The sequence below is a fragment of the Enoplosus armatus genome, chromosome 6, assembly GCF_043641665.1.
Source record: "Enoplosus armatus isolate fEnoArm2 chromosome 6, fEnoArm2.hap1, whole genome shotgun sequence".
NCBI lineage: Eukaryota > Metazoa > Chordata > Actinopteri > Centrarchiformes > Enoplosidae > Enoplosus > Enoplosus armatus.
In genome coordinates, this window is record NC_092185.1 from 13,685,273 (window position 1) to 13,829,451 (window position 144,179).

Below are 144,179 nucleotides of genomic sequence, written 5' to 3' on the forward strand. Positions count from 1 at the left end.
TAACTGTGTGTTATCTGTAGTGTTGGAGGAAGTATTCAGATCCATTACTTGAGTAAAAGTAGCAAAACCACACTGTAAAAATACTATTGTACAAGCAAAAGTCCTGCACTGCAACTATTTTGTAAACTGTTGGGTAGTTAAATCTACAACACCGCACCAATTAATGTGATTTCAGAGGAAATATTCAGGTGGTGACACTTTTACTGCCATGAAAATGAAGAACAATTAAGATACTGAATATCAAAATCAAAACAGCTATTGGCAGTCTCACTGTACAAACGTATTTTTATTGGCATCAGCTTTCAGAAATTCATCGGCTAAACCCCTGTGTGTTTAGCATGTACAGCTACTGTATATAGACATCTGTTTTGGTGTGACATTTTATAACCCTTCTTCTTGATACAGTATGTTACAGTCCGGAGAGTCCTGGAGAGTCAACGGTGTTATTTACCAACAAGCACAGAAGGAAGGTGGCAGACAGAGTCTTTCCTCTTTAACAGTAGACTGGAGTGAACTGTAAGCAGTGGACTGTGTTCGTTATCCATTAATCTGCATTTTTTTTCTCTGTTAATCATCCCTGAGTCATCGTTTGGTCTTTAAAACATTAGAAAGCTGCGAAAATTATCTTTTACAATTCCCTAGAGGCCAAGGTGATGTCATCAGTTGTCTTGTTTTGTACGACCAACAGTCCAAAGGCCAAAGATATTCTATAAAGATATACTATAAAGTAAGACAACGAAAAGCAAAGATGCAATCCTAAAAGAGTGTTGCTTCACTTAATCGTTGCAGCTTTATATCACATATATTTGTATTTGTCATTAAACCAGAGGGAAATTGCAGATTGTATTGATAGTATTGGCGTCATCTCATCATCTTTGGTCATTTTATGGATAGATATAGGATTTATAAAATTGGATCTAGACATCTAAATCCTTTGCCTCTCTTGTGTCAACAAATCCCTGGATTGTACATGATTTCAATTTGAATATTGAATATTCCAACATGTTGAAATCATTGACCCAGACTTATACATAATTCAGCTGGCTCTGCTGTAGGTTCCTGCTCCATTTTTGCCCTGATTGTGTAATACAAGACAGCACGGACTAATTACAGTTTGGGTAACCACGTCAGGTCAGATCCGTGTTTCTAAAGAGAAAGGAAGCTTGTTGATTCCTCGTTTGTGCAGCACAGGAGACTCCTGTTCTCTGGGCACTCTTGCAACTGTATGTACAAACACATCGGCAGATAAATGACTGTCAGGAAGTGTGTACACGTGCATGTCTGTGTATATGATGGCAGTGGCCTTTGTCTGCCTGCCTGTGTGTGTGTGTGTGTGTGTGTGTGTGTGTGTGTGTGTGTGTGTGTGTGTGTGTGTGTGTGTGTGTGAGATGGGTGTCCACAGCACCTCAGTGGAAACTTGGCCATGAGCCGACTGTTGCCCATGAGGGCTGGTAAACACACTGCGATGGATCTCACTCTGCACACAAGTGCCAAAAACAATGTAAACTTGTTTCCATCACTCCATTCAGCCACTCACTCTTCCTTTTTCCTTCTGTTCCTAAGTCTTCCTACTCTGATTCATGCTGTATTTTATGTACAATGTACATAATGTATAGATCATCCAACATTTATCTGCTTTTTCTGTCTCATTGCAATCACTGCCAAAGTGTGATCAAACAGACAACTGCTCTTGATGTATAGTTATAATTAAGATTATCGAAAGCTATTAATCAGATTTGCCTGAAGTGTAAATCAAGTGTGAGGTACGTCATCAGTTCACTTTCGTATTGGATACGAGGAGAACACATAGGGGCTGCAGGCTGAAGTGGTTTAATGGTAATAGTACACATCAGATCTGTCACAGCCCCAGGTCTGAGCAAGGTCACATCAGATGACTGCCCCCCCATGCAACATCCAGACCAGATGTCTGCTGAATTGCTCCTCATAAAAAGATTCCTCTTCTACAATGGACCGTGGCATTGCCAAATAGGGTAAGACGGTTACGTGTGCATTCCCCAGTCGTTAAAATTCTTACGGGTAATTCAGAATGGCCTCTAGACGTGTTTGTAGAGACAACTGAAAGAAAATTTCACAATGATCTTGTCCTGAGACGCTGGCTGCTGAGGACTGTAGTGATTCATCTCCATCTGAGCCAGGAAGTGATGCTTTTCATTGGGGAAGGATGCAGGTTATGATGAGTTTCATTCTTCCTGACCATTGACAGTTTGCAGGAAAACATGGACAGCTGTTGGCTATCACATTTGATAACACGGGTGTTGTTTTTCTCTTGTTTTCCAGCCTATAACATAATCTATGTAATTTTATATTACATTACCACACACAGATAAAGTTATTTTGGACAACCTTTTGCCCCTCATATGATGGATTTGCCTCTGAAATGTAAAAGAGTACCAATAATGTCACAATACGAGAGCACCACGGTATCCTAAAATGAATGCATGTATATCCCTGTTTCCTGGCTGACTTCAACTCCTGTCTCCTTTGTCTTTCTCTTATCCTCTGTTTGGGAATGTTTCTGTTCCTTTCTGTCAGCCATGACATAAACCAGTCAGATGAAGCAGTGTTGTTTCAACTCTTCCAAAGAAAAAGTTACCTTTGGGCTCTGATAAGGTGAAAAAAACAGATGTTGTCGCAAAAATCTGCTCACACTTGGAACCGGTGGCTGTCCTGTGTGTTACACTCCATTGAAAGGGCTGCCTGGAGCTCAGTGAGCATGTGCTGAGGGGTGATGGTACAGGACCTGGCCTCCTCCTGCTCCTATCGCTCTCTGTTAGCGCTTCTTCTCCTCCCATGCTTCCCACTAATCACAACTGACAAGGGATACATAGGACTCTGTCTACACCAATGGATAGAAAGAGTCGTGCTGACCTGTCTCAGTCTGGGGGAATGAGCACAGGTAGAGAGAGGAATGAGGGGGGAGGGGCAACATTTCAAGAACATCAGCACCGCAGACATGAGTCCTGCTAAATATGCAGCTTCTCTGTTTTGAAGGCTGCAGGATTTCCATGAGTTAATGAAGGAACGTGGGGCTGCATGGCATGACAGAGCATTGTCCATTAAAACCCTCTGTCTTCATTTAGATGCTGTGAGAAGACCAGATGTTGAAAAGCTTCAGGGTTAAATGTACAGTATAAAACGGCATGTGTGTCTGCGTGTGTGAGAGCGAAAAAAAGAGAGTTACAGAGTCGAGAAAGAGATGGAGACCAACTACATGCACAGTATGTACGTCAGCTTCTTTGCGTGTGCATCGGCAAATGTGAGTCAGATTAAGTGTGCTCGCTTGGCTGTGGATGTCTATATATGTGAGAGGGTGTGATCCCATGAGAGTGTTACATGGACATCTGAGGGGAACACACGTGTGCCTCCTGAACTGTAAACACATGTACTTATGCACACGGAAGATCTGCGTGCTGAAACATTGATGGAAACCTTCCACCGTGACGCAACACATCATCAGTGACACTTAAAGTGGGATGAATATTTCAATGACCTGGTGGAGGGAGTGGGGGCATTAGGAGTCAAGCTGTGGTCCAACCACAGAACTATTCTGGGAATTTCATTGCAAAACAGTTAGCATGGAGAGCTCCCATTTCTCTCATCAGCATCTAGACACTTCTCCCCCATTAAAAATGAATTCATGTCAAGGCAGTTTAAAGGCCTCAAGTTGGTTTGGTAACCTTGCAAAGACATTACACCGAATCACCACATCAGAATGCACCAACTGAGATAAAACATGACCTGAGATGGAAAATATAGGTCAACCCCATTTTATACAAAAAAAGATTTTGCTGCAGTTTAAATAAAATAACCCATAAGAATCTTTTTACAAAAAATAAAGTATTAGAACATTTTGAAGAGAGAAAAAATATCTACACATATGTCGGATCTAGTGAGGACAACGCCTGCTGGGTTGGCTGAGCAAAGATTTGGGGGTTTCACTGCTGCTGCATTATCTTGCTCCCTGTGTGGAATCGGAACTCGGGGGTGTGAATGAGCTGAGACTCACGGCTGGTTGGAGAGCTGGTGACAAACACTCCGGATTTGCCCCTCAAAACCTGACGGACACTCACTCAAACTGCTCAAATTCCTCAGCAGGGTTTATCCTCGAAAGTAACAAGGGAGCCTCTACAATTTCAGGAGAGACCGGGAAGTGGCCAAACAATGGACACAGAGAGCGCGTTTTATCGCTGAATGTAAACGGGACTGATGTTTTGTAAAGACTGCTGCTGCACGGAGCTGGCCGTGGAGCCACAAAGCGAAGAGAAGGACAGCAGAAGTCAAAGAGACGGCGCTCCACAAAGGAGGGCAAAGCAGGACGCGTGTGAGCAGAGAAGCAGTGCCCTAGATCTGTACAACATCTGAGTTACTCTGTCATTCAGGCTGCTTTCACGCTGTCTCTGGCAGCAGCTCCTCAACCCGCACCTGGAAAAACAAAGAGAATGCGTTCAGTGGCAGCACATCTCCATGCGTAAATGGAGACGCATCGGTGCGTATTCGCTGTACTTTTTCATTATGCGTACAATAAATGATGTTTGTTTTGTCACTAACTCATGCCCTGTCCCATGACCACACTGGTATAGATGCATTATAGACTTCCTCATACTTCATATCTGCCATGAGTGATGGCGATGCCTGCAGAATCTGACAGCACCGGTGCGCAGAGCAGCACTCGTGAAAAAAGCCTCAGCGCACCGGATCGCAATGGTTATGTGAAAACATGTGTCATCCCACTGTGCCGTGACCGAGATTACGAGTCGTGGGTGAGGCTAATGTTCACAAAAATATGGAGTTCCCAGAGACTCTGGAGTGCGGTGTGTGCGGGGTCGCTTTCGGTTTTTCTCGCTCTGTTGGTCAAATGTGCAGACTGGAAAGCTGAAGCCAGCAGCAGCGCTGACAACAGACTCTCGCATTCATCGTCTCCCCTTCACTTCGTTTCGTGCTGCACAGCGGAGCTGTTGCAAACTTGCTGGAGTGTGGTTTCGCCATTGTTCACCCTCGTATGTGCCTTCTTTTGGGTCGGTGTCTACTTGATCCGCTGCGGGGTTCTAATCCAGACCGCCCTCTCCCTCCTAACCCTGTGCCACCTGGGCGAAGCAGCGGCGTGGTCCCTCCTGGACGGGACAGATGAGCAGCTGTTTTCATTCACGACAGCAGCCGTGGTCGTGCTCATCTGCGTGGCCACCGGCGCACTCATGGTAGCGCGGCTGAACCAGGGCATATCTGTGATCGTTTTCATCAGCGTAGTCAGGACTATCTCACTCTTCTCGCTGCACAAAGTACGGGCCACTTGGAGACCGTACGTAGCGTACCTGGTTGGAGTGCTGGGCATCCTGCTGGCGAGGTATGCTGACAAGCTCCTTCCCAACCAAGGGAGACACAAGGAGGGCTGCACCCCCGTGACTGGAGCCAGGGAAGAGATCCCTGTATTTAAAAGGCGCAGGAGGTCCAGTTCTGTGATAGCCTCAGACATGGCACACAGTCAGTCCAACAGTAAGTCACATCGCCGGACCTCTCTGCCATGCATCCAGAGGGACCAGGTAAGAAGTTTGTGTCCCATTCAACTTTTCTATTTCTGGCTTGTTTTCTTCTTCCAATAACGAGTTATGTGTTTGAGGCAAAGGGAAGAAAGAAGGGAGCAGTGAAATGGCAACACAATGAGGACTGTTGGCCTTTTATGACTCTGATTAGAATTTTCAGTATTATTGACTATTATTATGGTTGTTCAGCAATAAATATAATATTGAAGGTTACAGAGTAAAAAACAAAAACAAAAACATGTATGTCATGTGTAGTGTAACACAACAACAACAACAACAACAATAATAATAATACATCATTATAATTCTATTGGTAATATTTATTGTTATTATTATTATTATTATTATTATTATGTTTTTACATGCTATGGTCCTGTTTTACATCACAGTGTGGATATTACAGTTTGCTTGTGCTTTGATCTTTGATCAATTATTTTTGCTCTGATCATCTTTGGACTGATATCTTGTCATTTTCTGCAGCCATCGACTGGCAAACATGGAATTATAACAAATTTAATTTGAAATTTAATTAAAAATGATATATTATCTTTTACTAAAATGATCAATTCAACCACATTTTCCACATTTTCCTCTGAAATGTTGCACTGGTTTTAATGAATGTAGACATACACAGAATAGGTGCAGGTGTAGCCCTCTTCTGTCATTTGAACATAAAGTACCAAATTTGGTTGAAAATTTTGTTGCTAAAGAGATGCTATCTTTGAAACAGCTTTCAAGTGCTGATGAAAAAGGGAAGCTGAGGTTACAATGTCAGTGATTCATCTCATGCCTAATTATTTATGTCAAACATTTTCCCTGGATAATCTCTGAGCCACTGCCACGAAAATGACAAATGCCTTTTTATCTTTCTGTCCTGGACTTTAATGCCACTTGCTCATCATCACTTATTGCGGCTTCCTGTCCATAAACTCCAGGAATGTAGCAGCTCTGGCTTTTAAAAAACTGATACACATGCGTACCTGTGTTAAAAGGAGACTTCATTCAAGGCGAGTCATATCAACTCCTCTGCCCTCCTTATGGAAAATCAATGAGCATGCTGAGCATGTGAACGGGAAACAGACTTTTGGAGTGATCAAAGCTCTCGTTGTGACCTGTGAGTGCGGTTAGGTTGGGAGATGAGAGGCTGCACTGTCGGCCCGGCCACTTGAAAGATGCCCTCAGCTCTCAGGGCTAGTTAGCGTTGTAGTGTGCTTGTTTGTTTTTCTTTGCGGTCGCACACACACACACACACACACACACACACACACACACACACACTGCACATACACAAATCAGATATGAAAAGACTCTTAGATATTTTACAGTTCACACACAAGTTTGATGTCTCAGCAGAATCTTATTCAAATATCAATCATTATTAATTTGATATGCAGTAGTTGGTTTGCTGCAGTAACAGAGTGAGGCTGCATCTTTGTTTTTGAATGAGTGATGAGCTGGAAAATGGCTGGCTATATAGTTTACATTGAATAGTTACTGTATGGCTATAAACAAGCATGTGCGCAGATGGCAGATTATTTTACACTCTGCTGCATTTTAAAGAGCAATGCTGCAAATGATGGTAAGAGAATATTTAATATTTATTTACATACACAAAGAAAACATTACATTTAGTATACATTGTTATTTGTATCTTTTTTTTGTGTTGTTATTAAATAATGAAGTTATACCTTCCATCTATAATCTCATGCTCTGTGCATCAAAAACAATAATATTTTTTTCACTCAATACAGCAGCGTTTTCATTATGGTAAGAGTGAACATAGGCCTCAGACAACCAGGCTGTAATAAATTCACTTTTTCCTTCTTGTGTAAAAAAACAAAAGAGGATGGATACCATTACGTTTGGATTCAGACTCCATTACTTTAAGGGACTTAAGATGGAGTTACTTAGAGAACAATAAAAACAGCCCCAAAAATCAAGACATTAGTCATAAACAGCTCTCATTGATGCAACTACGGCAATTAACGCGTTTTTGTGTGCTTTAGATTTTTCTTTCTTGCAGCAATGTCCCAATAAAAGCTGAGCAGGATGGAACTACCAGACAAACAAAGCAGACAGTCATGCAAAGATGCAAACATTTACAACATCTCTGACTCTCCCCTGCTCTGTCGCCTCGGCCAGGCTGGAGCCCTCTGCTGAGAGATGATCTCTATTACATGGTTTTGTTGTGGGCCATAAAGACAGCAGCCTGTCTTGATGGTGTGTGAGAGTTAAGTTAAGACTATAATAGATTTTCTGCAACGAAACCTGAACGTTCTACCGTTCACTCTCATCTCTGCTAAGCAGTTGACCAGTCATGGCCTGCCTGTAATTGAGACACACATGGTGTGCATATGCTGTCTTAACCGTGTCTTGTCTGTGTGGTCTTTAATGTGTAAACAAGCCCATGCTGACCCACACTAGTCATCACCTCGCTCACACGGGGCTCTGGCCTCCCTAAGGGGGGTCAGACACACGTTAAGGGGCCACAATGCAACCACCACATGGTGATGGGAACAGCGGAGATGCCAGACAGCATAAAGTGTCTCACTGACTCTCTGCTGGAGGAATAAATATAGGCAGCAACGTGGCCATCATTTTCCAGGTACCACTTCTCAGTTAGATGACCAAAAGAGGGTGAATGGATGTTTTAACAGTTGTGCCCTTTTGCTGTGTTCAATAGAGTTATGATGTTTTAAAGGAGCAGTAAGAGTGCCCTGACAAGGAGTAGACGTGACGATGTTTGCATTAGCGCTGTGCGTCTGAAGTGTTTGAAGAATAGTGCGAGGTCGGATGGAGGATTACAGCTTGTACTTAACTTTGTTTTTCTCAGGAAGCTTCTACCAGCGACCTTAGTGTCTTATATAAAGGCCCTTCAGATTGGTAGTCACTGTGTGAAAACAGTTTATTCAGAAAATAAATAGAGCAAAGAGGAATCCCTCTGTCTCTTCTTCCTCGCAAGCCTTAAAGCTGCCGCGTTGCCCTCCGCCGTTCTGCCAAAGCCATGCTCCGAGGCTATGCTTCAATCTGCACAACTGTAGATTTAATAAACAGCCATTTTCCCTCCTTTTTATTACAAATTGGCTGCCAGCATCTATCAGCTCACTAAGTATGTGCATTTCGCAACGCTGGGGTCATCCTTCCCATCATGAGCGCAATAAAAGAAAGTCATTATCAGCTGATCTGATAGCGGTTAGCGGGGACCTCTGCGGGATAGTTCTTCTTCTTAGGTTAATACAAGATGACAGGCCAGTCTTCTGTATTTCAGCTGGGGATATTGAACTGGAGGAAGAGGTGTGGACTTGTGGTGTGGATCGCTTTTCACAGCGTGCAAGGAAATTTGAGTCCAAGGCTCTCCTGCTGCATACATCAGCGCTGTCATAGAACTCTCTCTCCTTCTCGAGCAGAGGAAAGTAGTCTGCCATGTTGCCAGCACACGCTGAATGTTTTGGACTAAAGCTACCTGAGCTGCTAAGTTTGAGCAGAGCTGATTAGCCAGGAAGGAGGAGTGGACGTTAGCGAGACGCTTCTGCTTTTTAGATGATTCTCTTCGCGAGGCGTTGGAAGCCACTCCCTTTTCTGCCAGTAACTCCACCCCTCTCCACGGCGCTCTGCTCTGTCCTCTCCCTGACACCAACACAAATATTATCCCAACCAGAGGAGGAAATTCTTTCTTAACTTGGATGATAAAGATATTCTTGAAATCTATGGTAATGACTTCCTGTGGAATGGGATCCAAACATAATTACTGTTGCTGTTGTAAATGTTTCCTGTTACTCTATTTTTGCTGCACCGTCCATAATTGAATTGTGTTTTGGATGGAGGAGGTTGTTGATAGCCTGTAGGGCAGTGATTTACCACTGGGCCACTGCGCAGTCTCATCCCAAACAGCTTGTTTGTATTCTAAACACATAGCCTCGTGGGATATTATGTTTTTTTGTTTTTTTTGACTGGACCGGCCTCTGGGTTAGAAATGGTCTCATTGAAAGCCTCCCCCTGCATTTGGAAAGGAAGCTGATATCAACATGGGGTTGTGTGTCTTGTGATTGGGCGATCCACTTCACACTTTCAATCCCCATTCAATCCCAGTGTATTAGCTGCGCTGTGCGTGTGTGAGGAGGCAAGGGGTGGAGGAATTGGGGTAGGAATGAAAGTAGGTCATTCGAGGTTTTGTTTAGTAACCAGGCAAAACAGCAGGCTTACTCTTACCCCCTGAATGGTGGAAGAGTCTTGCGTTTTGACTGATGCACTGTAGCAACTTTAAGCGTGCTTCTGCTCCAGATTTGTATGTGTTACCTCTGCCATGTTGGCTGCCGAGCGTGAAGCCACATTACACTGAGTTTTGGTCTGTGGCGGCATAAACAATAGCTTCTTGGCTACATTTGTTTGTCTCATCAAGCAGACGGACAGAGTGCTGCGATGGCTAGCTCCCAGCTGTTGGAAGGATAATTTGGGTTTATTCCAACCTGGGTTTTATTTTCATAGTTTTGGCAATCATTTCATGATAACATTGTACTCACTCAAGTAAGTTAAGATTTGGTAACACAGCGACATCACTACAACAAAGTGTGATGGGGCAAGAAATGAGCAAACAACGACAGAGGTTGTAAACAAACCAACAGTTTAGCCAGATTATCTAAACCACTTTATTTGGGGTTAAAACCAAAAGTGAGCGCACCTGAAATGCTGGTAATAACTCCTCATTGAAAAGGATAACTACACCCAGGTACGCAAGGTCAAAGTTGAACTGAGAAGTTGTCTGTAAACGGTGATGAACGGTTTGCAATTAGCCATTGGGCGTTTGTTTAAAGGAATAATTAGACATTTTTGGAAATACAGTTATTAACTTCCTTGCAGAGAGTTAGATGATAAGTTTGATACCTCTCATGGCTGTATGGTCAACATGAAGCTACAGCCAGTGGTTGATTAGCTTAGCTTAGCAAAAGGACTGGGAACAAGGGGAATAGCTAGCCTGACTCTGTTCTGAATTTAACTTTGCCACAATATGACAACAAATGACACCTGGCTTGCTGTTTCTTCCTGCTCCCACTCTTTATGCTAAGCTAATCAGGTGCTGGCTGTAGCCTCATATCAGTATGAGAAATTGTTCTTGGAACTCTGTGTAAGTGCGTTGAGAGCAAGGAAAAACCTGGAAAAAAAGAGTCAAATTCCTAGTATGTGTACACATGCTGGCCAATAAAGCTGATTCTGACTCTGAGAATGGTATCAATCTTCCCATCTAACTCCCTGCAAGACGGTGAATAAGAGTATTATCTCAAAATGTAGAACCATTCCTTTAAAAACTGTGTGATCATCTGACCGCCCGCGTATTGCCCCATCCGAACTCTTTTAGTGATGTAGCCATGGTCCTAGATCTCAGCAATTAACTGGGTGAGAACAATGTTATTATTACCGATTGCAACGAAAAAACTAAGAAAATAAGAAACAAGCTGTAATAAAGTGGAATTATCCTTTAAACTCTACATTACATGGCTCCCCCAGCTGTGTCCAATTCTTTCATTGCCTTCATTTACAGCAACAAGAGTAGCTCATATGCTGAGTCTTGCCCCGTGTCTCTGATCACCTAAGCCAACCAAACCAGAGGTCTAGGACTAAGCTCAGTACCCCTCTTCCCTCTCTTCCTTACCCCTGGCACGACCACGATCTGGCTCCCTACTGATTACCATGGAAATTATGGAAGGACGTCTGTGTGAGCATGTGTGTGCATGTAAGCGAGTGTGTGTGTGTGTGTGTGTGTGTGTATGTGTGCCAGCAGCTTGATGGCTGCCAGCTGCTGCAGGCTGAGAGGTTGAATCCGCTCTGAGAAACACGGAGGGCCTCAAACCACAGACACAACCCAACGCAGCTGGAACTGCTAGACAGACACAGGCCTCCAGTCCTGACACACAGCACACATATTAACACCTCAGGATCCTAATAACTGCCTCACGTTTGAATAGAATAGCAGAATCTGAATTATGGATTTTTTTATTTGTGTTGAAGGGTATATTACACATTGTACTTTCTTCTTCTGCTGTCTGTTCTAGACTAAAGCAATTATGTCACTCAAGTTTTCTGTGTTACCATAAGAGACCGACTCTTTCAGTGATGGAGGTGAACAGAATGTTCCTGGCACAAATGTGTGTATGCGTACAGTACGTGGGTGTGTGTGTGTGCTTGTGCATGAGTGTGTTTTTTGTGTGTGTGAGGCAAAGATACAGAGAGAGAGAGAGAGAGAGGAGAGTGCATGTAAGTGTGTATGTAAAGAACTGGATGCACTCGCATGTGTTAGATGTATGAGTTCCGGTACGTTACCATGACAATATTTTTGTTGATAATTTACTTTGAGAAAAATGCACTTCTTAAATGTTAGATGTTGTCAGAGCACAAGAAGCCACATAAGTGGATGTTTTCTTAAACGGCGTACATAAATAAACAAGACTAGGTGTGAACCTGTGGCATTTGAAGCTGCAAATAAAACTTTTTTTAAATAATCATAATATTCAGCACTCTGATAGCTGATGGCTGACCCACGTGCAGACATAGACAATAGTCAACTTTAGAAAACACTGAAAACTGACTGAAAACGTATTGGCAGAATAAGACAGAAACTACACATCTCAACAAACAAGCAATGCAGACAGGGAATGCAGGAAATCACTCAAAAAGTTGCATCTTAAGAGGCAGAATATTCCATCAGACATATTGCTCTCTTATTCCAGCTTCAAATAATGGTGTTTGTGCTTGTGGGTACTTTTTCAAAGCTGGGCGCCAGGGTCCCTCCTCCGGCTGCTGTCCGGCTAACATCACCAACTTCACCGCCAGTAACAAGCAGCTCCGGAGGAAGTACTGTAGCCTGTCACAGGTGGACTCCCCCTGTTCTGACTCTCTGTCTCGAAGCCTGCCTCGGCTTTCTCATTTTCTTGGTACCTCTTGATGAGGTTGTTTGATGATGAAACTAGTTCACCAAAGCAAACTGAATAATTGTATACTTAAATAAGTACAATCTTGAACTTGCCCAGCTGATTCCAGTGCATAGAAGATTGCCATGACAGTATGTAGGGGAGCTATTGGACCTAGAGAATAGGAGAAACAGCCTCCTAATAAAGAGAATCAGAAAGGATTTTGTTTGTAAAACATCTGGTAATTTCTTGATGACGCTATAGCCATCTCGCTCCACCCTTTTGCCACCTATCAGAAGCCATGCAAGAGGTTTGCTAAAATAAAATTGGTAAAATTATGATAAAAATGAGGAAATGATCTGATCAAAGCCCTCAATCTCAACTTTCAGCACTCGACAGTTTTTGATACTCTATGGACATATTTTGGTCCATACCAAAAAATGATTGAGGTTCGATTCCCAGCTCTATAAATGATAGAGGCACTTGTGAGTGTAATGCTGAAGCAATGTTTTCACTCTTTAAAGGACGGGCAGGTTAATAGGTACCAGTACGTATCCGGTACGATAGCACATCACTTTGGGGAACTGAACGTGTTGGGCTTTCATCTCGATTTATCCTCCTGAAGGGCCTTTTCAATCACACGAGGAGCCCACCTTTAAGACAGTGATCCCTTACATGAGGGGACATTCCTGTGCTTGCCCCGGCGCTAAATGAACTGGAATGTGCAGGTTGAGCAGACCCTGAAGGACAGGCCTGTGGGCCCATTCACCCAGCCCTCCCCTCCCCTCCCTGCACACCCTGACCTGAGCCAACACCACCATCCTGGGCTGTCACCAGGTGTGCAGCTGGCCTCTGCCGAATGAATAGACACTCTCACATCGCCCCGGGAAGTGTGTGCTCAAGTGTGTATGTGTGCATGTTTGTGAGCAGGAGGCAGCAGCAGAGAGAGGAGGGAGAGCAGTCCTAGATGTAAATAGCCGCAGTCACCAGAATGTGTGAAAAACAAATGGAAGAAACAACTGCTAATTTCCCCTCTCAGAGTGCGCACGTGCACATTTGGGACAGCGGTGTCCTAAAAATTGATCTCATGGCCTTTGATTGGTGTTTGGGTTCAGAGAGGAAGTGCAGCTAATCCCTCAGGTCCAGTCTGGCCATTGTGTCTCCACTAGAAACAGACCAGGCCACAGTCGCTGTTGCTGCTGCCATGATTCATTCAACAAGCAGGAACATTTTGAACCTTTCTGACTGGGCCTGTCCAATAAATCCAAACATGGTCAGCTATTAATTGATTATATATAACTGGAGCATTACAAGGAACGCTGTTCTCACTGACGGATTATTGTATTCAGTAACCCGCTGCCTGGCTACATCTGGACAGGCTATTGCATATATATTTTATTTTATTTATTCAGATTGTTCATGCAGCGTGCTTACGTTTTCCTCTCAACATTACAACCTCTCCATTTCACCACAGGACTGTTGCAAATTATTTCCAAAATACCAGTGGAACAAGAAGTATTCAGATAATTTGCTTAAAAATAAAAGTAACATTATAGCAACATAAAAATACTCCATTATAAGTAAAAGTCATGCATTCAAAAGTAAAGTAAGTACTAAAGTACAGACGTTTTATCAACAAATCAAAAACAACAGCATTTATTATGCCTGTCAGAGTTACATAGTATATACAGTATATTATATGAAAGGATTATTATAACTGATTTAAAAACATTTAAGAAGCTTGTTAATGTTATATCTTGTCACGGTCAAACTAATTCCACAACTTATTATATAATGTAAGACAGGTTAATCTGTCACAATGCATTATATATGAAAAAATTATCTCATGTTTGGTATAAAATCATAACTAATAGCTATCAGTTAAATGTAGTAGAGTAAAAAGTTTCAGTATTTCCCTCTGTCAGCAGGCTGCACGTCTGTCTAGCTCGATGGCGTGGTGCGAGGAAATGTGTTATTGTAACCTCTGCCTGGTGAGCCCTCCCCGTCCGTCCAGGCCGCCATGGGCCTGTCTGTCCCTGCAGCCAACAAGGCTTCTGCTGTTCCCTGCTCAATGCTATGTTTTACTCTCTAAATATGTTAGAGAGAAAAAATATCTGTCTGTACATCTGTCTGTCAGTCGGGTTATTTCACCCCTTGCAGGGGCAAGAGTCTTAGGGGTTTGGGTTAAGGGCTGTTTTCGCAGAGTCACTTTCAATTAGCCAGATATTAAAAGCGCAATGTATAGCTGTAGTGCTGCGCTGAATTTGCATGATTATATACAGCGTCTGTATGATTTAGATTTTTATGGACTCACCGTATACGAACAAATACCAATGTAGGTGATGTTGGTATATAACAGTGTGGAGCCATTTTTGTACCACGTTGGTCACACTTCTGAATCCACTATGCAAACAGAAACCTCTAATGGTCGGCTCAAGGAAATTAGTTATTTTTATTAATTAAAAATAGCAATAAATGGAGAAATAAGTAAAAAAAAGAAAAAGCAGCTGTTTTTTGAAAGTGTCTTTGCTTTTTTTCTCTGTGATGCTAGTGTTTCCTGTTTATCTGTATTTGTTCGCACCATACCTTGTAGAAAGAGGTGTGTGTGGAAGTTTGTGCATCATCACTTATTAATGTGGGACACTAGAAAAAGTTTGAAAAACTTTTTTCTCTTCAATGTGCAAAGCGCAATAAATATTTCATTAAGTTTTTAAAGTGAATGTCGTCTCAAGTTAACGTTCACTTGTTCGCTACATGGTGAGGACAAGACATCCAGAGGGTTCAACGACACACTGTGTCATTCACTTTGAAAGTGTGAGGCTCTGCTCAGTTGTTTGAGAATTGGTGAGACGAAGGCAGGAGCTATGGCTTGTCCTCACTCCGTTTTACCAAATCCCTGCTCGGGCCCTCTGCTTTTTGTCCGTGAGGAGTATGATCAAGTGGTGACCCCCTCCAGTATGTCTTTTCTATACACTGTATAGAGACACACACACACACACACACAGTCCAGCAGACTGGCGAGGCAAGGTCTCATTGATTTGTTGCTGCTTGCTCTGCATTGCCTGGAGACACGAAACAGTGTCAGGGCTGACGTGTTCTTGTGTAGGTGACATCCGTTTATACTCGGCCACAATTGATGGCTACGAACAGTGGGTTCTTCTGTGCATACGTGTGTGCGTGTGTGTGTGCGTGTGTAGGGTCAGACAAAGTCCTGTGTAGTGGAGATAGTGGGCTGTTGGTTCCAAGCACCCCTTCCTGCCCAAGATAGCCAAGCTCACCAGCTAATTGCTTCATGGAGCACAAGCCAGCCCTGATCCACGGACGCTGGTTCAGGTCACGTCTTTGCCTGGAAAACAAGAAGTAAGAGCAGACATGCCATGACAACATGTGAGCCTTGATGATAAGACGTGCAGCATTGTTTCAGAGAACTTCAAATGAATCCCCATCCGCAGCCCTTCGTCCACCCAGATAACACATAGCTACAGTACATGCTCTGCGTAAAAAGAGGGTGAAAATTGAAAATGGGGCTCACAACAATGTGATTGAGGTCAGAATAAGCATACTGAGCCTTTATCTTAATGGTTATGCGCCTCGGGCTGCCTCAGGTTTCTCTCTCCATAATGTTTTCCATTAGCTGCTGTTCCATTCATACTCTTGCTGATCCCTACGTTGTCTCCTCCGGGACTGGACAGCTTAAATTAAATCTCTATACCTACTGTAGCAGACAACTAACCTCTTCTTTCCGTTTTTTTAGTTTTCTCTCCTCTCCATTGACAGTGGAAAGAGTTTAGTGTCAGGTCTTCAGGCTCGAGGCTCTGAGACCACATTGCAGTTTCGGTCTTTTATGGAGCAGTGCTGCCAACATTGCACCTTTCTTTTACCTCTCTCTTATTGGTCTCATTTTTAATGTGAGAATGTTTGTTAACATTTTTTTATAATGTTTTTTCCTCCGTGAAGCGTTCACCTCGTGTCTCGCTGTCATGGTCAGTCCCCACTTCATTGTTAAGATTTAAGAATTGTGAGAGGTTTGGCAGGTGATTCATCAAGGCTTTGGAGAGAGCGTTTCCATTATAAGGACGAGGAATGGCATGTGGTGGTTTTGGCAAAGCTCCACAAACTGGAGAGGCAGAAGGACTTTTGACGTCATCGGGAAACGTGACCCACTTCTCAAGAGGCGAGGAGCCTTGGGCTGGTTGAGCAGATGTTGCACAGATGAGCCTGCATGCACGCACACACACACACACACACACACACACACACAGAAACACACATATGTGCACCTACCCTGTACACACACTTTCTACTCTGCCTGTATTTTCCATTAAAATACCCACACAAAAAAGAATAAATGGCACAGGAACCATAGCCGGGTCTCAATTGGGTTTGTGGTGGTGCACAGACGTGAACTGACGTGGTCGTCAGCTTGTGCGCTTTCAAAAGAGGTACAGCATGATAAAAGAGAGGGTGCTAGTGGGTCATTCAGGTCCTGTTAGGAAGGAACCTGACGCAGCTTCTACAGTATGCCTTTCAGTTACATTGCTCCTGTTAGGTAAGGTGGATGTAGGGAAGACGAGGTGATGTTGGACCCAAGAGAACCACTAGCTCAGTTCTTCACTGGCGCCATCAGCTAGGGGCAGTCTCCTCCTCCTCCTTTCTGCCTTCACTCTGGCGCTTTCAGACATTACATAAAGCCTTTCTTTCTGGTCTGTCAGTTAGTTAGACGTGTTACAGTTCAATAGGCTCTCTTTATCTCACTGCTACTTGCACCTTTTATTGAAACTGTAAAGGTACCTGTTGTCTATATAAATATAAATATCGCTTTTCTATTATCTTAATCTTAAAGTGGCCATAATCAATATTTTTTACTAACGAAGGATCAAGTGTACGTAAAAGGTGTCGTTTGTAATTATGAAGCCATAGAGAAATTATCACCCGACTCTGCAGTTCCCACCGGTTCCCCTCTACAGAGCATTTTGGCATCTTTCACCTCATTGTTTTAGTTTTACGGCCTGTTATTTTTTTAACTGTTTTCAGCTAAAAAGCCACCGAAGACTCTTAGCTGTATGTTACCTGTGCAGCACCAAACGGCTGATGGACAAAGTTAGTGACACGCTGGTGAACACAGAAGTTGATGGAGACTAGAATGAGAGTAGAGAATGAGAATCAACATAAATGGTGACAATATTTCAGTGTTTACAGCTTGTTTCTGCTGCCCCAAGTGGCCAAAAACTGCTTTATTCCTCTGCTTTCCTATCGGGTTTTTTAGTCAGTTCGCTGGTTTTTCATGTGCCACCATGTGAATCTGAACTCAGTCCCCTGTGGGAGATGATAATGTACCATCTAATCTGATTTCACCCCCTGAAAGTGATACATGCATCACGATTTGTGGTGTAACCGATTCTCTACATTATTTCTGGGGGGAAAAACTCACATTTCACAAATTTCTGTTTTCTGATTAAATCAAATCATGGATACAGTATCTTTGTGTCTTTGTTGGTAGACAGTAGAGGGCCGGGCAGTCCAGCCTGCATTGTGAGAGTTCATGTGATTTGTATGTGAATGTCACAGGTGTGACTTATTCTCTATGTAAACAACTATTTTCAGGGCATTTTCCCTAGAATCTTTCTTTGCGATCATTTGGACCACTTTTGAAAGATATGTTTGTATCTATGAAATATGTTGCATCTAAGTTCTCTGTTGGTAATAAAGTCAGAGCATTCCTCCATTTCAAAGAATTGCATTGCTGCACTACCTGCAGCTAAATCACAGCTGGCAGTCACTTTACAATTTCTGACAAAAACCTGCAGAATATCTCAAATCTATAGAAAAGGGAAACATCAATGCCTACGGATCTCAATCGTAAGTTTGGCTGTGTGTTATTTATATGTTGATAATCCAGTTTGGCAGTCGTGTCCTCTTCATTTGCTATCTTTTCCCCAGGGACGCTTCAGAGGCTATGTTGTCTCAGGCAGATGTTGGGTCGGGCCTTTTTTCTGCGCATTCAGAATTCAGACAAAGTCCAGAAAACAAAATGGTGGCTCCTCCAGTGAGAGGCTGCTCGCACTGTCCATGATGAGCTCATTATTTCTGAAATGTCAGTGGTAATGAAGATTGGTCACCTTCAAGAAGCAACTCAATTTACTGTGACTGAGGTCTTCAGTCTCTCGTCACGCCCAGCTCCTCACGGTTGTATACGCTGTTGCTGAGGGACAGCGGGCTGAGAGCAGACCCGACAACATTATATGCTTATAAAGATAATTCCTGCTTCATTTCACATGTGCCGATATTACTGCTTGATGGCAGGAATGCACTTGGATGTCGAAGGAAGTACAAACAGACAACATTCATGAACACACGCTTGCACTGCACAGCGCACACACACACCTGCGTGAAGCGGGCTGGAGCCTGTGATGTTGCCACAGATGCAATAAGCACTCATTCATTTCCACGTTGGCAGAATGTTAAGACTGATTCAGGGGCCGGTAGATGAAAAGGTCAGTGGGCTTGTTTTGAGTGAGTGTAAGATTTCCATCATCACGCCGCACGCTCTACCAGGCCCAGTCCAAACTACACAAACAGTGTCTCTGAAGTCCTTGACAGCCTCGATTCTGCCATTAAGTCAATAATCTGCCCTCACTCTCCTTCTCCTCCTCCCCTCACGACTGACCTGCTGTTAGTGTACGTACTTCCCTTTTTACTTACCCTCAACAACGCTTGTCCAAACAGCAGCATAACTTTCCCCCTTATGTGTTTCCCTTTCTCCCACCGTGCCATTTTCCACAATTCTTCCACTTTTTCTCCCTTCCCCACCTCTCACCCAGCACCTTTCATTGTTTCCAGACAGTGGTGAAACATATTGAGGGAAATGTGTGGAAGGTTCGAGTCTATTTGCACGGATAAAGGCAGGGACACACATACATACACACACACACACACACACACACAGGAGGAATTGTTCCAGGAAAGTGGCATCTGTGCAGCCCATTAGACAGGGATTCAGTGGACCTGTGCGGGCCTTTTACATATGGTAGTCAGCTGCTGGAAAGGAACTGGAACCAGGGGTCACATTTGAGAGAAAACATTAGGGGAGATGATGCATGCTGTACACACACACACAACACACACACACACACACACACTCTTCAAAGTCCTGTAGTGCCCTTCACCGCTACCCTGGTAGCATTGCTCTGGCCAAGTCGTTCATATGCGCAGGGCCTGGCTGCAGGTTGGAGCAGACAGCTACCCTGTGGGCTGCAAATAGACCCTCTCTCACACACATTTGGAGCCTCAACAAATTCTAACACCCATCTCCTGCTAGGTCACTCCTTGAATCGTAAGCCCTGAGAAGTCTGACATTTGTTCTAAGGAAGTCTGAGGATCACGAATAAAGGGTGTGGGAGAGAGTGAACTCTGAGAGGCCTCTCATCAATAGCAACACAGTTATTAATGCAGGAAAAGTCTGCTGAAATGGCTCTCTGGAGTGCAGGTCTACCTACTTGACATAGTGAGAGAAGAAGAGCGAGTGAGGAATAAAGGAGAGGAGTGGGAGAGTGAGGGAATGTTTTGCAAAGGTTTTTGGGAAGTAAAGTAAGGAGGAGGCCTTCTCTTCAGACCCTGCAGCTGTGATTCATTAGTATATTTGTGTTGCTAGGTCTGAGTTGACTGGACCATGTATGGACCCAGTCCAGGCCAAGCCAGGATACTTCCTACTGGGCCAATGGTTCTGTCTCTATATCTTTGAACTTTTCTCACTGTTTTTATACCACTGTGTATAGAGGCATTCCTATTAAATGTGTAATGGATAAAACATGATTGTATTGTATCATATTTATAGAATTTTTTGGTTTTAATTTTTCCAAAACGTAATCAGTATTACTTTTGAGTAAGAAAAACACAGCAAAAAATCATGATGAAAACCATTTATAGCATAAAGATTCTGTAGTTGGGCTGCCTTTTGCTTTTTTAAATTATCTCTGAAACTTTGAGGGATTCTGGCTGATTTACTGCGTAATGTTGTCTCCCAATCTTTTCTTTACCATCTTCTGAGCCCCTTGCAACAAGACAAACATGTTTTTTCTAAACTACAGTGAACAATGTCTGTAAAAGCAGGAAACGTAAGAGTTGTTTCATGCATGGGCACAAAATCTATGAAAATATGTTTCATCCAATCACGTCCTTTTAAACAATAATATTAACAATTCCTTACAGACAATTCAGGGCAGGAGGTAGAGTAGGTTGTCCATGAATCACTGGGTTTTTTGGTTCAATTTCTGGCTCCTCTTGTGTCATGGTCAGGAAGTCATTTCTCTTGAATAGTAGTTGATAATGATCTTGGTTAACCCATAGCAGGCCATGTGCAATAATATTAGGTAAAGCAGCATTTTTTATGCATTAATTTAAAGGAGAAAATCTGATTAATATCACATTGAATAATTTTAAAAGTGTGTCCGGAAACATATATTCAAACAAAAAAGGCACTGATTAAAGATTATAGACACAACATTTGACATAACTTCACATGTAGTTTGCAAAGTTAGGTTGGTAGTAGTAGTTTGAGTACCTTAAATCATTTTACCGCTGTGAAATTGGAGTAGATTGCCAATTTAATTTAATGTATATGTATAACATGATTACATGCAATGTGATTATACTTTTCAGAAGTTAGTCAGTAACAAATTAAATTTGGAAAGTAACTCAATCACCTTGTTTCTGATCATGTTTGGAGAGTCTCCCATGTTTTAAAAAGTTTGTTATAGTCAGTTAATGTTATTAGAGCAAAGTTTTAAAGAAAACTGTTCCTTCTGGGTGGTATGTAGTCGGTCACGGTGATATTATGAGAGGCATGGCCCTCTGGGAAGATCCTGCTCACGTTGTTTGAGTGTGTGTTGTGTCAGAGCACCTGGGCAGAGCCTCAGGCAGCGGATGTGGCTGCGCATGCTGCATGAATACGAGACTCATTAAGTTCACTGGCCTGCCAGGTGGACTGCAGCTTGTTCAAGCACATGCACACGCGCACATGGCTCACACACGCTCGCGCTGTGATGCATGAATGTATACAAGTGTGCTTGCTTGTAGGTGCACAACTAAGACACGTTCACACACTTTGCAGGAACAGACAGAGGGAGGGAGAGCTATTGGGCTTGTAAGCCTCTAATCAGATCAACTCAGATATGGTATCATTGTAACCAAATTAGTGATGATGCAGAGTGTAGTATATCAGGTTTTGGCCAGAGCTCAGTCACATTTGTGGCAGAGAAGTGTTCCAAATGCAATAACGGGAACTTGCGTCATGCACATTAAGGACAGTTGAAAATACAGATACTGCAGATGAAGATAGACTGACGCTGGATGAAGCTCACACATGTAACATCATGTACGAACAGACAGAGACAGATACTTCTGACTGGAGCTGCTGAAGTCACTCAGCTGCAGTTATAGTGTGTCTTTTGATCAGCGCTGAGCTGTCTCACTCGCAGCAGACGCTTTGTCAAGAAAAAAAACGATGACGATTGCCGTTACAGAGAGAGGCATCAGTTTGCAATATTTGATGTGTACGCTTATGAAATGAAACTCAAAGTTGGAATAGTATTGATGTCTTGGCAAGACATTTGCTCATAGTTATCACTCATTATTTCTATTTTATAGACTAAACTGGGCATATTTCTGTGTTTATTATGAATACTGTGATGAATGAAAATGTGTACCAATACAATGCAAAACACATATGTATAACCTTTTTATTTTTTACTTACTTAGAGGGAATGTGGTGAACAATTAACAGCTTATTTGCAATTTCTCATTTTTACTTAAAAGAAAGCAAGAAGCTTTCTTGTACTGTCAACTAGACATCATGGCCTTTTTGCAGTAGTGTGTGGAGACTTAAAATCTGTGAAGTTTAGTTTATTCCTATTTGCGGCTTTAAAAAAAATTGGGTATCTTTTGGTAAAAATATAAAACGGCAAACAATGAGCCTTGAGCCCTTTTCAGACATGCATCTTGTTATGTAAATGTGATGGCAGTGCCGGAGTCACTTTTACATATTTTACACGAGGGCCACAGCAGTGAGGTGGTTGAGGTTAAATACGCATGTTGTTCGTCTTATTAAGAGCACTGTAATACATTGGTATTTTCCAAAGTGAAAAAAATAATAAAATCACAAAACAATGTGAATGAGACAATTTTAAGTTGTTGAGGACCATATCAAATAGTTTTTTATTACTCTTTCAGTAACAGTCCTGTCATGTCTGAATAAACCCACTGTGGAACATTTACATATGAGATACCTACTTTACGTCTGAATGACAGAAGGCCATTACTGTAACAAAGAGATTAAGTTATATTGGATATTCACGTAGCTGTTTATCAAGCTATTGTCCGTGTGCAGCTGTTTTACTTAATTTTGTGCACTGTGTATCAGAAAACATTATTGTTCTTGTCTTGTTTGAGGAGAAAACACGCTGTTAATATGATCACAGCTGAAACTACTGGAGACAGTCTCTGCTTTCTGAGTTCTGGTGACTCTCACCGTCTGTCTGCACTCACCTAATGGTCTTTTGTGGTGGGAATGGGAATTACGGCCCCAGTAATGGAGTCTGGATCATACTCAGCATACTCTTCTCTGATGGGCCCGTGGTTCTTAATTACCAGAGTGACTGTTTATCCACACTGTTTGCCTGGATCCTTATCAGCCCTAACAGTGTTTTAACTCCCAGTGGAGAATGTGTGGGAGATGGCGAGAGGAAGTGTGCATGCCTGTGTGTGTGTGTGTGTGTGTGTGTGTGTGTGTGTGTGTGTGTGTGTGTGTGTGTTGTGACACACAGTAGTGTACATGTCCGCGTGCATGTTTGATGTACTTTGTCAGACATGGGTCAGAGTGTGTGGAATGCAGAACACGCAGATTCTGCCGGTGATATCCTGGTTGTGGTTGGGCTGATGAGGTAGTGTTAGTCACTGAGGCGACACTCGTGCTGAGGCTTTAGCACTGAGCGATGAGTGTTCAGGTTATTGTCTCATTCCTCAGCACCAACGTTATCAAGCTAACGTTGAATTAGCACATTTTGCATGCCAAATCAGGAGCCCTTGTAAAATCGTGACGACTTTCCTGAGTCTGGATTGTAAAAATGTTCAGGCAGTGTATCATCAGTCGGCTTTTTTATTTAAGGTGGAGCTGCTAGAATGAGTTGGTAGTTTGTGTGTGTATACAAGTGTGTTCCCATATGCTTTTGCTTGTGTGTCTACTGTATGTGTGTGTGTGTGTGTGTGTGTGTGTGTGTGTGCGCGCGCATGCATATGCAAGCATGTGTGTAACATGAGCTCTGGCCATCTCCCTGTGTGTGAGTAATGGTCCCTGTTTTATTGGCCCGCTCCTCAACAGACTCTATGAGTAATCACATAATGCCTGCTCTGACGTCAGAGCTGTTTCCATGGTAACACAGTGCTCCCCACTCTGGGGAGGTGCGTTCATTTTTTTTTCCTTTCCCCCACATCTCGTCCTGTGTGCGCTCAAAGCTCCGGCTCCGGATGGAGACATTACTCCTCAAGCTAAAATCACCTCCCCCTAATCTATAGTTTCACAACGTGCTCGTATGATTAGAGCCCCGCACTTTTCTCTCTTTTACCTTCCACTTTTTTCATTTCATCCCCATCTCTCTGTGTCTCACTCTGAGCCTCTCCCTCTCCTTCTTCACTGTCCCTATTTTAGTCATCCTCTGTCTCTTCTTGCCTCCCAGCTCTGTCTCTTTCATGATTAGCCCCCATTTTATTCTCTGTCCTCTCCCTTCCCCTTTCCTTTCTTCTCCTCTCCAAACTCTGTAATGCCCGACAAACCACCTCTCCTATTTCCACGCCAGATGTATCGTATTCATTTTTCTCCCTGCCTTTCATGCACTGCTGAATTCCACTGAACGGCCGACCCCTCTCTTTTCTACAGGCTCTTCCTCTTCACAGTTTTGCCTTTTCCTTTCTCTTTTCTCGCTCTGGTGAGAGGACAGGCTCGGATGCAAAGGAAACATACTCCCTTGTGTATCTGTGCCTACATAAGATTAATACAGCACCAGCCATCTCCAGGGTGCCAGAGGACAATAAAGCAAGTTCAGGTTTAGTTTATTACTGAATTGAAAAAGGAGTATCATGATTTGTATGCTTGCTGGAGTGCATATATACTCTATTAATTCATTTGTAATGAGTTTCACATTAAGTCAGATACATTTGGGTGTACCACTCCAATAACCAGTTTATATGCATAATTCAAAGTACCGCAAAAGCTTTTTAAGCACGATAGCCAAAATCTATCAGAGTTCCGTAGAGTCTGACTTTTTCCAAGCTTGAAACCATCAAAATGTCAATAATCAGGCCAGCCTCAATCTCTAGCTAACAGCGGCCGGTCGTCTGGCTCGCCAAACACTCACACAGTGAAGCCGTTAATGGCTCTGTGTTATGTCTGTTGTCATTGCTCAGAGAGGCTGGGGCTGAAAGCATTACGCTGCCCATTTCCAACCCATTTCCTTCCCCTATTGAAAGTGGTGTTTCGCTGCTGAGGAAAGGGGTATTGCTGTGTCCCAAACCAGTAGTGATCTCCTGATGCCTCTCTGTCATGTGGATGCTCGGCTTCTTCACTCATCCAGTCAGGAGTGTGATTGGTGGCTAACAATGTAGACTGACTGGTTGTCTGGGTGATGTGTTTGGGTCGGGAGCAGGACCACTGTAATAGACTCTCTGTCTCTTGCTAATCAACAGGGCTCGCCTGGCACAGGCGTCCGTCTTCATTTTCCAATCAATTAGACCCCAGTGGAAAACAGGCCGTCTGACACAGGTGCGTGTGTGCGTGTGTGTGTGTGTGTGAAGTTACTCTGTGGCTGTGTGGCTGTGTGTGAGAGAAGAAAAAGAGACAGACAGAGGAAACACGAGGGGTTGTTCATGAGTGTGTGTGAGATTCTGTGCGGTTTGCCAGAAAGGCAGCCGTACCAGATGAGGGCCATAAAAAAAGTGCCGCCTTACAGCACAGCCTCGAGTCACGGCTGGGTTTCTGGCTGACTTGGCCGTGACTTGTTTCTGAGGCCCAGGGACAGACAGAGCCATACCCATTAGTGCGTTGTTGCATGTGACTGGAGTTTTGACCCGAGAACCTGGAAGCACTATTGAACCATAACCCAATGAGCCACAGTTGATGGCGTTATTGCCCGGGGCGAGGCCCATTCTGCCAACACAGGTCCCCTGGTTGCCCAGTGTTTAACGTGGCACTGCCAGCTCAGCAAAGGGAATCGAATTCAGTCAAGGACGAGGACAAGGTGAGTGTTAGAGGCAGGCAGGGTGAATTTACACACTACAAAAAGAATCATTTTCAAAGAAATAGTTAGACATTTTGGGAAATACAGGTATCCGTTTCCTTGCTAAAAGTTAGATCAAAAGATCGGTACCATTGTTATATTTGTCTGTTAGATATGAAGCTACAGCCAGGAGGCGTTATCTTAGCTTAGCATAGCTTAACATAAAGACTGGAAATAACAGCAAGCCTGGCTATGTTGGTCTACCAGCATCTCGTAAGATCACTAATTAACAAGTTATATCCCATTTGTTTTATCCATACAAAAACCCCTTTTTAAATGCTAAGCTAAGCTAGCGTCTTCTGGCTGTAGCTTCATATTTGACAGACAGAGTGATATTGATCTTCTAATTTAACTCTTGGCAAGAAAGCAAAAAAAGTACTGAAAATGCTGAACTATTCCTTTAAGTGGACCCCTCTCATCAGTAATGCTGTCGTGTTGCAGCCCATCAGTGTTAATCTACCAGTTGGTATCACAGTGTATAAATGAAATGTGACACATGGAAAATGCACTGTTCTACTAAAACAATCTCCCTTCGACCTGACAGGCATCATTTAGCCGTTGGTTTCCAACTTCTGACAGCTCATTATTGTTGCTGAGATTAGTTCTGTAATGTTGTAATAACTGACGGTGAATGTGGATGTGGATGCAGGTTGGATGAGATCTGCCTGCAGTTTCTTCCTCCCTTCTTGCCTTCAGGGTTTTACAGTGTGACAGTGGCAGTGACGGCCAGATCTGTGAGCTCTCTGTTCACCCCCCCCCCCCCCAACCCCTCCTCTTTATCCTTGCTGGTTGTCTGCACCAGATCCATGTGGTTCAGGCTGGTGCAGCTGTATTAATCAGGTTATATGGGGAGAACTAATTTGTTTTTGCGTCTGTTTTCCATTAGAATAATGGAATAATGTGCACATGCAGATAATAAACATGCAGATTCTTCAGATGGAAAAAAATGACAATGTTTTCACAGTTTTTAACTCCAGGGTTGTCATTTTGTATTTAAAAATCAGAAACTGTTTATTGCCAAGTAACATACATTACCACGGCAAATTCCTTGTAATGTATGTTACTTGGCAATAAACAGTTTCTGATTCTGATTCTGATTCTGATTCTGAAAAGTGTTGCGCAGTGAAGCCCTGCAGTTGAAGCTGTTTATGGCTCAGTTTTATGATACCTCCCTTCTAGTCTACCTCCCTAATTAATTGAACTACTTCTCATTATACTGGATTATCCTTTCCAATTGGGCATTTTCCGAGCCAGGATTGTGAAAACAATCCTGGCTGATGGTCGTCATTTATCCAGAGTTGCAGCAGACGTTATTTGTTTCTGCTTTTCCATGGTCTACGGAAAGTGCAATTACAACAATTACAGATGAGAAGTCACACTAGCTTCAGGCTACAGACCCACTTTGTTGGACATATACGGGATGTGAACCTCTGCTTAACAAAACCAGGATTAACCTTTCTTTTCGCTGTTTGATTAATTATCCTGCCATCATTACTGATTGGCCAATTAAGAGAGTAACAAATGAGCATTTGGACAGTGTAATGACTGAGTGAGGTTAAACGCAGCCTCCATCACACTCTCCATCATGTTTTCTCTGCTTCTTCAGATGGTAGCGAGATGAGCCTGCTGTCGTGGGGAGCAGATTGTGAAAGGCAAAGGTTTCAGCTAATTGTTTCCTCAGCTGTGCTGCAGAGTGGACTGTTTAGGATAGGCTAAGAATTTAGAGGCCCTTTTAGAGATGTGTTGTCTTAAACTTTCTCTGTTGTGAGAGTTTTTGTGGCTTTCAGCAACAGAATGCAAAGTATGAGGCCACCATTTTGTCAAGGAGAAAAACTAGGAAAGGGAACGAGACCGGCAAGTTCTTTCCAAGCAACAACAAAGTGACAGTCTGGTGTTTCCTGTGCTCATGTTCATGATTGAATTTATCGTACACATACACATTAACAAAACAAAGAAATTACCATTATATGTTGCTAATATGTTATCCAATTTACGTGTTGAAGGAAACGTAATTGCTGCCTAGATTATGTTCACGTGCAAAGTTTTTTCAAGAGAAGAAGGTGCTGTGTTTTTGTGCTGCATGAACCCTGTAGGGAGGTGGTTAGGGGTGGATGGGGTCGTACAAAGCTTGTAGTTAGGTTTTGGTTGACTTTGGTTAAGGTTAGGTGTGGTTTTGATTAAATGTTAAGTAAACACATTGTGTCTTGTGCTTCAAATCATTTTTTCAATTTTCCCCTTACCTTAAACAAGTATGAGTGCCTAAACACTTCAGACATGCTTTAGGTGCTATGAGCAGATATTGTATTGCAAGAGCAAATTAGAGCAAATTAAATACATTGTCCGGGAACATTTAGTTAATATTGTCAACTTGTCAAATATGTTAATTCCTTTTTTCCTCATTAGGTTGATAAAAACAGTCCTGTTGGCATTACATTTCCTGTTACTCTGTAACTGTAGTTTCTTGTTGCAAATGAGATGTATATAAATGTAATTTCTAGGAGACAGGGTTGTTATGAGCACACTAACATAATGTCAAATTCTATTGATTGGTACATGCCCTTTTGTGACTACTAAATTATTCATATTAAGCCTCCATATATGCATTGAGCAATCAATGTTTTTGGCCATAGCTAGAAAACATTGTAGTCCAGAAGCAATCAGAGATACAACAATGTTGTCTGGTAGGTTATGAGTAACTGTAATTGTTGGACAATAAAAAGTTTAATGTCCTGCTTGCTTTGGTAGTCTGGACAGTTCAGTATCTTTCAGCTCTCATACATCATACATACCTCATAGTGTAGGATCCTCATTGCCACTATTGTTCTCTGTAATACAAGAGAGAAAAAGACATTAATTTAACAATAAGCTGCAGACACAACAAGCAAAAGCACCAAACAAAACATACTGTAGTCTAAAGCTGAAGTATTCATACATATTTATGAAGTGAGTTGTTTGTTCCCTGTATCCATCTCTTGACAGCAGTTTTGCAATTATTTATGGATTCGATGTTTTAAGTGGAACAGGAAGACTATTTCAGGCAGTAGCTGTTCATGAGCACACAACTGCTCATGAAAACAGATGGCAAACACAAAGTAGTGCTTATTTATTTTATCAGGAAAAGATAAATATAGCAAACACAGGCCGAGAGAATGATTGCTGCTTTTATAATGTATGATCTCTGCTCCCTCCGTTCAGCGGCATCTGAGACTCTATCAGTGAGAACTGAGACTGATGAATGTGTGGAATGTAAGCTGACGTCACAGGACGTACCGTAGCTGCAGTCACATGGCGAGGTAAACACAAGTAGCTGTTTGGCCTGCTGTGTGTGTGGGTGGCACCAGGGGCTCTGATCAAGAGCATCCAGGAGCAAAGTGTTCCTTCAAGAGAGTTTTGCTCCATGTTGTTGAGTGTGAAAAAAGAAACAAATGCTTTGTGTATTTTTACTAGGATTCCTTCCATGTTTAAACAGCAGACTAACAAAGTTTTTTAACAATGTTTTTCTAGCTTGTGGTTGGCCTTCATGCTGTTCCAGATCCTGAGCACACATGCGTACACGGACATCATTACACATCTGTATGCACACACGGACATGAAAACAGAGCCATGTACAAGCGTATATATAGGGATATACTGTATGTTTACTGTAAACCTGTACACATGGATGACTGTATACATGGTTAAACTCACAGACATGCGGTGTAAACACACAAAAGACCAACTTTGTTATATATACAGAGATATACTGTAACAAACAAACATGCATTTAAACTCAGTCATTACAGCCAGTTGTAGAATGTAACTAAGTACATTTACTTGAATCTTTCCATTTTATGCTACTTTATAGCTATAAAAGCTATATTGAGTTTACAAGGTAAAATGCAAATAGTTTAAATTAGCTTCAACAGTTAACAGTTATATGACACTGACAGGGGGAATCATGCTCAATACTAAATACATTTAGTTGTGATACGTTCAGCAAGTGTTCTGTCTGAAAACAGCCCTGCATTAAAACAGCGCAAGGGTCTGCGTTGGTGGTGTGTTGCTTCAAGTAACGTGAGATGTGAAACACATCAAGTTTGAGTCGCAGATGCGTGATTTGAAGTCTTCTCAGACACCAAATCACTGCACAGAGGTTTATAATACTAGAAGACAGGATCTTACAACTCTGGAAACGTATCACGGTGCAAATAATTTTCTCTTTCCCCACAACGGTCGCCAGTTAAACTGTAGAAATTCGGTATTCGCTTTACAAAGTAACCCACCAGGAATGTATACTTGCATGTATGTGATTGGCCATGACATCGTATTGCGCTGCAGCAAAAGCTGAGCCAGATTCACCCCCACTGGGCTGCTGGCTCATTCAAATGAATGTCATCTCTGTTTTGGTTCAAATTTATCTCTCTCATCAACCTCATTTCTAAACATCGCAGGCAGCTGTTTTCAGCATGCAAGCTCTGCAAAACTGTAAACTGTACGCTACTTGTCCAGCACCAAATGACAGACACAAAGTTAGCAACAAGCTGGTGAACATAGTGAACATAGACTTTTCCCTAGAAGTTGCAGGAGACCAAAACAGAGCTAAAAGGAGAGTGAATATTGGACGTACATTCGCCTGGTGGCCAGAAACATGGCTCCAAACTATTAATGTTATTATTAGAAGTTGTTTGCTAACACGTTCACCATAACAACTGTATGATAATGAAGATGATAATATGTCAATGTTGTGTTTACATCATTGACATATTTACAGAAAATGCTTTAAGTACATTTTTGAACGCAGAACTTCTTTTTGAATCCTTCAAATTTTTGGTATTACTACTTTAACTTAAGTAAAGGATCTCAATACTTCTTCCACCACTGGCTTACACACATATAAACACATATAAAGCATGTATGCACTTTCACTGTTTGAAATAGATGTGCCTCTGCAGTGGGATACATCATGATATACCTTATACCATAATATACATTAAGATGGTATATATTGTGTATTGCTTGCTAAGCCTCAGTGAACCCCAGTGAGGGTGTGATCGAAGAGAAGAGGGCTTTCTGTCACTCACGGAGCCTGCAGCCTATTTCCCCTGTGGACAACCAGCATCACCTATATCTTATCCCCCTGTTTGCTTTGCTTTAAGCTGGGTTTCCAGGATGGCTATCAGCATGATGGCTCATTCTTAATGGCTCCATGCTTTGCCTCATAGAGAGAAACCCACCAGAATGTATAGGGAAAGCCGTCTCTTGTTCCCCTGTACCTTCGTGGTCCCCGCAGACCCCCGCATTCCTTCTACATGGGGAACTAGAGCCCTCTGTGAATTTCACTGACAAAGTAAGCGTTTTACAAGCTAATGGTGGAAAACCTGCCCATGGGGCTGACCTGAGCCTCTCCTAGGGGAACAAGCTCTGTAAGGCAAATCCTTCCACCTGCAAAAAGAGGAAGCAGAGATTTATGCCCCCACACAGGTACACATGCTGTTTATTAGAGGCTGGCATTCACACACTTTCATGCATGCACACACGCACGCTTTGAGTACATCAGTCAGTGCATAGGTGCTGTCTGGACTGTACATTTATGTTTCTACATCAGTGATTTATAAAGGATGTTGGGATGTGATTTAAAGGCGTATGCTTGAGCGGGCAGTCGCTGTCTGTTTGTTTACTGGAGTCCTGTGGGAATCTTGATGGGATTGTAAATGTTCTTGTGCAGCTGAAATAGTGGGGTAGATGTGTGTGTATTTATGTGTGTGTGGTCCTCTCTCGGATGAGCACAGACAAAACACAGAACACAGACCTTGCTGAATCAGGCCTGTGAATAAAAGATGAAATAATGCATGCTCTGGAGGCAGCATGCATGCACAAATTCCCATGTTGCTTTCATAACATTGCCTTTGACCGAACTCTGTATTCTCATATACTCATTCCCTATTCAGTGAATTAGCTTATAGCAAAGCTTAAGTTGGATACTACAGCTAGAACACTGTAATATCAAAAAGTAGATTTCCACACGTCATTCAGCCAAAATTAGCACAAAAATCCAGTGTGTTTGCGTCGGTTCACATGTCAAGGTCAGGTCCAAATTGTTTTGTTATTCAACTGTTCATTAACTCTGAAAACCCCTTCTGACGTAGATTGCCTCCTCCAAAAGAAATATTGCCTCCTGTCCCCGTCAGACTTATGGCTTCATAAAAACATTTTACAGTGGAACTATAACACCCAGCCCTGTTGTCTGAGACCTGCACTGTGCACTGAACTAGCACAAATCTATCCATTTTTCAATGCTCAAATAAGCCGTTGTGAGCAACAAAATAGGGAAATATGTGGCTTTACTCTTTTCATCGGCTTACACTCCTAATCGTCTGGCCTTTCATAATGTAATTCATAAACGTTACAGAAAGTCTTAAAGAAAACACATGAATCAATATTAACATTTCCATTTTGTGATGAAAGCTCAGCTGGAAAATACCCAAGTGGCTAAAGGAGGCTGAAGGGCTGAATCACCGAGTTGATGGATGATGGGGAAATGCACTCTTTATCTCGAAGCTGCCCATCTTTTTTTGATGAACATGGAGCCAGGCCAATAACACATGAAAAGCACGTAAAAGAGAATATTTTTGTACTCTTGATGTGTATCTAATTATCCAATCAACACGCAGGTGCAGTCACCTGCAGGGAAAAGTATGGACCACAAAATGAGTGACAGCACAAGTTTAACCTCTGTATTTCAGAGGAAGACGAGCTTAGATCTATTAAATGAAATGCAGCGTCATAACCTATTTATTCTGACATAACTCCTCGAAACAAGTGTGCTGTGGTCGTAGAGTAGCCACCATTGTTGACTCACTGTACACCGTTTGAATCAACTGTGAATCAAACCACACAAAGCCCACTGGCACCTTGCAGACTGTACAGAGCAGAGGCTTGTAAAACAAACAAACAAGTGAGTGCTGTGTTCCCTTCTCAGGAGGCCCCAGCAGTAATCCTGACTGGACCATTATACGCTAATGGCGTTGGCATGCTGTTTTGAGGTGAGCTGCCAGGTCTACCCAGCCAGATCCACTCTTTTTCACCCAGCTGAATGTGCGGAGCTGGGAACCTAACTGCTTGTGAAGGAGTCGGCCAGAGCTCATGAGCAAGGAAAAACAGCGTGTACACAAATAATATCGCAAAGAAATTAAGATGATACTTTTTAATCATGAAACCACATGGATGAGGCTTTAAAAATATTTTTAAATTATCCATACAGACTTTCATGAAGAGATTTTTCGCTTTGTCAGTGACACACATTTCATGCCATCGTGTTTGATCGTTTTTGAGGTCAGAATATGGGGTACTCCCATTGAGGTTTTCTCTGGGCCACGGCATCCTTGTGGCCTGTGTTTTCACCCTGGGAGACTGACAGATCTATCTCTGGTAGAGACTCATACACTGGGTTTCTTCTAGGATCAGGCTAAGTCTCTCCCAGGAAACGTAAAGACGATAAATCCCATTAGTCACACTTCAGAAATTAGAAGAGTCTGAGTAAGAAAGTGTGAAGAGTAGGGGAGGGGTAAACAGAAGCTGGAGTGCAGATGCAGTGCTGGTGTGTGAAATATATCATGGGATCATACTTGTGCATGTGAGCGTCTTTAGTGCACATGCGAGTGTGGTTTTGTTCATTAGAGTGTGTGCGTGTGTGTGTGTGTGTGTGTGTGTGTGTGTGTGTGTTTGCTTTGCAGGCCGGTGCACGAGAGAGAGAATGTGAGAGTGTGTGGATGCCAAACAGCTTTTAGGTGTGCGTGTGCTAATCTTCGCATACACACAAGTGTGTTCCTCATTCCCTGCACACGGCCCCCACCGCTTTGGCAGCCCACCTCAATAGTTCCCTTCCCTCCAGCGATGACGCAAATGACCCACGATGACTGACCCCCTCGGTAAAACCTGTAAAACATTAGCCAGCGTGAATAGGAATGATTCTCCATGCTCTCCCCTCAGCAGGCAGGCAGGGAAGGATTTATAAGTGTCCTCCCAGCGGACGGCTGCCGTGCTCGGGGTGGATGTGGCAGAGGAGAAGGTTCGGCGAGGTTTTCAGAGTCCCTGGGACAAAAAGCCAGACAGTTTGGGTCAGAAATTTGTGTCTGCCTGGACCTGAGCCTTTCCACACTCTATTCCTGCAGTTTTACTGTATACTGTACACACCCCTCAATTCTTAGCACTTTAATATCTATTTTCCTTTGCATTCTCGCATTACTATTGCCTTGTGTCCAATTAAATTCAGTTGAAGAGATTTTCCAAGGAGGATGATAGTTTATTTAATCAAAATGTGAGAGTGGAAAATGCAAAGAGGGAGATATTAAATGCATTTTGAATAGAAAGAAGTTAAAGAGTCACACTTATCCACTTTGTTTGTTAATCATGTGAAAATCGTTTTTTCATCAGCAAAGGCTGTTTCTGCAGTCCAAATGTTGCATTTAGAAATCTGTAAGGCTGTCAATTATAAAGAAAGTCTTTGTCTATCTACACTTCAGAGCAGGAAATAGATAAAGAGCACCACGTAGACCAGAGGGTTCAATTATCAAAGCTTCCTGCACTCAAAGCTTAGGTGGCAATTAATGGAGATTTTAAAATTCATGTGAGGTATTATACTATAATAGTTTCTCCAGCTGGGGCAGCACAGTTCTCCCATTATCCAAGAAGGGAATCCTGAAAATACACATTTTTTAGATTTGTTAATAAACTGTCATAAAACAAAAAGGACAAATTCACAAAGAGGGTCCCAAGAGAAAACAGCTATATGACACTAATCATGAAAATACCTCCACCTGGGGGTGCAAAACAAGATTGCACCTCATTGTCAAAGCCCTGATGAGCAATATAGAGTTACTGTGGCTCTAACACCCATGAAAGTGAGTACAAGGATCTTTGATTGTTGCCTTGATGGTGTCCTTACGACTAAGCCGCTGTCATTTCTGAAGCCTTCATATAGTGAGACTTAGTATCTGACCTACTTTCTTTTTTGTCGACTGAAATGAAAGTGAGTGCAGGGATGTCTGAGTCAAGCACTGCAGACGCCAGAATATCTTTGACAGAGAGCAATGATAAAAGAACAAAGGGGGAATAAGTAAGATATATATTTTGAGATCTCGAGGCAGTGAATGTGAGTCTGAGTGCATGTGTGTGTGTGTGTGTGTGTGTGTGTGTGTGCACTTACGTAAGCAGGCATATGTGTGAATGCATGACTTTGCAGACCTAACTGTAAGTGAGAGCATAGAGAGTTTAATTGGACAGAGAGGCTGTGCATAAAACCCTTGGGTCAAGCTGATTGGAAATCCTGCAGACTGATATCCTGGCCCCTCAACACCGCCTTAATTAACCCAACCATACTGTAAGATCAGCACTCTCTCTTTATCCCCTTCCCTCTTCTCCAACCAGAAGATCTCTAGTCGGCACTTCTTGCAACTGTGTCCTCATTGGACACTGAGTTTGGGTTCTGGTAAATCCAGAGTGCTAACAAGCTAACACAGCTACTGAAGATCTGAGTCGACACACATCAACTCCACTCGTATGAAGCCAGTAATGAGGGACAAAATAGGACACGGGAGGCAGAGAAAGAAGAATGAAAGCCTGATCATGAATGAATGAATGATTAAGAAACACTGCTAGCAGTTAAATGAGCTATATTAGGACGAGGCAGTTTCCGGTTCCCTTTCCAGACAGATTTAGAAAAGTACTCTGTAGTAAGTTGGTGACAGTGGGTCGGGCTCATTGCGAGGCTTCAGGTCGATCAGTATGAGAGTTGAGCTTCACTATGGGTGCTGCTGCTGCTGTAGCTCCCACCACTTCGCACCCACAGGGAAGTGGTTCTCAACTGGTTATTGGCGGGAGCAAGTCAAACAACAAGCATATTCCAGTAGTTTGTTTGTGCTTTGACACCATGGTGTTTACCCAGCACCTCAGAGGCACGGCAGCTCGCTGTGGGCTGTGGCTCGGAGCCATGGTGGTGGACAGGGCATGGCTGCATACTGGCATCCACACTGCTGCCCTCTTAACACTCTGGGTGAGAGGAAGCCTGGGAGTTTACTTGGCTGGCACTATTTTGAGTCATGAGAGTGCAGCTCATTTACAGACGGTGGCGGGCATATTTTGGCTGGCTGATTTCTTTGTATTTCTGACATTTTCATCTACTTATGACTATCCTTCCCATTATTTACCTTTATGCCTATAAATGTTTCGATACAAACTGTCATCGAACTGGACGGTAAATGACAGGACTTAGGACAAAGACACAGGTTAAAATCTAAATGTGTAAACATCCCTCTTCTACATAAGCAATTCAATCTTAGAGTGACCACACTGTAAGAAACTGGGGACAAGATCCATGTCCTCATTTTGGGCAAAAAGACAGTGTTTTGTATCGGCAACATAGGTTGAGAAGTATCCTTCTGCCGCAGCTTAGCAATGAAACATCATCCAAGGTAACAAAAGAGGGAATTTTGTACCAGAAAGACTGCTCTTTCAAAAGGTCAGTTGATAACCAAAAAAAAAAAATTTTTCACTTGCTTACGGTATCTAGTCATGCAGAACATGCTGGTTTAATTTGTCCAAGTTTTGAAATATCCCTCCACCCCAACACAATGACGGTGAATGGAATTTTGTTTTTGGTGCTCACAGCATTGAAAATAACATTCAGAAATCAACAGCAGCATCTCTTTCCAGGAACATTGTCTCTGTGAATCTGGATGTTCCACAGACCTCATTGTACACAGGCCTCATAGGTAGAAAATAGTTCCAAAGAAAACTGTTGACAGTGAGGTTTGTGGGTTATCCACAGTAACCGGGACATTGTTCCTGGAAAGACACATTGCTGTTGAAGTTTTTAAATGTAATTCTGCAGTGCTGTGGGCACCACAAACAAAATTCCATTCATGTCCACAGTATTGGGGTGGAAGCAGAAATAAAACAGATATCTCAAAACCTGGGCAAATTAAACCAAAACTACCTGCATGGATAGAAACCACTTTCCAACCAGGGGAACCAGCCAGCATATGGAAAGGTTGTAGAGTAGCCTAAAATTTAACCTAAAAATAATGATGTGGCAAACAAATATCTATCTATTAAAGTTCACCACCTCAACCCCACATGCTGCAATTGAGAGTGCGTGAAAACTAGTTAGCAACTAGAAACAGAAATGGAAAAAATGATTCAAACTTCCAGCCTCTGCCCCCCCAAGTGGTCGTGGTCTGAATGCAAACTTGACCAAACATACTGAAAGAAAGATACAGAAACTAAACCTTAATACTGACAATCTCAGTTTTAAAATCATGACAAGTGGTGTAGATGAAGGGGTACTTGAGCTCAGTATGAGTTTATCATTACTCATTTCCAATTCATTTTATGGAAAGATCCCTTTTACTTGGCTGCACTGTCTATTACCATGCAGCTGAACTACCGTGTTATCACTTCTCCCTCTTGTTTGTTTCTTGAGAGTATCACTCTGGATCATGACTGTACAGTAAATCTCCAGAATGCGTTCACAATGGAGCCAGAGTCCCATAAAAATGCCTTGGACCTTATTGAGTGTGTCATGTTACTCTGGTAGCTATTGTGCCGTGATTGAAAGACGTACTTCCACTTTCAAAGACACAAAGAATTTTTTGTCCCGAGGAGTGGTTTTAGTCTCTGATAAATCACGAGTATTGCTATAAGTGATGGAAAGCCACTGCTAGACCTGGCTTATTGTGAGTTATGGGGCGGCATAATGAATCTAGCAGAGGGTGAAACAAAGGGCATAACTTCTACAAAGTTGTTATTTTTCCCAGTAGGTGCACTGGAGCTTTAGGACAAAAACAAATCCATTTGGAAATTTTACTGCTTCGGCTGTGTTATGCTGCTGGAGGGTGTCCATGAAAAACCAGGAGATATCTAAGAAATCATTCATGTGTGGTTTTACCTCTTCAGACATAATATTGGCAGCGAAATGTCATATCTTTTAAGTATAATCTTAGATTGCTCTCCTCCATCAAAACAATGTAATACAGCTTGAACAAGACTTTTGGTTTTTCTTTTTCTTTTTTTTAATCATTGTTTGTAAATGAACTTGCTTGAGCAGAAGACATATAGCCTCTTTGTGTTGTCATATGTCTTGTTTTGTTTTTGTTTTTACAGTGATATATACTGTACATATTTTAGCCTCTGTGAGATTATTGTCTAGTCTGCAGTTCTTTGGACTCTTGTGACTGATATTGTTGCTTTTTGTCTTTGAAAAAGATAATGTTTGTGTACAGTAATTTCATGTTTATTCTAACACCGGTGGTTTGAAGTTTCAAAGCACTAACACCAAAATTGTGTTTACTGATTTTCCAGCACTGGTAAAAAAAAAAACGTTTGAACACAGTGGCACCAGACTGCATCCACTGTTTGGTTTAGTAATTGAGTAGCACACCATCCACATGTATTTGTTGATCACATTTTTGAGCCAGTCTCAGAGGAAATGAACCCCACTGTGGCCTGTAAAGTCACTCTGTGCACGGAGCTATCTGTGGCGCTCAAATTTTATGCTCAGCTTTGATTTTGTGTGGGTTTTTTGTTTTGGCACATCAAAGGGTGCATGTAGACTTCTGTGTAGTCTGGGTCTGTCTCTCAGTGCAGGGGGATGAAAGGTTGGGTTACATCAGACCAAAAGGCTGTTAATGTGTGTGCGCCTGGAGAGCCTCACTGATACTAGGACCTTCTAATGGAGCAGGACTCCGCTGTGACCATGGAGGAGCTGCTGCCAGCTCCTATACTGTAGAAACAAAACCCTGTCGTCAGAGCAGTAAAGAATAAGACAAACAGCTCACTGGCACTCACTTTACAGTCATTTACATCTCATACATGAGCCTTTTGCACAGCTGATTGCTTATTAACTTCCTTTTCCATCTAGTATGACTATTTTAATTCATGAGAAGGTACGTGCACGCTTGATGGAGCTTTGAAGTGGCTCACAGATAGTATCACGCTGGCGATCGGAGAATCCAGGCACTTCATAGCTGTAGTCCTCGGGCGAGAAAATGGAGGATGAGAGAATGAAGATGTTTGTTGAGAAAGGGCAAACCTCTCATATTGCGTTTCTTTGGGGAAAAAACAACTCATAAATGTCAAACTGTAGAAAAGCAATAAAGTAAAGTTGCACTTTATGAATGGGTCTTCATGGGTCTGCATCTTGTTGTGTGTGATTGTTATGATGGAGACCTTGTTTGCTTGCTGTCAGGGTCACCACACTCTGTGGAGCAGTACCCATTGTTACCAGAACCTTGACCAAAGGATGAGGTGTACAATAGCTATCCCACAAAGTAGCTGACAGACCAGATTTGTGTCCTGCCCAGTTAAATATGATGCTGGTATGGTGATCAAAATGTAAACAAAGGCATCACCAACATTTGAAACACAGGATTTAAACCTGCTATGACTTGATTTACAGCACAGGTCTTTAAAGGCCCTGAAAACATATTTTCTTACTATGAGCGAAGGGATCCTACATGCAGCTTTCTACCAAAGTTGGAACAGTTTTGCCTAAAAAATGTTATACATATAATATATCATAATTTCCCACAGTCCAAGGAGATGTATTCCAATTGTTCATTTTATTCAGTCCTTAACTGTACAAAACCAAAATATATTCAGTTTATTATCATATGTGACAAACAAAAGAAAAGACTTCACACTTGAGAGGCTCGAACTGGAGTATGTTTGGCAATTTTGACTGAAAAATGATTAAAACAATTAATCGAATATCAAAACAGTTTCCAATTAATTTTTTGTCAGTCGACTAATCAATTAATTGACCGATCACTGCAGCTCTATTTGACACACTTAATCCAGACAGATATCTTAAAACCTCAGCACATAAAACTAAGACTATCTGCATGGTTAGACGCCACTAGAGGTACAGAAAGTGAGGAAAAAGGGTAAACATAAAGTAACATTCTTCAATCTTCAATTCAATATACAGTACAAATATAGCTGTACTTTTTACAGTCAAATGTTTACAAACTAAACTACCTTATAAGAGGCAACAGGAACAGTAACTTCACTATTGTATTTGTTTAGAGCTATGCAGCACTGTGGAAAAACTCTCCACAAAACAACAGCGCTGTCCAGACAGGCCCATAGCACTGCCGACCGAAACCCACCGTTTTCCTAATGTTTTCACTCACAGCATGAATTATCAGTTTGGCTCTTATACTGAGCCTGTTGCCTCAGTGTGTTCAGCAGCAATTTGTCACAGCGACATGCTGGGTTTCTCGGGGCTTCTCAGTTCTGGGCCAGAAAGCCCTAACGGGGGGGGGGGTTAATGTAGACTCTCCTGCAACGTGTTCACCAAAAATCAGTGACAGAGCCGCACTGATACATTTGGTGACTCCCAAGAAAGTGGAAAACGGGTTTACGAGGCCTGTGGGAGGACACAGTGGCTGGTAATTAGACAGCGTAAAAATCCTCAGCCTCCACCAGCCCCTTAGGCAGTGAATAGGAGCTAAAGTAAACCAAACCTGACTGTGAAATTGCATTAGACGTCTGTGCTTAATGGAAAGTGAAAAAAATAGACAAAACCCATTTTTGCATTTATGAGCGTTTCCATTCCCCCCACACTTCCTCGACTCTTTGCATCACCACTCCTGCTCCTCCTCCTTTCTGCTACAGCACAGTATATCTCCATTATGGGGTTGCCTTTGTGAGGAGGCAAGTCTGTTGTAGGACGCTAACAGAAACAGGATGTGCAGGACTGTGGTTTGAACATGTCTCTGTCTCCGTTTTCCCACAGATGCTCCCCCGCTCGGATTGGGACCACAAGAGAGGCTCCCGAGGATCACAGGTTAGCACTGTCACCAGAAAGAGAGACACACACTAGTAATAATAATAATGATAAACAGCTGACAGGAAAACACACATACACACACACAGGAACTAGCTCCCTGATCTCTCTGTCACTCGCCTACACACACCTTATAAATGACGCAAATAGCTAGAAATCCTACAACTAACAGGCCTGTTCACCCACTCATTGTTCCGTGGTTAAACAGCATGTCCAGAGGTGTCACTTCCCACCAGAGTCCTTGTTGTACACTGTTAGTCTAAAGGACACAGGTCTGTGATTTGGCTGTAAGGCGCTGCATAAGCCATTAAAGGCCAGGGAATTGAAACTAGAAGGACTCAGCACACGGGGCACAGCTTGTAGAGGACACACACACACACACAGCCACATCCTTGAGATTACCTTTCCCATCTTTGGGGTGGCTGGTGTGTGTGCGTGTTTAGGAATTGATGTATTAAGCTGCTACAGAGCCACAGGGCAGGACTCTGGAGTACATGAAGAACAAACAATGCCCTTGGCGTTGGCATGGCCATGTACAGTATGTACATGTTCTTCTATCCGGAGGATATCCTTTAGAAATTAATAGAAGAGGCGTCTGTGCTTACAGTGTATGCTTGGGTAGCTATAAATGCAGAAAAAGTTGTGGTTGAGGGAAAATTATGGGATTTTTCTTGAATCGCGAGCATAACTGTGCAGCACAGGATTGGGCTTGAAATCAAATGACACACTGTATAATTTGCTAGAGATGCTAAGACTCATAAAGTGGTATATCTGTTCCCAAAATCAGCCTTACAGTATTATCCCCTCAGAGTGGAGACATTTTCAAATAGCATGTTACCCTTTTAAAATATTGTCCAAGGCTCATATCAATTTGTTATGTGGGCTTAGTAGGCAAGCACATATTTTTTGATTGATGGATTCCCTCAGCTGCCATTTAGACTCAGTGGTCAGTTCACTCTTCTTTTTATTTGGATTGGTGAAACACGTTCGTCAGTGGAATCCTGTAATAGTCCAGAGACTGACAAGACGCGTAAGAAGTCGAGGCTTATGTTGGCATCTCTCTCCATCTCGTGGCTATTTTCCCTTGGCTCATGCTCTCTTGGACCAGGTTGTTGGTCAGAGAGGCTGGTAGCGTTTCACTATGCCATGGCACCTCGTAGAGTGTGTAAATCACACACTCCACTCTTTAGCCGGTGACCAGAGCGCTTGATTGATCTCCACTGTGTCGTATTCGCCAACATGCACACATTAGCAGGCTCATTTTCCAAACCGCGTCTTTTTTCTTTTCTTTTTTTTCCCCGTCCAGAGCTTGCGGTGGATGTTTCAGCTTAGGAATTGACAGTGAAGTTATGTATGGAAAGAGCTATTTAAATATTTGTATTCGACTTGAAAACACATTGGTTTTGGAACATCACCCGGGGAGATTATCAGAGAAAAGAGTGTTTGTAGGCCCGGACCTTGTGACTGTTATTCTAAATTACAGAAAGGCTGGAAGAGTGGTTTGTGAGGCAGACAAGCCATGACATTGCAGTCATGTTGAAGATTTCTCAAAATCACTGTGAGCACTTCAAACACTTGAGATCAGCATTTCTTAAACTGCGGGTTTTGGGAGTTGACAAAGGTCACTGCCCTTTTTCTGGTTGGTCCCATCATGACGGCCTAGTAGAGTATTTTCTCATTAGATTGGGTCCTGTGGCAAGACTAAATGTAAGGCTGAAAGAGACTGAAAACATGTGCTGTTTTGACTGTCCTCTGCCTGGGAAATAATTGGATCTGCCACAAATAATACGTGCAACAGTAAAACACCTCTGAGCTAGTGCCATTTCTTTGAGAGAAACTGAGGAATAGAATGACGTTTAACTTGGTTTTATTTATAGTATGCCTGTTCAGTTAGCAGGACTTTTAAAAACTCGTGACTGTGCCCGCTGCAGTGCTGATGATGGATATATGTTTAACCACTTGTATCTTGTGGTAAATCCTCGCTCTCTCATCACCCAGCATAAGCCATCTGTTTTACCTCATGCGTCTCTTTTGTTTGCTCTGACCTTTATGTCATAATTTCTTGCTTCTTCTTCTACCAGTCCGTCTGTGTGTCTGTGTCTCTATATCTGTTTTTGGCTCCTCTGCTGGAATCAAACACCCTGAAATATGTGGAAGGAAAAACAAGCCTCTCCTTGGAGATGAGATGGCTGCATGTTAGGGGTCAATTGGCTTGACCTTTCCCAGTAAATCTTTAATGAGGCAGTTATTCTTTTCTGTTTTGTTTTGATCCCCCCCCACATCCCCCCAACACAACCCCTTTTAATAAAATATGTAATAGCGTGTAATTGTATCCTGGCTGCAGCCGAGGACCTGGCTCAGCACGGCTTAGGTCTGCGCTGACGGAGGGGTTGTGAGGGGAGTTGGGTCGCGGTTGGGTGAGGGTTGGTTGGGAAGTGGGAAAGTGCAGTGCTGCTGGGCGTAGTTTTGGCTGTAGGAGCTGAGGCAGGGAGTGAGGAGGGTCTCAGTGGAGTTTTGTGTTACTGTTCTGCTGTGATTCACACTGTATCGCTGCTCTGTTATTTTAAGTAGAGAACATCACCATCTCCCCGGCTCCTCTTCAACTAATCCATCTCGACAGATGTAATCATGGCCATTACACTAACTGCACTGCCACTGAAATAGAAAACTGCACGCTAATGATTTTTCGAGAGTCCTGTGTAAATTAAATCAACCTAAGAAAAAATAATAGGCGCACTTAAGTACTTTTTTTATATATATATATATTCCCCAGCTTCTTGCTAAGCACATTCCTGCAGTGTGAGGACTTCTGCGAGGGGTTAATTGCAAGATAAGCACCGCAGAGTGTCTGTCAGCGTTCCTTATGAAGAGCCAGAGTTGCTTACATTATTGAAATGTGTTTACTAAGAGAATCAAATACCTTTCTTTCTCTAGGCCCCTGAGGCATTTGTCCAGTCTCTAGCTATCCTGTGGGCTACATTATATTCTCACCATTGCAAAATTTTAAGAAACCCACATATCACTGTTGTTTTACCAGAGGACTGTATGTTTAGATGTGAGAGCCGAGGGGTGAAAAGTGCATGAAGTGGACCTCCTCAGAAATTACAAAAATGTGACCTCTCTGTCTGTGAATCCCATTAATAATCATCATTAGACAGAAGGATCAGTATTTTGTTTGTTGCAAGGGTAAACATGTGGACACAGCAGGAGCTCCAACAATCCATCCATTCCATTGCTCCTTGTTGCAACGGTCGACGGTGTTGTTTGTAATAAATGACATTTCACATGAGAAATGTACATTTTGTGCATGCACGTATATGAAGTTTATGGGTATAAGTTTAAATATTATGTATGTATGTATGCACAGCAGCATTTAGCAAATCGTTTTCAGCATTATGTATTTTATCATGAATGGGTGTGGTTTGACTTAGTAATTCAGCATAAAAAACATTGTAAATAAGCTTTTAACGTTTCTAGTCAAAACTCCATCGATCTGGTATAATATCCAGCACTAAGAATTATTTGCAAATATTATTTGGTCCATTTTTGGTGCACATTATTGCAACTAAAGATACACAGAGCTGAGTAGGGCCTTGAGTACAGAGACGCTGTGTGGACAAACAGTCTTCACAAGTGATTGCTGGTTTGTTTTGACTGGCCCTTGGTTTGGTTTACATGAACTGCTGCGCGGGTGTTAATCTATGGCATGTCTATTGACGTACTGTTCCAAACTGTGTTCACACAGGCAATTAAGACCATTGATCACGTACACTGTTGTTATTCATAGTAAAATGTCATAACAGACTGGTTTAGTAGATGACTTGTATATATGTATATGGCTTGTTGAGGAGTCATAAAAACTGTTTATTGATGCTGGTAGTCAGTTTTATCAAATGTAGCATGTCAACAAAAGCTGGGAGCTTGTGACCAAATATCACACAGGGGCCGAATTACGAGGATCAGTGGGGGTGTCGCTGCTGGCATCAGTCCAATCAGGAATTTCCCTGCATAACACTTTTAAGTGGTGCATACTTATTTGCGAGTGTTTACGACTTTATTGGCTATTTAGTGATTTTGGGGTCGGCACCCATCATACTTTAAAAACATTGGAGTTTAGCATGCCAGGTGTTTTGTTGGAGAAATGCAAAAGATGGGCCATCCACAAAAATGTCAACTTGCTACAAACAGGAAATAATCTACATGCTCCAAAAATGTTCCTTCTTGGACAGCACAAGGTCACTACAGTTAATCCACAATGGCACGGAAATAGGCTCCTAAGTATTCAACATTCAACAGGCTAAAGTGCAACATATAGTGTTGTATAACTGCTTCATTTATTAGTATATATAAATATATATCAATATACTGTATATATTCCATATATTAAAGCAATAGTTTGACATTTTATACCCGAATTTGCTCTCTTGACCCAAGTCAGACAACCACATCACCACTGTCATGTCTGTAAAGCAAAGATCTAGAGCCAGCTAGCTGGCTCTATCTAGCTGCTCAGGTAGCCTAGCTCTGGGTGCAGAGTAAACAAACAAGATACAATGAGTTACTTAGTGAGCTTTAGAGGTGCTGGTGGGCAGTTTTTTGTTGCCTTTGGTCAGAGCCTGGCTAGCTGTTCCCCACTGTTTCCAGTCTTTGTGCTAAGCTAACTGGCTGCTGGTGGTGGGCTTCATATTTACCGTAGAAACATGAGAGTGGTATCAATCTTCTTATCGAACTCTCAGCAAGAATTTAACATTTAACAACCTCTTAGTGTTGCTGTCAGACAGTAAGTTATAGTTGTTTTCACTGTCTATCTAAAATCTCTCGGTCATCCAAAGTCAAACATTAAAAAGCCATTGTAAATTCAATAGGCTGGTGAGCAGCTCATCCAATGTGCCAATGTACTAATCTGACCAGATGAGGGGTTGTCAGTTGGTCACCTTTCCCCACAGTGCAGGCCTGCTGCTGCCAGCTGTTTTCATGGCCACCAACTTTGCGTGTCTGTTGCCTTTAGTAAGAAAGATTGATCCAACTCACTTGGAAACAGAATAATGATGAATCATTTTGAAACCAAGGAAGCTGTTGTTTCGATGATCAAAGAGGCAACCTTTTTTCTTTTTGTTCTATAATTTAAAGTCGTTACTCCCATGTCTCCTCCACACAACTCTCCGAGGTGCTGGATCCCTGTCTAACTCTGAAGGGTGTATTTCTCAGAATTTTTTTTCTTTTTTTAGAGAGGAGAGGAGTGTGAGCCAGTGGCAGACGGTTGTTGACAGTTCCCAGATGTGAATGTGTGTTACTATGAATGTGGTGCAGAGCAGCAGTAAAAAAGAGCATGTATGCTTAGGGAACCATTTAGAAATAAGTCTTGAAACATATAAACAGCCCCACTGGAAGGTTAAAATACATTGATTTTAATCACAGCGTTTAATTGAATTTACAAACGCTGCAGATGTGTCTAAGGAGAACATTTGCCTTTCAGAAAAATATTAATAATTTTGAAACACTCCATCATAACATCTGTCCGAAAGCTGTGATGCTTTTTCCCAGGCAGGGGTCACTCTATGGGCTCGTATGTGATATATCCTCCCAGAAAGTGAAGCCTGCTGCTACAGAGGTGGCCGTGGCTGATGAATGAAACTGATCATCTAACCTGACAGGAAATGCTTATATAACCTTCTGATATTATGTAACTTACTCACAATATGATCTGTTACAGTACAGGATGTCCACTGATGATTCAGGAAGTTTTAGGTTGCAGATTGTTGGAAGATTAGGAACATCAGGAGTTATCTTCCAGCCAAGACACAACTTTTCAAGAGATATGTAAAAGCTTGAGCCAGGGATGGCCGGGGACTCTACATTCTTTATCTTTCCCTGCAGCCAGCTTTGTTTAATAGCTCAAAGCTCTGACTCCTCGTCTCACAAACATTCTGTTGAGATTCAGAGAGGATTTTTAAAGATAGATATATTTTAATGCACCGATGTAATGGCTTGTATATTGCAGCAGACAGTTATTGCTATTTTTTCAGGTCAATAAGAATAGTACAAATTCAGTGGAAGCAAGATCCCCACTGTGTCTCAAAGCTCATGTCTCAAATGCTACCCATGCACGTGGAGCCTTTCACCAAACTTTATTTTTCATGTCAAGTGGCTTGCTCCCGGTGCAAAATCAAACCCAACACATTCATCATTCCCTCCCCTCCAATTTTGCAGTTGAAGTTTAAGCTTAGTCACACAATGCTTATTCTCCTTGCAAAGTGTGATTATCTGGATGCACACGTCATTGTATATTGAGTGTCAGTCTTTGTATATGTTACTTATGTTTTCACTCGACTTTTGAGTTGGCTGTGGTGTGAAAACAAGGGGTTAAGTTTGTAGAAGTTGCACATGAGTTTGTGTGTGTGTGTTTGTGTGTGTGTGTGTGTGTGTGTGTGTGTGTGTGTGTGTGTGTGTGTGTGTGTGTGTGCACGCATGCGTGTTTGGAGATGCTGGGACCAGCCAGATGTTCTCCAACAGCTACATTCTTGCTAAACCCCCTCTTTAGCAAACTCCTAAATCAGCCTGTAAATGAGCTGAGAGACAGGTGTTTACATCTTATCCTCACAGCATGCATTAGAGGAGAGTATAGGAAAGATGAGAGGGAGGCGAAGAAGAAGAGAAGATGTAGAGGAGAGGAGGGATGAGAGGAGTACAATAGTCATCTGTCCAGAAATGTTCCATCATCCGTCCCACAGGACATCTCCTTGTCTTTAAAAGAGATTAGCTTGGTCCCAGGGCTGGTCATGTGTCAGATTTATCAATAAATGTGTGTCATCATCACGTGTGGATCACCACATGTGGAGGAATGCCCTCAGACCCTGTGAACACACGCCTTTTGTATTTTTGCAGACCAACAGGAAAATTGTATAAATACAGTGACTTATCTGATAGGACTAGGAAAATAAAATGCAAAACCTTCACTGTTCCCACAAGTGGAAACGAATGAAAGGTGTTCACACATGTGTTGTTCAGGTCAACCTCTTGCCGCTTAGCCAGTGTAAACAGAATAATTCTGGGTGCCTGACAGCTGGTGTCAAAGTGAATGGGACATTGGGGGAGAAAAATCTGATAACATTCTTTGGGGAAAAAGGGAACTCGTGAGCTTATTAGATAAATTTGCTGGCAGCCAAGACTGACCTGTGTTTAGTTGTGGTTTTTCAACTGCTCTAGGCACAGCAATTAAGAGGGGGTGGTGAACTTTTCACTTTACCCTGCAAAAACAAGGCTGGCTCACACTACGCTGGTGCCTTCAAAGCTGTGGGGCAGACGGTCAGAAACAGACGATGGCTGTTGGCAGTCTGAGGGGTCAGGAGTGAGAAAGTCAAAGGTCAGACACTAGCTGAGACATTCCTAATGAGTCCATTCATTAAGCATCAAGTATTGCACAGCTGTGCTGAACATGTTTCGACCTAATGTTGTTGTTGAGATGTCAACCCCTACTACTGTGGAGTACCACTCCCTGCTCCTCCTCCTGCTTTTGCTTTCTCTGAGCTGAAAGGAGCCATATAGGTATAGAATAAAGCCTTTAATGTGTGAGGGGATGTAAGCGTGCATGTGTGTGTGTGTGGGCCTGCATGTGCATAGCTTGGTGTGATACCACAACTATAATACACATAACAATGTTTGGCAGAATCTCCGTCCGACACTGTGATTGAATATGTCTCCTATAATAGCGGTCCAAAATCAATCGTCTATTGTTTTCTTAGTTTCATATTTTTTTGTTTGGGTATTGTTTATGGGTATCATTTGTTTTATTTTGTGCCATGTTGGTTTTTCCCTGAGTTAAGTGCACTTTTGAAACATGATTTGGTAAATGGCTGTGTGCGCTGTCATTGTTCTCATATAATACATTCTCTATTAACATGGAACAAAGCTTCTGACGAATGTTAATTTCGACTGCTGGACAACTGACCTCCAACGTTATTTTTGCAGGCAGACTGTGATAGTTTCCAGATCAACTCCAGATCAAGTAAAAGTCCTGCATTTGGAATTCAATGCAAAGAAAAGTATGTAAGAAAGCAAAATGTAAATACACTAGTATAGTATCAAAAGTGAAATATATTTTAATTTGATTATTATTACTAATCATGTTACAACCCTAACCCTAATCCTAAGTCCAATAGTAACTCCTAAATCCTTTTAGTTCAGTTTTGTTCTCCACCAACTCCTGAGAAAAATATCTGGCTCTTTAGCTGCTAGATGCTCCACTATGTTCACCAACTAGTCGCCAAATTTGTCCGTCTGTGGTTTGGTGCTGGGCAGGTAGCATACAGTGGGTTTGTCAGAGCTATCAGTTGTCTGCTGCAACTGAAAATGACACTAATGAGAGCAGAGAGGCTGAATCAAAAGAATAAAGCAAAGAGCTAAAGTCACAACGGTCAGTAGAGTTGTGGAAAACTGTAGAGTCAGGTGATAATTCTTTATCATGTTACACACAGTAATATGACCCATTGCTTATTTCAACATATTGATTAGTGCAACTTCAAGTTAACTACAAATACCTCAGAACTGTACTTAACAATAGTATTTGAGTAAATGCACTTTGTCATTTCCACCAATGAGAAAGTTAAAACTATTTGTCTTCAGCATAGTTTGACTTCCAGCTCTGTAGCATAAAGAACACAAGTGATGCCAATGTCACCGTTAACCACATTATGTCCTCACACAGGAGCTGCTGACATAGTTTACGCACCTGCTCTTCACGCCTGCTCCAAGACACTGTACACAGCCGCTATCAGACCAGCCATTAATTAGCATCAACTCACATTAGTCACAGCAGCAATGATGTTTACGTCTCGTTTCTCTGTCTCCCTGTCACCCCATAGTCATCAGGCACCTCTGTCATGGTGGACATAGCCGTGATGGGAGAAGCCCACGGACTAATCACAGACCTGCTGGCTGACCCCTCTCTGCCCCCCAACACCTGCACCTCACTGCGGGCCGTCAGCAACCTGCTAACCACCCAGCTCACCTTCCAGCCACTGCACCGGCCACGCCCTGCTCCCCTGCTTAACCCCAACGATGCCTACACCTTCTCCGACTCAGAGGAGGGACCAGAGAAAGGAGAGAAGACGTCCATCCACAAGGTAAGGAAATTAATAAAGACCATGTGTCATGATTTACACTTTACTGGAAAGACATGCAGTACTAGGAAGTCTAGATGAAAGCGAGGATATTTCACCCAAATATTAAAAGTCAGAATTGTTAATCAAAAGGGCCATAAAACATTTTTTTGTAAACGGCTGAAATAATCCTTAGATGGAAGTGCAGTCCACTTTATTAAGGCCAAATGATTTATACGCCACACAGCGCTCCACACACATGTTAATCTTTCGGCCCATGTTTCAGCTAATGAGTGCTTCCTGCTCTCAGAGCTTTTAGCATCAAATGAAGGAGTTTATTTTCGTAGAGTTGAACGAAGAAAAATAGAGCGCGTCTACTGCTCGGAGCACTGTTCTCCCTTTCATTGCCACAGCTGTGTCAACATGACAGATGTGCAGAGCCAGACAGTGTGTGTGTGGGTGTGGGTGTGAGAGAGAGAGTAGAAGAAGGTGAACGCATCCCTCAAAAGGTTACAAAGGGGGACGAGTATGTGTCAACAAAACTGGAACCTCGCCGCGATTATGGATCCAGTTATTTACCTGAGAATGATACTTATCCTGCCTGTCTTGTAAGCTGGCGTGTGGTCGATGGCTGACATGCCATCAAGCCAATCGCTTGGCTGACAGGTGTATTTTTACATCGTCTGAACTTTGTAAAAGTAGCTAAGACAAACTGCGCCCGTGAAGTGGCCAGTGAGGCTGCATTCATTAAAACTCTGCTCCCCAGAGACGACGTGCCCGGCTCTAACTGCCCGAGAGGAGAATAGCTGGAGGAGTGGAGGTGGTTAGTGCAGCAGTGGAAAGCCCTGTGCTTGCTTTTCTGCCTCCTGGCTAAGAGTTTGATGTCCATCGTGGTTCATACTGATGCCTTTCAAGCATTTTTCCAAAACTCATTTTCTGTCCAACACAGGGCATGTGTCTCTGCTACAAAAAAAGCGGCTGCATTAGAAGCACATACTGTACAAACATCAAAAAACATGAACAACAAAACACACAATCACTTGTAAAATGGCTGAAGTTACATTGATCTCACTTTTCTCTCTTAAACAGTTCTAGAGATAATTTCAGTTATAAACTTGAATCAACACTAACAGCAGCAGGGATCAGCTGTCATTTCTTTTCCTTTTCTTTTTTGTGAGGATGGCCTGGTTTTGCTATGCTGTTGCCGATGGTGATGTGTGTGTGTGTGTGTGTGTGTGTGTGTTTCTGTCATGTGTGTTTCTGCTTTTGATGTGTGTCTGCAGGGCTTTCATTAAAATAATTTAACTATGGTGCAGCAAAATCATACCATAGCACCATTATTACAGTTTCAAAAATGGGAGTTAAATGCATATTTTCATGCAATTTTAGTATACACTGTACAAAACTAAACTACATTTTTCTAACCACAGCACTATCATATACAGGATTTTTTGAGGATCTGCATATATGGAATTTTATGTGCATAAATGTGTCAGTGCTGGTCTATGTGTGCACGTTCAGTATGCACTGATTGTTCATCATCCTTTTGTAGGTGTATGTGTGGGTTTTTTGCATTTGCGTTCACAAATTGATTAATCTGCAACTGAATTCAGCTCATGCAAAAATCTAAACAGTTTTCTGTTTTCATTGGGATTAAATTAAGGTTATGGTTAAGCCTCCAAAGTGAATGTAAGTTGGTGAAATGTCCACTAAAGTGACCTAAACCAACAACGTGTAAGAGTGTGTAGCTTGCAGTCAGTATGTGACGCCGTGCAGTGAATAGGCTCATTCAGAATTCTGAGGCGATCATTACTAGGTCACCCTGCAGAAGACTGAGAGAGAGAGCCTGCCATGTTTAGTGCCGCTGTGCCAAGCTGCTGCATGGCACCGAACAGATGGAGGCATAACAGGGGCACAGACCACTGGGAATCCCAGAGAAAGAGCAAAGAAAAGACATAAAGAAAGAGACTGAGAGAACGAGACAAAAGAGACTGACAGAGAGAATGGGAAGCAGAGCGGCAGAATGTCTGTGATGAAATGTATCTGTGCAATGCAATACTGACATTGTATCTAATAATGTACCATGAGGGGCTTCATTGGCGCAGCTGCCTGCCAACATCCTCCAGTCGGTGATGACCGCAGTGTTGAAAAAATGAAAGTGCCTTCAATGATGAAAAATGTTCCAGGTTATATCACCTGCATCATTTGTTTTATCTTGGCCAGATTCAGTAAAAACAACTGTCTCATCTAGATGATCCATTTGACTGCAGACAGAGCGAATAAGCACTAACTTTATCTTACAGGTGGGAGTACTTTTAGAGCTTTTATCCAAATGCAAACACAATTACGGCCTTGTTTTTAATTTTATTCCTGCCATTAGTTATTGGTGATGATTTTATTCATTTATAAAAAAAAGTGATGAGAAGGGTTTTGTTAACTGTATGTGTTTATATATATTTTCCTGTGTGTTTGCAGCGTCTTAGGCGGAGTCTCCACCCTGGTCTTCTGAGGAGGATCTCTTCCACATGGACCACCACAACCTCCGCCACAGGCCTGCCCACCATAGAGCCCGGGCCAGTCCGAAGGGACCGCAGCGCCAGCATCAAACCCTACCATGAAACACTCACCTGCAGGTACTAGAGTGATGTTGCCTAATTCCTATCTCTCAGTATAGACCTCTCCTATCCTCAGAAACTTCTTTTTGTAGATTTAGCAAGTGCAATCCCATTTTTACTAATTTCTTTTGTTTGGCATATTATTTTCTTTCTTCCCCAAAATTAGTTATATAGAATAAATATTTTCTATGTTTGAAGCAAACCCCTGGAATTTTGTGTTTGAATATACTGATTAGGTCCTACTGTGTGACATTGTACTATAGGTAAACACAACTGTGGTACAAATGCTTTAAGGAGGACTCCTACAATGACTACCACAGTATTACACATCACTCTGAAGGTTAAAGAGGTTTATTCCCAGCAGTGTGGCTGTAGTTCTACCAAAGACATCAGCATGAGTGAACAGTAATGGCGCAGCAGTTCGGAAAAGGATGTGTGTGCAATGGGAGCCAGAATGGAAATATGCCCCACAGGCAAACGCATTAACCTGAATAACTAAGACACACATCAACTCTCAGCACATTAGTGCTGAAGATAGCACAAGAGTCAGGCTACACAGAAATATCATGGCTCAGAAGTAGATCTGTATGCATGTGATAGAATGGACAATGGCAGCGTGGGGGCATGGTGGCGCAGTGGTTAGCACTGTCGCACGGGAGGGAAAGCTGGTTAGAGCGGGTTGGGGGTTTGAACCCCGGCTTCCCCCGTCTTGTTGAAGTGTCCTTGAGCAAGACACTGAACCCTAAGTTGCTCCCGATGGAGGCCAGCACCTTGCATGGCAGCTCGGTCAGCATTGGTGTGTGAATGTGTGAGTGAATGGGTGAATGAGACTTAGCTGTAAAGCGCTCTGGGAGCCGTGAAGGTTGAAAAGTGCTATATAAGTGAGATCATTTACAATGTGTGGTTTTGTAGTTCAGCTTTTTGTAGTTTTGGGGAGAAAGGTGTCGTGGGATAGAGAAGGTTGCAGGTTATGTGTGAGTGCTGAAGTGTTTGTGTGCATGAAAGCATGTATTTGTGTGGTGGGGTTTGTGCCTGAATGCATTCTGTTTTGCAAATGCTGTTGAGAAAATCTGGCCTGATAGCCCCATTGTGTTGATACAGGGCTAATACGGATGCAGTGAATCAGTGGAAATGTCAAGACATGACAGTCCCATATTGTTGAGAATACAACAAATAACTGTGTTTGTTTCTGCTGTTTTTTTGTTTTGCAAGTAAATCATATTGATGCACTAAATGTAAAATAAACACAGGGTCTTAATTTATTAGACTAGTCATGATTACTAAGTGAAATGTTTCAGCATAATTTACTGTGATCAGTGCAGAGATTGCATTCCTTACAATTACTTTGTGATTACTGTGACGTTATGTTTGGATTATCTTAGAACAGCTCAGTGGAAATAATGTTTTTTTTTATGAATTTCAAAGGGGTAGAAAATGGAGATCCAGTTTGAACATTTTCAGCTGTGCATGTTTGCGTGTACTTGAATATGAGTTATCGTGCATACAATGTTTTTTTATGATGTGGATGCACAAGCAGTTCTAGACAGCACATGCTCCCTGTCCTTAAAATATTAACTATGCCTCAACAAGAAAGAGTCTCTTCATGTTTCATCGACCTTATTCAGTCTCTCCCCTGTCGAATTTGTGTCATGGGTACGAAAGTCTTCTGATGGAGGCCAGCGTTTGTCTGCAAATACAGACGCTTCTGTGCTGCAAAGCGCCATCGCAGATGCTTGTGGTATGGACGGTTACATAGTGTAGGTTTGTGTACATGTGTGTGCATTGTTGTTAAAAGTCAGTTTAATTTTCAAATGTTACATAAGAGCACTTGTCTGATCTCTAAACTGAAGCTGGAGCTTAATTATTAATGTGTAGTAGAATTTCAGCCACGTCTGATGTCTGACTCAAAGACACGCTAAAAGCAGCCTGCATGGATTCAAACAGTTTCAACTGACGACAACCGTTGTGTTTGGAAGTGTATGTGCAGAACAATAGATGGCTCTTGTTCATCCCTTTCTGTATTTAAGGCTAGTATTGAGAAATCTTTCATTCTAATACAAGAAGATTTATTTCCAAAATAAAAAAGTACAACCTGTCAATTCCTTTGAACCTTGTGAAGACAGAGTACATCTCGTGAGCTTAGTCTGGAACTTAAGATTTGAATCAGCTATCACGTACTTACCAGACCAGTCAGTGAACTTGTAGATAAAAACTAACTCACTGCTTTTGCAAACCCCCTGAAACTTGTTAACAATTGTTAAAACTAAGTATTGTACATGTAAAATGAGGCATGACTCATGCAACTGCATGGCCTATTTCCCACCTCAGATTCATTAAGAAACTCATTTTGGGTGGATTGTTTTGGAGAAATTTGATGTTTCCAGAGGAATTGCCATGTTTTTTTTTGGAAATTAGAAGCAAAATGGCAGCAAGTAATACGTTTGTCCAATCAGGTGTACAAAGGGTTTATGTTATGTTGACTGAGTGAAGGAGAATACTGGTTACTTTAAATTATGTCTGTCTCAAGTTAATTAATCCATGTTGTTGCCAGTGAAAGACGCCAGCATATCTTTAGCTGTGTATTGTTAAATATTTTTGGTTGTGAGGTGATTTGTTTCATGAAGCTAGTAATCGATTATGGCTGTGCTGTAAAACAGACCTGTTCCCGTAAAAACATGTGGCTCTAGTCTTCCGAGGTAATTGTTTAAGCCAAACTTTCTGGAGAAAACATGCTAACTAGCCAGCCAGACAATGAATAATCTGATACTTATGTGGTTTTAGGTTCAAATATTAAGCGTAGTAATATTTCCATGCCTTTTTACCTTATTGGCACATACAGAAGGGCTTATTTCTGAATATTTCTTAAAAAGAGCATATCAGTGAGCTGCTGCATCCATCAGGACGGATTATGTGACACATGAGCAAAGGCAACTTCTGCAATTGCACAGTGTATGAAAACATACAGAAACCTGACCTGCCCCAATAACTACTGTAATGTGTTTTGATATACAAAACAATGATACCACAAATACACTATAAGGCCAAATGTATGTGGACACCTCTGTCCCCTGACTTTTGTGTACTTCTTTGGTCAATCAATACATCTACTTCGAATGTTTTATCCAACATGAGACAAAAATTAAGAATTAATCAAACAAAACAAACTATAAACAGCATATTACACAAACAAGGTGTTATGCATAAATTTGAAGCATGACACAGGATATAAACACTACAAGTTAATAGCACTTATCTCCATAGTGGTCCTGACCTGCCCCAAATCATGATAACAAAACACAGGCTGGTCTGTGTCTGCTACTTTACAGACTTAGTGAAAGTTAATCATAGTAGGTATAACTCATTATTCAAATAGTGCTAAAACACTAAGTACATTCACTCATCTCTCTTCTTTACATTGGCATTGATCCAAGGTTTTACACCTCTTTTTAAAAACTGTAATAGATTTTGTATTACAGTTGATCCATATTGTAAAATTTATGTAATATACTAGAAAACTGATACAAAGGTATACAACTGATGACTACGGTATATCCAACCTTCAGTTCTAAATGATATTGTTTACTGCACTGAGTCCTGCGCACTGTTTTGTTTTGTGTCTTGAGCCCTCTAAAGAACTGTGTGGGCTGCGTCTGTCAGCGGCTTGTTTGGGCCTGTTTGCGCGATGACAGTGTGATACTTGAACACGTTCTGTAAATGTAAGCACACTGAGCGGCTTCTGTACACAAAGCCCTGTCGCCTGGTCTTAAAGCTCAGCCCAGCCTAGCAGCAGGCCCCAGCTATGGCCACTCATGGTGGTGTGAGTATAAACAAACACCTGGGCCTCTCCCCAGTCACCAGAACCCCACACCAACACACACACACACACACACACACACACACACACACACACACACTTAGACACAGCTGCTTCTTCTGGCAGGGGTTATACAGACACAATTGGAGAGTACAGAGAGTCTCTGGGTTTAGTTTACTGCAGCTGAGAGGGCTCTCTTCTGAGTAACACTTCATTTAGATTTAGTTTTAGGCATCTGGCTCTTAACCAGATGCCTAAAATGAAAAAGAGAGCTGGTAAGGCTTCAGTGTCAAGCTAAAAGACACTTAAAACAGGGCCCATGCCCACTGACAATTACTCGCTGTTGTTGGGATCAAACCTGTGATGGTCCCTCAGCAATCGGCAACCTGCCAGCACACAATCTCTTGAATGGACATTAACACAACAATCACAAGTTTTGGGGAGTTGAAGGGAGTGTTTTTGTAATGTATGTACTGTAACCTGTATTTGTCAGTGTTATCCCTTTTGAGACCTGGCCAAGACACAGTAAGATATGCATTTATTTACATATTAAACAAAACACCAATAACCATTCCTGATATGTAATGAGTCCTCTCAGAAAAGTGAGAGGCAGAAATGTTTGGGGGAAGAGGGAAGGCGAAAGAGAGAACACATGGAGGGGAGGTTGGGAGAAAATGAACACATGGCTTCAATTGCCTTCTCCCTGCTCCATCATCAAATCTGTACAATCTTAATTAGGACATTAGGCTTCTTTTTTTTCTCCCTCCTTTTTCCATCATGTCAGCTTTCAGTGACGTGCAGTGTTAAGAAGGAATAACACCGACTTCAAAGCAACAATATGGGCTTTTTATCAGACAGACCCGGTAAAAAAGAGGGCGATTGAATACCTTCCATTTCCCTTAGCCCCGGCCACTGTGCTGTTATCTTCTTCACGTCATCTGGCTCGAGAGTAGGTAGATTACTGGAAGCAGAAATAATGGCTGCTGTGTTTATCGTGGCTTGGACACTGTCCGTTTGGGCTCTGAACCAAAGGTAATCTGTCAACCTGCTGTGAGTGGGAGAGTATAAAATCTGGGAGTAAACTGCAGCGGAGAGGGGAGCGGGCAGAGGCCAGTCGGAGCTTATTGCATGGCTCGAAACATTAAGATAAGCAACATGGGAGGAGGAAAGGCGGCAGAGCTGTTCTCAGAAAAAGCAGACAATGTTGCAATTTGTACAGTATTTCCTATTGCAGGATAATTTACTTCATTAAGGTTTATACCGGAGAATGCCAAGGTGCTTTTGTATGAGTGACTGAGAACAGGAGTCATTTTCTACTTCAGAGAAAGACTCCCGATTGACTGCTGACAATTCACTTTGGCTGTATTGTAAAAAAGCACACAAAACTGCCCCGTCTCCTACAAATGATGTTTATATACCACTAATTCACAACTAATTTTACAACAGCTAATTGTAATTCAGCTAAGCTGATAATCCTTTAATCATCAATCAATCGTTATTTTTTTAAACTTAAAAACAGCGGTTTTTAAGTCTTCTATGAAAGTAAATGGAAGATTTTTGTCTCAATTGGTCGCATAATACATGCAATTTTAGTAATTTAATTTAAGTAATTTTAGACTTTGGCAGATTCATTGATCTGATAATAATAGTTAGTTGCTGCCCTAAACGAATCTGCAAAACACTGATTGACAACACATTTTATTTGTTTCCCTACAATATCCGCTTGTAAGTTATACGGTGAAATACTTGTAGCCACTAAAGCATAATGAATGTTTTGATTTAGGCACTGACAGCATTTGATTAAGGTTTGAGAAAAACGCCTAAATCAAACCACTGGATGCAGGCTGTTTCCTTGACTGAACAAACCTATTTGCATGCAGCAGTTATATTCTTTCCAAAGGTATTAGGCAAAATAAATGATTGGTATGATTAGTAACTGAAGAGTTTTTTGTGATAAAAGCAGAGTCACTTGATACATGACTGACAGATTCCTCGAGTGAAAATGGCCGGTCTTCTTATTTACATTCTGCGCTGAAGGCTCAATGTCAGTAGCCGAGGCCATTCTGCTGCATTAGCAGAATAGGAAGAGTGTCTGCCAGTTCTTCAACTTTCATTAAAAGTAAACCTTTTAAGCCAAGCACTGCTGCCTGCCCAGACCCCCCTGACAATAATGTACTAACTGTTCGCCCGCCAAACTATCAAACTATTTTATATTCCACACCTGCTAGGCATTACACACAGTGGTCCAACCTGGCCATGCAAACACAACAGAACTCCCTTTGTTGGGGCCTCAGGACCATTAGGCAGGGTGGGTACAGCTCAAAAGTGTTCAAGAAACAATTTATCAGAAGGAGATAGACACACTACAGGCCTTTGTGCTCCCTGTGACACCATGCTCTAACGGCAGGCATTTCCTGCCCTGAGAAGGCAGGTTTTACAACATTTAGGGAGAGGTATTTTAATTGGAACCACCTCCAGCCTGACAGAGGCCTCAGTGGAGAAACATGGAAAAGCTGTTGAGAGCAACTCGGGAGGCTCCCCATGGTGTCACGCAGCTAACTAACCAGCACAGGCCGGCTCAGGGCTCTTTCAGTAAAAGATAATATTTGCTGTTTGATTTATAAACCAGTCAATAAACGTGAATATTTCCATCTGTCTTGTGTCAGATTGTGGCTAGCAGTAAGCTGCTCCTGTGGCTGACGCTGATTTATCATAAAGCTCAAAGAAGGTGGGCTCAATTTCTAATGAGTCAGCACCAGTACCAGCAACTGTTTAAAATTTGTTTTGTTTATTCTCATTGCATTGTGTTAATGTGTGCATCCATTAAGTTCATTAATGAGTATTTTTCTTGAAGCATCTGTACAACGTCTGTTTCATGCACACAGTAGAAGTCCCATTAAGATTTTTTTCTTGACAACTTCTGCCGACTGGTTAGACATCAAAGACAGATGTAGTGAATGGCATTATTCCCAAACCTTTGGAGCAGCTACAGACATTTGGATTTCGACAAACAAACACATGTACTATTCTGCATTTGTCTCCCAGTGTTTTTTGTTTTAACATTTTCAGTGGATTTGGGGTTCTGGACTAGTTTTTAATTTGTTCTGCCAAACAAAACCAACTACGTGGAATTCTCAACATTATGGTAAACACCAAATTTTCTAACAAGAGTAATTAAGACGTCCTCTTATTCTGCATAAAACTACAAAACAGATTCTTGCCTTTGATTAGCAGATGTTTTAACACACATTTGGATGTAAATGTAAAGCAGAGGATAACATTTAACCTGATAATGTGTTGACATTTAACAGTCCTTCAGTGTGTAGTCTGTTGTATTGAGGTTGAACATTTTCTTCTTTCAAAATCACTGAAATTGATTCATATATATGCAGTAGTTGAAGATGCAACACAGCACCAGCTGCAAATATCACAGCATTGCAACAGGGATTGCCCTACACTATGGGGGTTAAATGAAACATTTCCCTTTTATGCACTTTATCTTTAACCTGTTAAACCCTCTTGTCTACAGCTGTGGGAGACCATACATCAAACTGAGCCATGGGGAGGGCTCAATAGACAAGGGAGACAGGATACCACGGTCAGGTATGCTCTTAGTTTTCTTTCTTTCTATCACCACCTCCAAGCAGCATACTGAAGGAAGAGTCTGGCCATACATGCTATATCACAGTGTTTCTCTCTCTCTGTGACTGCCCATTACAATGTGCTGATACAGGAGCCTAATATATACGGTAGACATATTCAAAACAACAAAAACGTATGTCCCGTACTGTACAGCTGCATAAAACCCCAAACAAACAAACAAACAACTGTCCCAAGTTTTGTATTGGTGTGACAGCAAAAATGCAGACAGATATTTCCACTGTATCTTGCTTGTGGATCATTTTCTTTTTCTTTTTTCTTTGGTTTTGGTTACTTAACTGGACTAATCTAGATGTTGTGGTGTCAAATCAAGATCGTTGCAAGAAAGTAATCATTTTCAGCTTAAAGTAGATTTTCAGTCACTTATAGTCTCAGGGCAAAACATTCTTACCACATTCATCATTTTGCACCACTATTCAACAACCAATCAGTTAGAAAACCAGTGTTGAAAGTGCAAACATACCAAGTTTTCTGATGATACAAACTATGAAGCATTGCTGCCGTCAGACACACTATAAGACACGTTTAGAGATGTAACTTCAACACCCCAGAAAATCTGATGGTATGCATCAGTTTAGGGAGATTAACAGTGGAGTTTTCCCCCCAGGCTGCAGTGTGACATCTCTTTGTTTTTTTCTTTCAATAGCAGAGGACCAAGTGGTTGTGTCATCAGATTATGACAGCACCCACGAAGCCAACCACAGTGACAGCAGTGATGTAGCACATACAGAGGAGGACGCAGAGGAAGGAAAAAACCCCGCCCAGAATGTCATCCTCCACCCACTAATACCTCCGGAGGTAAGGCATGCCAGGAGGCAAACAAAATAACTGTTAATGCAACACAACAAACGTACAATCACACGGTCATATTGAAACGTTTTTGTCAACATATTTGTCTTCCCGCTTTTCATGATGTGTCACTTGAACAGGACAAACCCATGCTGGCTCCAGAGCCGCTAATAATGGAAGACTTAGAGCCTTTGATGAGTCAGCTAAACAATTGGAACTTCCCCATCTTCACTTTGATGGAGAAGACCAATGGGAAATATGGACGGATCCTCAGTCAGGTAAGCACATCTAGGAGCACCAATGATTAAGCTCAGACGTCAGCCAGAGTTTCAATATAACGATTGATTATTTACATAATGATACATAGGATCTGGACATAATTTCATCAATAAAATGTTTGAAAGTAATACAATCTGCTGAGATAATCTTTAATTTCCTTTTGTTTTTATAATTGTAGCCCTCTTACATGTGATGTGTTGATTATCCAAGTCCAGTGATGTTGACAGACCCTCTGACAGTTTGATTTTGGTGTCTCAGGTCTCCTACAGGCTCTTTGAAGACACTGGCCTGTTTGAGACCTTCAAGATCCCTGTAAAAGAATTCATGAACTACTTCCACGCCCTTGAGAATGGTTACAGAGACATACCATGTAAGCTTGAACATCTCTTCACGTAATAATACATATAATACAGCTGAAATTTTTTTAAATAACGTTTGCAGCTGTAACAATGAAACCAACCACTAGAGGGAAATGTCATACCGTCTTTCCAGCGTTAGTCATATATGACTGTATGCAGCCTTTATGTTGTTACAAGAAACATAAGCGGCCTCATAGTGCACCCTGGTGGACAAGATTACACACTCTGAATACACTTGTTTTCTTTCTTGACCCAGATCACAACAGGGTCCACGCCACAGATGTGCTTCATGCAGTCTGGTACCTCACCACGCAGGCTGTTCCTGGTCTGCCTAGCCTCATTACTGACCACGGCTCTGCCAGTGATTCAGGTGTGTCCATTAGTACATACATGGCAGACATTTGCATGTCCTGGTGGGGGGTGCTGGTATGGATGTGAATTCATCAGTCCAAAAAGAGTCAAGCGAGTAATCAAGTTTAGTTGCCACATAAGAACACATGAGCTCTCAACACCTTTTTGTTCAGTTTTCCTAACTTTTGTTAAGCCATTTATTACCATAAAGATTGTCTATATGTAGGCCAGACTTTTTTATTTAGATTTTTCCATCTGCCTCTAGCTTTACTGTGAGCCATCCCATTAATGGCAGAGCATCCAACCTGCAGGAGTGTGTGTTCTTATCCTACTCACAGTTTGTCTTATCTTACTCAGGCTTTTGGCACTTGCATTTACGTACCAAACACTATTTGAAGTCTAGAACAGCATGAAATTGCAGGCAGATTAGAGTTCCCTCTCACCCATATTTCCATAACCTCATTTGTATGCCTTACTAGGGCCATCCCTTTGATCCACATATAAGTGGATTTGAATGTTCAAGTGTGTATTTCGATGCTCTAGAGTGTGTGTGTGTGTGTGTGTGTGTGTGTGTGTGTGTGTGTGTGTGTGTTTGGGCATGTGCACATGAAAGTACAGTATGTGTGCTTTTGCCACCCTGCTCTTCACCCTCCTCACTTTGTCTGTTCCCCTGCGGCCAGACTCTGACAGCGGAATAACACACAGTCATATGGGCTTCCTGGTTTCAAAGACCTACACTGTGTCAGAAGATGGTTATGGCTGTATGTCAGGCCTCATACCTGCTCTGGAGCTCATGGCCCTTTATGTGGCTGCCGCAATGCACGACTACGACCACCCAGGGCGGACCAATGCTTTCCTCGTGGCCACCAGCGCCCCACAGGTACTTGTGCTATTCAGCCTATAGTAGAAAACAGTATCGGATTAGGAACAAAGTAAGTGGAAGCTCACACTTTTCTTTGATGATCATTTGATTGTGATTTTTCTTCCACTTTGTCTATTTCACTGAAGTTGGATTTGTAAAGTTCTGTCTAGATGTATACTGCATTTTCTGTCTAGACACTGCTACTGCTGTCCTCCTGAGAGATCTTCCAGAGAGTAGCAGTGTAGTAGTGGCTCTACTACATTGCTACTACAACACTTCGGAAGCATGATGTGGTTTACTCATTTCTTCCAGTGTTGTAGTAACTTCCTCTAACAACATTTTGAATCATCTACCTTATTCAGTTTCCCTTTTTAAATCTCTTTTTTAGTACTGTATGTGCAGGATTGCTGGATTCATATATGGGCATTTCTGTACTTGTTTATGTAAATGTAAAGTGTTTGTGTGTTTGTAGGCAGTGCTCTACAATGATCGATCCGTTCTGGAAAACCACCATGCTGCCTCAGCCTGGAACCTCTTCATGTCGCGGCCAGAGTACAACTTCCTCGTCAACCTGGACCACGTGGAGTTTAAGCGTTTTCGTTTCCTGGTCATTGAGGCCATCCTGGCCACTGATCTCAAGAAGCACTTTGACTTCCTGGCCGAGTTCAATGCCAAGGTAATTCTTAAAGCATGAAAGTTTGACATTAACTGTTAGATCTAGAAGAGTTTATGGATATGGTGATTAAATCCCTTGAAAATGTTAATTTGACATCATGAACTTAAAAACCTCTTGGTTTTTTAACCTAAAACTGAGCAATTTAGGGGGTTTGGGATTTTAGGTCAATGCCACCACTGGGTTATGAACATCTATCATCTGATATAAAGTTGAGTTTTTGTTTGAACATTTCTTTTATTTATTTGTAGACAAGAGAGGTGCTTGCCTCATAAATTCATACCTCAGCTCTTTTAATATTGCAGAAAAAAGCTTTATTGAAAGGGAAATGTCCAGTGGTTTTCAAGGAACTCATCTGTTTGTGCAGAACATTGCAGCACTTGCAGTATGTTCAGCTCAAGTCAACAACACAAAGCGCCCTGCAGCTTTTCAAGAACTTGCTTAAGTGCAGACAGAATGTTGGCCTTGAATTTGAGGTCTTGGGTTTTTCCATTGTGAGTATTAGTACAGTGGTGGTGCTCGATGGCCACTGCCTGTCAGCTAGCATTGAGCTTGCTGGCTTGGCAGCAAAAGTAACAGCAGTGTCTCTCAGTGTAGTGCACCCGGTGGTGGTGGTCCTCCTTCTCCAGATCTGAAGCTCTTTAAGCACAACTAGAAATAACAAATTCATTCAAACAGTGTTGAGATTAATGCAAGCTTTGATTTCAAGTGTTTGAGAGCTGCCACATCCGTAGAAATAAGTTGATAATGAGAAAAAGAAATCACTGGTTTAATTCAGAGAACTACATATCTTATATCTTACAGAAACTGTAAGTGCTCATAACTTATTTAAAGCATAGTGACTGACTCTGCATTTTTGAATAAAGCGCTTTTCATCACCGGAAAAAGTCTGCTAATATGTAATAATACATATAATACAGCTGAAAGCTACAATTAAAAATCCTTTAGTCCTCATTGCTTTGTCTCATCCACAGTGCATTCCAGTGTTGCTGCATGTCTTCTCCCTGATTGATAAATCCTCTAGACATTAATATGAATACACAATCTCTGAACAGCAGATCAGTGGCATCACATTTACATAATATCTGCATAACACATGCTGTGTCTGCCAACATGTTTGAATGTGTTAAATGTCAACATGTCTGTTTGTTGATCCCCTAGGTGGGTGATGATCCATCCACAGGTATTGATTGGTCGAACGAAAATGACAGGTTGCTGGTCTGCCAGATGTGCATTAAACTGGCTGACATCAATGGGCCTCTGAAGTGCAAGGACCTGCATCTGCAGTGGACGGAGGGCATTGTCAACGAGTTCTATGAACAGGTGTGTGAACCATCTCTGATGGGAACTTAGACCTCGTTTGTATTTGCTAAACTAAAGATCAATGAACTGTCATGTGTCAACAACACAAACATACACGGTATAATACATTACAATCCAATGCTGTAGTTCTGTATTACTAAATCATCATCAGTTTGGTTGATGTTTTGAGGTGTCATTTTTGAAGCCATAATTTTATCATTTTGATTTTATTATATATATATATATATATATAGGCCTGACAGCTGCAGTGTAGACATATCACATGACCTGAAATTTAAACATATAGTTGTCATAGACAAATTGTTTGTATTGCTGTACTTTTGAGGAACCTGATTGACATAATGCATTCAGTATCCACAAAGCCTAACCTTGAAGGATAAGTCTGATGGTATTCTATATTTTTCTTGCTGTCCATGAATCCCATTGTAAGACCAAAACCAACAATAAGTTGATCCTTCTAACAAGTTTTGTCTGTGTATCTACAAGTCTGATTTAGCACATTCCTTTATGCCATAGAACACATACAGTCAATGAGCCATACCATTGCACTTGGTGACATGTACCTTCATTACCATTAATATGATCACATGGACAGTTTATTCTGAGTTGATCCCACATACAGTATACCATCCTGGTGCCAAAAATACTCACTAGCCCAACAAATGTGTATTAATCCGCAGATGAAAATAGTCCCCAACAAACACACTATTTACTCCTGTTTGAGTTACATTTGTTAAAAACTACAGTGGCCAGCTGTTTTGTTTGTTGGCAGAACGGTTGTATTGGATTGCATTAGATTGTACAGGTGTACCTAATAACGTGGCCTCTGAGTGTACAGTGCTGCTGTAACAAACACTGCTGCCTTCAGCCTAATGCCACCCTCAGTGACCTTTGTTACAGCATGTCCCCTTGGCACTGAATGGCTGCTAATCTCTGCTAATTGCCTCTGGGTCAAACTCAGACCCTTATGTACCCTGCTACTTCAGTTTGGTGATACAACCAGCTTGTTACAAGCCACTCTGAGGTCTGTGGGGGGAGACACAGATTGCAGGAGCCTCGCAGGAGAAATGCTCTTCAGCGACAATAGTTGTACAGTAGTGCTGCTAGATGTGGTGACGCAAGCAGGGCGCCCCGGCAACTGTCATTCAGGTGGAGCAGCAGCCCCTGATTACACTGACAGTCTTGAGAGACCAACAACCTTGAAAAAAGCAGCAAAGCAATACAACTCCTCCTCGATACAGAACATGCTCAGGCATGTATGCAAAGCATACACACCGTCACACACAAATACAACCACTGTCATGGAGCACAAAAAAACATGTTGACGGAACCTTGAGGATAAGATTTGTTTACCACACTGAGAGGCTTTCTGAAATTGATTATAATGTGTGAACCATAATCTCGATGTCTTGAGGCTGCCTCATAATTCTGGATAAATGTATGGGCTTACAGGGGTCGATGCTTAATAAATACTGTAAGTCTTACTCCCAAATATGAACAGTTTTGTATTTATTTGGATAGCTCAGTTAGAACACATCTGGCCGCTGTTCTTTAAACATATTACAAAGACATCAGACATTAATTTGGGAACGCTAACCTTGCAATGCCTCTGAACTCTATCTGTTTAGGATGTAGTCATGGCGACAGCTGGATCTCAGAGCTCATCCTCCCCTTATTTTTTTTCCACCCATTTACTCACCTGTCAAGTAATTCCATCAATTTGCAGATCCCTCTGAGATTGCAACTTTTGACGACTCTCATTGTGCTTTACATTAGCAGCTTCCTGCTCTGCAGGAACAAAGGCATTCTACTGTAGAGTATATGGGATGACACTTGGGGTCAGTTACCAAGGCAACCAGGAAACCATGCTATAGTGTAGCTGTTTTTCATTTCCATCCGTACAGACGCCAAAGACAGCACTCATGCTGCTGCCAAACAGCCTTCCCACCATCACCCCATATTCTTTAGGCCTTTCTGTAAATTACTTTCATGGATGCTTTTGGCTCATTTCAAATATTAGATGCATTTGTTTCATATATAACCAATAGTATATTATTATTAACACTTTATTTAATGGGGCCCGTAGTTTTTTTAATAATTTCTTAGAAAAGAACGTTTATTAACTATAATTGTAAATTTGTAGGAATGTTCCTGAATAGGACAATGTAATTATGTACTAAATATAGATAATATCTAGCTGAACCTATTGAGTCCTTTAGTCAGTGCACAGCAGAACATACATGTCTGTCATGTACACAATTTAACAGATGTAGAGAATTAAGTTTCCAATAATAAATAAATTATGAATGAATGTATGCGGTGTAATAATACTTGAGTTCAAATGGGTCAGTTCTTTCAAGGAAATTCTTCTGGAAATCAACAATGGCTTATAAACCACAGCACAACTCAAATACCTGTCTCAGAACATCTGTCTCGATTGTCTTTCTATAATTTGTATCAAATTACATGATTCTTTCTCGGAAGCCTCTTATGAAATTAGGGTTAGGCTTGACTGCTCATGGGTCGGCAATCAAGGAAGCCTATGCTCTATTCTCATCCTGGGCTTTGGGACCCAGAGTGATGCTGGTTTAATTGCATTCACTTGGCATCCCAGGTGGGTCGGTCAGGTGTAAAGTACACATGGATGAACAGGCTGGAATTAAAATAAATATGGTTTAAGGACCCGTGTGGAGAACTACTGGTCTATGCCCAGGTTTAAGCTTCCCTCTTTTGTTGAGTGCTGAGAGTGCCACAAATTCAGTTCTTTTGGAATAGTATGTATGTTAAAATGTGATTCAGGTCTTGGCATTCATTCAGCTGGTGATGTCTTTGTGTGGTTTATGTGGGTCATGCTTTATGTAGGGTGATGAGGAGTCCAGCCTGGGCCTTCCTATCAGCCCCTTCATGGACCGAGCGGCACCGCAGTTGGCCAAACTCCAGGAATCGTTCATCACACACATCGTGGGACCGCTGTGCAACTCCTACGACTCGGCCGGCCTCATACCTGGACGATGGGTGGAACCCAACCCAGAGGCGGAGGAGCCAGAGATCACAGAGAATGAAGAGGAGGAGGATGAGGAGGATACCGCAGAGGAAGACACATCCACCAGCTCAGAAGCATCACGTAAGCACTGTGGTCTAAAACAAAGCTATAAACCTGAAGTAGTGCGCAAGCTGGAAACTGGGAGTGATCAGAAACACATAACCTAGAATGCCTGGTTTTGTGTGAAATAGTTTGTTATTGCCATTTATTCTCTTCAAATGGATTTGATTATACAGTATAACATACTGTAGGACATTTACACGTTAGATAACAACATTAAATAGTGGTTTCTCCTCTGAACGATGGGAAATAGATCAGTTTAACAGATTTTTGTATCTTAAAAAACATTGCAGTTCAACATTGGATTACAAAGCCTCTGATTAGTGTACTATAAATGCTAATGAAACTCATTGGACAGCCAAAGGGACATGTTGTTTTTAGTAAGCCTCGAGACCAGCCTGGGACTAATACTGTACATCTTGTAGAGTGTATTTATAATATAGAACAATCAGTTATGCTTTCAGCCCATCATTTATGTATTTTGATAGGTAGTAGTATAGTTTGATAGGCAAAATAACAGAAATGAAAGACATCTTAAATGGATGTAAAGTGCTGAGCGACACTGATGGAGGCATTTGGAACTGCTCTCATACATTTGTGCAAAAAAAAGATCTGACCACATAGTCTGCCAGAGAGACCAGTTGCTGTTCAGAGGCTAAAGGCAGTGGGTTTGCTTGCTCATGAGTGACTGTAATTGAAAGTTAATTTTCAGTTTTGGCTTAGGTTGTGTAAAATAAGTCATCAAAAAGTTTTCAAATTATTTCTTTTTTGCAGAGAAAGGAGCTCCCAAGAAGAGGAGGAAAGCCTTCTGCCAGATCACCCAGCACCTGCTGGAGAACCACGAGATGTGGAAGAAGGTGATCGCAGAGGAGGCCCAGAAACAGGGCCAAGGAGCAGAGTCCGTTCATTTAAACAATGTAGCTGAGCCAATCCTGGCTATTCATGAGGAGGAAGAGGAGCCAGGCAGCAGAGAGGAGCTAGTAGAAGGAGAGGATCCAGAGGAGGGCGTTGAGGACCCAGAGTGGCCCGTGTCTCCGCAGGAAGACTCTAAACCTCCAGAGGAACTAGCGGAGGGGGACCCACAGTGAAACAGCCCATGTGAAATATGGCATCAGTCAGGGCAAGGACGTGAAGAAGTATTTCTTGTTTTCTTTTCCTATCAACTGACTCCTGTTTTTGCCAGCACATCACTTAGACACAACACTGTAGATGTTAGGAAATGTGTGCCTATACAGAAAAAAACAGGGTGGGAAAAATTGTGCTTTACACATTTTATCTGAATATCTGGTTTCACCAAACATTTAAAGGAGCTTTCCATATTGCAATACAGGATTATTTGTGTACTTTGGGATACAGACTCTTTTGCTACTGTCAAGAGAAGAGGAAGACTGGTTGCACAGACCTCAACCCAATGTGGTAACACAGGACTGCAGAAATTTGCTGCCAATTTATACATAATTATTTTCTGAATGCAATTATATATAGACATCACAGTTACTTGTACTTGTGTTTCAATTTTAGCAAGAGTTTTTGAGGTCTCACATGGGCCATAATGTTTTTTTTTCTATATATGGATTATAAAGGGAGTCAATCAAATGAGGAAAATTGGCGTATCTTTCTTCCTTTTAACTTCTGCCAAAATGAATCACTCACCCATAGGCTTTAGTATAAAAAATCTAATAATTATACAATTGTGTTGCCAAATTAAGTACTTTATACCATTAGGTGTAATGCCAGCCATATTAGTTTAAGGAAGGAGACGTGAGGCTCCCCACACTCTATATGTGTGTGCGTGGATGTGTATGTCTGCATGTTTAAAATAGTGTGCTCAAATGCACAAAATTCCTCTGCAGAAGACATTAAATTAAATTCAGCAGATTACCTGTTATTTGTGCCATCTCTGGTCTCCAGTCCCAAGGTAAATATAGTGGTCATTAATGGGTTCACAGTCCCAAATGTTGTAGTCCAGGAAATGACTCTGTGCTGAATACGAGACCAAAAAAGGGAATACCAGTACACAGAACGTACACTAAAACTTCCAAAGTGGAAAAATAGGAAAATACAAGGGAATAATAATAAGGGAGGAAAAAACAACAAAACAGGTAACCATGCATTCATAAAATATCATGAAGAACCAGAAAGCATCTGCAAAAATCCCCAAAATAAATAAAATGTATAATCCTACGAAGTTCTTTGAAAACAGCAAGAGGTAGACTAGTCATCACAGTATCTTTTATCTTTTCTATCCATTTGCGACTCCATGGCTATGTATTTGGACTCCAGTGTGCTGTATTATACTATATACTTACTGGTCCTCATTATATAAAAACCTGCAAATGATGAACTTTAACCCTCAGGAAAACCTCAACTGTTGAAATTCAAAGTAAACATCTGTATCACCTGTGAGGACAATAAGCAAATATGCAGGCTAGTAGGCTAGTTTAGAATATGTTCATAAAAGGCTTAGAACAAGACGGAAGTTTATGTCACAACCCCCCATTTTTCTGCTCTGACTATTATAACATCTTTGCAGACTGTGAATCTGTCTGACTTCTTCACCTCAAAGAGACATTCATGCTCTCAGAGTTAGGAGCAGACAGGACTCCAGAGTGCATCAGTCGGATCTAGTTCTTCTTCAATCTGATAAATCACATCTGTTACTGGGATGATACACGGGGAAATTATTCTGTTGAATTGAGCTTGAAATGTTTTTTCACATTAGAAAAAGTGTTTGAAATCTAGTCAAGGTGGATTTATATATTAGGTGATTTATATATTAGGTGACCTGTCCTTGCACGGTGTGGCTATGAGAACTGAAACAACTCTCTGCCAGTAGAAAAGACTGTTCTGTCTTTAATTACATGGATATGGAGCAGTGGATTGTAATGGCTAAGATGACAGTGATGGCAGCAGTATGTGTTATTTAATCAATTTTACTCTTTGAAACATCAGATTTGGATTTGGTTATGTGGAATTTCCCATCGTCCAATGGTCTGTTGCTCATACTCACTCATGTGAATTTAGCCCCACATTGGCCCTAACACTTTGTGTACCATCATTCTTTTACAGTGGATAATAACAGCATTAGTAGCACAATGTCATTATATTCAGACATGACATTGTCTGCCTACAATGCTTTCTTATTGCTTCACAATGACTGTGAAAAAAAACTAAACTAAATGGTAGTGAGTATGTTTTAATTGTTGAAATGAATGGAGCAAATAGCAAAGAGAATCTGCTTTCCAACAGACATAAAAAGCCTTGTGTCTAAAACATGACTTGTAAATGGAATTTAGCATAATAACATTGCTGCACATAATGTGATAATAGTGTAAGGGTCAGGACGGTGAACAATGGAGAAGAATACTCCGGTGTACTGTAAGACTTGAAGTCACATGACAGCCCCTAGTTTCAACTGAGAAAAAGCCATGAGGTTAACCAGTTACATGTCCACCTGCACAGTAGTTTGAATATCCCACTTTGCTTGAATAATTCACATTTACACAGAAAAGTGTTTGAGAGACCATAAGTAGATCTTGAGTTGAATAAGTTCAGTGCTCTCCACTGAGTTGGCTGGTCAGCTTTCTGTCACACTCAAGCGCAGCAAGGCAATATGTAATGAATTATCCACTGCTGATCTTGTCGAGTTCTCATGACCTACATGCACATCTGAATATCTCATGCATCGCATACTGTACCACTGCTCTCTTCCATAATCTAATTTCTTTAAACCGATCTTCAAAAAGCTGAACAGCACACATGCCAGCCTGTAAATGATAGAGCTTTCCTGTGATTGAGATCACATTGTAAGATACAAGTGCAGAACACCATGTCCTTGTATCCTTGCAGATCCTGCATTAGCATACTTTATTACCACACAATGTTCCTAGCTGTGGTGAATAGCCCACTACATCCATAATGGCCTGTTTGCTGCAGCTCTGACTCTGCTACAGTGTGGAAGGAGGAGTAGGAACTGAGCCCACTGCAGCTCAGGCCACACAAGACTATGAAGACAATCGGTTGACCCACCGATTAATTCAATTTCTATTCAATTTTATTTATATAGCGCCAAATCACAACAAAGGTTATCTCATAACACTTTACACACAGAGCAGGCCGAGATCGTACTCTTTATAATATTATTTACAGAGACCCAACAGTTCCCAACATGAGCAAGCACTTTACAACAGCAGCAAGGAAAAGCTTCCTTTTAACAGGAAGAAACCTTGAACAGAACCGGACTCTAGGTGGGCGGTCATCTGCCTTGACCGGTTGGGTTGAGAGAGAAAGAGAGAGATTAGAAAGGCATTAAACAGAGCATAGTTTACCCTAAATCCTATATCAGACCAAACTTGTTTGAAGCCACTAAATCAAAACAACTTTATTTAATTCTTTTGGCCTCTAATAATCATGTGTTGCCTCAGTCATTGTGTCTTACATACAACATGCCTGCTCTTTTCTGTATGTTGCCTGCAATTCACCCCTTATGAGCTATAACCACCCTGACAGACACAATGGATATATTCTATTCAGCTTTTGAAAAACCTGATGAGATATCATCAGTGTTATATGGGCAAGCTATTAAATACAACATATACATCTGAACTAAAGACGTCCAGAATGAGAAATCATTCATTGAGGTGATATAACTTCCACTTCCAGTTTCCATTTCAAGCTTCCAGCCTGTACAATTACATAATTACATCAACTCAATCTCTCCAAGGCTCCTGCTTTTTGAATTAATAAATACAGTATACTGTGTGTGTGTGTGTGTGTGTGTGTGTGTATGTGTGTGAGAGAGAGAGAGAGAGAGAGCAACAGAGCATTTGTGTCTATTTGAATTCTTCCATTGGCCTCTAATGTGACTCTGTCCAGTGTTTGGCTAGCTTTTACTGTTTAGTAGAGGGGCGGTGCTACTTTTACTCAGAAGTAGAGGTGGCAAGATAATGACGGGTGAAGTGATGCAGTAAGTAGTTCTTCAATTCTTCTCAGATACCCAGATGGAATTGTTATTCACAGAAGGTCCTATAACATATTTCTCCTTGCGCTTCCTCTTTGATCTGCCAACAGCTTTCACCTGCAGATTAGAGATCCTCACTGGCAACAGTAGTAGAGCATTCATCACATGTCTCTCATCTCTAAAGGTGATGGGATCCTGTCCACTGTGTTTGTTGGTGATCTTGTTTTTGTTTTTTTCAGAGTGGACTATGTAGCCCCCCCCCGTCACACCAGTCTTAAGTCAACACTTGCATTTGAACTGCTGATAAAGTATATCAGTTTTGATAGTGTATTTTTCATGTCTTTATTGGTTTTATTTGATTGTCATACTTATTCACACATGTAGCATAATTGTAACCATGGGAACCAAACAAGCTTTACAATTATGTAAACAAAAAAAAAGAAATGACATGAGTATTTTTATATAGTTGACACATGATTAAATAATTGCTTTCCTCTCACTAGTACCTTGCACTTATCACATGTACTAATACTTACACAAGGAAAAATATGTCCAAATACACAGTATTTGTGAAAGTAAATAATTAATTCTCTTGCAGGTTGATGCTCCATTTTGTACAATATACATATATGCTGTACAGTAAAGAAATTTTAAAACTACAAAAACTCTTTTAGATATACATTATTTATTTTTACCATTTTGTAATTTAGACACTATACTGTAGCTTCAATATTGCCAGACTTACTGGAAGTGCCTATATTGGTATTATGTATCATACAGTGAATATATTTGAAGATCATTAGAAGTTGTCACAAACTGAACCATGTGGATGTTGTAATGTGAATACATTGAATTACAAGACTATAATTTCTGTGGTATCCCTGTGTCTGTGTTTATTTTTATGTTTTGATCTATATTTCGAATCTATGCTTCATCAAGACCATCTTTGTGCTTGAATAGAGTTTAGGTCTTAAACCTAGAAAGAATTTTGTCCAATTCCTCATCATGTTTATTTAAGTGCAATTCTCAAAGATTTGTCTTTGTTAAATTGGTAAGAGGCAGACCACAGATACTCCACAAGTCCCTCTCTGAGCACAGATGGAGTGTGTCTGTCCACGTTATATTAAAAGTTGAGGGTATGAATAAAAGGTGATGATTTTACTTTACATGAAATGGCCTTTTCTGCCTACATGGATGATGATTTTATTAATAATATCTATCTTTCCCTCATATAGAAAATCATATGTTTTACAAAATATTTAATAGCGTAACAGTTGTGAATGATTCCCTTTTTAGAGTGAAGCTAAAGGAAGCACACACACACACATTCTTGTATGTTGTTTGACAAACAGCCAGTTGCAGCAGATGGCAGGTGAAGAACGCCAGGATAGAGAGTAACCAAGACATGGCAAGACCCTTGTCAAAAAGGTAAGGATTATAGACTCATATAATATTTGATTAGGCTACTGTATTATTACTGGTTTTAATGTTATAGCTGGTGGAGGTGAAGCTTATTTCTTTTTTTGGACAGCAGACTTGTTATAGATTGTTCTTAAGTACAGTACTTGAGTAAATGTACACTTAGTTACTTTCCTCCACTGGTGCACATTTATTTGGTGTCTTACAAAACAAGCAAGAGAATATATCACTTCTGGCTGCTGTCTTTAGTTTAATGGTCAAATCCATGGATGTTGGTAAGTGCTGTAACATGACCACCAGGGTTTGGCTTGTAATGGCATTTCAGGAAAAGTGATGTAACACCATGTTGCTGCTACATGAGAGGCACAAACTGGGGTAGGGAGATATTGTTTTTATCAAGGTAACAGTATATTTGTGTGACAGCCTGTCTGCATATTAATGTAACATTAGCTGATATGATTGAGTTGATTTTGTAGATTTGGATAACTGTTTATTGATATTTTTCTACTTTTTCTGCTTTCAAAACATACATTCCTGTCTGGTTATTTTATCCATCAAAAGTTTCTCAATGGATTTTCTGGAAAATGTGTCACAATATATACTTATATTCCATACTAAAATTGCATGCACAGTGACAGAAGATTTTATTGTTATTGACTGCTAATTACAATATATGAATTAAAATGTTACTATGGTAACAGCTGCGTCTGTGGCTCCAGCTCAAATTTTACTATACAGTCCAGTAGTAGACTTTCATTTATTTTAAAATATAGACCAAAAAACGCCAGCGTCACTTTTGCTCATCTTGTGTATACCATTTTTGTAAACTAATTATCAAGCACAAAGCACAGAAGTGCCGTCCCTACCTGGCTGCAGCTGTAAGTTTTGGAGACACAATCCCAAAAAAACACAAAAAATAAATCAGAAGGAGAAATTAATATAGAGCGTTGCAGAACCATAGCCAATTCTGCATCTCACTTTGGGTGCTTAATATGTTAACCTTCCCCTGAAGCCACACAGAGAGGTGTGAACATGTTCATAGCAAGTGAGTCTGTGTATAGACCACTTATCCCCATAGCAACAGAGAAACTTGAGAAATGAGGTCTGACCACCTGGTGTGCCAGTAGGCTCAACAGGGGAATTATGACCTTATCTAACGGTGCATTTTTATAAGGGGGGCAGGCATTAAAGTTGCATTGGTACCCTCTTGTGTTTGTAGGCTTTTTTAAAATGTATTTTTGTCTTTGTTTCTTTCTTTCTTTTCTGTTCTTTCTTTTATGAAAATTGCCACATTGGGGTGAGTTGAGGAAAATGTTTAAACCAATACAACAATCCATCCACAGTCTACAGGTAAATGTGAATTTAACTTTAGACTGTAATGCTCTCTTTCATTTATCAACTTCTTGCCATTATTTTCTTGGGTCAAGAGAAGTTCTGTGAACACTCTCATTAGTTTTCAGGCAAAGAGCTGAACTCCATTTTGAAACCTGAGTGAATCTTCACTATTTATGAGCCTATTTTTGGTGCTGATTTTGGAATTACTTGTAATCAAGCTGGCTGCAGCAAGATGATATTGGTTGCTGCTTTCCACCAACCAAAGTTTTGTGACTTGTGGAGAAGCAAATAAAGGAGGGCATCATTTTGTGTCAATCCCATTTATTTTATTTTACCATGAATATTAGTCAGTCACTGTATTCAAGGAACACAAGTTTATAGCAAGAAACGCTGCTCATGGTTCATGTTAAATAAGCTTATCAATTTCATAGTGAGTGAACAGTTTAAAGGACCCCATTACTATTACAAAGTTTGCAGTGAAGACAAACATGAAGTTGTCCACATCTTCTCAATCAGGATTATATTTTCTCAGTTTAAACGTGTCTTCATTGTGTGTGTGTGAGCAATCTGCATGATCTGAGGCATCCCTGAAAGCTGAGGGGGTGATCATTCATCCATGCATGTTGTTTCAGCAAAATGGTGGGGAAAGCAGGTCTACAGTACTTCTGGCAAATTAATGCCACAACATCCTGCAGGTCCGACAGATGAATTGTTAATTGCGGGAATCTGGATCGTGGCTTCGTGTTTGTGGGTTTACAGACACACTGCATGATGTTTGCAATAACATTTCACCGCTCGCAGCTTATTCGAGCTCAGTGAAAAGGTGAGTAGTTGTCGCAGCCCTCTTTGACGCATCACGTGTGATGGACTGAACACGGTGCTCAGTATCCGCCCTGTCGGCCCCACTGAGACACATCACTGCCCGCCGCCGTGCAGCCTGCACTGTGTGAGTGGGTGACTTCACCAGAAGAGGGGCATTTTAAGCGGCTGACGCCTTTTGAGAAACAGGATTCTTCTCGCCTCCATCTGTGTCTCAGAATAAGAAGTTACAGACGACGTGAAGGGAACAGTTAAAGCTCCGAGTTGGGTAAGTATCATGATGTTCTTTTCATGCGGACATTGTTTCGTTGGCATTTTGTTTATTATTCAAGGCTAGAATTTAGTGAAGTTGCAGCGATAGGATTTCAGATAATTGCAGATTCAAGTGAAAGACTGGAAAGAAGTTTCAGTGTCGGCGAGGCATCAACTCTGCATCCACAAACAGCTGTCCGTAGAAAGAGCAGGGGGGTTTGCAGAATCCAGAGAAAGCTTCTCTGGTTACGTGTTGATTCATTTACCTGAGTGCACGTGGTATCACCAAAAATTCACCAGAGATCACGTGATTGATTGTGCGTTTATTCGTGGCAGAGAATAAAACTGATTATTACTTCTCCTTGAACTCAGCAAGTTTACTCCCTGTTTCTTGGTGTATTCAAAATCAGAGTTGCTTTTGTCTTCATCAGTGAGTTTTAAAGAGTTTGGCCCCCTAAAAAAATGTTTATTTGTCTTCATGCACCTCTTTCATTTTAAGTGCAAAGGCCATTCTGTACAGCAGTCGGATTACTGTCAAGAATCTAGATCAGGAGGGCAGCCACTGCCTTTAAAGGACAATTGAACATTTCTAATCAGTACACCAGACTATTTATTAAATAAACAAAGCATTGTATCAGTTTATCAACCAAACATTTGAAGACCATCCTGAAGACTGCATCATGTCGAGAAGAAGAGTTTCAGATTAAACTGTAGCTGCTCAGTGATATTATAGTATAGTAACTTTATATATGTTAAGTGCTTCAGTCACCTCCAGTAAACTCCCCCCTCCCTCCTGTATGGACCTGAATGGGCAGCCATGTCTGAATCCCACAGTGACTCTGGAGAGAAGGCAATATAATTGTGCAAAGGACTGGAGCCCATTAACAGCCCCCCTTAGAGCAAACCCGTCCGTCATTCACAAGCTTCAGAACAAACTGATAAAAGTAGTATGTGGAATATTTATCCGACGACAGATTAACAAAAGTAAAGTCGACATCTTACATGATGGTAAGATGAGTGAGTGGCTCTTCTTTTTATATGTATCCCTAATTGGTAGGCCAGTTATATTAAAACTAAGAACTTCATGCATGTAGGAGAAACATGAAGGACATTATTGTTTACTGTCTGCTAAAATTCTGTTCTGCTGAATGTCTATTACAGTTAGATGAGCATGAAAGCCCTTATGCCATCAGCTACAGCTACATTTCTGTTCTTGCAGAGTTGAAAGCTTTGCTGTGGTGTGGTCAAGTCAATTTCTATTTATATTGCCCAATATCACGAATCACAATTTTGCCTCAGGGGGCTTTACAATCTGTACAGACACCCTCTGTCCTTAGACCCTCGATTGGGATAAAGAACAACTCCAAGAAACCCTTTTAACAGGGAAAAATGGAAGAAACGGAGGAGGACAGACATGCAATCGATGTCGTGTGTGCAGAACGGATCAACATAATAGAATTACAGTATGGGGGTCCCAGGACGGCCAATGGTCCATCACAGAGAAGTCTGAGTGGGAAGAGACGACAAGGAGGATAAACTAGAGAGAGAGAGAAGAGAGAGAGAGGTAGGCACACAGCTGTGCTGGTGGGACGCAAACAAACAGAGGGTTACAGTATGCATGGTTGGTTGGTGCATGGTGGAGGGATCCATAGGGAGTTGTCATGTCGCTGAATAAGCTATCTGGTTTTAACAGTGTCACAGATCTACTCTGCTCTGCTCCCTCTGATTCCATCTCTCCATGCTGAGAAAATCATGTTGCGATTATTTTGACAGATGCGAGTCATGGTTTTAGTGGGAATTTCTTTTTTTCACTTTCACTGAAAGAAATATAAAAATGATGATGATGATGATGTGATTTTTGCTGGGGTCTGTACCACACAAGCATATTCCGTTACATTTGGAGAATATGATTTGTAGGCCGGGGCATCTCTGTAGGACCACAGTGCAAGTCATGCTTTGCAGTGTGTTTTAAATTTTTCCTACATCTTCCTCAATGGGACATGGCATAAAGATTCAAATTACAAAAATAAGAAGCACCGGCCAAGTTCAGCAGAACGTCTGACTTTCTCTTGAAACCCAATCATTTCCAGCCCAATCATACTACTGTAGTCTTTATTCAATCCTTACTTTACTCTGCAAATTTGTCACTCACCATTAAGTTCTATCATTCCTAGTTAACCTTCACCATTTCTAAAAAATAAAAATAAAAAAAAAAGCCAGTAAACCTGTATTTCTAGAATGGTTCAGGCATAGGAAGAGTTGTTAACTTAGCTGAGTTTGAGTTTATCAAATCAATTTTTTGCTGCCTTCATGTTTTCTCTGGACTCCACTTGGTTATTCTTCTTTTTTTCTTCCATAACTGCGAGCTTCATCTCACTAAGTCTTTGTCACTTGGATTCTAGAAGATCAGCTGTAATCAGTTTCCTCTCCAGTTTGAAATGGCCCATTTTCTGTATTTACTGAGCCACCCATTGGCTGATTAAGTCTGCTTAAGGCTTGTTTGTATTTCCCTATAGGTTCTTGAGTCTATTGTGTGCTGCTGATGTAGGCTTAACTTATATGACCTATTTGTTGAATCTGGTGTAAATACAGTCAAGAGTCATAAATTATACGCTGCACATTTTGCACATCATGGAATCGTCATCTACAATGTTTAAGAAAAGGTAACGTTTTGCTCTTCTGCTTGGCCTTGCATTAAATTATATTTGCATTATATTATACTTCGACTGCCAGATGTGTTTATCATGCTCAAATAGAGAGATTTGTGGTGTGGCTCTTTCATTCATGAATTTCACCATGGTTACAGGGGGGGTTTTTTTGTCCAGGTAAAATTACTACTTACAGTAATTCAAGGAGTTTCGATTGTCATGCTTACAGTAAACAAAGCTAATAACTGCAGCTAAGAAAACAAACATACCTTTATACGTACTGAAATGGAGTTAGTGGAGTTAATTATTGTGGGTATAGCATCAGTGCACCAGTGGTTCACAGGTTACACGTCTGCAAAACCCTTTTAGGCCTGTCAAAATATCTCAGATTTAGGAAATGTTGCCCCACAAACAGAGTCTTAGCAGGACTGTCCAGATCCTCCAGTCTCTTTCCTAAGATTGAACATGATGTGATTCAACAACAAATCATTAGCACAGGTCAATGTCCCATCAAAAGAATCTCCAGTCATTTTGGGGAACAGAGGCTTGTTGCCATTTTCATATTGGTGAAGGAAGTGTGAAAAGGAAGATTGTAAGCAGTGGTTAACTTTATCTTCTAGAAAACAAGGAAACATGTGCCTTCCAAGCTGCAAAATTGTTTTTATTTACATGTTCAACATAGCTATCGTGCTAGTCACCAGTACTTGGACAGCAAAGAACCACCTGGGTTTTGTTCAGAGTTTTGACATTTCACAAATCCAGCCACTTCATGAGGAGGACAAGACTTCTTAGATGCTATGTGCAGACACTGCACTGTTGTTTGTCAGTACAGTAAAACGTTCCACTTCTCAAGATAACGTTGTATAATGTATCTTGAATAATATAACAAGATACAGTGTGCATATATGACTCTGTTGGAGTTCAATGGAAGTTCAACCTATCCATCTTGGACATACAAGATCTGTTGTGAATGCGCACAGAGATTAAATTTAGATTGACCATGCTTCTGTGTTGTATAACTTTATTTTAGTCCAAGGAACATGCTATTCCTAAGACATAGGCCTATAATGACGTGCTATCTTAGATGAGTACAATAATTGTTGTTGAGCAGAATGGCTTTGACAAACTTCTAAATCTGAATTGCTTCCGACAGGTGTGAGTGAGGACAGTGATAGTAAATCATCAAGAGAAACCACAACCCAGGCAAGGTACAGTAGTAGGCTGCCATGAAGAAAATGGACAACACAGCCACAGATAGCTGGACTCTAGGCAACAACCCTACCTCCTCCTCTGCAGTGAAGAACTCCTGCCACCCCAATCTAAAGGTACTGTTCTCCCCTGACAAGCCCTTGGTCTGTCCTTTAGCTAGCCATGTACATCAAACTTGGAAATACCTTTATTTCCACAATTAATCTCTCAAGTCATGTGAATTTTTTTTTTGTGACGTGCATGTTTCTGGTTGGCCCAGTTGATGACCATGCAAGGTGTTGAGTGCAGCAGCTCTCTGTGCCCTTTGGACAAGGTATTAAGTCGCTGGGAAAAATTCCTTAGACAAAGTTTGTGCTTCAGTAAAAGAGGTCAGAACGGAGGGTCTGTACCTCTTTATTGGATTAAGAAGCACATTGGACAATAATTAAAAAGCTGCTTAGTGAAATACTTGGGCAACTGCAAGCAACAATAATACAGAATTCCAGTCATGCTGCCTTTTTGTCCATGTGTGTTTTCCTTCTGTGTGTATTAATCCTACAATGAAGCTCTCAGTGTGGTGCTTTTGATACAACATTCACTTGTTAATCTACAGAGAGGGTTTTTGTCTACATGTAGCACACGCGTGTTGCTAATATTCACAGCATGCTCGTTTGGCCCACAATAGGATTGTTCTGCATACTGAACATGCATTCTACCTCACATGCAAATAATGTAAATAATGTGATAAAATCACTATTTTTGATTACTTTTTGGTTCTATTTCCAATGCTTGCACCATGTGGACCTTTGAGAATTATATGCAGTTTTTTAAAAAAGTGAAAAGTTTAATGAACTATACAATATTCTGTTAATATCATCAGAAAGAATACACTTTTATCACAAAGCAACAAAAAGAAACATTGCAGAACTTAAAGAAATTAAAAATTAAAATATCCATCAAATCAGTGGAATTCACAAGATGGTGACTACTACACGAAAATAATTGAATTAATTATAACCTAAATTTAGTATTAATTAGTTCCTAAATAAATTTGTTCTATTTTCACACATATTTTTGGAAAACCACATTATGAAAGCTGAAATAAAACTAGGGATACCACTTTTGTAAATTTGCCCTTTGTAACAAGAACTTTAGAGGAATTTAAGCACCTCACAATTAGTACAAATCTTTCTGCAAACCAGATTTTAAAACAGGAAGAAAATGTAACAGAAAGTAATGTAAACATTAATCATAGCAGGTATGGATAATGGATGGATGAATGCACATATAGCCCCAGCAGAGTGTTGCCCATAGTAACAATGAAGCACTACTCCACGTTTCAAAAAGCGGCGAAGGTTCCTTTAAATTATGGCATTTGGCAAAATGCAGACACCATGAAGCTGGTATGAGGTTTGTAGATCCCCAAGTCAACATTATTAATGCAGTCATGTGAGACCCATCGTGCCCCAGCATTCCTGCAGAAGCATTATGTCCACTTATATTCTGCGGTATGAATGTTAATTATGCACTTGACATTAGAGCGAAGCCTTCGCTTGTATTGAGAGATGTATTAGAAGCTTCTTACGCAGCTGGATTCTGATTGGACAAGCGTAGGGTCAAAGACAAATGGGGTTACAGTACTTGACTTAAAGTTTGAGTGCATTGCCGAACATCACACTTTTGTACTTTGAACTAGATCTGAAATGATAAGTGGATTAATTGATCAACAAAAAAATGAAATCAACAGAAATTGTTATCATTGTTTATTGGGCATATTGTATAGCATTGAAATGTACATAATGGGCCATATACTGTAAAAAGATTATGCGATACCAGTTATCATTAGCCATGATATGGTGGTCATTTTGTATGTGTATTCAGTGCTGATGTTTTGAAACTCATCTGTGAATTGTATTGAGTTTTTTAACCTTTTGGAACCTATTTTGAGATTTTGGAGGACCAGCAGGGATGTATCTTTAATTACAGGTTACTAATAATAATACCTTTTATTGTCAAAACCAGTGGTATTTGAATTGATGGCTGCTTTACAAAGACATTGGAATAGATTCAGTTATTGAATTTGTGGATATATAAGAGTATGCATGTGTTGGTCATAGGCGCATGCGTCTCAGCTCAGGCTATTTTCATCCCTAAGAGTGCAGGATATGGTTTCCTCTCACCTGTTTCCAATTATGCTGCATGTCTGCCGGGCTGGCAGCTCATAGTTCAGTAGATGTGTCTGTGTTCCAGTGGGATTGGCTTCTCTAATCTTCCCTTTGTTACTGACTGTCAGTGTCCACAGGTGGTTTAGGTGCTAAAGCAGGAGGGAGCTCAATACTCTCTCTGGCCTAAACTTAAACAGCCTGCTTTCCTTTTACAAAGGTGCACGCACACTGCAAGTTCAAGTCACACATGCAAATACTCGTCAAAAGATAATGCTTAGTGATATGAACTCTTCATTGTTTTGTGTTAGATGATACATCTTTATATAACCTTTTCTAGTCCAGCCTTCACTGTGGCTTCTCCGCGTACTGATTTGTAGTTTTATAGACAAAATCAATGTTTGAATTGCTTTGTGTTTAATGTTTTGAACTGCGCTACCACTAATACTAGCTCTTGTAATATAAATAATATGATAAAAAAATATTAATAATAATACAGGTTGATACATTCAGGACCACTTTGTTTGACACAGTGTTCTGTCTTCTCTTTCTGGATCTCTGTAGACGTTCCTTGCAGCCTTGTCCTTTGCCTACTTTGCCAAGGCTTTATCTGGCAGCTACATGAAGAGCACAATTACACAACTAGAAAGGCGATTTGACATCCCCAGTTATCTGATCGGCATCATAGACGGGAGCTTTGAAATAGGTGAGTTTCTCAATTCCATTTTGTCCATGTGTCTTTCTTTTTACTGGCTATTCATGTTCTGAAGCATTTAGATGCTTCAGAACATGCGAGCTAGAGCTTTGAATAGTCACTTGTTGAATACCTAATTAACTCTTAATTAGTGAAAGATCCTTTGAAGATGCAACATGTAGGCTTGGAATGAAGGGATTCTGTAATTGTTTGTGCAGTTGCACAACTGGGGACACAGAATAAAGAATATGTAGTATTGCGTGCCTCAGATAAATATGAATATTCACATTGACTTTGATCAAAACCTACACAGTTCTCCGGTAGAGCTGTTGATACTGTAAATGATATATCGTGAGACACATCTATCCCTTATATTTTGTGAAATCCTAGTTTTCAGTAATCGAGAAACTGTGTGTGAGATGCACATGTAACAAATATTATATATCCCCTCTTAATCCAGTCAGTGTCATTGTTCAAAATTACTTTACAGAGCAAAGATATCCATTTCACTTCAAGTACACTTCATGAAAAAGCTGTGGACTGTTTTATAACACATTCAAGGTTAAAGCAAGGTGCATGGGTGAATGTAAAGACTCGTTTCCCCTGTATGTACAGTATATCTCTTGAAAGTAGCAACCCTACTGCTTGACAGCTACACTAGAGGAACCTACACCTCCCTTCTTGGTGTTTCTCCACAGGCAAAGATGGATCAGTCAACATGAATCATTTAGATGACTGATTCTGACCTTTTTCTTCTATATATAAAAACTGCCTTTTGTAGAATATTATACAAATTGAAATTCTCTCAACAGTGGGTCTCATATTTAATGCCTTTGATTCATCTCTCTCCTTTTCTGATCATTTTAACCCTGCAGGGAATTTGTTGGTTATTGCCTTTGTGAGCTATTTTGGGGCCAAACTACACCGACCCAAGATCATAGCAATCGGATGTATTTTGATGTCATTTGGGACCTTCTTGATCGCCATGCCTCATTTCATCATTGGCCGGTAGGCAAAGTGTCATATCTGCATGCATGCATTGCAGTTCATAAATTCCATCCATACATTTCTTTGGTTTAAGTCTTCAAGCACCATAAACACAACATAGTGACAGTATTTCTTGCACCTTGAAAATGTACCCTCTGTATGTATGTATTTGTGCATCACATTGTGAGTATCTAATGATACCTGATGCTTTCTCCCTCCCCTTGTTTAACAGTCACATTGGTATTTTGTACGCAGCTATAAGATTGAAACATCAGCTAGATCTTCAATGAATTCAACCAATACCCTCTCTCCATGTCCAGCAAGCTCACCTGAGTCCACCAGGGCAGGTGACAGACCCTCTATACTGCCCTCTAGAGGTAAGATTAGGAGCAGAATCCTTACTGTGCTTCGTTCAAAAAACACATTGCTGATAGTAAATTAGTTCACTTTGACATCTGTGATTTACATGACAATACTGGAGTCCTCCTGATGTGATGTGGTAAACCAAAACCAGCTGTCTCATTATGATTAATAAGAATAATAGGAATGTAGTAATATAGAAATATAGAAAGATGTACATGCATGGATTAAGTTCATTGTCATTTTCTGGAACAAGTCAAAATAACATTTTGCCTGACCAAGCATTAAAATGTTTGGTCAGGCTTCGAAAATTCTCTTCTAATTTTTCTTCTTTCATTTTAATCTGTAGGCTGTGAGCGAGAGTCCAGTGTATCGATGTGGACCTATTTGTTTCTGGGAAACGTCCTGCGTGGGATTGGAGAGACTCCAGTACAGCCTTTGGGAATCTCCTATATTGACGATTATGCACAGTCCGAGAATGCCGCCCTCTATATTGGTAATGCACCTTACTCACTGTCTATGTCAGAAGCTTTCGATGGTGCCAAGATTAAGGTCACTTCACTTTCAATGCAATTAATTCAGGAAGTGTATTTGTATAGTTGAAGAAAAGGGTTTTATGTCCAGGCAACCAAGACAGATTTTTTTTTCTGAATGAATTGTTCAGTGCCCCACTGTGCACATATGTGTAATAAAAATTCAAATTTCTTCTTGTCTTAAGTGCATACCAAAAAAGTATAAACATTTTAGAAAAGAAAAGAAAATCGTACAACGTAATACAATGGTGGCAATGTGAATAAATCATGCAAAGTGTTTGAACTGTTTCAGCCAGTCACAGTATTTGAGTATGTATCCACAGGTATATATGATGGGTGGATCGTTCCCCCTACGTGTTTAATTCATACAGGCTTTTGCTAAAAGAAAAATAGACTAAAATCGATTGCATTATATAATGGAGTGTGTTACAGTCACAATACCAAATAAAACGAAATCTTAATGAAATGATTACTGAATTGTACCCAAACATAGGTTTGTAACTTGCATGTTGTAGGTTTTGAATGTGGTCAAATCACAAATACCTGTCTTTGTTATATATTCTAGGATGTGTCCAAACCATCTCAATTATTGGTCCTGTCTTTGGGTACCTGCTGGGGTCGCTGTGTGCAAAGATATATGTTGACGTTGGCTATGTGGACATGGGTGAGTAAGCTGTCTTCTGACCGATAAACTATGACTGATTTCAAATAACAATGTTGTGCACTCTCACTCCTCTGAGGAGAGTTTGATTTAGACAGTGTTAAAGCTGCACAAGACACAACACACCTGCCAAGAGGAATTTGAATTGAGGCAGGGTAAACCTTCGATACAGTAAAATCTGACCGGGAGGCAAGCACTTTGAAGCTGTTGTAAACCTTTCTGTGTAACAAGTCAGGAGGCGTCTCCTCATGTTATGAAATGTGGCCTTTGAACATTTAACACAGTCCTAAATTTTTAAAGCACTTTGAAACTGACTCTGTATATAAATTATACTTTATAAATGAAATTTGCCTTGCAGTAGAAATTAATATAAAATAAATTAAGATGTAACTACAATAAATGAGAAGCAAATAAAAGAAAATGAATCCCGATACTATGCTGATAAGGTTCTTATCTCTTCGCAGAGACAGTGACTATTACCCCTGGAGATGCCCGCTGGGTGGGTGCATGGTGGCTGGGCTACCTCATCGCTGGTACCGTCACCCTCATGTCTGCTGTTCCGTTCTGGTTTCTGCCTAAATCACTGCCCATGCCTGTGGACAAACACGACACCAGCTGCACTGCAGAGCAAACCAGGTTTATCAGAGATTCCCCGACCATGGAGCACAAGTTCAGACCTGAGGAGCCGGCTAATTTGCATCAGATGGCCAAAGGTAAGATTATAGTCACACTAAGTTGTTGGAAAAGTGAATATTGAGCATCGTGATCTGTATGCAGTCGGTGGAATTTTTAGGGATGTTATAACTTTCCCTTCTACTGAGTATCTTTTGCAAATACTTTCCTGAAGAGACCTTTATTGACCCACAGTATTCTTATATTTCTACCACAACTGCAAGCTGATTTTTTTAAAAAGAACTTTATTTCTTCTTAGGAATTTCCGATCCACCAACAACATTTAATCAAAGGTTGTGTCATTTTGTGGTCTAGTCATAATGTGCTTGTTATAAATAAATAAACATAAAAACACAAAACAAATGCTCAGATGTGTTGCTAGAGTAGAGTTTAAGTGGTATTCGTAAACTTCCCCCCACAGAATTTGTGCCTACATTGAAGAGTCTCCTTGGAAATCCTGTGTACATCATCTACTTATGCGTGACCATCATTCAGTTCAACTCTCTCATTGGGATGGTCACCTACAAACCCAAATACATTGAACAACACTATGGCCAGTCAGCATCCAAAGCCAATTTTCTCATGGGTAAGCAGACTATTTTGATAATTAACATTTACCTTGTTTGGATGATTTTTGTCTGGTCATTTTATCTTTCTAGATGAGATACACGCTTGTTCAGAACCTGTGTTGCTTCAGTGAAAGGAAAGTATTTAAGGATGCAAAGTGATGTGAGTGGGATGGCCATCATAAGTCTTTCATGAGTGAGCTTTTGATGATTTTTTTATGCTCCAACTCCCACATCCTTCTTCAGTAAACGCTGCAGCTGCAAGATGACAACCGGGTTTACTGCAATCGTTGGACAGTCTGAAATGACAGTTAGGCATTGATTTTAAAAACAGATTAATGAGACCAATTATTTGGTAATAACACAGCTGTTTTCATCCACATAACAGAAAGAGAGAAGAGGGTGTTGGATGAGGAGAAATACATTCCATATTTTCAACTACTTTGATATGAATGAGAGGCCTGTCTTTGATCCCTTTCGGGGAGCGATGTCGTTGCCTGATGTTGCTTGTTCATGTCGTTTCCTGATCCTCTACCCCTTTAAGAGTCTGTTTTATTCTGCGGTTCAACTAGGCACGATCAACATCCCGGCTGTGGCCCTTGGGATGTTCTCTGGAGGGGTTGTCATGAAGAAGTACAAGCTGGGTATCATGGGAGCAGCTAAATTTGCCTTTGGGACCTCCTTATTGGGCTACTTCCTGTCGCTTTTTTTCTTAGCCATGGGCTGTGAGAACTCCAAGGTGGCAGGCATCACAGTTTCATATACTGGGTATGTGATGAAGGATACATTTCCCTCATGTCTTAGTGGAATAGGTGACATTCAGAGGAAGGAGCTAAGTTTGGATTTAGGAAAAATTACAGCTAACACACCTACTAGAGTTCCTTGTGTGTGTTGTGCTGCCTTTCTATGTCTATTTTCAGATTGGCTTCTTATTTGATCAATTTTTCATATGAGCTATCAATAATATATGCATTTTCTTCATGTGGTCACATGCAGAGTGGAAGGCTTGTCTTATGAGGAGCGGTCTCTCTTCTCTGACTGTAATTCGGGTTGCTTGTGCTCACAATGGGAGTGGGATCCAGTGTGTGGAGAGAACGGGATCACCTATGTGTCCCCGTGCTCGGCTGGATGCACCTCCTCCACTGGCTCTGGCAGAAATACGGTCAGACACACACCACTTCCACAGGACACGTCCATATTTCTCAGTATAACTAAATAATATTTAATAGCTTAACTGCTGTGTTTCATCATATCATGCAACAGTTTTTGCTGCTGCCCAATATTACTGATGCCTACAGAGAACCATATGACATTTAGGTTGTGTTTCCTGCTGTGCTGCAGCTCATCTGTCATGTATAAACATTTTCTTCTTCGTTAGGTGTTTGACAATTGCAGGTGTGTAGCGCTGGCTGATGCCCACCCAGGCAACCTGACGGCCACTCTGGGCCAGTGTCCACTGAGAGACAGCTGTGACAAAATCTTTCCTTACTTCCTGGCTCTGTCTGTCCTCAGCTCCTTCATCATCTCTCTTGGGGGAACACCTGGCTTCGTGCTGCTTGTCAGGTCCGTCGACAAAACCCGCTTGTGGACACTTCCTGCTGTCATCAGAAAAGTGTGATCACTTCCATTTGTATCATCAGTGGAGATTCATAAATAACTAAAACTAGAAATTAGAAGTTTATATTAAAGGTTTTGTTTTGTTAAAGCATCTCATGTAATGCTCATTAGCGTTTTGTTACATCCTCCAGTACAAAAATTGTAAATCATTGTCCTTCTTTAAGTGTTAAAAGTTGAGTCTAAAAGTTGAGTCTCCTTTAACGCCTCAGTCTTGTTTCTGTAGGTGCATTAAGCCCGAGCTGAAATCCCTCGCTCTTGGAATCCACACGTTGGCCACTCGCACTCTTGGTGAGAACCACCTTTGGTATTCTGTACATTACTGTCTGCTTAGTGTGAATGGCAGGTGCACAGAAATCTCCTAAGAGCTGACATTCAGCATACTATATGAGTGTGGAAACAAATCAATATGTGAAGCTCATCATTAAATATTTCTAAAAATAATAATAAAAAGTGATCACCAAGTATTTTAGGCACATATTTTACATTAAATAGTATTATTATAACCATTATAATAAGCACAACAATAACAATCATTCTATTTTGCCATTTCATTAAAAAATTCAAATGATGGATAGCTCATCTTGACGCATCCCTTTATTTGGGCTTTGTTTGAAGTAACAAGTTATTTTAAATTGCACAACAGCTGGAATACCTGCCCCTATATACTTCGGAGCCATAATCGACACAACATGCCTCAAATGGGGATACAAGATGTGTGGAGGAAAAGGAGCATGCAGAATATATAACACCTCAGCATACAGGTAATGTGTTCTGTACAGCTTTTGTTATAAAACTATGTCTTTTAAACTCACTTTGAAACACGACAAAACATCTATAACCATGCTAACGCTTATTATCAATATTATTAGATGGATGAAAAATAGAGAGACAATATTGCTATTTTTAGACCCTTACCACTAGCACAACACAGAAGTGGGCCACAAGGGTGGTACCAGAGGGAAGGCCATGTTAGCTGTATCCTTTCAGAGGCTGCCACTCATGAAGGTGGGTGCTTTAAGGACCTGAAGGCTAACCTAAACCTTCCCTTCTGCCCTAAATGAGACCACTTAGCTCATACTTAGTCTACAGTATTGATTTCTTTAGAAAGTTATCTCAATAAGAGAACAGAGAAACAAAAATGTGTTGTGTAAAGTTATGTACACCCTTTTTTTTGACACAATAACTTGTTTTTTATGTAAAAGTTTTAGTAAGATGCATTGAAGGAAAACACGATTTAAAGGGGAATGTTCAAATACACTTGTGGTTTGTTATTGTACACCAACGTTCATAGAACTAAAAGGCATCCTGACTTGCAATGTGATTATAGAAACCTGAGACTGGAATTGTGACTTTCCCTCTGGGACATGTGGCTTGACTCTGTCCCAGTTTGTCCCCTAACAGTATTGCTTTCTTCTTTTTGCAGGATAGTGTATCTGGGCCTGACATTGGGCTTGAGGACAGTCTCCTTCTTCCTTTGTATTTCAGGCTTTGCTTTACTCAAAAGACATATTAAGAGGGAGGAGAAATGTGCTCTGACCAATGGGAGTACAGAGTTGGAGTCACTAAAGAAAGAGGAGAACAGCTCCATACACTGTGAGCAGTTTATACAGGCCTTGGACCGCAATCCTGACAGAGAGACCCGCTTGTGAGATTCAGCACAACCTCTTCTCTTCTGACTCAGCTCCACGGAGCACCTCAGATGTACAGAGGAACTCACACTGTGGACACTTTTCATAGCACACAGACTATATATTTGTACAGGATTTATGTAGACGTACGATATCTGAAATAAGAGTCAAAAACAAAATATGCTATTTCTGGAATGTATAAATTTATGTGTTTGTGTTTTTCATGAATGGAAGACTTTTGTAGAAAAAATAATGTAATTGTGCTGTATTTTCTATGTTGGTCTTCATTTTTATGATTAAACTCGAGAAAATCTATTTTTGGATTCAACATACTCTATATTGCCAAAAGTATTGGCTCACCTGCCTTGACTCGCATATGAACTTATGTTACATCCCATTCTTAATCCATAGGGTTTAATATGACGTCGGTCCACCCTTTGCAGCTATAACAGCTTCGACTCTTCTGGGAAGGCTTTCCACAAGGTTTAGGAGTGTGTTTATGGGAATTTTTGACCATTCTTCCAGAGGCGCATCTGTGAGGTCACACACTGATGTTGGACGAGAAGGCCTGGCTCTCAGTCTCCGCTCTAATTCATCCCAAAGGTGTTCTATCGGGTTGAGGTCAGGACTCTGTGCAGGCCAGTCAAGTTCATCCACACCAAACTCTCTCATCCATGTCTTTATGGACCTTGCTTTGTGCACTGGTGCACAGTCATGTTGGAACAGGAAGGGACCATCCCCAAACTGTTCCCACAAAGTTGGGAGCATGGAATTGTCCAAAATATCTTGGTATGCTGAAGCATTCAGAGTTCCTTTCACTGGAACTAAGGGGCCAAGCCCAGCTCCTGAAAAACAACCCCACACCATAATCCCCCCTCCACCAAACTTTACACTTGGCACAATGCAGTCAGACAAGTACCGTTCTCCTGGCAACCGCCAAACCCAGACTCGTCCATCAGATCACCAGATGGTGAAGCGCGATTCGTCACTCCAGAGAATGCGTCTCCACTGCTCTAGAGTCCAGTGGCGACGTGCTTTACACCATTGCATCCGACGCTTTGCATTGCACTTGGTGATGTATGGCTTGGATGCAGCTGCTCGGCCATGGAAACCCATTCCATGAAGCTCTCTACGCACTGTTCTTGAGCTAATCTGAAGGCCACATGAAGTTTGGAGGTCTGTAGCGATTGACTCTGCAGAAAGTTGGCAACCTCTGCGCACTATGCGCCTCAGCATCCGCTGACCCCTCTCCGTCATTTTACGTGGCCTACCACTTCGTGGTTGAGTTGCTGTCGTTCCCAATCGCTTCCACTTTGTTATAATACCACTGACAGTTGACTGTGGAATATTTAGGAGTGAGGAAATTTCACGACTGGACTTGTTGCACAGGTGGCATCCTATCACAGTACCACGCTGGAATTCACTGAGCTCCTGAGAGCGACCCATTCTTTCACAAATGTTTGTAGAAACAGTCTGCATGCCTTGGTGCATGATTTTATACACCTGTGGCCATGGAAGTGATTGGAACACCTGATTTCAATTATTTGGATGGGTGAGTGAATACTTTTGGCAATATAGTGTATATTAGTGTGCCTGAGTAAGATGGTTGAACACCATCTTGTCAGTCAAGAGATACTGACATTAGGGTCTGTAGACACGGTGGTAGACACGGTGGCACACCCGGTGGAGGAACTGTGAACTTGGCTTCTCTGAGGCAAAGTGTTTCAACCAGTGAACGAACAAGCAGGTCAAAGCGAGAGGCAACACAGGAACAGCAGCCCTCTGAAACATTATCCCCTACCACTTCCTGTCCAGATGTAACAGAAAGCATTCCTTCACTAAGATTACTATTTCTTTACGCTTTGTGGCTTTGACAATCAAACATCTCCCAGTCTTACTGTACAGTAGCAAACTGAAACTGTGGTTTTATGAGGTCAAGAATGAAATGTCAAATTCAATGTGGATGAGAATAGGTGCACCGAATCATGTAAAGTTTGAGCATCTACTGTTCCATGACCACTGAGCGAACTCAGTGTGCTAATGAGGATCATGTGGTATGGTCGACCACTCCAGAACAAGTGTATAAGTGGACCTTGAGTTGAGATCACTCTGTCAATCTCCGCTATAAATTCCATGGATGCTTAGTAAAGTTAAAAGGCAGATGTCAGTCAAAAAAATTGATAATATGCATCACTTGTAATGCATATTATTTGTATCTGTTGAAAAAAGAAGTCATCAAGTCAAGTGCACTCCTCTCACTGAACTTCAAATTAAAGCTTTCGTCTTGATTGAAAGTTTATAATAAATGCAAGCAACTGATGATGACTGATGGTTGTCAAATCAGTAAATCAGAATTCATGACTACTATAAAAATGACATAACTTAATATACAGGATGTATGCATTAGTCTGCTGAGAAGAGGACACTATTGCGGTGGTCTGGTCTATAAGTAAATTGGTGCATAATCTCTCTTCTGTGACGTAAAAAGCATAATAGCATAATGTATTTCTGGGATGTTGTCAGGCATTAATCACTATTAAATGTTAGCAATAGCAATAAGCAGGAGCCCCTGAGACAAAATTTCAATTCATTTGTACATTTTTAATAAGAGTAACATGCAAAAAGATTTTTTTGTTCATGATAAATGTTGTCAGCATTTGAAAACTTGACTTGCTACTCCGATCTAATGCAGCCTACTGTCAGTTTAATCCTGTCAATTAAAAAATGTGCCTCGGTTCAAACTTCAAAGGAAAATGAAAGTTGTAAAAGATAATACAAACGTGGCGTACTGTATATAGCACACAGTTGTAGTGTAACGAGAAGCAACGGTTTCCATGGACAGAAGAGAAACAACACCTGAAGACAATTGTCACTGTATTCCTGCGGTTACTGATCCTTTTTGTCTGCAGCACTCTGGAGATTCTGTGGATCAAGTAAAGGATTAAAAACAGAAGCACTTATTAGTAGTGCATTAGTAGTGGAAAAGTACTAGAATTAGTAGGTTAATATACAGTGTTTGGTATTTGCATGCACATATAAAGTTCATCTGTGTGTATGTTTTACCTGGAGTTGATGGTGTTCAGTCAATAATCTGTCATACTCCTGTGCCAGACCTTTGGCCTGCCTCTTCATGGCCTCCACCTCAGCGTGAGACTTGCGCACAGCTACACAAACAGAACAACATCTGTAAATTGCTTTATATATCAGCAATGCCCCCTAAAAGTGGCTTCTTTCATGATACCACATCTGGTGTTTATACGCAACTATGCAAGAAATGACCTGTGGTGGTCCATAAGTTTGGTTCTTTGGTTTTAAAAGGTATGACTGCAGATTACTCACCCTCCTCAGCAGCCTTCACTTGATCTGCCAGCTTCTCAACCTCCAGCTGCAGTTGCTGGTTTTTTGCTGACATGGATCTTTCCTCATCCAGCAGAGCCTGAGCACAAAGGATTCTCCTTAATTACTAAGCTTAGATTACAAAATACAATTCATAGAAACAACACTGCAGTATGTATTCATACCTACCTGTACATATGGACATGAGTCACAAACATTTTGAATCCGCAAAGTTATGTTATACTGAAGTTACATGATAAACTACAGTAGATAGAACACATTGCTAAAGAAAAGAAAAGCAACAGGCTTTAAGACTCTAAGATAAAAGATATCAGACACTGATTAAGCCTCACGTGTTTTAGCATCAGGTTGTCGTCCTGGTGCTGCTTGGCTGCTTTGACAGCACTGTCCATCTGCGCCTGAAGACCCGCACTGTTCTCCAAGGTGACAGCAACCTGGTTTAGCAAGGTGACAACCCGACGCATGATACTGTGATGAGTACACAGCACAGGAAAAGGAGAGAACCGGTAGAAGAAGAAAAAAGGCAGACCAAGACAAGACAGGACCTCAGAAAGGGAATTGTAAAGGGTGAATAAGCAAGTGGACAGTTATGTGGAATGGTAAATTAATGTTTGTCTTTGAGTAAGGTCCCAAACACATTGTCACATTGTCTTGTTATTCTGAATAGGTGTGGAAAGAAATGCCACTAACAGCCAGAGGAAGAGAGAGAAGCCTGATATGTAGAGGTTCCTCTGGGCTCTGAACAGCTTCATGTGGACATGGTCGTACACATTTGGGTTCACCTTGGCATCGTGCATGGGCTCAGGACCCGAGTACTTCTGCACCTCACGGGCCGCATCTGTGAGTGGGCCGGGGGACAGAAAAATGACTGATGCTGGCTGGGTAGGACTGACAACATGCTGTCAGTCTACTCAGGATTATTCACTGTCTGTGTCTCACAGCAGATTGCTTACCGAGGAAAAGAACAATAAGAACCATGATCATTGTAAAGAAGCATTTGTTCCAATATGGAGATAACCAGTTCCATATTCTCCAGTTGAAAACCAAACGCCATCTACAAAGTAGGTAAAAAAAAAACAGGACACTGTCATTAGTACAGTACAGTACCCAAAGTTTACCCAGAGAGGACAATGATGCACTCTGCTGGTGATTTGTCTGAACTGCCTCTTTCAGTTTTCTTATTTACAATCAAACTCTTGCACAGGACATTTTTTATTGATTCTGACTGACCATGAGCTGCTGAATGAACTTTTGATGATATTTCGAGTTTGTGTGTTAAATTACAGTACCTCTGTGCTGATATGAAGGGTATACACAAGATGATGTTGACTGCTATCTCTGCATAGAGGAAGAAAGCCACAGCTGTCCACTGGAGAGTCATTGTGACTGATTTCCTGAGGAGATTAAGATGTTTAATTAGCTCAACATATAGTATGAGTGAGTGGCAGTGGAAGTCAATGAACATGCAATAGTACTATATTTGTATTCACCCTTTACCTGCTAAACTATATAGAGTATTATAGTACTGTACAATGTTACTCTTTTTATATTGTAGAGTGTCGAGCATACATACACAAATGTTTCTGTAGGCCTACTACATACAGCAGACACTCACAGCCCATTTGCTATTTTTAGGCTTTTACCTCTGAATCTATTCTTACTCTTCAGCATTAGTATCATCGCCTGGTGATCTCATTTTGTTTAAGAGCGGGAGGTGGTCAATCTATTCCAAGCAATAAATAGAGTTGTTGGCTTACCAGACAAAGTTGTGCGATCAGAAGTTTGGTAGAGTCCAGACATGCACACACGTGCGCTCACACACATTCACAACAGCTGCTGGTGGGCAACTGAGGAGCTACAGCCCTAAATAAAACCATTGGTCAGTCCCTTTGGATTTGTTAAAGATCACAACCTGACTGACCAAACTGAGCAAAAGCTTTGTTTTCAGTCTACTGTGAGTACTGAGGGCAAAATCCTGGACCTGTTTTTTCCCCTGGTGTGTGTGTGTGTGTGTGTGTGTGTGTGTGTGTGTGTGTGTGTGTGTGGGTGGGTGTGTGCTCGCTCTTCTCACATTTCATGTCATGGTACAAAAATAGTCAAGTGAGGGGGGACACTCAGTCTATTTATTTTAATTTAATTTAATAATCAAGCCTTGGTGTTTGTTAGTTATCCCAAAACTTTTAAAACACACAAACAAAGACTTACTGCTTTAAATATCTCTTTGAATATGTTCATTTTTCTGGCATTTTCTGCAACAAAGACACCAAACAAAAGGTCCACAAGGGGGCGGTGTTATCTAACAATATAATATAGCTTCGCCAGGAAGTAGGAAGTACTGTATGTTTTGCAATTATTGCAGTAAATTCAATCCAAATATTCCCTATGTGTAAAGGAGATAATACAGACAGCCAGCAGTCTGGATAAAGGGCTCAGTTTAAACACTAGCTTAATATAAATAGTTGTCACTGAAATAGCAGATACAGGCTCATTCCAAAAGCTCATTCATTCCAAAAAGGATTCTCAAAAGGATTGCTCTTTTTGTGCCTTTGTGTGCCTTTTAAAAAGGCACACACACAGCTGTTGGCTTGCTCATAAACACATAAATTGCATGGGTATTGCACATCAACAACAGAGACTGAGGGAATTCTTGAGCATTGCCTTCAGTACACTCTTCTTCCTTTTGAATAATGAGGGGGGGTTTGACTGAATTCAGCTCCAAAGACTATTCTGTGTATTCTACCCTCTCCACTGTATTCAGCTTGCAAAGTGTATTCACACGGGCTTCCTCTGTGAAAGTGACTGATAGCTGCTATCCTCTTTGACTGCATGTCTCAGGAGTGCTGAGGAGCAAAATGTTTACAGCTGCACCCTGTGATAGCTTTTTGAGAGTGGGCAAATGACTGTAGCAGAACTGAATGTGCTTTGATTGCTCTCCTCTCCTCACCATCTCAGAGGTCGCAGCTCAGGAGACTGAGGAGTCATTACAGCAAAATGCCTGCAATAAGCAGATGGTCAGGCTACGGTGATAGTGTGCTTGGTGGAGTGTTGTAACCTGAGAGCTCCATCCATTTTATTTATTGTCTGCCTATGAACATATCTGTCATGGCAGGTACAGTAGTCAATGTGGCAATGCATACAGACTTCATAAATGCTCTTAAACGTTATATAAGATTGTTTTCATATTATTTAGTCCTGGAAAAGTTGTCCATGCACAAACTCATCCGCTCATCATTTATAAACATACTATTGTCACAGTGCAACCTCAGACCTCTGATGCTAGCTACTGGACATAATGTGTTTATTATTACTACTATTTAATCTTCATAACCACATAAGAAGCACCAACCAGAGGAGTTTATATGTAGTTTTAGTTCCTGTTCCTTTGTGATCCCAGGGCATTCCTAACAAGTGAGGAAATATAGGTATTGAGTATTATGGGTGTAACATGGGGTCTACACCTACTGGTTTGTGCCAAGAATAGCTCCACAGAGAGGCATCCATAAACTTGAGAGTCTCATGTATATCAGAGCTCCTCACCCTGTCCCTGAGGGGTAGCACAGATACCCTGCAAAGGATAACTCATTTCAGCTGCTTATATCTACGATCTTATCATTTCAGTCACAGCCCAAATGTATGACCATGGCTGAAAGTTGGAACATAAATTGACTTGTAAATTGAGAGCTTTGCCTTCAGGCTCAGGTGCTTTTTTCACTATAATGGCCCAGCAACCAACACCTATGTGCCATTTGATGCCCCTACTTGCCTGTCTCACATCCACCTTGGCCCACATGAGGTAGGACCACCATGAACTCTGCAATGGTCCCATATGTGTCTACCCATGTGGGTTACCGATGGTGCCAAGAGTGGACTACAAAGGCAGCTTGTTCTGTTCACTTACTTGTGGTCTTTTCAGGCAAAATTGTCCTATGGTTGGTTAGCATGTGGATTAAACATGGTGTCGGATTTGGAGTTACTGATCTTCATGCAATGGAATTCACGGAGCTGCAGAATGCTTCATTGCATGCGAGAGGTTGAGACTTGAGACCACCACCTGTCTACCAGTACACTTTCCTGCTTACAAGTCAATATTTCCTCACCTTTACTGAAAAATGCCTGTGCAGAGCCCAGCCTCCCCTCCTGAGACATCTAGTCCATGACTTTGCTTCTGCAACTGCAGAGATTGTAGTTTTTCTGGCATGTTGATACTCCAAGCTACATTTTCGTGCAGCGCCAAGGCTAGGCATTTTCAAGTCAAGTCAGTTTTATTTATAAAGCCCCAAATCACTAATTTGCCTAAAAGGGCTTTACAATGTGTATAGCATAAAACGTCTTTCTACAAAAAAAAGGAAGGAACCTCTGGAGGAGCAACAGAGGACGGATCTCTCTTCTAAGATTAACAGACATGCAATAGATGTCGTGTGTACAGATTAGAATAGACTGAAAATAATGATAATAAAATTACAATAAGGGTCATTTGTTATCAGGGTCCTGTGTTCCCAGCATGTGTGTGTCTTGATATACATTTATGAACATTGTAAAAGACTGGTAAGAGCTATCTTCGCAGTTCAAATTGCAAAAAAACTAAGGGAGGGATGAATGTTTCAAATGCAGTTTGAATTGTAAACATCCGTTCAGCCACTGTGGAGATATCAATGTCTTAAGTCTTTCCCGCAAATTTGAGGTTTTCACTATAAAAATCAGTGGGCCATAAACTGTAGTACCCACCCATTCAGCGTACTGACCGAGGGAACAAATATTGAACATTTGACCTCGGGAAAAAACATTGCTGAGCTGAACCCTGGGGACATAGATACGCTCCCAAATGACACAGACGCGTTTTAAATACATTTTTAATGATACAAGAATTAAAAAGCAACAGTATTTCTACATCTGCAAGTCTAAAACGGGCGCTGCATTTCCTTTCCTTGACTGTTGGTGGCGCAGGTCAGAAACTGCTGCTAGAACTTAGCAGCCGCAGGTGTGTGACGATGGAGCCAAACTCAACGACCAAACTTTGTTGGGCTTTTTTCTGGATTTGCACCAGGAGAATAGCCTGGCATTCAGGAACTTTAAGAACACGAGACAAAACATAGAAACTGTGTCGCATATCGCTGTGGAAGTGCTGAGATCACAGATGGGAATATGTCGCACACTGAGTGTAAAACGTGTGAATCTCCGTCCACACAGGTCAGTGTTTTTAGCTAGTCTTTTTTGGCTAACTGCGATTTTTCTCGGCAGCTTCTTTACTTCGTGCCTCAGCGTGTTTGGTTTTTACCAAGTGTTTTCATAAAAACGCATTAGTATGTATTTGTAGTATTTTCTACATTTTAGTATTTACTATGTAACTTAGTTAGGAGATAAAGCAGTTATGAGGCAGGTTAACTTGAAGTAACGGTCAAAAGATGTGATGCTGCTGCTACTGTTGGCCAACAACGTCCTATGCTAACTTTCAGAGATAATAGATGTGTGTGTGTGTGTGTGTGTGTGTGTGTGTGTGTGGATAACCTAGATAACTTTCAAGATAATTTATGGCTTCAACTAGTAATCTACAGATTGAATTAGGATTTTCTTTCATGGCCTAAATTTGCAGGAATACAAGCATTATATGACATTATATGTTATCATACATATGACCATTTCTATTCAAGCTATGTGCTTACTATCAACACAAGACGTGTGTGTGCACTTTGGTCCCGGAACATTTGTCAAACTGAATTACCACCAACCTGCCTGACTTCCCTACAACACAAACTCTCCAGACCTGTACTGAAACTGAAACCACAGGGGTACTGAGTTAAAGGAGGAAGCTTGTGTGACAAAGTGTAGTTACACTTACCTTTATACATTAATGTTAAACTTTTGAACTGTAAACATTCACAACATTACATAGTTTTATTTTAAAAGAACAAACTAAATGTATCCAGTCTGCAGTCAAACAATGACTTAACTCTTTTTGACCATTGTTTCAAACTTACATTGAGCTACATCAAACTTCAGCTACGTATACTAGATCAGACCATTTATCATGTATAGGCAAATGTCACAATTTGTTTGTTTTGTATGCTTGTGTGAAAACTTTAAATGTGGAGGATGTGAGCAATTTTGATACTGAGACTGCAACCCACTTACAGTGGGTGTTGTAGTTTAAACACTGTCTCTTATTTGGATTGTGATATATAGACATATGTGGCATAATAGTAACTATGATGTTTATAATTTATAATGTTTGTTGAATAAGGAAATAAAGCCAGAGGATGAATTCACAGGATATTTGCACTTTCCTTGCTGTATAGACAGTTTCCCAGCAACGCTATTTCAAGATGTGCGTACAGATGGGGGGTAGAAAAGAGATTCACAGACAGCTGTGGTAAGAGGAGCTGAGGGGGAGTTGTTGTGCGGTTAATTGTGCGAATTGCAAAAATAATGGGTGGGAAATGTTCAGTATCAAAGACGTTAGCGTTCCTTTCCACACAGAGAGCATAATTGTATGCATCCAGGGATGTGGTCGGATCCCTGGATCATAATGTGGAGGATGGTTTTTCCCCAGGAAGTGATGCAGGAAAAACACCTGGTTTAAAATAAAGCAGCACGCTCTGTTACTGCATGTTTATGGCTAGTTCAGTTACAAAAGCAGAAGTTTGTCTGTGCCCTGCTGATTCATATACAGCAAGAGGTGTTTCAGGTCTTGTGGAGGAGGCAGACCAAGAACTTTGGATAGAGGATGAATCACTACATGTCATGTTAGTTACAGCTACTAAAGTTAGGTAGATCAGCTGTCTATATGTGGCATGGCAAAAAATAAAGACAAAGTGAAGATAAATGTCCAATACAAATTTACTTTACAACACAAAAAAAAGGCTTTCCCACCAGTTGTGCTGATGATGTAAGTCATGATTAATTCAATTATCGATTAATCTGCCCAATATTTTCTTAGTTAATCATATTTTCTGTAAAATATCAGAAATAAACTGACAATGTCAATAGACTTATCATTTCAGCTCTATTTTAAACTACTGAAAATGTCCATCGCTAAGCTACCATGACGTACCAGGGTCTCTAACTCCTCCCCCAATTGAATAATTAAAATATCTTTTAATGATTCTCTCTCTAGCTCATCGTTGTCAGCACAACAGATTTTTAAGTATGGAGGTTTTACGGAAATGCCCCGTTGTAGTCATAGTTAACTTCTCTCCTTAAGTTTTTATATACGCAGGCACTAATAAACTTGACTTTTTTTTTTATTAAAGAGCCACCTAGCTCCCTTCTTTTGTACTGATTATTCAACCATAATGAGTTTCAAGTCCATCCAAGCCCAACATTGTCTATGCAGAAAATGAATGAGACCTTTACTTCAGGAGCCCTGGACACTCAAAATAACTTCTGCCACTTTGCAATTCTACTGTGACATGAGGACACTTGGAGGAGAATGGAATCTGTTTAAAATGTAATAGTCTGCTTTGGCTTTAGTGAATACAAATGCTTCCCGTGTAGTGTCAGACTCAAGCTGCCAGGCTGTGTTAGTGAGCTCTGTTGTGGTGGTCCCGTTCATATCTTTCCATGTGGAGAGAAGAGTGGCGGTATAATCACCAGACAGAAGTCGTCACTGTGAGGAGAGCTGGAGGGCAGCAATCTTCTCTCTGCTGTCTACCCTCACACAGTGGTTGACACTCTGTCACTGCCTGATAAAACAATTGGACTGACACATGGCTGCGTGCACATACTGTATGGGCATAGCTAGACACAAGTACAGGACACACATTGCAGAATAGATGCATGCACACACACACACACACACAATCGCACACTGACTGGCAGGTTTACACAGACACACACACACACACAGGGACTGGGCACGCAGCCATGTCAGCACAAGACTTCTTTTTGTCCTTCACATTTTTGGTTTAGTGCGATAAAACAAGTGCAAGTTGGTCCCTTTGTCTGAGCCACACTTCCTTAAGGATGGTTAAGATTTCACAATATACTGGCACATTTCATCAAATTCTTTCACATTAAAAAGTCTCTTTAACCATGCTTGATAACGTAAACATTTCTTCTACTATTGCCAATTTGTCTTCATATAAAATCCATGATTATATAATTTTTTATAACATTATAATACTACAGTATTCTATATTGTCTACCATAGCATGCATGTAAAGATGCTTTTCCCTGTTTACCCCCCAGGATTCATTTGTTCTCTGATGTAGCGTGGATAATAAAGGAGGACACTTCAATTCAATTTCAATTCAATTCAATTCAATTTTATTTATATAGCGCCAAATCACAACAAAAGTCATCTCATGACACTTTACAAAATAGAGCAGGTCTAGACCGACTCTTTATAATGTTATTACAGAGACCCAACAGTTCCCACCATGAGCAAGCACTTTGGCGACAGTGACGAGGAAAAACTTCCTTTTAAGAGGCAGAAACCTCAAGCAGAACCAGACTCTAGGTGGGCGGTCATCTGCTTTGACCGGTTGGGTTTGAGAGAGAGAGAGAGAGAGGGAGGGGGAGAGACAGACAGACAGACAGAAAGAGACAGAGAGAGAGAGATAGACGTACAGACACAGATAGACAGACAGACAGACAGACAGGCAGAGATGTATGGCAGCGCTAGCAGTAGAAATAGCAGCTATAATTATAATAATACTGGAAATATGACTGATAATAGTAGTTACAGCTGTAATAGTAGCTGAGATTAATAATAGCAATAACAGCTTTAATAGTAACAGAACTATGACTAAACATAATAAGTGTAGTGATGAGAGTCAGGCAGGCCCATGGCAGCAGCAGCCAGGCGTACCAGGACCACGATCCACAGGAACCTGCGAGACGAGAAAGCACAAAGAAACTCCGGGGAAGATATAAAGTTAGTAACATGAATTGGACTGTGATGAATGTGCAAAGATGAAGAGGGAGAGGAGGAAAGCTCAGTGCATCATGGGAAGTCCCCCAGCAGTCTAGGCCTATAGCAGCATAACTAGGGGGCTGGTCCAGGCAGGCCTGAGCCACCCCTAACTATAAGCGTTATCAAAAAGCAAAGTTTTAAGCCTACTCTTAAAAGTAGAGAGTGTCCCGGACCCAAACTGGGAGCCGATTCCACAGGAGAGGAGCTTGATAGCTGAAGGCTCTGGCTCCTGTTCTGCTTTTGGAGACTCTAGGAACCACAAGCAGCCCTGCATTCTGGGATCGCAGTGCTCTAGTGGGGTAATAGGGTACTATGAGCTCTTTAAGATATGATGGTGCCTGACCAGTAAGAGCTTTGTAAGTCAGGAGAAGGATTTTAAACTCTATTCTAGATTTTACAGGGAGCCAGTGCAGCGAAGCTAACACAGGAGAAATATGATCTCTTTTCCTGGTCCCTGTCAGTACACGTGCTGCAGCATTCTGGATCAGCTGGAGAGTCCTCAGGGACTTATTGGGACAGCATGATAATAAGGAATTGCAATAATCCAGCCTAGACATAACAAATGCATGGACTAATTTTTCTGCATCTGTTTGAGACAGGATCTTCCTGATTTCTGCAATGTTACGGAGGTGAAAGAAGGCAGTCATTGAAGTTTGTTTTATGTGGGAGTTAAAGGACATGTCCTGATCAAAGACAACTCCGAGATTCCTCACGGTGGCGCTGGAGGCCAGGGCAATGCCATCTAGGGTAACAATATCCTTAGATACTGTGTTTCTGAGGTGTTCAGGGCCAAGAACAATAACTTCTGTCTTGTCTGAGTTCAACATCAGATAATTACAGGTCATCCAGGTCTTTATGTCCTTAAGGCATGCTTGGAGCTTGGCTAACTGATGAGGTTCTTCTGGCTTGATCGATAAATATAGCTGGGTATCATCCGCATAGCAATGAAAATGTATGGAGTGTTTTCTCATAATCTCCCCTAAAGGAAGCATATATAAGGTGAATAGTATTGGTCCAAGCACAGAACCTTGTGGAACTCCATGACTGACTTTGGCGTACATGGAGGATTTATCGTTAACATGTACAAACTGAGATCGATCTGATAAATACGACTTAAACCAGCTTAGTGTGGTTCCTTTGATGCCAATTAAATGCTCCAGTCTCTGTAATAGGATATGATGGTCAATGGTGTCGAATGCAGCACTAAGATCTAACAAAACAAGTATAGAGACAAGTCCCTTGTCTGATGCAGTTAGAAGGTCATTTGTAACTTTCACCAGTGCTGTCTCTGTGCTATGATGAGCGCTGAAACCTGACTGAAAGTCCTCAAGCAACTTATTGTCATGTAGAAAATCACACAGCTGGTTGGCGACTGCTTTCTCAAGAATCTTGGAGAGAAAGGGAAGGTTAGATATAGGTCTATAGTTGGCTAAAACCTCTGGATCAAGAGTGGGCTTTTTAAGAAGAGGTTTAATTACAGATACTTTAAAGGACTGTGGTACGTAGCCTGTTAATAAAAACAGATTGATCATGTCTAGTAAAGAAGTGCTGACTAAAGGTAAAACCTCTTTGAGCAGCCAGGTTGGGATGGGGTCTAAGAGACAAGTTGATGGCTTAGATGAAGAGATGGTTTTAGTAATTTGGTGAAGGTCAATGGGAGATAAGCAATCTAAATATACATCAGGTTTTACAGCTATTTCTGAAATTCCTGTGTTTGAAGGTAAGGTACTACCTGAAGACAGGAGGTGATCAATTCTGTCTCTAATAGTTAGAATTTTATCATTAAAGAAGCTCATGAAATCATTACTGCTGAGGGTTATAGGAATACATGGCTCAATAGAGCTGTGACTCTCTGTCAGCCTGGCTACAGTGCTGAAGAGAAACCTGGGGTTGTTCTTGTTCTATTCTATTAATGATGAGTAATAGGCTGCTCTGGCTTTACAGAAGGCCTTCCTATAAGTCCTAAGACTATCTTGCCAAATTAAACGTGATTCCTCCAGTTTGGTGGAGCGCCATTTCCTTTCAAGTTTCTGCACTGATTGCTTTAATTTGCGGGTTTGGGTGTTATTTGCGGGTTTGGCACATCAAGTGTCATTAAATGACACTTGATGTGTCATTAAATGTCTGCTCTCTGCTGATACCGACAGAGAATGGTAATCTACACAGCATTGATTTAAGGGCAGACTGGTGTGTCTTTTTTCTCTAATACCACACAATGATGCCTTTAAGGTCATAGCCGGTTGAGGTCATACTCCATTGTATCTGCTTCTATCTGAGCCATAGCTTGTACAGAGATTATAGGTTGTGTATCAGAGTCATATATCTTCTGACTCTATAAACTGCCCTATCTCTCTAAATGTGGCTTGGTGAGAGTATCATTTGGAAAATGACCACAAGCAACAATTTGTCAAGCTGTGCTGACTGGTGTGCTCAATTCACTTTCTTCTTCTCTACGATAGCAGAATTACAGTTGAGTGTTCGCTGACCTAATCCAATAGAGGGTCCATATGTACAGAGTAATGTGATTTCCCAGGCTTTTATTCTGTGTCTGCAGCTGGATAGAGAGACCCTGAAGAGATGGAATCTGAATTGGGGATGGGTGCCTAAGAGAGGCAGCCACTGAGCGAGAGATGGAAGGACATAATGTATGTGATAGGGACAGCAGCAAGTGCCAGCCTTGATGTGGACTATGGGGGTGAAGGAAAAGGACACACCAGGGTCAAGCGACTCTAATAAGACTCACAGTGAAGTATCATTGAACCTCTGCTATTGACTGTGGTAGTGTATTTACCTGTTTTTTTCTCTGCAGGTCATCTCGGGTTAGGGGTGTAGTGGCGGACTGCTAACCTATCCAATATGCTATCTAGCAATGCTGACCTTCCTATCGGTGGCAGCCATTTGTAAATGTCAACATCAAAGTGGTCCCACATGGGCCAAAAACATGAAACTGCTCACAGTCAATATAGTAGCTGTCATAACAATAAGGATAGATGATACTGTCTTCAGTTGAGTTCAGAGTTTTAACATAATCAAATGCTCTCTCCTCGCAATATGTTTTTTTTTTTCTTCAAATTCTATGTAGTAGAAATAGGAAAAAGAAGACGCATGAGATGAGACTTTTAAGTTCACAGTCACATGCTAAACAGAGCATGTTTATGTATGGCACATTGATTTTATGCTTGATTCATCTATATTTTTTATATTTATTTTATAACAATTCTAACACAGTCTAACACAAGTCCCAGTAATGAACTTGATAAGCAAGCGTATATCTAGGCTCCATTGCCTTTTCTTTGCCTTGGGTCGTCTAAAATAGCTAAATGCGGCTTTAAATTAGAATTATATTTCACTGAGACAAATTTGAGGTCACAGGTCATTGCCTAATGTCCACCACAATATTTTACAATATGCCCCAAAGCTCTGGATAATATTTTGGTGCAGATTTAGTGTTTAAGTTGAATATTTTGAGAGCATACTGGAGCACATATTTGGCTATTTGACTGAAATATGCTATTACAAATAACAGTGCATCTACTCTGATCTTGAATCAGTCTTAGTTGTGGCCTGGCTCCAGGTCTCTGAATTACTGCACATGTTTAAAATGTTCCAAAGTGTTTCAGAGCTCTGTTGTTGCTCTCATGATTGGCTTTTCCCCCAGTTGGAGAAACTACCAAGCCAGTCTGTGAGACCAAGGTTAGGAACGTCATCTAACTGTGCCAGAGCCAGAATCCAAACAAATATAGAAACAAGCGTCAATAAAAAAGGTGGAGCTATCGAGCCTGTCAATAAAACTAACCAAAGACAGCTCTTAAGTGAGAACACCACAATGCAGTGAAGGCATATCTTGAAAAGAAAGGAGTTTTTGCCATCTTCTCTGAGATTTAGAAAGAATTATACATGATGAAATATGAGGTGAGATACAAGGAAAGATTCAAGACTTATTGTTGTTTCTCCCTTGATGGCCTTAATGAGGATCAAGTTAAAGAAGCTGAGAGGCTCAATGCATGGTGGGCACAGTGACAATAAAATAGTAAATAGTTATATTAACATTGCTCTACAAGTGACAAAAACATCATCTTACATCAATGATAAACTTGAAGCTAACTGCTCCCATCCAGTACTAAGGCTGAAAATGACATCAAGAGAACTGATACATCAGTCTCAGTGATTAGTTAGAGCAAAATACCCCCCTCCCCAACAGATAATGACTAACAAGAAGTGAATGTCAGACTGAAAAATGGAGTGTGCCACAAAATGGCAATTCAGTCAGAACATCAGGCTCTGTTGGTTGTGCTTGAAAGGCTGTTTTGGCTTAGCCAGTGTGGCTGCACCTCAGGATGGAAAACAAATTGTGACCTCAAATTCCAGTTGTTGTAAATAGTATTGGTCTTTGAGAGGTAATTTTAGAAGGTAATCAATACAAATGATTTTTTCAGTAGCACTGATGAAGTTTGGAAGAGTACCTGACATTTGAGCAGAGGTCTAAATTATGTATTCACCAGGAATGGAACATAGCCGGTTGTTGTGTATCATTGTTATAGTTGTATCAGAAATAAGTCTATACATTCGTATATTGATACCCCACATTTGAAGAGTTGGACTCATATTCATACATGAGTTAAATTTATCCTCTGGCTTAGTGTTTCATCTCATAGGTCATTTTCCCTCCCCTGTCAGCTAATCTGTTGCTGGCTGTGATTCCATCTCCTCTCTCAATCACAGACATGCCCTCAAGGCACCATGACATCCACACTGCCTGTTTACAGCAGGGTCATAAAGAACCTTGCCTGCATCAATATTCCCATATCAGCCCTCTCTGTTGTGCTACAAACCACACACTGGCAACCAGAGGAGCATCTGATTGAGGTTGTGTAATCGCTCTGGTAGCCAACAGCCCCTGTGCTCTCAGGATCTAAAGGGCTCTTCAATTTTCTACTGTACCTGAGACAGCAAAGGCGTAATAAGCTCATTACTGAGATATACTGTGGAGTACATGTACATTTGTGTGTGTGTGTACTTTTATGCATGCATGTGAATGCATGGTATATATCCCTAATCTTAGACAGAATGTAATCCTTGACCCGGGGATTGTAATGAAGTGAGCCACCAGGCTAGCTAAGCATGGCTTTATATGCTAATGGATATTGTAACTCTGCATCTAGATTCGGTATTAGGGCGCAGACTGACTGTAATAAGCTGACAGGTTTTTTTTTTCTTGTAGATTCTTACTACTGAAATTCTTCTGCAGCTGTATTAAATTATTCCTTCTTATTTAGGGCAAACTTGGCTCATAGACAAGTTGAGCCAAAAATACAAGGCTGACTGCATTATAATCTACCAGCAGCAGCCACTTGGGAAATACAATTTCACTGTCTTATTCCTTGACAAACAAAGGAGGACACGCACTATAGGTAGATATACACAAGCAGGGAAGAGCTTCATTATCTGTTATTGTGTATTGTAAACAGAATCTTTTATTAGGCTGTAAGATTTTTGCAGTAGTTCTTTATTGCAGTTATGGATTTGCTTATTTGGAGAGCATCGTTGTTAGGCTAGGGTTATTAAAAACAGACAATTTGATAATACAACCATTTTTAACAATTTCCTTTAGTTTGATTAAATAACTTCTTTATGAAAACATAACATCTGAGGATTATATTCTCTTTGAGAATTAAAACAATATTTGTTTTTATTTTTTCATTGTGTTCAGTGTGTGCTCTCCCTGTCACAGTCCCTGTGCCACCATAAAGTCATGCTCAATTCATCAAACCAAAATAAGGCAACTGTAGATTTTCCATTTGGCTCAAAGATGTGACTGTTAAAGTGAAACAGACTTGGCCTTGACTACATCTGGTTTATGTCAAACGAGGTGATGAGAACCATGGTGTTCTGTTGTGTGTGTGGAATGCAAGTGTTGTTCTTCAACTCTAAAAGCGGTGATTGTGAACAGTACCCTCATAGCTTCACAGCTATAGCAACATACACTACTTTGCTACTTCTGTTCCATTCCTATCTCTCCAAGTTTGTCCTGTCTGTCATTGTTGCATCCTCATACCTATAGTCTTATTTCAGTCTGAGGGCCTTCCCTCTGAGGGCTCCCAGGCAATAAGGTCAGTGGTCTCTGGGGATTGCAAGGACTGGTGTCAGAGCAAGTGGCATGATAATGAATGGGAGTAATCTCACAGCTGTTACAGAATCACAAACACTTTACTTGGGGGATGGGAGAATAGGAAGCCTTTTGCTGCGTTAGGTGAGTGAACACAAAATTTATTATAAATATACATATACATAACAAGTCCTACTTCTCTCTCTCTATTTATATACCTTGTTTACCTTAAGCTGTACATGTATTATGTATGTACACAACTGTATGTTGCTACTGTTACAAAAAGCCATGCAATATCTACAATACAGTATATGGTGTATCTATGAAACCTACTTTTGTTCTCAATAAATAGTAATAAATTATCCACTTCTTGTTTTTGTACATTCTATTGCACATATTATTTACATTACTGCTTTGGATTAACATTTTCCCTTTTTCATCATGACCTGATGTCAGTTGTAGCTGCTTTTATTGACTGTATACCCTAAAGATTATGAGTTCCATCACTCAACATCCTCAGAAGACAGACATTTCTGTCGTGCATCTTTGTCCTCAAATGTCACCTTTTTGTTCCTCTTTGGGTCGATCCAGGAGTTGTGGATAATGGCATTGTTAGGGGTAGGATCTGCCTCAATGATCGACACCACTCGCTTCTTCATCTTGCTTTTCAAAACTTTCTGGAACTTCTGCCTTGTGAAGGCATAGAGTAGAGGGTGAAAGATAGTGGTCCCATAAGCCATGACCAGGAAGCCCAGTCTCAACTTGACCATCAGGTCACTGGGGCCCACACTCAGGATGACTGTGTTGAGTACTGTGATGGGCGTCCAGCACAGCAGAAAGGTAGACACAATCAGGAGGGACATCCTGAAAACCCTCTTTTGGCGCTCACGCCTTTCTCTGTGGCGCTTAACAGCCCTACGCAAGGCGATGATGACAGAGACAGATGTACGCATACCCAGCGTGGGGTTGCGGCTGCCACTGCTCTGGGATCCATCTGTGGCCTCTTGCTGCGTTGTCATGGCCGTCATGGATGGGCGCTTTTTCCTGCGAGCCTTCTTCTTCTGTGAAGCGTGGAAACGTGTGCCAATGCGAATATTGAGTGCCTGCAGGATCTTTGAGTAGGTGATGAGCATGACAACAGCAGTAAAGAAGAAAATAGGAATCTGAGCGAGCAAGTGGTAATAGAGGCCGAGTTCTGTGTAGTACTGGTTAGTGTGGACCACATTCTCCACCACTGTCTGATTCAGCTCAGCATGGCCATGGGCAAAGAAGCCCACTTCAATAAAGGGTACGAGGAAACTAACAAAGGATAGCACCCAAATGGCAGCCAGCAGGGCCAGGGCACGGCCCATTGTAAGCACCCGGTTGGCTGGTTTGACTGAAATGTCGTATCGATCAAGGGTGATGGCAAGCACATTAGCAGCAGTGGCAACACTAGCGAAGGAGACGCAGGCTTCATGGAAGCAGCAGACGAGAGCAGTGTCTCCCTCCAGGGAGAGCAGCACCACCACAATGGTGAGGGGGATGCAGCACACACAAACCAGCACATCCAGCACATGGAGGTTCATAGTGACGATGTTACTGACAGAACTAATGAGGTTGGACTTCATACAGTACAGGGCAAGCACAGTGAGGTTAGAGCTCAGGCCCAGCAGGATTTCCAGCATGAGGAAGCCGGTCAGGGAGACCTGGAAACTAACAGGATAGGGATACGGGCTTGGGGTTGCCGGACTCATGGTGCGACTTATGGGTTCAGTGTTGTCGGTGACCGTGACGTTGTTCATGGTGGCTTCTTGTTCCGGGCAGGGAAGGATATGCATTATCCTGCGTGCAGGGAGAAGAGAAGAAGAGCATTTATGAAGAGGAAAAGGAAAAGAAGAGGTCTGTGTTTGTGCATCTCTAGAAAGTTGTAATTAACACACATCTGAGAAATCTTGTCAGATGTGATGCTGCCAGTTATGAAATGATAAGGCAGCCTTTTGAGTTTTAAATGCTGAGAGCAGACACTTTAATAGTGCTGGAACGTTTTTCCTGCCATGCCCTGCAGATTAGATTGTCTCACTATGCACACGGCATGACTAACTACTAACTATCTTGCCTCAATCAGCTTCTACTTTTGTTATCACCATCCCTGATCAGACAGTTGCATCCACAGCGGAAGCACAGAACAGAAACACTTTGGAACAAATTAAATTCTAATAACCTCAGAGACGTAATGGCTTTGTATGTTGTGGCTTTGTAGTAACTTAGTTCTCTAGCCTCTATTCAAGCTGACAGTATTAGCATTTTTGTATACATACTGAATATGGAACAGTGGTCATGAAGGAGGATGAAGGTGATGATGATGAAGAAAGCAGATTTGAGCCCCATTTGGATGGGATTAATATTACAGGGGGGAGGTAGGTAATAAAACACTTGCTCCTTGCCATTCTGGCAGCATTTTAGTCATTGCCAAATTACAGGAGGTGGTTCATAACTGACAAGAATATTCTGCCAGAAAATTATGTTTACCTCATCACCAGCAGGCCTCCAACTCTCAGAGATGCACGTTAAAATACAAGATGTTCAGACAGGATTTAAATAATTGAAGGACTAACGAGTGCACAAGAAAACAGTTGGTATTTGGGACTGTAATTAATATTGGGTTAGGGGGAGGAAATCTAATACACATGCACTCCAGAGTAAATTAAAATAACTGATTAGCACATGCAATATTAAAATCATCCAACCTCCTCTAGAGAAATAAATCCAATCTGAAAGGGGCTCTCGATGACATGGAGAAAAACAAATGGTTTTTTGTAATATTTACCCTTCCCTCCAGCACTATCTGAATACCAGGGCTGTGTAATCAGGCCATAGAGTCCATGTTACATCCACAGAGACAAGCATCACATCCAAACATAGCCAGTGGAAAAATGTTTCCGCTCCAGCAGAGCCCCCCAGCGAGGCTTTTCCTTTCACTGCTAGTCCCTCCCAGCGAGGCAGACAGCCAGAAAAGCACCTGTCCGTCTCGCCAAAGACTGTCTCTGGGCTGCCAGCTTTTTCTTCCTGACCTCAATGGCAAGAAAGCTAAGAAATCAGCCACCTGCACCCAGTGGATGTTGGAGAATATAGTCTAATGTCCTGTGCAGACTTTTTCTCAGATCTCTGGTCCATTTGCTTTGGTGATGGTGGGAGCACTGATAGATGAGTGGAACAGGGATAAGATGTCGGAGCCACCTCCTGTTTATAATCTCATGATATTCCCAGGCAGGAGAGACACAGCCAACCAAGAAAACAAAGAAACACAGACTCTTTCCCCTGCGCAGGGCTGGAATGTACTGCTCATAGTACGATCCAAATCCTTGCTTTTTGTTTTTTTTTGTTCTCAGTGAGAAGATAGTAGTCAGATCTGTAAATACAAAAATACAGTTACATCCATTGGCTTGTACTCCAAGATGCAGAGTTTGTCAGTCAGTCATGTAGATTCCCCAGTGTACACCATAGTAATGTCCAGAATCTGTCCAGAAGAGGTCAGTGTGTCCGGGGAGCATCCAGGCCCATGTCTCCCCCAGGAGCACTAATGGAACAGGCCTTCACTTTCCACCTTTCTCATCAGTCTCTGTACGCTTGGCTCCAGCTGCCATTGACTTGTAAATCGAGCATGGGTCTCCAGTTTGCCCCTCGACATGCTGAACCCTCAATCACTGGAGATGGTGGGAGCAGAGCAGATTATTAGAGTGCATGTGTGTCCAATCACCATGACGTGTGATCACTGTGACATTTGTGATCACCAGTATTTATATGTGCATGGGAGGGGGGGTTGATTCAGCAGAAGGTCATCCTCATGAAGTGGTGGAAGTGAGTTCATCAGGTCTGCCTTGTAGATTTGCAAAAAGATCCCCGACAAGAATAGGAAGGTGCATACAACATCAACGGTCTGTCCTTCAATCCCGCATCTTTCTTTCACAGTGACCTGAAGAGAGAGAAAGGATAGGGTAATGGATGGAAAGAGAGAGAGATAGGGAGAGAGTAGGAGAGGGAAGTGTGGGGGATGCGTTAGTGAAAATAAACATATCCTCAGTAGAGAGGCGACAAGGAAACTCTCATTAGCATAGCAACAAGCCTCTGATGTCTTATCATGTTCCTGTGCATCGCCTGGTGCACTTTGCATCTTTGCTATTGCATTAACAGTAGCACTGATAAAGAGCTTGCACAAAAGCAACTGGTATTTTTCATCTCACCCTTTCATTTTCAGATTGAAGAGTAAGTAGTAATATTTTGCTGTTCTTGTGTATAGTGTAAATTATTACAGGAAAATGCTCAGTGTAAATTATTGTATGCTACTTGTGCAGCCTCAGTGGTGATGAAATGGTCATACAATTTTCATGATAGGACAGACTTGCTTAGAGCTTTAGCGCACTGTTATTCCTTGGGGAACTTGTCATAAAGACATCGATGCCTCCTCGTGGGTCAGTATACTGTGTGTGATCCATGTAATGTCTTCAGAGGAACATGTCGGTCATTCCTCAAGGTTGTTTCTGTGAGGGATGCCATACTTTACAATGTCACAATGTCTGTTGCAGGCAAGAGAGAGGATCATGCACGTTATAAATTGCATACCAAGTTTCTCGTCATAGAGCCTGACAGTTGGGAATATGATGTGTGTGTGTGTAGCAATAAGACACAAACAGATGTGCTCACAGTATGGAAATATACAGACATCCTAATGCTTAAACAAATGATGTAAAGCCTTTTGCATTATGTTTACAGTAGTAGCTACTTGGAATTACAACTTTAAGACTGAACGTATTTGAATGAGTTATTAATAGGTTTCACTTTAACCATAACCGTATGTTTGTAAATGATGAGGAAATGTCTTTCAACAATACATTATAACTGAAATTATTCAGGCAGTTATTCAGGAAATGTTGTTGATGATTTCTAATCCCATGCATTTGTTGTGGTGACAGAGATGTTTGGCATTGACTTTTCTTTGCTGTCACATACGCTCTTCTCGGCTGAGTGCTGTAAATCAAACCAATAAGTAAAGTGCCCCATAAGAACACAGCAAAGCTCACCATGCAGGGTAAACACAGATGCTCCGGAGCTGGTCCATACACCACGTTGTCCCCTCTCCTCTCAGCTCTGCGAAAACCTAGCTCGGCTGATAGAAACTGCGGGTTTATCTTCTGCTCCTTCCAGCTGTAATCCAAGAAGTGGGATTGAATATTGATGAACATGCAGGGGCCACACAAGTGACAGATGTTCTCTCCCTCCTGAGTCCCAGACAGAGAAAAACAAGTCCACAGAGATTAGTCCTGACAGAGATGTTGGTGGGATTCTTCTGGTCCCCCCTTTTTCCTCTTATCCATCCATAAGGACTGGTTTGCGAATACTCCTCATCTCACCAACTCTCTGTTGCGCTCCCTCCCTGCCTAACTGTCTGGATAGGAGTGCAAACCATCACACTCCTGGTATCTCTCTATCTCCCGCTCTGCTCTGCTCTCCTCTCTCTCTCTCTCTCCCTCACTCCCTTGTTCCCTCACTCTCTCTCTTACTGCAGAGGTTTGCAGTGCTCCCCCAGTCCTGATTGGTCTTCTGTAATAGGATTAACCCTTTCCTCTCCAGTGAGGGGAGGTATTTCCTTTTGTTCTGACTCTATCCTCTCTTCCCTGACAGTGACTGTGACATCCCGTGTGGGGCTGTAGTGATTTGGAAAAAAGCTTCTACTACGCTTTTGCACAGGGACTTTTTGATGCCACTGCGCTAAACACACAACCTGCTGCAGAGTCGGATAGGCAGACTGTTGAAGGATAAACCGCAGAAAACACTGGGATGATGTATTAATTAGCTCTGTCACGATGTAATGAACAAGTAATGTGTTTGTGCACCGTAGGGGGAATGATGAGGATGGAGAGCCAGCAGAGAGAAGCAATATTTTTTGTATTGATTTTGTACACATACATAGGTCTTAATATGCGTGTGCAAGTGAGCATGAGAGGCAGCGAGACTGACAGAGAGGAGATAAATTCTTGCAGCTGTGAGTGGGAGAAATGGATTATGCAGGAAAGAATGAAAGTCAGAAAAGAAGAGATAGAGGATAGTGGCTCTGATTGATAGTTTCAATTAAGTTGCTCTGTCAGATCAGTAAGAGGTTGACCACCCTCCATTCCTTTGTCAAGGCTCATTTGTCAGGTGCAATTATTGCCAGAGGGCATCCTGGTACCTGACAGCCTCCAGTAAAGAAGAGGGGGGCATCTGTCGCTATGGCTTGGTGACCTGATAAACTAGAGATTAAAGCCCACAGAAAATACATCAGTTGTTATTCTGATGGTGACAGTTTAATAATTGCAATTTGCCAGGCAGACATTTCAGTTAGTTTTCAAGGTATTTAAAGTTGAATTGCTGCACTGAAACAGAGATCAAAGGTCTAGAAGGGGTGGTAAGCTTTTACCTTGGTAGTAGGGACACAATTCGTCAATAAATCATTAAGTTGATCGACAGAAAATTAATTGACGATTAATGATCGATTTATCACTTAAATCATTTTTCAAGTGAAAATGCCAAACATTTACTTATTCCAGTTTCTCAAATGTAAGGATTTGTTGCCTTTTTTGTTTTATATTGTTGTAAATTCAATAGCTTTGGCTTTCTTGAATGTTGCTTAGACAAAACAAGCATTGTGAAGATGTCATTTTGGGCTCCACTGATTAATTGAAAAAATATTCAACACATGAATTGATAATGACAACATTGCAGCCCTACACCTTGTTGCTTAATGTCGACAATTGAATGTCTCTACAATACATGGCCCACATAAGGTTGTCTTTGGATCATGCTAGTTGGAAGTTGCATGATGAGCTTTGCAGTCTCAACTTACTGAGTTTCTTGAGGGAATCTCTTCCCTGCTACTGTGCCAATGGCAACCCTTTAATGTAGAACAAATTGGAGGTCAAGGGGAAAACCTCAATTGCAGTCTGGTTTCATTGGGGGCATTGGATACCCCTGATTATACAGAGATGCGTGTTTCCCTTCCACTTGACAAGAGGATTAAGAGGAGGAAATACTTGGATGTTTTTAAGCCTGTCGTCCACTCTAAATCCCACTTGATCTTTACATTGCATGATATGACGCTTGGCACATGTGTCGAGAGGAATTGTATGTATGTGGATGGAAAGAAAATGTGAAGTTTGACAGATGGGGTGGCGTGGGGTGGGGGGCTTTTATCCGTGTTGGTTTGTGTGTATAGGCTCATCATTAAGTTTGGGTGCATGTGTGTCCTTAGGATTGCATGTTTGTGTTGCTCGATGTATGCATCTAACATCCAACACCCAACAAGTACCTGTTTCCCACACGGGATACATCTGTACACCTCTGGCTGTCAGACTATGATTACACAACAACAACTTCTCCATGACTGCCTGTATGTACTGTACTGTACATTTCGTAAGAAGCACCCTGAGGAGAGTGGAAAGTGGACTTGTATATGAAAACCATAAATTGTATATAAAGATTGACGACATGACATGACAGCTCCCCAAAAGTGAAGCCAAAACGTGTCGAGCGCCCCCTGGTGGCTGGCTGTAGAATAGGTCATAAACCCCTCCCCCTCCACGTTAGCAGATGGGACAAACTAAAAAAAGTACACATCAAATAAATTCTCCCCAAAGATGGTTTCTGTCATTTTAGGTAGTTTTATCACACTGGTGTTTGTTCAAGTGTTCGTTTTTCTGACACATGGTTTTAATTAGTTATTTGATGCTATAAAAACAGGGCGAAACGTCATGATTGACAGCTGAGATTGACTGTGGTGTGATCGAGATTGTGTTGGGTGGGTATATGGGCGGGACCTCGCACCATGGCTCCACACGCTGATCACCACTGCGCAGACTCCAAAATGACGTCACCAGCGCAAGATGGCTGCGTCCATATACAGAATATTTTGCTTTCATTTTTGTACAGTGGGAGGAAGTGGAGACGCGCCGTCCATCTTTATGACACTTGGCAGCCTTCTCACGCCTCTTCAGGAACCCTCCTAGTTTTAAGAGTGGTAAACATGCTGCTGAAAAAACACTGCATTCCCAAAACTTCAGTGTTCAATAGAAGAATGACGTTAATATTTAATTCCCATTAATATTTCATCCAGCTTTTTCTCTCTGTCCCCAGACTCCACTGTCTGATTTTCACTCCCCTTTCACTCTGAGTGCCTGTAGACGTCCATGGATATGCTGTTTGCATGTCCCTGTGGATACACAAGTGTGTGCATTTCTTTGCTTATACCACACTTATTGCACGTTCACACCCTCCTTGGCACAGTGTGTATGGTGTGTCTGTGAAGAGGACCCTCTCTGGCCTGAGCTCAGCAGATAAAGAAGATGCAGATGTGCCATCAGTGGCCGTCTTATTTCAAGTCCACGCTTTGCATGCCAAACATCAGCAGGCAATCGTGCAAAGGGGAGGAAGGAAGGCGGCGGGCCCAGAGGACCAGCACATAGACTTTTATCTCCTGCCTGCAGCAGGCATCCTGCACTTCCATTTGGTGCCACTGTGATTTGCTCCAGATTGCTCCCGAACAGAGCTAGCCCAGTGCTAATGGAGTGACAGGTTTCAAATGTTGTAGTGGTCGGCTATCGTCTGATTTATGATTTAAATTGCCCTTTTCGCAAATCCTGAGGAGCTCCTGGTCCACCTCTCTTGAGCTGCTCCTGTTTTTGTATATATTTTTCTTTTTCCAATATTTAGCAATTTCATCCACTTCCTAAATTATCCATAGAGCACCACAGTGAATTTTTCTCCATAAAGGATGCTGAACAAGAAAGAGACTGAGTAGAAGATGAAGAAAAAAGAGAGGGCCGCATTCCAAGGTCCTGGTTTTGCCTGGGGTTTGACCACAGGGCAGTCTGCATTGGCTTCAGTCCCAGGGTCCCTTTGGATTCATGCTCATTTGGTAAGAGATGAAAGTGCCTGTATCAAGTACGAAGAAGAGATGAAAAGAAGCCCATCCTCACCTCCTCCTACGTTAAACAGAGATTGATGTGCAGCAGCTGAAGATAAAATGCAACCTCAGTCCTCGAGGAAATATTAATGTATCCTCTTCCATCCCCGTACAAGTCCATTAGTGCTGAAGTGGCTTCATTTGTGCGTGACATTTAGTGCAGTGTATTGTGCAAGGGGTTTTGGTACTGTTGGTAAAATACACCAAGTTAATTTGGTTACACAATAGGTTACAGCCCTCAAATTATTGTATAATTATTATAATAGTAATAATTATGGTGCACTTGTTCAGTAATTATGTGGTACAATGTAATTAAAAAGGGGAACAAAACTGTAGGAAAAATCTAGTAGTAAAGGTGTAAAGATTTGTGAGGAGCAAATATTGCATAGGAAAAATGGAGTAACCAGAGAGTCCATGGTTGTAATTAGTTTTATGTTATGTTGTTTTTCTCTGATCGTGTGCTAACTCTTTTAAGAAGTCAGACAGTTATTTGTTTTTGCATGATCATGAAATAACTGTTTCACCATCTCGACAACCCTAATGTAATCTAACTTTGTCTGCTTGTGAGATAATAGATAAAATTCTGACATGGTAATCATCTATGATTAGCAGTCATAATTGATTCTCTTAATGTCCTCTACATCAGCATGTTATTATTGCCTAATGCAGCTGCAACTTAATCAAACTCTTTCTAATGCAGGTGTTAGACGACACAATATCAGCTTGATAATGGCCCCACCTGACGGGTGTTGGGAATAAAAACGAGCATCAGGCGAGATAATAGCTTGTTTTATCCTGTGTGTCATAATGGAAGATAACCGACTCAATATCTGGGACTCTTTACGATGTCATGACAAAAACTAGGTCTGACTAGCCTGTCTGAATTTGTTTGCCTTCTCTCACTAACCCTTCTCTCTTACAACTATGATTGGTTCTGTGACATTGACTCCTAGCGGCATGGACTGCTCTTCCACACAACTGTGGAGAGAAATGATGTTGGTTTTGTTAGATGGCACCTTCCTTCTGATCACTTATGTACGTCACGCAAGAAAGATGAAAGATGGTGAACTATGATTGCTCCGAGTCCATGTCTGCCATGTCTCTTAGAGTGCAAGTTAGAACAGGTGCAACAGACTTAGAGGCCGGTGCAGCTGTTTCTCTTTCCAAAGTCTAGTGTGGACATAATCTTAAAATGTAATACAGTTTTTGTACTTTACATGTATCCTGTAATTTGCTTATATTTCCTTAGTTGCTGTCATTTAAGGTTTTTTTTTATTGTCATATACCTACAGCTATTACTCAAATGTTGATTATCATAGGTGTCAAAGTCTTTCAAAATCTTTCTCTCAATCTCTCGCGCTCTCTCCAGCTGTGTCTCCCTCTCTCTCCTACTCAATCACTCGTCCTTCCCTCTGCTTTGATTAGATATGAGCTCCATATTCTGCCATTGATTTACAGTCCTGGTGGTATTGCGGGTCAGTAAGGTTAGAGCCATAAAGCCAAACTAGGTGAAGTCAGCTGTTTGACCCTGACCGTGGGGTTAGAGATTGTCCATGCAGCCTCAACAATCCCCAACACCCGCTACACACACGCTCGCCTGGGACAGATTCTTTGCCGTTTCCTGCCGTACTGTGACCTTTTCACTGTTCTCTGTCACGGAGACAAACGGCTTCTTTTCCATCAGCCCCTCAGAAGTCGGCCACTTCCTGTCACGGCACAACATCTGTTTACGTTAGCCATGTCAAAGAGCGTCAGCAAAGGCGTGGGAACGCAAGGGAGCGCAAGGGGGACCCCACACTCACCCATGGGGAGGTGCGAGTGAATCTTGGGGGAAGCACGTAGAGGACAACCAACACACACACTCCAGATAAACACACAGATGCGTACATTCATGCTCCTCCCTTCAGGCACTCAGCCATCAGAGCACTCAGTGTTTGTCATCTAATTTCGTCTGGTCATGCTGCTACCCCTGGGAGTTCATGTTACGGGAAAATGCACGGTTTTCTTAAAACAGCAACTCTCCTTCAACTAGTTTAAGGACTTCAGTTACCAGTTTGTTGTCATTGACTAGCTTGAAGGTAACTGGGTCAGTGGATTTTGAATTGCCCATGTTTTAAATGCATATTAGGAAAAATTGATTATTTCCATGCGTGCTTTGTGCCAAGGACATTTCAGCCCCTGAGGCTGTATATGTGTGTGTGTGTGTGCACGTGTTTGTGTCCGTCTTAGTGTGTTTGTGTTATTAACAGCTGAGACTGCCATGCTGTCTGTAGTCTAAACCTGTCTACCCCATTGGCTTTCCCGACTGACTGACTGTCTACTAATACAATGCCTTATCCCTGTGCTCAGTAGCCACAGGGGACCCAACAGAGAGGGAATTCCATTCTTGAAAGAAATGACTATAGGCTCCGAAGGCCAGGGCAACACAGACAAAGGATTTCTTAATGGAGCACAATGACATTTACTGCCATTTTATGCTATTGTCACAGAGTAGTATGCCATTGTGGAGTCGTGGTTGGCATTTAATTCAAGTAATTTGTCCATGTTGGGTTACTCCACTATTAGAAAGGTGGAAATAGAGCCAACTTTGAAGTACGTTCTGCTCTATCTAGTTAGAGAACACATTGTAGTCTCTTATTCTGGTTTTGGTTTCATTCAAAAGTTGCTTTATTGTCTTGGGAAATAGACATTTGCATTGCCAAAGCAATTTTATTTATCCTCTGTTTTTGAAAAGCACCATATTCTAACTGCCATGTAGCTATGACTTAAAGATCATACATTGATGATAACGTGTGTGTGTAGTTTGCAGTGGAGGGAGAAGATGCATGTAAATGATGTACAGTACATGTGCTGATCAGTCCTCACACTAATATAAGGAAGGCTTTGTGGTTGGAACACTGTGGCCTTGTATTTGCTGGTGCCAAACAATGCTTGTTTTTCTCTTCTGTATCTCCTTTGAGTTGAAGTCTTTGGGGGAATGGAGGGATTAACCTCAAAAAGATGGGCCTGTGAACACCAACAGGAGGCCCACTAATAAGCAGAGTTACTCTTCCTTGTACACGTACAGATGTATTCACACACAAACACAGCACGCATTTCCATTAATACAGTCACAAGTTATCCTTATCGAGACATATAGTAATCTAGAGCTGCAACAATTATTCGAACGAAAGAACATTATTAGTTGCTACTTTGATAATTGATAAATCGTTTATAACCCTAACCCATAAATCGTCATTTAAGCAAAAATGTAAATCTTTTGCTGGTTCCAGCTTTGTAAATGGATTTGCTGGTTTTCTTTGTCGTCTATGATAGTAAAAGAGTCTTTGGGTTTTGGATTGTTGGTTGGACAAAAGAAGCGTCACTTTGGGCTCTGGGACATTGAGATGAGCATTTTTGACATTTAATAGACTAAAAGATTCATCAATGAATCGTGACAATAATCAGCAGATCATTCGATAATGAAAATAATAGTTAGTTTTATTAGTTATTTGCAGCCCTACAGTAATCTATACTTTTTAAGGAAGCTCCACTATTCCACAAAAATGAAAAGAAAAAGCCAGCTAGGTGATTTCTGCCATCTTATTTTCACATGAGAGCACCTTCCCTATACAGCTGATTGATTTGGCTCTTGACAACAGTCCTATTTTAAATAAAATGAAATGCCTGCATGGAAGGGTTCCAATGTTTGCTGTTGTTCCCTCCCTCAAATTGCCAATTTTTTCCACCCCATCTTGTGCCTTCACCTAGTTCCCGTCTCACTTTCCTTGCTAGCACCTAACAATAATTAACCAGTGCTAGCTCTTGTCTTGTGCCTGTCCCTAGTCACACCTTGTCAGCAAGGCCTCTCTTGTCAGCGGTCCACCACTAATGGGCCACTGCCTTGGCTCTGACAGCCAGGATGACCCTTTCCTCCTCAGCTGCTACCTCTTCATTAAGGCCTGCCTCCAGCTACTATGGTACAAAGATCAGCACCTTTGTCTCTGTGTCTGTCATGCCAGATGGGATCTTCACAGCAACGTGGCTCCTCCTCCCTCCCAGGTGGTGAGTGTGGATGCGTGTCTCCTCTCCTGTTCAAAGTGTGAACTGAACGGATCTGATGCTGATTGTTCTCAATCTTATAAAAGAAAAACTTTGATATCAGCGTTACTTCCAATCCTCACGGCAAGATGTCTGGATGTGTGCCTCAAAATGGCAAGACAGTATCTTTTCCTGTTACTTCTCCTCTGTTTGAATGGAAGGAAATAGATGCCAATTATATGTAATTAAGAGTTAAATGCAGCACTAAGCTGCTCATTCTTGTTCTGTAGACTGTATTGAGGATGTGTAGCAGTGAATTGAGCTCTTTATTATACCTAGGCGTACAGTGCATAACTCAACCTTTGACAGGTGTGAAATGAAAGATAATTTATCTTGCCACTTTCAGAATTAGTCTGATGTCCTTAAATCACTGCATATTATTTTGCCTCGTCAGAGACACCAGGTGCAGTTAAGTCCAGTCTCCCATGCGTCAGTGGGATGACTGTTGCTCAGGAGTGTGATAGTCTGTGTGGGTGGCAGCAGTAGGGTGTTGGCCCTGCCTATGGGTGTACCAGGCTGTTCCCCTTGATTGTCTGGCACAGGGTCAAGGTAACACAGGGCTGGTCACTACCGTCAGCACTTCCCACTGTCAAGGCACATACTGTAACTCCACTGGGATGTGCGGGACTGAGTGTGTGTTTGTGCGTAGATGCATGTGCAACGGAAGATGCAATTAGTGCTTTTATCAGTGTGAGTCATGTCAAAGTAGATTGCCAAACTATTTCTATATAATCAACGCATCCTTGCTGATGCCATAGCGGCTGACTCATACACTGCGCTGTAACATGTACATCCTGTGGTGTGTGCTTAGCTCTATCCTATGATCAAACACTTCTATCCGGTGGTGTCATAAGAAGTGTCATTAAATTATTCAAAAGTAGGAGGGACCTAGGGAATATAAAAAGTATATTATTGAGATCTCTCTGTGGTGTTTAGTTATTTAGTGATCATTTTCCATTAAGAAATGTTGGCCTCCACTGTGAATTAGTCTCCCTATCAGCACCGAGGATGCTGATGCTCTTGGGTTGTTACTCATCTCTGCAGAATATGAATGAATCGAACTTTATCAAGGTAGAAATCCAGGCAGGGTGACTTGGAAATTGAATTGAGAGGAGCATACTGTAAAATAGTGGTGGCTGAAAGGGTTTTCCCTTTTTAGTCAAAATTCAAATAACTGTAGAAAAACGGGGAAAAAGAAATTCTATCTGTTTGATATGTTTGAATTCAAAATTTATAAGGCTGTTGGCTTCCGTTATAAATGCAACTGTCTTACAGTAACGTTCGCACTCACTCAAATGAAGCATCAAAGGTGCCGCCAGTGAGCAGGATAATATTAATTCTACAACATAGTTTAGGATCAGGCTACCTGGGTTTCATTCAAATAGATTTGAACAAATTACATATTCAAGCTTAATGTTTTTGTTACACGTATCCTGATGAAATCGTATGGAAGGTCAGTGGCGAAACTGTTAAGAGAAAAGATAGCCAGATGGTATTGTCTTTTTTGGCTTGAGTTATCAATAACCTGCATGTCTTTGGATTGTGAGAGGAAGCTGGAGTACCAAGAGAGAACCCACGGGGAGAACATGCAAACACCATATAGAAAGGCTAAAAGGGATATTTAGCGAGTTAGTAATATCGCACCTCTCTTGTATGAAATCATATGGGACACCTTTAAATAATGAACCACACTTTTTCTGCTCTTAAATATGAGCAATATACACAGAAGCTGTAACTGTGATGTACTAAGACCATTTTAATGACGGCTCTGAAACTGATAGATATGTTCTTGAGGGTATTTAAATGTTGTGATAAGCTATCAAGGCACAGGGACTCATAAACAGGCTGTTTAGTGGGCCCTGTTGAAAGGAGCCTCGTATCATTAAACAAACAGATTAGATTTTGGTTCCACTTGACAAATTGACTGTAATTTCTTTTGCTGGCTGGATGATCGGTAGAGATTGGATTTCTGCTGGGCTCTGTAAGAAATTCACAGGGAGGCATTAGCAAAACAAACATCTAACAACTGCTTAGTCTTGATTCAAACGCTCTTTTTGCATTACCCAGAGACTGAGTCATTTCTGCATGAAAAAAAAACAACAACAATTCTGAGGCAACTCCCAAATGAAACGATTGAGCAACAAAGTTGTTTTTCTTTTCAATTTGAAATGTCAAGACGGATTTACTCCTGAGGTTAGAATATATAACTGAAAGAGATGTGAATAAGATGTTGAACTGATTAGAGCGATGGAGTGATAGACTGTCTTTATGAAAGGAGTGTCAGAGTGAGTGATCAATGGTGTCCCCAACAGGAGAGATCTCAAACAGGAAATACATGCTCCAGTGCCAAACATGGCAAGCAGATGGCAAGCAACAGGGCCCTGTCAGTCCAGTGTAGGGGTGTGCATTTGGAAGAAAAGACAGGGAAAAATAACAGTCAGGATGGATGATATCAGGCCATCTGTCTGCATTACAACAAGGTGTCATTTTTTAAGAGGGTGGAAAACTCGCTCTCACTCTTTCTTCAGATCTGGTTTTGACAGCAGATAGGACATAACAATTGTGCCTACTATGTCTTTGACATTTTATCAGTCCAAGTCCCAAAGTGGCAGTTGCATAATGATGTTTGTTTTAATATTTCTCAGTTTGAAGGATACTGCGTAGTGGCACTGATGTTCTCTCACAATCTCTGCATTGTACCTTTACTCTGACCTTTCTCTGGATCTCCGTTTTTCTTTTACCCCCACTCTGTCTGTCTTCCTCTCCACCTGTGATCTTGCACTGCATTTGGTTGTATTGTGATTCATGGTGGGAGGCCAGAAGGGATGCTGATGATTCCTATCTCCGTCAAAGGACGATTGAGACATACATAGGAAGGAAGCTGCCTGGAGAAGGAGGCACTGAAGTTCACACACATGTAGGGAGACATTCCGGCTGTTACCAAGTGGAAAGGAGTTTGTCCGCCTACACACTCAGAGGACCAGGAGATGTGTGTCTGGGCCTGGCTTAGAGGCTGCTGGCTTGCTCTACTGTAGCAGGTGGTGCACATTTTCCATTTACAAGAAAACACTAAGTGTAGGCAGCAAAGAGGAGGTGCTGTCATCTATTCCTGCTTCGAACAGCCGATCTGAACCACTTTGTGGCAGCATGGATGTCACGTTGTATGGATGCAGTTCATTCTGGCACGTTTGGACACAGTAATATTTCCAAAATTACACAATATAAAGTAAGTGTGGGGGGGGAAATTCTCGCATAAGAATCACAATTAGTATCTTCAAGTATCAAAGATTTTGAATTGATTCACAAATTTCAAAGCAGTGTACAGTTTATCTTTCAAAGAAGGCGAGTGTTTTGACACATTTTTTTACTTTTCAAGACGAAGGTAATGTAATTTGTGAATACTAATTACATCATCACGCAAAGACTAACCTTAGCGAAGTGGAGCACCAAACTCGCACAGTCACTAGCAAATGAGCCGACCAACCGACACACACTGCAACACTTAATAGCACTTCAGCCAACTCTAATCAGACAAAAAACTGGATGTAACATCTCGTTTCGTTTTGTTCTCTTTAACAACACAGCGGAGCACTGCCAAAGTGAAAGGTTTGACGCACAGTGCACCGGAGTAATAGCCTGAAAATAGTGTCCATTTATCTGTTTATTGAATAAAGAATCGATATGGAATCAGGAATCGATTCTGAATTGAATTGTAGAGAATATGCAGTATCAGTGTCCAGACTCAGAGGGATTTTCTTCCAGAATTGATTGTCATTAATGGGAAAACTTTTTTGTCAGTGATGTTGTCATGGGATAATAAACTTGGCTGAGGAGTCAAATAGACCCATTTTGAAATCATTACAAAGGTAGTTTTATCATTGCTGTCTGTCTATAGGGCTGTATCCCACCTGGAGCCATGTGAATCATTGTTATATGTGAATGTTTTGAGGCCAATGTAAGATGACGTTCTTTTTACTTTAGAATTTCTTTTGATCGAGAACGGACAAGAGACCTTTATTACATGTACATGTGCACCTTTTTTTTTTTTTTTTTTTTTTTTTTTTACAAGTGACAGTCAATGGAAGCCAAAATGTCATGCAAGACGTTTTCAACTTTAGATAAGAGACACAGGCTCAGTGTTGGCTCTTATCATCATGACCCAGAAAAGTCAAGGAGAACTCAGGGGGGCATTGCCCTGATTAAGGCGTATTCTACAGGCAGGACCGATGGAAGGATGAAGGGCGAGTAAAAACGAGGAAGAAAAAAATGCACAGAGATGATCCCTGCATTCCTCCAGCAACTGCAAAATTGGAGATATTATGCAAATTATGGAGATTATTCAGCCAACCATTGGTTTCGGCAATTAGGATTAAGGTGGGGTTTCTAGGGATTCATAGTCTCTGAGCTCTGCTCTCATGGGTAACTGATAGGCTGAACAGTTGACAGAAGTAATTCAAAGTAAAAACTGTGGTTGATTTCGACTGCACATTGTTCAGTGTTATAAATGCTTTGAGCCATACCGTATGTGAAGAATGCCATTGAGTATTGCAACGCAAAGTAGAGATGGGGTCTGTGTTGCATGGGTTTATTCTTATAGGTGCCGATTGTAAGTCTTCTATGCCTGTGTTCAGCTCAAATACTTGAGTACATCTAATCTGTCATCCAATATGCTCTATCACATGAGCTGCATGCTTTCTGAATTCTGAATATAAAGGCTGTACCATCCACCAAGAGTGCAATATACACAAGTATACTGAGGACTGCACAGTGCTGCTGGTTAGCTGCAGGTTAGAATTTGATTTAATATAGTTTTTCTGTTTTATGTAGGGTAAGGTTATAGATTTGCCTAGAAACTTCCATAACTCTACAACCAACTTCACCACCACGACTGTCACAATAATATTTCAGTGTTACACTGTATATATGCAAATGAGGCAGCACTAGAAGGATGGCACAGGCTTTTCTGTGTGCCCCCGCGGTTGATATTTACACTAAACTGAACACTGATGCTGAGTAATGTTTGATGATGGGCCAAGCTTGTCCAATTCCCAAAATGTGATACGCTCCAGTGGCTCAGGTCATTATACTCAGAGCCAGCATGCTTTAGAAAGCACTTTTAATGATAGGAGTTCTGTAATAAACCGCTACAGCTAGACATTGCATTATGGTCACGTGGAGCTGTTACCACCAGTTGTTTTCTTACTGTGTCAACACTCTATAGCTTTGTTGATTTAAGCCAAAAGCAAACTGCTCATACTGCCATGGACATCATTTAAAGTGTCTGTCTCAGTATTGTAGCGTGCCAGTTGTTCAGGGATGAAGAAGCTAAAACGGTGTGAAGCAGGAAACAGAGATACACCTTTTGATCCAGAAATAATTTCACCTCAGTATTTATTTTGACCCTGAAACACTGTTTGATGAAGACATTTGATTCCTTGCTATTTCTGGAGCCTCTCCTTCCTGTTGATGTTGATTTGTTAAGTGTCAGTGTGGTTTACCCAGGCAGGCATTCACCTCACGCATTGCTCAAAATGACAGATTTGTCTGTTTTGCATCTCTGTTTTTTTTTTGTTTTTTTTTACCTCTTAACACCCCCACCCCCTTTCCTTTCACCCCCACTCCCACCACCTCCCCTTGGGCAATGAGAGCTGAGATGGAAGGAGAGATGGATGATGTTGTTTTGAACTGTGACATGTCTTCATGCAAGTCATTCCATTATTATTCATAAATAATTGGCCAGGACCGTCTGTGGGAGCTATTTATAGAGCTGATTGCTGTTTTGCCAAGGAGTACAAACTCTTAGAGCTTTTTTTTCTTCCCCTTTCTTGTTTACCCAACTGAAAACCTAACAGAAGGTTTAGTTCTCATGAAGCTTCTTATAAAGCACTTGACCTCCGGTTGATTTTGTTTGCCCCCAAACACCGGTCAGATGCTACAGTTTGCTAGTGTAGTAAATAGACATAGATGTGTACGGTATTGATTCAAAGTCTTTCATCTCACCTCTTCTAGCGGAAGTCTCTCCAACTGTTTAGAGCCGACGTTTAAATATGTCTAATTCTCTTTCATTGGTAGCTGGAGATATTAACTCCATCTCTGCTCTGAGGATCTACCTTCCACTTAAGTTGAAAATCAATACGGACCGGTGAGGCCGGTCAGTTATACTGGATTAGACGGGAGCAACGATCTCACTCAGATTGCAGACACATGAACCACTGTTCACTTGTTCATTCTGACCACAGCATTACAAGCTCCATTAGTTATACCAGCGTGTGCGTGTGTGTGTGTGTGTGTGTCTGGAGGTACCTGTAGTGCTTAGCATGCACCGTTAAATCTTCAACAGTGCCCTTGAAGGTTGAAAGTGTGAAAGAGGGAGCAGGAAATCTGAGCAGAGAGAAAAAATGAGGAAATAATCAGATTGGGAACAAAAGAGTGGATTATTTAGCCCTCATGGTTCATCAGGATAAGCTCAGAGCCTTCTGGTGAATATTACATGGGAGTGTTGGATTAGACCAGATGAAAGGGAGAATACTAGCCAGGCCAAGATGCGCATAAACATACTGTAGATTTAATTGCACTTTGTTTGAGGGACACAGTTTAAATCGGAATATGCAGTTTGGACGAGAGCAGAAGGTGAAATGAGATTTTTTAAAGAGCACCTGGTGTTAATGCACTTTGCACATGCATGTGGGATTAAGCAGTGCTGGCAGAGCAGGTGTGCTTTCACAATCATCAGCCTCTGTCAGGTCACTGTTTCTGCTGAATCAGGATACTGGGGTGTGGTATGTTGAAAAAAATAAAAAAAGACAGCATGACGCGGGTTAGGTCTGAGCCTATCTGCATGACAATAAAGAATTCAATTTCAAACACAAGTCAGAGCTTCGCACATACTGTAGCAAAGTGTTGCCTCATAAAGCGCTCCATCTCCACTGCAGCGTGACAGCATGAGAACATGGCTGGAATGCAGGATGACAAGGCTGTGTGGTAGAAACAGTCGGCTGTCATTAGTATGCAGCACAGACTCGTCTTGTCTAGCTGGACCTTTGCAGAAACTCTCTGCCCCACAACAGCAGATAAATTGTCTGTAGTGAATGGAGCAGCTGAGGCAAATCTGTGCCCTTTTCTACACAAGGAGATTTCTCTTTGCTCACAACAGTCACAACAGTCTAAAATAAAAATACGGGAGTTGTATGAAAAAAAAAAAAAAGGGTCAAAGTTTAACTTCCCTGTAATATTGCCATGAGAAAGAGAAGCAGGGAGACAGAGAGAGAACCTTATTAAGACTAGTGTTTCAGCGGCTTAGCTCTCAACTCCTGAGTGAGTTTTATCAGAGAAGGCCCTTCAAGCATGACCACAGTAATGAACCTATTAGCCATGAAATTGACTTTTCTGATAAATAAAGAACAGATGAGAGTTTAGGGAACCAATTCCTTATTTCAACCCTTTTGTTTGAAATTCATAATTACATTTGAGAATTAATACGTTTTTTAACAACTGGATTTGCACATGTGCGCACGGGTTTTTCGTCATCAAGTTTTCTACTTAGCTTCTTCTTTTATGTATGCTGCAGAATATAAATTGGAATGATTTTCCGGGTAAAAGCATTAACCCCACACCAAAGCCAGTGTTTAGAAAGTGTCCAAACTGTGTAAATGATGGAATGCTTATATTCAAGAAGTGTATCAGCAAATGACTCATCAGCAAATGCAAACTTCCCTGCTTCCTGAAATAGCATGTTAATCATCTGCTGCAATGACACTCAGCTTTAGGACCTCATAGTGCAAATGTCTTCTGTCTGCCTGTAATTACTGCTCGAAGATGAACGTGATTTGTCTTCCTGCTGATACAGGTAGTCATGAGTGACACATGATTGACTCAGGGAGCAGAACCAATTGTACAATAAGATTTGTTGTTAAGTGGCACGTACAAGAGATCTTGTCGCATTCTCCTTTTGGCAGTCACATTTTTTTGTACTATGAATTTTCTCTAAGGTGCTGGTCCAGGCTTGTAGTACTAGTCATGTACAGATAGTCTGCCAGTTCTCCACACGGTGAAAAAAAAGATTGACTTAAGAATTATAATGCCTCATTAATTCCCAAAACTACAGAACACAGCTTAACGAAAAATGAATATCCTCTTCGCTGTATTACCATCATCATGGCTTGCCAATTTACTGAGACATTCAACAACATTTTACTAATTTCTGCAAGTTGCAGTCCAAGGTAACGTCCTCTGTTACACCCAACAGTGTAACATCATCTCGTAGGAGTGTAACGGTGTGTACGCATCCTGATTAGTGTCAGAGTGCATGCCGATCAACTGAAGTCAGGTATGTGTGTGGAATCACTTCAAATATGTCGAGGGCCTCACCCGAATGTGTCGATTAGCAGACCGAGACAACAACAGACTGGAAGGTGTGTCCTTGTCCCCACAGCGTTCAGTCAGCCTCTCACTGCAGATTTGGGCCGTGCCAAAGCAACAGCTAATGCTACAGGAGTGTTTATCGCTGCAGATATGCGGCCGTACTCCGTAGTAGAGAATTCTGTGCTCAATTCCCTCTACAATGTGCCTGCAGTTGTTCAGGAATTATTAGCATGTCAGAGTCTTACGATGGAGCATTACTGACGTTTGTGTTATTTATTTTACTTAATTTTTCTTATACTCTTCATAAGCGATTATTTAAGTGCCTTAACTGTTACAGTAAGAATTATGGCAAATGAGCCACTGTTAAATATTTACATTTTACATAATAAATGACACAAATGTTTGATTTCTACAGTTTTTGGTTTTCCCTGTCGTACCATGACCCTAAAATTGTGTTACATGAAGAACTGTGAATTGTGTGTACCGTTACGCCCCCACCATCTAGTGTACGGTATTTTCTCTTCCGTCTCTGTGACTGTCACATCCCCTTGACCACCTTCCCTCTAAGTTATGAATCGCATTGCCTTACCAAGACGTTTTCATATCAAACCGTTTCCCTTGTTATTCTGTCACAGTACAGCTCTGCTCTTTTTGCAACTGCATCAACATTTTCTAATTGTTTCAATACGACTATTGACACTGCTGAAGTTATGTTTTCATCTACTGCTTTCCGACATTAGGGCTTTAAGCTCGGCACTGAGAAGTAACTCTTTGGGGGCGTCAATTGTGATAACGATCACATCTCATGAATGCATACCTACTCATGAACAGCTGGCGTTTATGAAATTGAAATGAGCAACTTATGTTAAGTTTATGCACAAAGTTTGGTGAATCCCACTTGGAACGCTTGTACGAGCAAAAAAGTAAGGGATGACAATAGGCAAGTGTTCTTGCATTTATATCAACATAATGAATACTTTTAGTTAAATATTATTTTGATAGTGCAGACTCTCCCACAGACATAATGACAATATTTTGACCAGCACATGCTATTGCTTTGGAGAGAAGTCAGGTCTTTTCTGAAACAGGTGGTTTGGGTATTTAATTGGTTAAGGAGTAGAATACCAATGAACTTCAACCATTGCTGGTGCAAAAAGGGTCCAGACAATGTGTGTGTGTGTGTGTGTGTGTGTGTGTGTGTGTGTGTGTGTGTGTGTGTGTGTGTGTGTGTATAGAATGGCCCACAACACTTTTCTATTTGCATGGACATCCAATCAACATATCCCATTGTGGTGAGTGTCAGACCCTGGTTGATTGATTGTAGTTCTGCTTTGCACCCCTCTGCTCAGAGCTCAGCTCTGCAATGACAGAAAGGACACACAGATGAATAATGCATGTCTATATCAACCCATCTTGCAAGCACAATGCTATGAGAGAAGGAGATTAATGGATAGAGGGACAGATGAACAGGGAAAGTGAGAGAGATACTCCAGAGTTGATCAAGATGGGCACAGAACATGAAATTAGAAATCATAAGGACAATCCCACAAAGTGTCCAACACAACATGTGCAATAAAATCATAGCACCCACTGACTTTCATTAAGTTATCTGTGCTAATATGAGATGACGGCTCTTTTTTGAAATTCACTGTGAGACGTTGAAATTAGAAAAGGTTTCAAAGGGTGAAGTCCTCTCACTAGCTAATCTAATTAAAGGTCTCCTTTAGTCTTTGAAGGTCTTCCTATTGCTCTCCGAATTTACAAATTGTTGGCCGAAACCGTTACATGCCATTCGCTCTTCCAGAAAATAAACTGAATCACTCGACACCTGCTACAATAAAGTATTAATTCTTGGAACAGATCTCAACATTGCCTTGGAGTGAGTTATACTCTAAAAAGGGTATCATAGATACTGCAGAATAATATCTTATTCATTAACCTGGCGGGGAGCCATCCATGGCTCAGGGTCTAAGGCCAACATATTGAATTTGTATCAGTAGCTCAGTTGGTCCTTTTTTTGGAAGGTGCTTAATCACTCTGCAGCAAATTGTTTTGCCCTCATACAGACTAGAAAAACAAGAAGATATCAGCCTGCTTCCTTCTGTTACACACCATTAGACAATACTGTTATTTTTGACCATTATTGTTCTCCAGTGCCATCAAAGAGATTCTCTGATTCTAAATGCTTAGGTGGTTTCATGTGAAGTGGATGGAAAACAGAAAGAATAAGGAGACACTTAACTGTGTGATCTGTCTTGTGTGAGTATTCTTAGTAACTAAGACGAATTAAGATGCATGACTAGCAATCTCAATAGGTTTTCAGAATAGGGATGCACATTCACAAGCTGATTAGTAATTAACAATGCGGCAATTTTAACATATGTTGGGTAAAAATAACTGATACACTTACAATTTTGTCTGAAGACACTTTAGACAATTAGGTACTTTCAGAGCCACAGTAGATCAAGAAGAAGCCTTGGAGAATAAGTGCCTCAACAGTTCCATGTTTTGTCTCAAGAACATTTTCTGCCCTAGAAATGGGATGAACTTTATTCCTTTACTTGGGGGTGACATCAGCTTTTCTAATGTTTTTATCACCCAGTAAACGTAGGTTCCTCACACACTTTTTAATAGATCCACAACTATACTTCTTTTAGCCTTGTCCGTATCCACTGGCACTCTCTTTGCTCATGTATGTTTCTGTCTGAGAGGAGAAAAGAAGGGAGGGGTATGTGAGGAGAGGCTTAATGCATAAAAAATGAACCCTTTAGTTTTTTGTGTCAGGTTCCTCATAGTGTGAGATAGAGAAAGACTGGTAGGGCCATGGGCAGATAGAGACAATATTAAAAGCATGATGAACCCTTAAACCCATCTCCATTTATTTTTTACTGTTTTACACAGTTGCACAAGTTCGAGATACATTAGGAGGAAAATGTATGAGAGGACTGATTAGAATATTTTGACTGTTTTGTATCTGCGTCTTTGTTGTTCTTTTTGTCTGCATGCATGTGAAAGATGTATATTTATGAAAATGAAAGGATGTTGGCTTTTCAAAGAAAAAAAATATTACTTCTGAAATCTGCAGGAGACATCAGAAACCATGATGACCATGTAATTAAATATACAAAATGCATATAAATACCATAACATTTTCCACTCAGACAGCCCACCCACTCACACATGGCGTGATGCGCTGCCTTGAGGGCTGCACACTGCAGGCAACAACAGAGAGTCAGAGTAACTTTCCTTATTGTACCTCAGTTTAAAAGAGAAAAAAGGGGGAAGCTAGCAAACCACATGACGGACTTGTTGCATTTCTGCTTATACTTTTTAAGCCTCTACTGCCATATTGCCATATTACTCTTTCTTAGTTGCATAGAAAAACCTGAATTCAAAGTTTGATTGTATCTACAATGAACTGCTATCCTACATGTAAGTCCTGGATGTTACAGAAAACTAAGTTTTTAAGAGTTTCTAAGTAGAACTGAAAGTTGTGGCTTGTTGACTTGTGTTGGATTTTAAATTGAATTAAAAAAATATTTTATGTTTTTCAAAATTAAGACATCCAGCTTCACTAATGCACACAAGGAAGGATAATGATGGGTAACACATTTAAGTGTGAATGAATTTTTAATTCAGTTTTGTTGGCAAGTGGGAGCTGCTGCTTTTGAGATAAATTGTGAAACTTGTTTGATTTGAGCCTATTTGCATTTGCTCTTCAAGAGTTTATCATTCAGTAAGCTTTTAGTCTGAGTTTCATTATGCTCTCCTCTAGTGCTAACAAACACTACCAGCATCAAAAGAAATCATTTATAGTTCCTAAATACAGAAATCCTTTATAGTGCCTAAGTACATACTATATGAATCTGGTATTTAGCTGAAACAGATTGACCACTACATGAAAAGCCCAGACAATAATTACCTTTTAATCCAGCAATTGTTTCCAATTGCAGAGAAAGATTTGAATATGACCCAGTTTTAGGAGATTACTTGCGTTTGGCTGACGTCACCGGCTAAAACGCTAGAGGCCTGACAACTTCAGCATGAAGGGAAAGGCGTCTGTTAAAATTTTAGGAACCCTGTGCAGAATGCAGAGTTGTGCTAACATGCTGTTTGAAGTCTAAATCCTCCTCAACCTCAACAGCATAATACATTTAAAGTTACTGATTTCAGTGAACTCTGAACTTTGCTTATGTTTTCCACAATCCTTTCGTCCAAATATTTTGAACGTCCTATGTTAAAGGATCAGTGATAGAGAGTAGTTAGGCTGCTTCATGCAATCTGATTCTACATCTTCCAGTCTTTAACAGAAGGTCATGACAAGATGATATAAATGTCCTTCACTGCATCTGCAGTTTTATTGGGTGTAACAAGGATGCAACTATCAGGCAGTCACTCATCATGATTAGCTAATAAACATCCTAAATAGGATAATTTAATAACCTTTTCTGGTAATTATTGTGGCCCACAATGGCTGAATTGGCAGCTGGCTTTCCAAAACAAGCCACAGAGCTTTTTGGTGTGATTTATTTCCTAGGGGCAAACGCTGCCTTCAGAGACTAGTTCTTGGCAAAGAAAGTCCTCCAAGCTGCAGTTACAAGAAGGAAGTTGGATTGTTGAAATTGAGGCTTGAGTTTTATTTGACATTGGATTTTTTTCAAATTGGATGTGAATAGAGTCATTTTTATGCAGAATTTTGTGATTGGTAAAATTAGCAAGCATTCGTTCAGCAGGGATGCACACACCTATACCATCAGCGCAGATATTGACCTTAAGAGGCTTATCGGGTATTGGCCATGACAGTAAATATAGTTTCTTTGTCAATATCATTATAAAAAATCTGTTCAAGCTATCCAGTCATGGCGGGCTGCCAATTCAGTCGTGCCAGAGCAATCTCTGGCCTCATGTTACCTTACATAAACTGGTTGTAATGAGCGTCACACAGTGAAATATACAGTTTTGGAGAAAGAGAGCTCTGGTATTGGATTGGTACTCGGTATCCGCAGATACCCTGAGAGTTGAGGTATCAGAATCGGTAATAAGAGGGGAAAAAAATGGATCGGTGCATTCCTATCTTCCAGTTTTGTTGTCCTTGGTGTAAAACTCAAATGGGAGCTCTTGAAAATATTGCAAGGATTAATAATATTTGTGTTAATTCTGGCAATCACGAGATGGTGAATTCCTGGGAGGACGAACTATTCGCTCGATTTTACACACCGAAGTCTGTGTACAGGTCTTTGGGAGTACTACTACATATGTGAAAAACGTTGTATAAAGCCTGTTGTGTCTCCAGAGGGAGCTGCGCGAAATCTGATAAATTGCCTCAAGTGATGTCACTTGAGCCAGCATCGGTTGTTTGAAAATGAAAAAAAACTCGGGGCGTGGAGTTAGAAAGAAGTGAGGTTACCAGGCCTCTGTAGCCCATTCTTCATCTCTGCTAGAGGCTAGCAGCTCGAGGCTACATTAGCCGCTACTAGTGAAACACACCCGAATACCCAACCGAACTGTTGGTGGTCGCGTTGCATTGTGGGTAATGTAGGCGCCAAGTTTCGACAAGGAAAAAGAATGCGTGGCATCGATTGTAATTTTTTTAACTGTCGTGAGTCTGATATTGTTTTAGAAGTACAATGCTAAATTGGTGGAGCTTTCTTTTAAATGCAGTCATCTGTTAAGTAGCCATGCTTTCTGATTTCAGAGTTGCCCGGCCTGGAGCATGCTGCCCAGTTGTAGTGACTGTATTGATTTTACATTTCCACTGCTCATAAAAACTTATAAACATCACTGCTGTTGTCATGTTAAAGCCTCTTGACTATGATTTGGGTGATTTTCAACTAATTAATATCTGATTACATAAAACATATACACGTCAGATTTGCTTGGTTTGCCTCCATGCCCTTCTGTCTGCCAGAAAAAGAAGTCAAACTCGTCAGTTACAGTAATGTAGTCTGCTCAGTGAAATATAAGACAGCTTGCTGTCCTTGTAAAGTATGTTGCTGGATGATGGATTTCATGGTGTGTTCATGTCCTTGTACATTGAATCCTCCCATTTCTGCATTTCCCTGAGGCAGCAATTAGCCCTCAGTCTGTCAGTGGCTAATGGCTTTCTAATTGAGTCTCCACAGGTAGTGTACCTGTTTGTGGAGGTTAAACTGGAACGATGTGGGCAGGACACAGATCTCCACCATACTGTTGTGTGTTTTTTTTCTTTCTGTCATCTCACAGTGAGCAGCATGAAGCAATGTCCTCAGTCTACAAGTGTCATCCTTTGTCTCTATCTGGTTTTCACCCCACTGCTTCACATCCAGCATGCTGTCGTGTCATGCTGTTCAGCTCTGACATCCATTTGACTCCATTTGTCCGCAAAAAGTGTAAAAAATGTATCATCACAACAATTAAACGTCTACTTTTGTACAATGTTTTAATTCCAAGTGACACAATACAGTATGTAGGACTTTGTAAGCACATTTTTGGCTTCCAGGTTTGCTGCTGCAAACTGTTCACTAACAATACAAAGGTTTATAAAGCACATAATGTAGAAATGATGCATTACACCCTGCAATTTGGTATATGGTATTATGTTGCATAACTGCATTGCAACTCCCTTTGCTCTTGCACCACCACACATCCTTTCATTTTCTTAAAGCCTCTCATTCCTCCACACCACACATTTCTCTACACCCTGCATTTTGCCTAGCCTCTTACCAGCTTCAATCTTCTTTCCAATATCCCTCTCCTAAGGTCCATTTTACCACTTTCCATTATCATTCCCTCACAGTGCTCTCTTTTTGGAGCCCACTTGTCATCTCCAAGTCCATCTGTCCGTGTCCTTCTAAAAGCCTTTCTTTTTCGTAGTGGATTGAAGAACACCAGCATCATCACCTAATATATTTTCCTAATGATTCTTATATTTTTGTTTTCTAATCATTCTTAAAATAAATGTATCGTATCTCGTCTCTCCCCTTTATTCAGATCAACAGCTCTCTGTATTGATCAGAGTGGGGAGTGCATTAGTGCCTTAACATGGACTCTCGCTCTCAGGCTGGTAAAGCAATAAAGGGCTATTGATCATGCTGCTCGTCTGCCAGCTGCCAGCTTGTCTGTGTATGTGTAGCTTGTAGTTGCCCAGTATGAGGTGACGTGTTGCTTCAATAATATCTTCAACGGCTGGTGCACTATATCGCTTACTGTGCTAAAATGTGATCATGAATGAATTGATTCATGTTTTCTTAAAAATGTTGGCTAGCAGAGTGGTATAGAGAGTGGGGAGTCCATCCTTCCATTGAGCTGTGGTATAAACCATTATGACAGAAAGCACTGCTCTGCTTAAGTGTCCCAGTTGAGGACAGGCTCAAAAACAGGATCGATAGTTCCCAAAACAACCCTGTGTAATTGTTCTACATGCCGCCATTTAAGATAATCAATTTCAGAGTTATTTTGTGTGTGTGATAAATATGAGAATGCCTTTTCTGTATAGCAACAAAATATATATTTTGGCTGCAATCTCAGTCAGAGTTCGATCAGATACATATATTTACATAGCAGCAGAAGACATGCATTATTGATTAAATGTATATCTTCTGCCCTTTTTCTCTTTTTCGTATGTATCTGTTGAAGTAACAGGTGTAGCCTACTTTGGCACACTGTTAAATTGATCAGCTTAGATGAATGATTTGATGTGATTGAAAGTTTATCTGGGAGGTTACGAACCCTGAAATTGACGCAATGTTCTCAGCTAGAGAGAAGATGTATCGCTTGGTTTGAGTTGTTGGAATTGCAGAAACAGCACTTGCGATTGAACAGTGGTGATACTGTTAGAGTGGGTCGTCTTCCTTCAAAAATGATCTTTGGCTGAGTGCAGACAGCGGCGCTAGCTTAAAATGAGAAGCTGGTACCTGAATGTTTTGCACACTGCTACTCTTTGTAATGTGAAAGACAGAGTTAAGTATTTTGCCAACCTGGACATCAGTATTCAGAGTCACTCGCACCACTTTGCCCAAATAATTGTTCATATTCCCACTCTAATTTTTACTTGCCTATACGGCAAGATGTCTCACTGTAGGCTGTCGTAAAGGAAGACAGCGCTGCAACAGTTAACAGGCTGAGGAGGACAAATTACAGCAGAGCACAGTGGAGAAAGGATCTGCATTTGATCTGCTTTATTTTCGCTGATTCCCATCCTTTAAAATATGCCGGGATCGGCCCTGTTACCATTTCATAGGATTGGCTCTGGACATCTCTAATAATTTATGGCGCACATTGCTCCTCATAGGCTATTATTAGAGAGTATTCTGCACACATTTCTACCGACAGGACAAAGTATTATTCAGGTTCAATTACACTCCTGTCCTGAGTTTTTGCTTCAGTGTTGTACACAATGTCCTCATGGTGTCACTTTGTGTCAGGGTTAATACAGCTAATTGCCCACTCTCATGTCTGGCACAGGGCTATTTGTCTCCCTCTGTAACATCTATTAATTATGAATAAAATGAGATTTCATAGTGTCATTGCTCATATTTCACCTCCAGTTCACACCCTTCTATCCTTTGGGCTGCTGGCTCCTTTATGTTAAAATGTGTGAAACTAAAATGCAGAATGCTTTGAATATCTGAAACAGATAGCACTGCACAGGTCTTTGACCATTATGTGCGTTTGCTAATTTTTTTTTTCTCTAAGTGGTTTTTGAAATGGAATTCACAGATACAACTACCTGCTTCTGTATCTCTTTCCCACTCATTTTGCTCTGAGCGGTGGAGCAGAAAATGGGAGTGCACTGTATTGTATTGTATTGTGTGTGTGTGTGTGTGTGTGTGTGTGTGTGTGTGTGTGTGGGTGGGTGCATGTTTGGAGTGGGTTTTGTTTAAGAGATATGTGAGATTATGTGCAAGGGACTTACAGTATTTTCTGTTGTGGTTCAGGGACATTTAGTTTAATCATTGGCAGTGAACAATCTAATTACATTGATTAGAAAATCTCATGCATTTCAGGTTAAGTGACATTTCAGTTTTTACAGTCTGGAAAGGTGTGTGTGTGTGTGTGTGTGTGTGTGTGTGTGTGTGTGTGTGTGTGATTGTGAGAGAGGGAAACGGGGAGGCAGAGAGGTGGCTGAGTGTGTGTGTTTGGAGGGAGGTGAGAGTGAAGGGGGAGGGATGTGAATCCATGATTAATGCAGCATTGCCCTTGTATGTTTCAGAGAGGAGAGAGGACGGAGGTGAGCCTAACAGCATTAGCATTCTGCCTGTGCTCCTGGAGGAGTCTGCTGTGCCTCTTTACAGATGCTCCACTGCCTTTCAGATTACTGAATAGACACTTTATAGACACTTCAGTCTGGACGCACACCAACCAGCTGTTTTCCAAAACAGTTTTAGGTCCGCTGCGTACTTGTCAACTTTATGCGTTAATATAGTTTGTTATGGTGTGCCTGTTCATTTGGTCTCGGCTGTCTCTCCATAGCTCTCAGCTGTCATGGACAATTCAGTTTGCTACCTCATTTTTCATTCACATCCCTAATTTGGGGTGTTTTATTTTTAAAGGTACAGGGGTAGTAAAACAGTATTTCCTTGAAGTGGCAAGGTTGTACGAGGGCCTGATTTTGAGCCGACATCAAAACTCATCACGTATTTAAATCCTTTATGCTGTGCTGTGCTGCCAAAACCCTTTGGGGTGTTATTTGGAGTAGTGACAGCAGAGTTACTGGTATGCACAGCAAGGCGCTCCAGCACATAGAGGAGCTACTGGCCTGATGGTGCAACTTTTGACATTTCTGGTACTGTGCTGCATTATAATTTAAAATATGTGCACAGCTACCCTAACAGCAAACTCCATCACAAACTTAACTTTTGCACTGTACATCTTTGAGCAGTACCAACAATATATTCATACTGCAGACGACGGTGTCCCAATTTACATTCTTTTGTCCTCACATGTGACACAGATTTGAATGTGAGCAACAAAAAGCTGAGAGCAGCATTTTTTCAGTTTGAATTAGGACAGGTTTTGTTATAACCTCCAATACAGAGGCAGTTAATCTACTTAAACTATTTGAATTCAGGAGGAACCCACATTTGAAGCAATTATTCAGCATAACTCAATTCATACAAACATTTAAAGCAAATATGTTTTCTTTCTATATGTATTTGGAAGTCGATTAAGAAAATTCCTTACGTCACTTTTAAAAAACTGGGGATTCTAAACTAAATATTCTCAACCTGACTACTGAACATGAGTGTGTTTTCCTACCTTCTAGGCAAAAAACGTGTTTACATCTATGAAATTTACAAAAGCTAGGTATCCCAGTGAATTTTTTAGCAATGTTACCTTATGGATAACCTACTACTGACTTCATAAATACATGTGCTGGTGAGAAGCTGCATCTCAAATCTCAGAAATGAGAGTGGGCATTACATCCATAAGCTACATTGTTGGAGAATCAAACCCCAAAGACGCATAATAAGCAGATATGGACATGGCAAAATCATTTGACAGCTCATTGCATTAAATTGAAATGGAAAATCGAACTCTGTGTCGAATCAGTGTGTACCGAGTCAGGACCTCTAAATATATCAAACTTTAATAAATGACTCCAGAAGCTAATTCATACCTTGAACAGTTCTTTGTAGTTATGCTTATGGTTTGAAAGAGTCACTAACACACGTGATTTACATTCACCAATAACAAGCTAGCCAGAGCATTAGGTATAGATATGAAAATGGATTTTATGTCTTATGTTATAGTGGCTCAGTGCTCGCTCACAGAGTGTGAGCGTCTCCCAGATGTGACATTTGTGTCAAAGGAGGCGATTGTGTGCTTGTGCTGGCAGATCTGTTTAAGCATGCCTTTTTGATCCATGGAGCTCAGATTATCACAGCTGCCTCTGTACCAATCGATTCCTGCGTTTGTCCTCCAGTGCTTGTTGTCCTCCTCCTGTTCCTCCTCCACTGGGCTAAGGAAATGTTTGCGGACACAGCTTGTTTGGGTAGTTATTTCTGCTCCTGCCTCAGGTCACATATTGAGTTGAACCTGGCAGTAATAACTTTTTCTGCTGTGTCTCAGACAGGTACTGCTGATTGTCTCTGGCTTACTTTTTGTGCTGGAGGCTGCTTTTTGGCGCTTTATAATAGCCATCATTCATAAATGATCATTAATCCATATAATATAGTTATTTTATGTATGTTTATTATATAGCTTGAATGAATTAGTTACGTAACATCTGAGATCACCTTTGATCAGTTTCTAACATTGTTAACAAATAGTGACTGATAAATCAGCTGGCTGACATTATCTGCTGATATTATCTTATTGCAGATAATCATTATCATGTATCATGTATGACGATAATTAATGATAATGATAATCCATAATCAACTGTAAAATGTCCCACTCCTAACACCCTGGTAACAATTCTTTTGTCAAATTGAAGGGATATTTATTTTAAGTATTATGCCATTTGTTTGTATGAAAGAGGTCATAAGGATACTGAACCCAGCTTCTGCCTAGGCCTGATGACTGAGCTTGGCTGGTCGAGTCTTGTCCAGAGACAGCTTTTTTATCAAATTTGTTTTCATTTTCAAATATTGAAATTGGTGTCGGCCTCAAAAATCCAGTGTTGGTCAGGTGCTAATATCAGATAGTAATATAGTAGTAATAAATTATTAAATCATAATATGTTAGCTAGCTGACGTATTTTTCCAACTGCTGATTAAAACAAACAGCAGGCTTCCACAAACAACTCCACCTTCTTTGCTGTAGATCCCTCGCTTCTGCAGAGGCTGGCGTCTTGCAGAAAAATACACATTTCAGCTTTAAAAGTAACTTTTGTCCCTCTCAAATGTACTGCACATATTCGTAACCTTACACATATTAGAAGGTCACCATTATGGAGTTTTTTCTTTATATGCTGTGAAATCAATAAAACCTAAGATAAAGTCAGTGTGCCCTGCCCACTATCATGTACCGTGTACAGTGATTCAGTATAGTTAGTTAGTAATGCAGGAATATTGTCCTCAGCCACATGTAAATCAGTGTCTGCATTCAGTTATCAACCCACATTCATCTGTTTACATCTTTGACAGTATCATCCATATTTATCTAGCGTATTTTTATATCTGCATAATACTGTGGTGGTTTGTGTCTGTATTGTGGGATTTCTAAACATTGTTAGCCAAAACAATGTGTCAGCTTGCTTGAGACATAACCATATGTTAAGCTATGTAATCTCAATAAGTTACCATAAATTACCATATTTCTATCTGAAGCCTTGCCGCACCATAGTTACTTTAATCCATTTTTTTGATCTATGATTGGACAAAAGAAAAAAAATTAAGAGTTAATCCAAGAATACTCTTATTCATGCAGATTCAGCAAACCTGAAGACAATAACCATTCATTAAAAAAGGTGAAGTGACTGCCAAATCACATTATTTATTGTGCAGTGAGGACAATATGCAAGCTTTAAAACTTAAGTAAAATGTATCTGTGATGAAAAGTGTCTTCAAAAGTTGCCTTTTCATGTGTTGGACTGTCTGTCTGAGCAGACTTTGCATCGGCCTCTTTTGCACTCAGACCAAGTATTTTTGTTGCTTCAGTGCTCTGTGGAAATGGATGACAGCGTCTATATAAACAAAACTGTGGAGTTACGCACCACAGACTCTAGGAAAATTCTCTTTCTTTATTCCACTGCTTTGACTTGTGCTTACAACGTCTTTTTGCTGGGTCTTTACCAATAAGGATCTTTCATATTGCTTTCCCTTATTGAACTTAGAGAAGAACAGCAATAGACAAGATTTCATTTATTTTGAAATGTGTCAACATATTTTGCTTTTATCATATCAAATAGCTCTCAAAAGAAGCCGTTCCGTGTATTATGATTGTGGGGAAATGCGGGCCACCTCTGGGCATCCCTGTAGAATGACCTTATATGTAAAATGAAATAAGCAACTAGTCTGTCTTGGTGATGAACGTACTGAAAGGACATCTTTGAGTGAAGTGGCAGTGGAGTTAAAAATACAAGCAAGTAGAAATGTCGCACGGGTCGGCCATTAGTGAATGAGATTCTCTGAGAGCTATTGGTCCTTGCCATGACTCCCATGACTCTCAGCGTTTCGCTGCACCTGGACCCCAGAGTGGGGTTTGTGTTTGATGCTGGAATTTGATGCTTTTGTGTTTGATGCAGCTTTAATTGCGTTACTTGTGGCGTGGAAGTCAGGTCCTCCACCTGTCTTTGGTGCATGACATGTTGCTCTTTAGATAACGTTTCCATATGAGTCCCTTCCTGGTTGGCTCATAGTGAGTTTGTTTAGAGTGACTTCCTCTCTGTCACCTTCAGACACAGGACTATTACATGCTTTGCACACCTGTGCTCCTTTATTTATCCAGCTGTATTTTGCTGCACTGATGAGCAAAATTCTCTGCAGAGTTTTTTGGCTCAAATTTGGAGTATTTGTTGTAATCAAGCCTGTGTGAAAGCCTTAACGATGATTAATCTTTAAAAAGGTACATACATTAATCAAAAGGGCAATGATCTCAATCCCATCGAGACTCTCCAAAATTGAGTAATTTTATCTCATCATGCTTAATAACAGCTAGAGCCAGACGGATACGGCTGACACAGATAACGACATTTGGGAGTTAAAAAATCTGATAACGATACATTGGCAGACATTTTAACATAAATACATGTATCTATGTTGTGTACACATGGAGCTTGCCTAAGAAAACAAAGACTTTGTTTCATGATGACATGTTCTGGGCTAAATGACCAACAGTACCAGTGCTGTCCTGGTGTGGCATTTTGTGCAGACCAGTTTCAGTCATTTTGCGAAATTCCTGTCAGGTGTATCTGAAGCTCACTCCCCAGCAGCAAGTCCAGAAGCTAATGATGTAAGTATCAACTATTTAATTGTCATCTCTTCTGCTTAATGTACCGTACATCACCACGTTACCTGTTGGAGTGAGATGATAGATAGATCGTTAAGGCATGGGTGCCAATTTGGTCATTTTTTCTCCAACCCATAAAAAAATTGATTAAGGATCTACAGGATGATCCATGAATTCATACCCATGTACAACTCGGTCTACAAACTGTTTGCATATCCTGTACATTGATTCAACATGGCAAATTACAGAAGCCTTGTGTACTCAGACTGGGGATTATATACCATGTATTTTCAAAGTTGCACTCTGTCAGACTCCACAGTTGTTGTTGGTCATAGCCAAAGCCATGCTTGAGTTATCATTCTTTGCTCCTGCATCTTGTACTCTAAATGCTTTTCTCTCCTGTCAAAGTGTAAAATGATTGTATGTTGCAAGTGATTCATTATCACTGTGGGTAAGGACAGAGCACATAAAATGATGAT

The 144,179-nt window shown here is 41.2% G+C and overlaps 4 protein-coding genes across 4 annotated transcripts; 2 read left to right on the forward strand and 2 right to left on the reverse strand.

The window, feature by feature from the left end:
- Positions 1-4,643: 4,643 nt before the first annotated feature.
- Positions 4,644-69,076, forward strand: LOC139286548 (cGMP-inhibited 3',5'-cyclic phosphodiesterase 3A-like). Its single transcript, XM_070907379.1, has 14 exons — positions 4,644-5,558; positions 40,559-40,609; positions 49,471-49,731; positions 52,183-52,340; positions 59,666-59,739; positions 60,443-60,594; positions 60,726-60,863; positions 61,123-61,234; positions 61,480-61,593; positions 62,255-62,454; positions 62,909-63,112; positions 64,271-64,432; positions 67,295-67,556; positions 68,310-69,076. The coding sequence occupies exons 1-14, from the start codon at positions 4,644-4,646 to the stop codon at positions 68,621-68,623; spliced, it is 3,117 nt and encodes a 1,038-aa protein (XP_070763480.1). The 3' UTR covers positions 68,624-69,076.
- Positions 69,077-80,194: 11,118 nt separating this feature from the next.
- LOC139286102 (solute carrier organic anion transporter family member 1C1-like) lies at positions 80,195-90,057 on the forward strand. The gene is made up of 14 exons (XM_070906783.1): positions 80,195-80,293; positions 82,883-83,024; positions 83,888-84,020; positions 84,255-84,376; positions 84,709-84,855; positions 85,458-85,556; positions 86,018-86,266; positions 86,647-86,811; positions 87,364-87,559; positions 87,788-87,953; positions 88,170-88,354; positions 88,632-88,696; positions 89,052-89,169; positions 89,832-90,057. The coding sequence occupies exons 1-14, from the start codon at positions 80,195-80,197 to the stop codon at positions 90,055-90,057; spliced, it is 2,112 nt and encodes a 703-aa protein (XP_070762884.1).
- Positions 90,058-92,915: 2,858 nt separating this feature from the next.
- On the reverse strand, positions 92,916-95,235 carry LOC139286878 (B-cell receptor-associated protein 29-like). The gene is made up of 8 exons (XM_070907811.1): positions 95,151-95,235; positions 94,683-94,787; positions 94,347-94,447; positions 94,084-94,231; positions 93,726-93,861; positions 93,376-93,472; positions 93,100-93,200; positions 92,916-92,958 (listed from the first exon to the last, which is right to left on the reverse strand). The coding sequence occupies exons 2-8, from the start codon at positions 94,772-94,774 to the stop codon at positions 92,923-92,925; spliced, it is 711 nt and encodes a 236-aa protein (XP_070763912.1). The 5' UTR covers positions 94,775-94,787; positions 95,151-95,235; the 3' UTR covers positions 92,916-92,922.
- A 13,612-nt stretch (positions 95,236-108,847) lies between these two features.
- On the reverse strand, positions 108,848-110,230 carry LOC139286974 (G-protein coupled receptor 22-like). The gene has a single exon (XM_070907926.1). The coding sequence runs from the start codon at positions 110,228-110,230 to the stop codon at positions 108,914-108,916; it is 1,317 nt and encodes a 438-aa protein (XP_070764027.1). The 3' UTR covers positions 108,848-108,913.
- Between the last annotated feature and the right edge of the window lie 33,949 nt (positions 110,231-144,179).

What these genes read in the sequence shown, in the direction of transcription:
- LOC139286974 (XM_070907926.1), bottom strand. Translation starts at nt 110,230, where the DNA reads ATGCATATCCTTCCCTGCCCGGAACAAGAAGCCACCATGAACAACGTC.
- LOC139286878 (XM_070907811.1), bottom strand. Translation starts at nt 94,774, where the DNA reads ATGACTCTCCAGTGGACAGCTGTGGCTTTCTTCCTCTATGCAGAGATA. An exon ending in CCCTTCATATCAGCACAGAG is followed by an intron (nt 94,448 to 94,682) that starts GTACTGTAATTT and finishes CCTACTTTGTAG; the next exon opens with ATGGCGTTTGGTTTTCAACT. An exon ending in TTCTCTCTCTTCCTCTGGCT is followed by an intron (nt 93,862 to 94,083) that starts GTTAGTGGCATT and finishes TACTCATCACAG; the next exon opens with TATCATGCGTCGGGTTGTCA.
- LOC139286102 (XM_070906783.1), top strand. Translation starts at nt 80,195, where the DNA reads ATGAAGAAAATGGACAACACAGCCACAGATAGCTGGACTCTAGGCAAC. An exon ending in CAAAGCCAATTTTCTCATGG is followed by an intron (nt 86,812 to 87,363) that starts GTAAGCAGACTA and finishes CGGTTCAACTAG; the next exon opens with GCACGATCAACATCCCGGCT. An exon ending in TATAACACCTCAGCATACAG is followed by an intron (nt 89,170 to 89,831) that starts GTAATGTGTTCT and finishes TTCTTTTTGCAG; the next exon opens with GATAGTGTATCTGGGCCTGA.
- LOC139286548 (XM_070907379.1), top strand. Translation starts at nt 4,644, where the DNA reads ATGGCGATGCCTGCAGAATCTGACAGCACCGGTGCGCAGAGCAGCACT. An exon ending in AGAAGACGTCCATCCACAAG is followed by an intron (nt 49,732 to 52,182) that starts GTAAGGAAATTA and finishes GTGTGTTTGCAG; the next exon opens with CGTCTTAGGCGGAGTCTCCA. An exon ending in CGGCTCTGCCAGTGATTCAG is followed by an intron (nt 61,594 to 62,254) that starts GTGTGTCCATTA and finishes CCCTGCGGCCAG; the next exon opens with ACTCTGACAGCGGAATAACA.